The sequence below is a fragment of the Mustelus asterias genome, chromosome 6 (assembly GCF_964213995.1).
Source record: "Mustelus asterias chromosome 6, sMusAst1.hap1.1, whole genome shotgun sequence".
In the NCBI taxonomy this organism is placed as follows: Eukaryota; Metazoa; Chordata; class Chondrichthyes; order Carcharhiniformes; family Triakidae; genus Mustelus; species Mustelus asterias.
Genome location: NC_135806.1, coordinates 108,335,539 through 108,479,717, shown reverse-complemented (window position 1 = coordinate 108,479,717; position 144,179 = coordinate 108,335,539). Strand labels below are relative to the sequence as shown.

Sequence of the window (144,179 nt, the reverse complement as noted above, 5' to 3'; positions counted from 1 at the left end):
CTCAGAACAGGAAGGGAAAAGAATTGAAAACATTTGTCAAGTGGTTCCTTAATTAGTTTCTTTAAAACATTTAGTGCAAATCAACAAAACATAGTAGATCCCTACTTTTTCTCAAACGATAGAAAATCCTGTCATAGTAAAGGTAATGTTATGTATTGTGCTTTATATCATTTATGAGGGAGCCATAAACAAAGGCCATTGTATCAGAGATAAGATTAACTGGTTTATTAGAAACAGAAGAATATCAAGCCATGGCTTTAGTTTATTACTTGGAGCATGTGAACGGCGCACAAGGAAACATTATGATGTTGGGAGGCTTGGAAAAATTGGAAGCTCATTGTCTGGGAATGATGCCAGGGAAACACAGACAGTCACTTGAAGTATTAGTTCAGCTACAAATGCAGGACAAAACAAAACGGGGTCGATAATACTGTAAAGTTTTGTTAATACAAGTTGTGAATCATCTCCATAACTTTTAAATGACGTGCATGGATTTACATTTTTGGCCATTTTCAAAACAAAATGTCACTGTAGACTAAACAAAGATAAAGAATGAAGAGATATAAGAATGGTGAAATCCTTGAGAAATGGGTTGGAGTTGGAACACTAATTGCCCCAATATTTGATTCTTTCTACGTGGTTTTTTCCTTCCTCTTTCAGATCACTAATATTGCTGCGATATTCAATTCTCCTCTCTGATGTTGTCATATGAGGAATGGTTGAGGACTCTGGGTCTGTACTCATTGGAGTTTAGAAGGATGAAGGGGGATCTTATTGAAGCTTACAGGATACTGCGAGGCCTGGTTAGAGTGGACATGGAGAGAATATTTCCACTAGTAGGAAAAACTAGAACCAGCGGGCACAGCCTCAGGCTAAAGGGGCGATCTTTTCAAACAGCGATGAGGAGGAATTTCTTCAGCCAGAGAATAGTGAATTTGTGGAACTCTTTGCCGCAGAAGGCTGTGGAGGCCAGGTCATTGACTGTCTTTTAGACAGAGATAGGTAAGTTCTTGATTAATAAGGGGATCAGGGATTAGGGGTAAAGGCAGGAGAAAAATATCAGCCATGATTGAATGGCGGAGCAGACTCAATGGGCCAAGTGGCCTAATTCTGCTCCTATGTCTTATAGTCTTATGATGCCTGCCTCTAACATTTCATGCAACTCACCCTCTCTACCATACACTGCGGCTCTGACCTCTCTTAACAGTAATGCCAGCTAAATTTATGTTACACCTGTCCAGGTTAAATGGAAGGTCAAGAAAGTAAAAGGGAGGATGGTAAAACTATGGAATTAATGGCATTCTAGAAATGTTTGTATTTCTGATTCTTGATACCTGGAACAAAAGCAATAAAAGAAAGTCTTATGTTGTCTTTGGCAGGAGAGTTTCCCCCTCACTTCCACCCTAGAAAATACTTAGAACAATCTGCAGCAGTGCCATTTGTCATCGAGTCACATTAAAATAATATCCGCTTACTGGGTGAAATCTTGTGATGTCCCTGGGAGCGCGAAACAAGATAGCCAGGGACATTTAATTGTGGAATACCAAGCTTCCCAATGGCAGGATGAAACTACGGAATTAAGTTGCTGGTGGATTGATGGTGGATTTGCAGGCCATGCATACTCATTAATAGAAACCTCATCAAAGCTGAATGTACCTTTCCAATTAAGCAATGAATGAACGAGGAAGTATTTGTCTTCAGATTCATGACGGCTTAAACATTGCGTGCAGCAGGTGAGGTTGTCTTGCTGCTGGATTTGGAGTGAGTAGGAGCTGCTTTTTCTTGTATGGGAAGCTTTGTTCAACAACTAGAGGGGATGCAGTGATGATTGAGATGGTCTTGCAGCAGTCAAAGGGGAACAGGACATGGCTGACCAAGGGAGAGTGGGAACCCTACAAAGTCCAAAAAAGGAAGAAAATTGCACAATAGGAAAAGGCAATGTCCAGAGTTAAACATGATTATGGGGAGATCAAGGGTTATACAGGAAAGGTCAATGGTGAGATCTTCAGATTTGAGGAGGGCAGGTTAAAGGTGAGACAGGGAGGTTGAGGATAATGGATGGCAGGTCAAGGTCAAAAGTGGGGGGTCAGTTCCTCTGTGTCACGGGGCTGCTCGAAGGCCAATGATAACCACTCAAGGTGATGGGAATAGGCTGAAGGTCACCGAACGGCAAGTAATGAGGGTCAAAGGCAATTGAGGGAAGGCACAGGATGATGACTTCCAGTTCCAAGGATCTGGGTGGCGGGTGGGGAGTGGGTGGCAATAGTTGCAGTTCCCGAAATCTCCTCTCAGACAGTGAGAATAATGCTCCTGGCATGCAGGGGATTAATGCCTGTCCCGGTGCCCATTGCAAATGGCACCCAGACTTTCGAATTTGTGAAGTAGCAGTGGGGGTGTGGATTCCTTGTCCATCTGCCTCATGATTTGTGGTATTCACCATGCATACACTACTCGTGTATGTATACTGAATTTGCTAGTCAACATGTGACTAGCTGTCTCGCCTACGAGAGGAAATGTCGTGCACTTGCAGTTCCGCCATCAACAACCTGTTACTGGAAGATTCCATACACTTCTTCAGGTGGGACTCACATGCTTGTTTGGGTGAACTTTTTATTGCATATATCCATATTTATCCTGCTCTGATCTGTTCCTAGGTCAGGGCCATGGGAACTCTTGGTGTAGATGCATATGTGTCCAGGCCTGTATTACATTTCTTTAGGTGCACTCCTGTAGTGTTGTAAGAACAATAGAAATAGGCCATTCAGCCCCTTGAGCCTGCTCAATCATTAAATAAGATCATGGCAGATCTGATTGAGGCCTTAACTTCATTTTCTTGCCTTTCCCCCATAACCCGTGACTCCCTTGTCAATCAAAAATCTGTCTAATTCAGCCTTGAATATATTTAATGACCCAGTCTCCACTGCTTTCTGGGGAAGAGATTTCCAAAGACCAGAGACCCTCTGAGAGAAGAAATTCCTTCTCATCTCTGTACATTTACAATTATACATTCTGAATATAATTACATATTCTGTTTAATTAAATTTCCATCCCCAGTGGAGGTCTTCTGAAGTCAAATCCAAGTTGATTATATTTGGCACCCTCACCCCCTCCTCTCCTCTCATAAACAGAATGACAGTCACTCTGTGTGAGAATTCTCAATAGAAGTGCCTCACATGCAATTATAGACACACTGGTGCTCCCATTCAATCATTGTCACACAAACACGCACACACAAACATACACCATTCCAATGCATCATCACACATTTAGGGATCCCATTCTATCTACCTAATACTTTACAGATCCAGAGGTTGCTGGGACTGATAAATTTGAAACTGCTTTACATGAGTTGAAGAGCTGGAAGTAAATATTTGCAATTAGTTACTTAAGTAGTGAAAGGGATGCCATGCTGTACAAGATTCCTACCATCCATGGGTTCAACACCACCCCTACTGCCAGGGACCTGAGGTTTTGTTTCCCACTGCACTATCCAGGGCTCGTCCATGTGTCACTGTGATTTATGTCTGCCACCTCCACCCTATTTGACTAGATTTGCTGCTCATTATACATTCCATCGACACAGATTAGGGCAAGATTTTTACTCTCCCCAATGGGGCGGGTACAGAGGCATATGAGTGCGAAAACTGGTGTCACCGGCTGGAGTACTGGCTTGCCATCACCAGCCAAACCCCAAGCTATTTTCCTGGAGGTGGGGATGGGATTTGGCAGGGTTATCACTCGTAAATGGTGTCAATTAATGAGGGTTAAAGGCCTATTAAGATCTGTTGTCAGAGGTCGCTTGGAATTTTCCAGTTGTTCTGTGCCTTGGAAACAATGCTAGCTGCATGGAGGTGGGATCCCAGTGGCCAATACTCCAGGTAGGCTTTGAGGTCCTACCCAACTTACTAGCCAGAGTTGTGGCCCAGGGCCGACTAGTGAGTCACTCCATAATGTTTCTGATGAGGTGAAGGGGATCACAGGATATGGGGGGAGGGCGGGATCAGGATATTGAATTTGATGATCGGCCGTGATCATAATGAATGGTGGAGCAGGCTCAAAGGGCCAAAAGGCCTCTTCCTGCTCCTATTTTCTATGTTTCTATGTTAATGGTGGCCCAGCTGGTGACTCCATTTTTAAATTTAATTGTCAAGAAGATTGGAGTGGTAGTGCCTCAGAATGGTGGCACCCTCTCTCACTCTTAACAAAATTGCAAGCTTCTGCTGCTTTCAAGTTGGAAGATCTCCATTAGATTCTCCAGCTTTGAGAGCTCACCCACTACTTTAATTGGATGATGATTAAGTCAGCCTTCTGGCCACTAATTGGCCAATTCAGAAAAATTCACTGTGGGATGATTCTTTCTCACTCAGTGTTGGTTATGAGCCCCATTTGACCCTGATACCAGCGTTCCGACCCAAAGCCCAAAATCCAGTCTCCGGGGTGCCAACATTTAAAACAATGGGCGGCATGGTAGCACAGTGGTTAGCACTGCTGCTTCGCAGCTCCAGGGTCCCGGGTTCGATTCCCGGCTCGGGTCACTGTCTGTGTGGAGTTTGCACATTCTCCTTGTGTCTGCGTGGGTTTCCTCCGGGTGCTCCGGTTTCCTCCCACAGTCCAAAGATGTGCGGGTTAGGTTGATTGGCCAGGTTAAAAATTGCCCCTTAGAGTCCTGGGATGCGTAGGTTAGAGGGATTAGCGGGTAAATATGTGGGGATAGGGCCTGGGTGGGATTGTGGTCGGTGCAGACTCGATGGGCCGAATGGCCTCCTTCTGCACTGTAGGGTTTCTATGATTCTATGACAATTAATGTACGTAAAAAGGCCAGCACTTATTGCCCATCCCTAATTGCCCTTGAGAAGGGGGGTGGTGAGCTGCCTTCTTGAATTGCTGCAATGCCTAAGGTGTAGGTACACCCACAGTGCTGTTAGGGAGGGAGTTCCATGATTTTGACCCAGAAATAGTGAAGGAACAACGGAATATTTCCAATCCAGGCTGGTGTGTGGCTTGGAGGGGAACCTCCAGGTGGTAGTGTTCCCAGGTATCTGCTGCCCTGACCTTTCTAGATTGTAGCAGTTGTGGGTATGGATGGTGCTGTCTCAGGAACCTTGGTGAATGTCTCCTTCTGTCCACAAGTGTGATCTTGACCTCCTGGTAGCTTCCTGATTCAGGCATTCTCTTTGCTGAGTTGGAGTATGATATAATTTACCTCAATGTCACATCTTTCTGCCAGGTACTCCAAATTCTTTTCACTGAGCACTGACATTACCAACTCCTGACCTTAGCTATTGCATTTTTTTCACTGCAGGCAATACTGAGGTTCTATGTTGAGTGTATCAGCATCTTAGGGAGGGTAGTGGGTTGGTGTTCCATCAGAATTTAGCTCTGGTCCGGTTTAAAAATATATCTTCCTTACTTTTATTGGCTGACCTAGTTTAAATTTCCAATATCTTTTGCTTGCATTTCAGATTTCTTGCATTTACAATATTTTTTTTCTCTTTATAAATAACCTAAGGAAATTTCTAAACTTGCAGATAGTTTTGAATCCCATCAGACTGAACACAAACCTCTCCCGTACATTATGATGTCATTTCATTTGCTGTTTTGGTAGGAGTTTGCTATCCATAATGCTGTGGCTACTTGCATGACAGTAGTAATGCACCTCAAGAAATAATTACTTAGTTGTGAAGGGCTTTTTGCTTTCATGTGGGCGAAGATAAGGAATTCAAACCTCTCCACCAAACAAGCTCTTAATGAGCTGTTGCAATCCTTCAACTCCTTATCCCCTCACTCTCCCCTCCTTCGTGAATATTACCTGTGTCGAGTAAGGTGTCTCAAAACTGCTATGCCAGCCAAAGCTGGCATTTTTCTGACCCGGCTTCAGTGGAAGTTGGGAGGGTGGATGAAAATGAATCCTTATGTTTCTAATTCACTGATAGTTTAGCTTCCAAATAAACATTGAATAAGAAAAGAAATGCTGTGAAGAATTAATTTAAAAAAAAATTTGCAGTATGAATTTATTGGCTTGCATTTCATGAGCCACGGGACAGTTCTGTCTTGCTGGCTTTGCATAAATTACTGAATTATATAATGTTGTAACTAAATGTAAAATTAACGCTTTTTTTCGGTTCTAAAATGGCAGAACTTGTCACTGACAGATTGGAGAATCATCAGATTGTGTTTAATTTAGATATTGAATGGTTTACTGCTGTTATTTGTTCCAATATCTCTAACCACTGTCACAGTTTGTTTGATTATAGGGACCTTTTTGTGTAATTTGATAACACATTAACTGTTGCTAGTATGATCATCTGGCAGAAAAAGCAAGCAGGCAGTTTATGTATATTGATGATCATTCACTTTCAAAAGTGGTAGAGTTAGGTTTATTTGACAGATGTATAATGAAAGCTAAAATTGGAACATGTTGGCTGAGAGGACAAATATATTCTCAGATCAAATCTGCTTTGTTGTGGGGTATACGCTGATAAGGTTGCCAACTATGAATAAATGTATTCCTGGAGGTTTCATCACATGATTTTCTCCAGGCTTCAGCCATTAGTCAGCTGACACATCCAGCTTTGTGATGTATTGATGTCCTATACCAATTGGAAAGCCAGAAGACTCATAACCCAATTGAGACATGCCTGACTGTCAACTAAACAGCCATTCCCATTTTTAATATATTTTATATTTGGTAAAGAAAAATGTTCAAAGAAAATGACTAATATAAAACTATCTTTTGTAATCTCCTGATGAATTTATCTAGTGAACCTTCTCTGAATAAAAGTACAATCTCCCTTAAATAAGAAAACCAATACTGTACACAATACTCCAGCTATGGTCTCACCAGTACCTTGTATAACTGAAGCATAATCTCCCTACTTTTAGACTCAATTCCCCTTGCAATAAATGATATAATTTTATTAGCTTTCCTAATGACTTGCTGTACCTGTATACTAACATTTGTGATCCCTCCATATCACAGTTCTGCAATCTCTCACCATTTAAATAATATGCTTTTTTAATTCTTTATTCTGCAAAATGGACAATTTCACATTTGCCCACATTATACTCCATTTGTTAGATCTTTACCCACTTAATTAACCTATCTATACTATTTATATCTGTAGCCTCCTTGTGTCCTCTTCACAATTTACTTTCCTACTTTTCAGATGTTGACTCTGCCTGATTATCTTGAACTTTTCTAGTGCTCTGCCATAATATCAGAATTGGGGTGGGTGGGTTGTCTTATGAGGGACGGATGGACAGGCTAGGCTTATACCTGCTGGTGTTTAGAAGAGTAAGAGGAGACTTGATTGATACATATAAGATCCTGAGGGGTCTTGACAGGGTGATTGTAGAAAGGATCTGTCCTCTTGTGAGGGAATCTAGAACTAGGGGTCATTATTTAAAAATAAGCGGCCGCCCATTTAAGACAGAGATGAAAATGTTGTTTCTCTGAGAGTTGTAAGTCTTTGGTCTTTGGATCTCTCCTCCTGAATAGGCAGTGGAAGCAGGGTCTTTGAATATTTTTAAGGCAGAGGTGGATAGATTCTTGATAAACAAGGGGGTGAAAGAATATCAGAGGGAGATGGGAATGTGGAGTTGAAGTTACAATGAGATCAGCGGAACAGGCCCAAGGGGCCAAGTGGCCTACTCCTGCTCCTAATTTGTATGTCTGCTCTTCTGTTCTTTGTTCCCTGACAAAGGTCAGAACGTTTCCAAACTGGATGATTATGCATACACATTTATAAACAAGCACCGAAGAACCTCCGACCTTGCCTGTGGCTGTGATTCTCCTACCTAAGCTCTTACCTACTGCAACAGTGCACAGGACCTCAACATCTTCAGCACAACATTTTCAGGCATCCAATCACTGTCTTCTGTTGTAGGGACAAGAGATCGGCCTAGGGGTCCCTTTAAATGGATGGCTTTCACCAACTTTCGGGTCACGTCCTGCCTGTTTGTCCCCGCACATCTTACCTTCAGTTGCTGATTGAGCACACTGCCCACTATGTGCCAATGCTATTATGTGGGTATGCCGGCATTGGACCAACCCCAATGCTATTGGCCAACTTTCCACTGGGCAGCTGTTAATTGGCTGCTACATGTATTTCAAAGGCAGGGGCATGAGTTAATGATCCACTGACTACTAGATTGGCCCTCCTGCCCACACAAAGGTACATAAAACTCCACCCAGTGCCCTCTTTGTCAGGAGCTGCATTTAATTAAAAGGTTTTTCTTTAACTTTATATCTTTTCCTGGATCTAGACCATGATCTCAACACACCGAATCCAGGTGGGGCCCACATTTGCTCTTCACTTCTTGTTGGGTCTACCAGTGGCTGATCCTGCTGATTAAGAAGCTGTGATTTGAGTAATTGTTAACATTGGGTGGGCATATCTGGGCCTTGGTTGCATTTGCAGCCATTCCAATAGAATCTGGAAATTGCGTCGCATAGCTCCTTTAGCAATAAGTCAAGGTACAATGCTATACATTAAAGCTAAATACTGCCAAGTCTTGTGTGAAATGCTTGACACTATTAGCACAGTAATCAACAAAATATTCCTTTCCCCAGCAATGCTGCCATGTGACATGGGTCCTTTCCTTGATTTTGATGGCAGTAATATTTCCATGGAAAAACAGATGATCTCCAACTCCAAGACCTAAGATGCTTCTATGTTCTAGCATGGATGTAATTTGAACTGTTAGAGCACAACTCACAAGAAACATATTAAACAGTTACGTCTGGTATACGCCACTGGGACATATTGGAAGTGACAAAGTGCACTTTGGAAATACAGTCTCATTTACTTTCATTACTGTTAAGCTGCTGACACTGGTTTGACACCATTACCCTCTTAGAGTGATGTGGCGCAGCAGTGCAGAGTTGTACTGTTGCCTTGTATCATTTTCCCAGCAGGGAAGCAAAGCTGTGTGCATCTGTCTTACCCTCAGACACAGAGCCCTATCCAAATGGCAGTTAAATTAATGTTAAAGAACAGCTGCCATAAAGAACAAAGAACAAAGAACAGTACAGCACAGGAAACAGGCCCTTCGGCCCTCCAAGCCTGTGCCGCTCCTTGGTCCAACTAGACCAATCGTTTGTATCCCTCCATTCCCAGACTGCTCATGTGACTATCCAGGTAAGTCTTAAACGATGTCAGCGTGCCTGCCGCCACCACCCTACTTGGCAGCGCATTCCAGGCCCCCACCACCCTCTGTGTAAAAAACATCCTTCTAATATCTGAGTTATACTTCGCCCCTCTCACCTTGAGCCCGTGACCCCTCGTGAACGTCACTTCTGATCTGGGAAAAAGCTTCCCACCGTTCACCCTATCTATCCTCTTCATCCCCTTCAGCCATAGTCCTTGGCTCTTTGTATCACTAAAAATGAAGAGGTCCAGTAGACTGTCTATATAATTGCGCAGCCTGACTTCAAGATGATCTCTCATCTTCAGGTAAAATGCAATACCAATGCATTGACTGGCACAGGGACAGTAAAACAGATCATGAATGCTACAGAAGTGATTGATTTGATTTCTGACCCTCCTTCAGGCACAGAGGACCTTCTCAGATGAAGATACATTAGTAGGCAATCTGATGGAAGTTGCTATCACAGAGCTCCACCCATGTTATGATAGGCTGTCCTATTTCTTCTCCTGCTCCTGGAAGACAATCTCCAGGAAACTCGACGAAAAGTAGCAAAAACAGAAAATGCTGGAAAATCTCAGCAGGTCTGACAGCATCTGTGGGGAGAGAATAGAGGCAACGTTTCGAGTCTAGATGACCCTTCGTCAGAACTGACAGCAAAGAGAATCAGCAGAGATTTATACTATGGGAGTGGGGGGTGCGGTGGAATGGGACAAAGTATGGTATAAATCTCTGCTGATTCTCTTTGCTGTCAGTCTGACGAAGGGTCATCTAGACTCGAAACATTGGTTCTATTCTCTCCCCACAGATGTTGTCAGACCTGCTGGGATTTTCCAGCATTTTCTATTTTTGTTTCAGATTCCAGCATCCGCAGCATTTTGCTTTCACCTTGAGGAAAAGTAGCCCCAATGAGTGGTATATTTTTCTCCATTGAGTACTTTAGCAAAAGAAAATGTCCTGTTTCCTTGCTGTCGGTGGTGATTCATGCATGTATTGTGCACTGGGAAAAGAAAACATCCTTTGTCAAAAGAGTTCATGTTCAGGATTGGATTTACAGATAGGCCGAGTGCTGAGGCAGCAATTCTATCCAGATGTAACAAAATATCCTTCACTCCATTTTAATCTAAATGCTGAACAGTGTGAAAAGTGCGCACAATTCCTTTTGTATCAAGTGTTAATGTAATTGTTTGTTTATAAATGCAGTAGACAGTTCTCAATAAGTGCTGCTTATTTCATTCTGTGTTTTCATGCTTTATAAATGCCAGTCAGTGATTGCTGCCAGTATGCAGAGGGAACGTAATCTGAGACTTGGCTGAAGATCAGGTCAAACACACTCGACGATAAGCGGCTGCTCCAAGAACCAATGAAAAGTGCTGCATAAGGATCCGGAATTCAATAAACGTCCTCTGTATACCGCAAAGGGGGTTGCTGTCTGGTCATGGTTGCTTTTAGTGATAAAACACATTGCAAGAGATTGCGTTGTATATTATGGTACAAAGTACAACTTCAATTTCAAAATCTAATGAAATGATTTGGGTGAAGGGAATGTAAAGTGTTAGAATGCAGTCCTTTAACTTCTTGGACCTGTCTATATGTGGGTTGTTAAAAACCTTGCATATTTGAACTTTAGGGAGTTTTGATTAAGTTTCTAGTGGATGCAACACTGCAACACTAAACTGTGCGTTCTTCTTCTAAATCCGAAGAAAATATTGGCAGTCTCATTTCGAGAGGTGACAAGGTGATTAGAAATGGAAAGCTTTACAACTTCAGTAGGGTATGTGGGGGTGGTGTTGCCCAGCCTTTTGTGCTAACACTGACATAAAGGCTGAATGTAATTAAGTTACTTTTGAGTCAGGCAGAATGCATGCAATTCCTTTTGTATCTAATTTTCTATTAATTATTTCTTTTTTGTAAACGCAGTAAAGCGTTCTCAATACATTTCTCAATAATTTCACATCATGTGTTTCATGCTTTATAAATGCCGGTCAATGATTGCTGCCAGCAATGTCCTGAAAATATTAAGGTGAAAAGTTTGTTTGCTGTCTCCCTAATAGGTCTGGAGCCTTGAATGTTTAAACATAAACCATCTATTGTTAACCCATATCCCAGGTACTGCCATACATGGGTACTGTCTCTATGCTGGTTCCTGCCAGTCTACTCTCATGTGACTCTTTTACATCATTCTGTGGGTGGTACTGTTCTCCAGTCCCACATTAACCTTTGCTCTGCCGAATATCCTTATACAACAATGGCACGCTGCTATTTGCTTAAAGGCAAATACAACAGTAGGTACAACCATTGGCTCCATCTAAATACATAGGATCAAGGTCAGAGTTGCAAAATGCCATTAGAATTTCTGGGGGATATATCCACCAGAAGAGGTCCCACGGTACAGTGTAAGCGGCAGGTTGGGGAGGGATCGCGGTACCATTCTAGAATCAAATGAGGAATTTTCCCTGTTGTCTCTGGTAACCGGGCTGCTCTGCTTCTGTAAAGAAGCAATCCTTTTCATTCTGAGGTCCTACTGAGTGAGCCCGCAGACCCACTGATAGACCAATTCTTCCTTCCAGCTTTTCTTTACTGACTGATCTATATCTCTGCATTGATTGGATAGAATCAGTTAAACCATTTAACTCCTTTGCAGTTGATAGTTTCTTGCTGTTAGAAAACACGCAAACATTTATTTTTGGGTCCAAAGCGGATGAACGTAAGAGCTAGGTGCAGGAGTAGCCATTCAGCCCCTCGAGTCTGCTCCATCATCCATTCCAATCATTGCTGACCTTTTAGCTAAACTCTACTTTCCCGCCTGCTCCCTTGATTCCCTGAAAGACCAAAAATCTGTGTATCCCAGACATCACACTTAGCTTTTTGAAGATCTGGCCACCATTTTTACAGACTGCCCTGATGTACAAAGTTAACGACAAATCGCCCTCCTCCTGTGCAAACCACAGCCTGTAAAGATGACGCCCTGATCTTCAGAAAACTAAGTGATTTTGTGGGACCCATCCCTTGCTTTTTTAAAAAAACTAGATCTGGGATGATATGGCGGAAAAAGCCGCCATTGGTGCCGGTAGCTTCAATACCGCTTTTTCTACCTGCCATCGGCCTTTGCCGATATTCGGGAAAATTCTGCCTGATGTTCTTGACATTGAACATTAGGAATCCCGTTACATCTTTCGAAGGGGCTGGGGACAATCACGCCATGCTTTTACATCAGTGTGAAATGCTATTAGGGCCTCTCGTGAGATTTTCCACTCCTGTCACCCCACCCACCCGAGAAAAACCAGAGTGGAAAATCCCAGCCAATTAAACAGTCCAGAATAACCTAGGGGACATCATGCTGAAACCACAATGCCACAGGTCAAATTGCAGCTTGAATGTTACAAAATCTTCACTTCACTTTCACTTAACCACTTACTCCAATTCAGTTTGGTGGATGTTACAGAATCACAGGATGATTACAACACAGAAGGAGGCCATTTGGCCCATCATGTCAGCGCTGGCTGAAGGAACAATTTACCTAGTGCCATCATCACACCCCACCCACCACTGCCTCCTACCCCAAACCCCCCTCTTTTTTTCCCTAGCCCTGCATGTGATTCCTTTTTAAATAATAATTCAATTCCATCTTAAACGTCTCAATTAAACTTACCTCCACCACATTCTTGAGCAGTGCATTCCGGATCTTAACAACACACAGCATGAAGATGTTTTCCTCATAGCTCCATTGCTTCTTTTGTCAATTACCTTAAATCTGTGCCCTCCTGTTCTTGATCCTTTTGCCAGTGGGAACAGACTTTCCCTATCTACTCTCTCCCGACCCCTTGTGATTTTGAATAATTCTGTCAAATTTCCTCTCAACCTTCTCTTCTCCGATGGAAACAGTCCCAACCTCTCTTGAAGCACAAAGGAGACAGGCAAACGATCAAGATGATGGAAGAATCTCAAGATTGACCACTACAGCAGAATATTGAGCTAGGAGCAGAGCTATAGGTTTACACAGTGGCATAGTATATTGTGTTCTATTTTTATTGCATGGAATTTTTAATGTTGTTTCTATGGATTGCAGGTCCGCCCCTTTTCCTAGATTCGTATCCAGTGAGCAGGGACCTGTGCTGTTGTGGTCTTCTCTTCTGCTGTGAAATAGACCCTTGCTGCTGACTATGATATATCACTGACTGCATCTGTACATGCTTATGAAGTGCTCCCCCTAGTATTGCAGTGTCAATTGCTGCAGCCTTTCAGAAAAGCTAAATAATTGGTGCTAATGAGTGAGCTGTAATGTGGCAGGATACAATTCACATTCTGCATACCTGCAATATTACAGAAAATGAGACTTATATAATTTAGTTTTCTTTATTATGCGCACTGTTTTAGGGATAGTGTACTTTGATCAGTCATGATGAATGTGAATGTAAAATCCAAGCTCTGTAAAACCTTTACACACTGAACCCGAGTGCAAATGGGAGTTTTAATGGGAATCATTTTATCATTATAGAGTTAACTATTCAATCCCTTCACAATGCTCTGCAGCATATTCAACATTTCCACTTATTTTACTGGCTTTTTTAGTAGCTCTGTTTATCATTATATTTGATCCTTCTTCATGTCATCTTTAAACTGCAATTGAAAGCTGACAATTCAGTTTTACATAATGATAAACATGGTGCATTTGAGAAGGAGTTTAATGTTCCAATTTTCCATCTGTTCTGTAACATTTCTGAGTAATCTGTTAAAATGTTGAACACAAAATCGAGATTTGCAGTACTTTCTCTTTTGTTACAGGAATTCTTTAAAGTGCGACTTATGCGTATCACTCACCTATTATCTAAAAGTTGTGCTTCATTAATTCCCTGGCTGCAGTCCAAGTGGAAATATTCATTTGTTTCCGTAAACTCAGTTTCGATGGATGGAATTTCCTCACAGTCAGTGGGATCATTAGTGGACTAAGAAACCAGCAAACTCTTTGGCAGGTTTTACCATGGCTCTTTAACCGAGCCTTGACATTAGTATCCCACCTCCATGTTCCTGACTAATCAGAGAGGGTGACATGCAGGAACTGTCGAAGGAAAGATTTCTAATTAGAGGGATCACAGTATGGGTTACAATGGATCAGCTAGACTTGGATTTTTGATGTTGAAGCAACCAGAGGAATGGGGAGGAGGCCTGGGAAAGTGACTCTTCAGGTTTCTCACTCTTACCTGCAAGTCCTGCTGTGGGAGTTGAGAGGCAGCATTTAGGTCTCTCGCAAAAGAGAAGGGAAAGGATAACCTCTCCGACCAAGAGGCAGTCAGCAGAAGGGTGGTCCCTGCAGTCTGGAGAGACAGTGCTTCAAGATGATTAGGGTTTCTGGAGGGTGATTGGCAAAACATTTCCAGCTGCCACATCCCACACTCTGACTTTGCCAGGATTCTCCTGCAGGACATTCTTCAGAACAACATACTTTGCCACTCCATTCATTCTTCTCTCTTTATGCATTTCACATCCCCATCTGAACAGCCAATGCTCACACTCACTATTGCCCTCTTGCACCCATATCTCACAATGGCCTTCGACAAATATTGTCCTTTCGTCCTCTCCACATTACTAACGCTCATAAGTCTATGCCTCCTCTACTTGCCGGAGAAGAGAGAACAGAACCTGGGGGAGAGGCAGAGACTACTCATGGGACAGTAACAGGGCCAGGGAGGGCCATTGGCAGCGTGTGCTCAACCTGGCCCACTGGCAGAGAGACTTTGTTCCAGGAGTTTGCAGATGTTGGCAGTCATCTGCTGTGAAAACCTAAGCTCCCTGAGGCGATGATGCTTAGACGTACAAAAGAGTTGGTCCTCTGCCTATAGATTCTGTGTTGCTGGTCTCACCTCCTTCCAACTGGTTCTCTGAGTCCATCCCTCCTGCCCTGTGGAGCAGTATGTGGCTGAGGAGGGACAGCTGGTGAGGCTGCTGCTTTTGCTGCCCTTCCCCAGAGCTGGTAAATAGAGCTGCTTAAGCTGCTTCCAGGCTGTGATGACCAGAGGATTGTAGGTGAGGGTGAGTGAAGACAGGTGACGTATCTTCCAAGAAATTGGCAATCACTTGCGAAGCACTGAAAACACCTCGAGAAGTAGCACTGTGAGCAGCAGCCTCTCATCTAGCAATGTCAGGAACATCTGTACAAAAGCATTTAGCAGCTAAACCTAACTCCATTTCTTGCATTCAAATGAAATAGCAATGGGAAAGGTGACTCTGTAATATTAAGTTAGCAGACTGTCATTAAGTAATCTAACAGTTTCTTAAATGTCAGATTAGACCTCTTGGTTTATAAATTCCTTTTTATCTCACAGCCTGAGGGATGCAAGAAATAAACTGAAGAATTATGAGAGTGATAGAAATGAACAGACATGGAAATAGAAATGATAAACAAAGGGTAGCAGTGGAAGGGTGTGTTTCTGAATGGAAGCTGTGACAAGTGGTGTTCCTCAGGGATCAGTGCTGGGACTTTTGCTGTTTGTAATTTATATAAATGATTTGGAGGAAAATGTAACTGGATTGATTAGTAAGTTTGCGGACGACACAAAGGTTGGCGGATTTGCGGATAGCGAGAGGACCATCGGAGGATACAGCAGGATATAGATCAGTTGGAGACTTGGGTGGAGAGGTGGCAGATGGAGTTTAATCCGGACAAATGTGAGGTAATGCATTTTGGAAGGTCTAATACAGATAGGAAATATACAGTAAATGGCAGAACCCTTAGGAGTATTGATAGGCAAAGGGATCTGGGTGTACAGGTGCACAGGTCGCTGAAAGTGGCAATGCAGGTGGAGAAGGTAGTCAAGAAGGCATCTGGCATGCTTGCCTTCATTGGCCAGGGTATTGAGTTTAAAAATTGGCAAGTCATGTTGACGCTTTATAGAACCTTAGTGAGGCCGCACTTGGAATATAGTGTTCAATTCTGGTCGCCTCAGTACCAGAAGGATGTGGAGGCTTTGGAGAGGGTACAGAAAAGATTTACCAGGATGGTGCCTGGTATGGAGGGCATTAGCTATAAGGAGAGGCTGGAGAAACTTGGTTCATTCTCACTGGAGCGATGGAGGTTGAGGGGAGACCTGATAGAAGTCCACAAGATTATGAGAGGCATGGACAGAGTAGATAGTCAGAAGCTTATTCCCAGGGTGGAAGAGTCAATTCCTAGGGGGCATAGGTTTAAGGTGCGAGGGGCAAGTTTTAAAAGAGATGTATGAGGCAGATTTTTTTTACACAGAGAGTGGTGGGTGCCTGGAACTCGTTGCCGGGGGAGGTAGTGGAAGCGGATACGGTAGTGACTTTTAAGGGGCGTCTTGACAAGTACATGAATGAGATGGGAATAGAGGGATATGGTCCCCGGAAGCGTAGGGGGATTTAGTTAAGTCAGGCAGCATTGTCGGTGCAGGCTTGGAGGGCCGAAGGGACTGTTCCTGTGCTGTAATTTTCTTTGTTCTTTGTTTAAAGAAAGGATAGGCAAATTGGCAAGCTAAAGATTCATAGAATCCCTACAGTGCAGAAGGAGGCCATTCAGCCCATCGAGCCTGCACCGACAATACTCCCATCCAGGCCGTATCCCTGTAACCTCACTTACCTACCCTACTAATTCCCCTGACACTAAGGGGCAATTTAGCATGGCCAATCCACCTAAACTGCACATCGTTGGACTGTGGGAGGAAACCAGAGCACCCAGAGGAAACCCATGCAGACATAGGAAGAATGTGCAAACTCCACACAGACAATCACCTAAGGCTGGAATCGAACCTAGATCCCTGGCACTGTGAGGCATGGATCATGGACATGGTCCCTGGCACTGTGAGGTTTTTAATAAGAATTCATGGGTATCACCATATTTTCTTTAGTTAGCTGGATGTTTAGTACATCTGAGAAACCCGCTGACAAAGTCCTCAAGCCAACCCAAAAAGTAATGCTTCTCTTTACTTGGTGTGGTATACACTTAAGCTCACTATAGGATATATCTCCTTACTTACCTGCAGGCATTGGTTGGCAAGAGCTGAGGACTCCAAGGACTCCAACTTGCAAAAGGATACTGCTGGAGTTTAACTAGTTAAAGCCTTTCAGTTCACAGGTTTAGACCATTTGGTGAGTTTATGTTGCTTAGCCAGATGTGTGGCCATACAAATAGTTCATGTTGACTGTTCGCTCACTAACTATGGCCTGGGTTTTTGCAGAGTTGGGGAGTCTCCATGAACCTTTCAAAATGATGGACGGCAATCTGACTTTGGGATGCCTGTCCCCATTCCCAGCACACCCCATTTCTGCTAAAGCAGGAGAAGTGTGCAGGGAGCAAACCTGCATCCTGCTTGCCTTACCTGGCCAGCTCTATTGCAGGGTTAGGCATCTCTTAGACCCCCTGCAATTTTTGTGGCGTTGGCCCAGCATCTCAAAGGCTCAGAGGTGTCATGAACCATACTCTGGATTAGGGAACCATTTGAAAGATAATTTCAAATGGTCCTACCTATACCCTTAAGCCCCCACCCATCCCAATGGTTCCTCATACCCTCTATGCCAATTTGTTGTATTTCCATGCCCATTCATCCAGTGTACTCTCTATACAGAACCAATGAACCTTCTGGTAACAATGATGTGTAAAACAGCTTAAAAACAGCCATTTATAACTTTCTTTTAAAAAAACTGCTGTTTTAAAAATGTCAATCAATTAAAAATGTCAATCAATTAGACCAGACCTTTAAAGTTTTAGATATCAGAAACTATAAGCACAGGCCACCTCTTTAGCTTGTGAGAATAAATATTGATCTATTTGTCTAAGAAATAAGAGCTATTTTCTTTGTGTGCAGCTGTTTCAATAAACTAATGGGAGTTTGCGCTCTCATAGTGAGGAATATATAGTGAGGCTTGGCTGGGAGCCCAGAGTTCCATTGGTCCATTGAAAGAGCTGTAGCCAAGGTAGGAGATTTCCTGATTTACAGCCTTTTTATATTCTATTTTTTCAATGGCTCAATATTGATTTACACAAGATAAAGAGGTGCTTATAGTTTCTGCAGCATCTCAATGCCGAGGCACCCTCAAAAATTAATTGTTTGTTTCAAAGAGCTGGGATCGGACTGGCAGGCCGTGCTGATTGGGTGGGGTGGGGGGTGGGGGGCGGCCGGTGGTTGATAATAGTGGGGGTCACCTTCAAGCAACAGCACTGTAGCTGTGCGGTCATTGCCACCAAAAGATTTCTCCAAGGACCAAGATGGGAGGTTGCCAGTTTTTACCTGGCAGTCTCCCCACACACCAGCAGGACCTCCCAATATGGACAAAATGCTGATGGATAGTTGGAGGCCCATTATTGGACCTTTAGGTAGCTTGATTAACCAGGTCACTGACGTTGCAGCCTCTGGTAATATGCCATGGTGGTGGATCGGTGGGAAGACATAAGATTCCCTTCCTGATCCCTTCCCCTATTTTCTTACCAGACATCACGGTATCAGAGATTTGCTATGGTGCAGAAGGAGGTCATTTTTACTCATTATGTTTGCATTCTGCCTCCCAGCACAACACCATAACTCAGCCCATAACTTTGAAGGTCCACATCATTAATGGCTTTTAATAAATCATTATTTCTTCCCAAATTTTATGCTGAGTCTGCCAAGTACTAAATCTATTATTTATTTGAATTAAAATAAGTTTGCCAGTAAAGTTAAATGATTTAATCCTAACATTCTAATCTAAGCTTTCTTACTGAAAGGTTGAACAATAATGGGATACAATGGAAAAACAAATTAAAGCCTTTTCTGAACACAGTTGTGACATTCCTGGAAATAATGACTCGCAAAATCTTCATAAGTGTATTTATCAGGTTGCTACACATGGTAATCAGTGCAATTCTTTTCCCATTATTCTTATTTTAAGCATCACTTATTCTAAACTGATTGGACTTCTCTTGTGTATGGCGTGTAATTGCACTCTACAATGGGTGTAGTGCTGAATTAATACTGCTTAATGTGGCACTACAGTGGAATTAATGCAGAATCTGAATTATTCGCTTGTCTGGATGCTGCTTTCACATTTGCTTCGATAAAGGCTTCCGACTGGTTTTCATTATCTGCTTGTACTTAAGTTTGTAACCGGTTATTTTTAACCGCTCAACAGGTCAGTCAGAAATGATGAGAATTTCCCCTGAAACATGAAATCGTCTGTTCTCATCACAGTGCTGATTGATCGGTTGAATCCTTCCAGTATTTCCTGTTTTGATTTCTGGATGCCTCCCCTCCCCCCCTCTCCCTTCCCCCACCTCTCAAAGTATTTGAAAGTGGTGCACCTTCTGGCCTACTTCCAAACTCTCCCCCGTTTTTCATTGGGTGGGTGTGGTGAACCATAGTTGGTTACCACTATGAGTGCTGAGCCATGGATGGTCAGCACTATGGGTGTTTGTAGATATGTTACTGTTGTCACTGTTGGGGTTAGGGTTGGGCTGTTCTACCTGTTGATATTGTTCTGTGGTACACTCCAGTTGGCTCCGCCTACCAGGGGAAGTATAAAGGTCACTGCACTGCCTGGTGACCCTTTAGTCTGGGATTGTATTGTATATAGTGTGCTCCATTCTTGTCAGTAATAAAAGCCTTTATTTCCCGGGTACAATCTAGCCTCCTGAGTGATTTAATCGCGCATCAATTTGAAAAAAAAACCATGGAGCAAATGTTGAAACCCGATCGGCTTACTTTAGATCCACGTGCGGCAGGAGCGTCGAACACTTTCGACCATTGGTTAAAGTGTTTTCAAGACTACATCAATGCCTCAACAGCCATTCAAAACGATGCCGATAGACTGCGGGTCCTCCACGCGAGGGTAAGCGACACCGTATACTCATCAATCCGCGATGCCCAAGACTACAAAGGGGCCATCGAACGACTTAAGAAACGGTACAACAAACCGCCAAACGAGATCCATGCTCGACACCTTCTAGCCACTCGACGGCGGCAGCCCGGCGAAACGACAGAACAGTACCTGTGTGAACTTCAGCAGCTGGCCAGAGCCTGCAACTGCAAGTCAGTGTCGGCGGCCCAGTATACGAACGACTTGATCCGAGATGCGTTCGTGGCGGGAATCGGCTCGTCGTATATTCGCCTTCGGCTGCTAGAGCAAGGTAATCTAGACCTCGCTAAGACAGTAGAATTGGCTGACGCTATGGAAACGGCCTCCAGAAGTCTAGAAATGTACCCCACCGACCACGTGGGAACATCGTGGCAAGTACAGCCACCGACTCTACTTTATTCAGCGGCTCCGAAAAATTGCGCGATTGTGTTTCCAACCTTGGACCTGACAACGGCGGCAGCTCCAGGAGGCCCGCGGTGTTACTTCTGTGGATTGGCGAAACACCCTCGGCAGCGATGTCCAGCTAGAACGGTATTGTGCTCCGCGTGTGGAAAGAAAGGGCATTATGCCAAAGTCTGCAGGACCAAACCACTCTCCAAACATAGCAGCGCGGCGTGTGATTCTCCTGAGCCTGTCTCCTTGTCTCCAGCATCTTCGAGGCCTTCCACCACGTGCGATTCCAGAGCGCCGCCATTCCTGACGACGGAGACGCAAGACACGTGCGACCTGCAGGGGCCGCCACTTTTAGCACCACCGACCACGTGCGATCCATGGGCGCAGCCATTTTGGTCGGCACCGACCGCAGACGACCAGCAGGGGTCATCATCATCAACCATCTCAGCTGCCTGCAGTGGCACCCAAGACCCAACGGTGGCATCAATCATCCTGGACCAGGCCAAGCCTCACAGACTCGACACGTCCATGATGGGCATAGAGGTAAATGGACGCCAAATTCATTGTTTGTTTGACAGCGGGAGCACGGAGAGCTTCATTCACCCTGACACCGTGAAACGGTGCGGTCTCCGAGTATGGACTGTCAGACAGACAATTTCGATGGCGTCGAGGTCCCGGTCTGTTACCGTGCTAGGGAGCTGCGTGGTCAACCTGACGGTGCGGGGCACAGTTTACGAGAACTTCAGGCTCCTTGTGTTACCGCACCGTTGCACTCTGATGCTCCTGGGACTAGACTTTATGGTCCACCTGAGGAGTGTAACCCTGCAGTACGATGGGCCACTCCCTCCACTTTCAATGGGAGCACAGCAACCTCCAAATTGCCCAGCGTGCTCCACGTGTAGCCTCTCGACACTCAGAATCACCCCACCATCTTTATTCGAGAATCTCGTGCCAGGCTGCAAGCCCATCGCAACCAAGAGCAGGCGTTACAGCGCTGAGGATCGGATCTTTATTCGATCTGAAGTTCAGCGGCTCCTCAGGGAAGGGATCATCCAACCTAGCTCTAGTCCATGGAGAGCGCAAGTAGTGGTGGTTAAAACTGGAAACAAACCCCGGATGGTCATAGACTATAGTCAGACCATTAATAGATATACGCAGCTGGATGCGTATCCTCTCCCGCGCATATCTGACATGGTCAACCAGATTGTGCAGTACCGGGTGTTCTCCACCATTGACTTGAAGTCAGCTTACCACCAGCTCCCCATTCGCCCAGAGGACCGAAAATACACGGCCTTTGAGGCGGATGGTCGTCTTTATCACTTTTTAAGGGTTCCCTTTGGCGTCACGAATGGGGTCTCGGTCTTCCAGCCTGTAATGGACCGAATGGTGGACCAGAACGGGCTGCGGGCTACCTTCCCGTACCTGGATAACGTCACTATCTGCGGCCATGACCAGCAGGACCACGATGCCAACCTCCTTAGATTTTTACGCACTGCGTCTCGCCTGAATCTGACCTACAACAGGGAGAAGTGCGTATTTCGCAAGCGCCGCCTAGCAATTCTCGGATACGTGGTGGAAAACGGGGTCCTTGGCCCTGATCCAGACCGTATGCGTCCCCTCCTGGAACTTCCCCTGCCCACTAGCATCAAAGCACTGAGAAGATGTTTAGGCTTCTTTTCATACTATGCACAGTGGGTTCCCAATTATGCGGACAAAGCCCGTCCGCTCATCAAGTCTACCTCCTTTCCCTGAGCAACAGAGGCTCGCTTAGCCTTTGAAGGGATAAAAGCCGACATCGCGAAAGCCATGATGCACACTGTTGATGAGTCCATCCCCTTTCAGGTGGAGAGTGATGCATCGGATTTCGCCCTGGCCGCCACACTTAACCAGGCGGGCAGGCCCGTCGCCTTTTTCTCTCGCACCCTCCAAGGCCCCGAAATTCGGCACTCCGCGGTGGAAAAGGAGGCCCAGGCCATTGTGGAGGCCGTTCAGTATTGGCGCCATTACTTGGCGGGAAAACGATTCACCCTGCTCACGGACCAGCGGTCCGTGGCGTTCATGTTCAAGAACACGTCACGGGGTGAGATCAAAAATGATAAAATCTTGAGGTGGAGAATCGAACTCTCCACCTACAATTATGATATCATGTACCGTCCGGGGAAGCTCAATGAGCCCTCAGACGCCCTGTCACGTGGAACATGTGCAAGTGTGCAGGAGAATCGATTACAGGCCCTCCACAATGATCTCTGCCATCCGGGGGTCACTCGGCTCTTCCATTTCGTAAAGGCCCAGAATCTACCCTACTCAGTGGAGGATGTCAGGTCCATAACCCGAAGCTGCCAGGTATGTGCTGAATGCAAACCGCACTTCTACCGACCTGACAGGGCACACCTCATTAAAGCCACTCGCCCTTTTGAAAGACTGAGTGTGGACTTCAAGGGCCCCCTTCCTTCGACAGATCGGAACGTGTACTTCCTCTATGTGATTGACGAGTACTCACGATTCCCTTTTGTCATTCCCTGTTCTGATACGACCGCTGCCACGGTTATCAAAGCTTTACGGGATCTTTTCACCCTGTTCGGTTACCCCAGCTATATCCACAGTGATAGGGGCTCGTCATTCATGAGTGACGAATTGAGGCAATACCTGCTCTCAAAAGGGATTGCCTCAAGTAGAACTACGAGTTACAACCCTAGGGGTAATGGACAGGTTGAACGAGAAAATGCTACAGTCTGGAAGGCTGTCTTACTGGCATTGAGGTCTAAAGGTCTTCCAGTCTCCCGTTGGCTAGAGGTACTCTCTGATGCGCTCCATTCCATCCGCTCACTCCTGTGTACGGCAACCAACGCTACTCCACATGAGAGGATGTTTTCCTTCCCTAGGAAGTCTTCCACTGGGACCTCATTACCGTCTTGGTTGACATACTCAGGACCTGTCCTCCTGCGGCGGCATGTTAGGACCCGCAAGTCCGACCCTTTGGTTGAACAGGTCCATCTCCTCCACGCCAACCCTCAATATGCCTATGTGGCATATCCTGATGGGCGAGAGGATACGGTCTCTATTAGAGATCTGGCGCCTGCAGGGGACTTGGGAACCCCAGTCGCTCCCACACCCCTAGTTAGGGACTCCCCGACCCTTATCTCCCCTCCTGACACAGCGCGGGCAGTATCGGGACCACCACTTAATCCTCTTACTCCCGTGTACAGCTTGCCTGAGTCCAGGAGATTGTCACCACCTCGAGGCGTGCTCGAGTCCAGCAGATTGTCGCCACCTCGTGGTCCACCTGTCCGTGAGGAACTGGAGGAGTCACTGGACACCGCCTTGGAGAGAAGGTCACCACGGTTACCAGAACCGGCGTTACCACCAGTGTTGAGGAGGTCGCAGAGACGGTGCGGTCCTCCAATACGACTGAACTTGTGAATATATGAACAGTTGTTCTGTTTTTTTTTTGCCCCGCCAGCTTTTGTTTTAAAGGAGGGGTGAATGTGGTGAACCATAGTTGGTTACCACTATGAGTGCTGAGCCATGGATGGTCAGCACTATGGGGTTTGTAGATATGTTACTGTAGTTACTGTTGGTGTTAGGGTTGGGCTGTTCTACCTGTTGATATTGTTCTGTGGTACACTCCAGTTGGCTCCGCCTACCAGGGGAAGTATAAAGGTCACTGCACTGCCTGGTGACCCTTTAGTCTGGGATTGTATTGTATATAGTGTGCTCCATTCTTGTCAGTAATAAAAGCCTTTATTTCCCGGGTACAATCTAGCCTCCCGAGTGATTTAATCGCGCATCAGTGGGTAAGGCGTTAGGCAGCTGTCTGTCCTTATGACTATGAAGTCCCTTAAGTGGACAGTTGTCTGCTGCTTAAGGGTCTTATTTTGCCTCTGCCACAATTTTATGGCCTGATGTCAGGCAGGAAAGGCAGGGGCATCTCTTTTGACGGGGCCCCTGTAGTGCCATTCATGGAAACTGCCACCCTCTTTATGCCTCACCCTCTGGCCTGTCTAACACAACTCCCACTCTCCTTCCTCCTGCCCTAATTGGGGGTCTTGCAACTGTGCTCATCCAAATTCCCAAAATCCCCAGACTTACCTGAAGTCCATCTTCAGTTCCTTGTGGGGACTGCCAGTAGTCCCAGCAATGGCCATTATTGTCTTCAGGTCGGCAGCTCTCGAGGGCTCCTAATGGATGGGTGGAAATCTTGCTATCAACTAATTAAGGCCACCCCAGTATAATCATAGAATCATACAGTATAGAAGAGGTCCTTTGGCCCATCGAGTCTGCACCAACACATTAGAAACACCTGAATTCACGCGTAATCCTATTTACCAGCATTTGGCCCATAGCCCTGAATGTTATGATGTGCCAAGAGCTCATCCAGATACTTTTTAAAGGATGTGAAGCAACCTGCCTCCACCACCCTCCCAGGCAGTGCATTCCAGACCTCACCACCCTCGGGTAAAAAAACTTTTCCTCACATCCCCCTAAACCTCCTGCCCCTCACCTTGAACCTATGTCCCCTCGTGACTGGCCCTTCAACTAAGGGAACAGCTGTTCCTTATCCACCCAGTCCATGTCTCTCATAATCTTGTACACCTCGATCAGGTTGCCCCCTCAGTCTTCTTTTCTCCAACGAAAACACCCCAAGCCTACGCAACCTCTCTTCATGACTTAAATGTTCCATCACAGGCAGCATCCTGGTGAATCTCCTCTGCACCCCCTCCAGTGCAATCACATCCTTCCGATAATGTGGCGACCAGAACTGCACACAATACTCTAGCTGTGGCCTCACCAAAGTTCTATACAACTCCAACATGACTTTCTTGCTTTTGTAATCTATGCCTTGATTGATAAAGACAAGTATCCCATATGCTTTCTTCACCACCCTACTAACATGTCCTTCCACTTTCAGAGACCTGTGGACAAACCCGCCCAGGTCCCTTTGTTCCATAGAACTTCCTAGTGTCCTACCATTCATTGAATACTTTCTTGTCAAATTACTCCATCCAAAATGTATCACCTCACCATTTTCAGAGTTAAATTCCATCTGTCACTTATCTGCCCATTTGATCACTCTGCCTATATCTTCTCGTAGCCCAAGACATTCCGCCTCACTGTTAACCACCCATCCAATCTTGGTGTCAACTGCAAACTTACTAATCCTACCCCCCACATAGTCATCAATGACACTTATGTAAATGACAAATAATAGGGGGGCCCAACACAGATCCCTGTGTTACGCCACTGGACACTGGCTTCCAGTCACTAAAGCAGCCTTCTGTCATCACCCTTTGTCTCCTACAACTAAGCCAATTTTGAATCCATTTTATCAAATGACGCTGTATCCCATGTGAATTTACTTTCTTTACAAGTCTCCCATGTGGAACCTTGTCAAAGTAATATTTCTAGTCAGCAAGCTGCCAACTTGCTTTTAGGTTGGTGGGGAAAGGGATAATCCTTTCCAATCAACCACCACCACCACCCCCCACACTCCACCCATCCACCCCTGTAAGATCTACTCCCAGTTGTTTTTTGCTTTATTTTCTAAGCAATTACTTAATTCAAGGCCAAGAATTCCCCAAAAACACAATTCACACTTAGCTGTAGGTTTTTCTGCCTAATTTAGTTTGTCTATCATATCACGGATCCAATTATATATCTGTTTAATGACCTGAATTTAGCTGTTATATTGTAACTGATAATCTAGATCAGAGAGTAGATGATCAACCTGCTGTCTGGGTGTAAGGTACTATTTGCAGTTCAGTTGCCCCGTATCGAAACCAGTGAACATTGCATGGTTTCTATAATGGGCTCTAACACTACTTTTACATCAAGGCTGCACTTGAAAAATCCATCACTTCCAATCTATTCATTGAATGATCTCCTTTTAAAATGTTCGAGTGAAAATTGCCAATATCCATGAGCTCCAAGCATACCATCCTCTGCTCTGAATAGCATATAGTTGATACTTAGCTGACTAAACAACCTAAAGACAAACAGGCTTTTAGCAGTGAAGTCAATTATTTTTAGATTTGAATTGCACTGTACAAAAATTCCACGCTAATGAGTATTTATAAAATCATGGTTTACCTTACTTCCTCTAATCCAAATGTGAAGTATTACCTAGACCATTGACACATCTACTGTTCCAATGATCAGTCTAAGAGCCATGGCAATGACTCTGAGAAATAGATTCCTTCAAATATTAAAAAAAATGTCAGATAAATATTTCTATGTATTTTTAATTCAGTTAAGTTCCTGTAGAGATGCTTTAATTAAACATGTTCTGTGTAGAGTGAATATAAATACTATAGATATTAGCACAGGTTGTTTCTTCCAACTGGATCTAATGCTGAGACTACCAGAATTGGGATCATTTTCACAGAAATATTTGGAATTCTATCTCCTGCTCGGTTAAGGTCAGATAAATTAGCTTTCTGGCATTCTCATAACATGTAAGTTTTATTTTTATTTCTTTGTTTAATGCTATGAATCATACTTACTTCATTTACTATAATGAAGATGTAATAACCCTACTATCTGTTCTCCAATAGTATGTTGTCCAATTTTCTGTATGCTGCACGACTTTCAGAAATAGTACCATGCAACTGTCCCCGATGGCAATTCCATTGTTTTCATTCAAGAAGGTTTAGTGGCTCAAAGTTTATTGTCTTGACTAGGATGTTTTACATAGAACATAGAACAGTACAGCACAGAACAGGCCCTTCAGCCCACGATGTTGTGCCGAGCTTTGTCTGAAACCCAGATCAAGCTATTTCCTCCCTATCATCCCGAAGTACTCCATGTGCCTATCCAATAGCTTCTTAAATGTTCCTAAAGTTTCTGACTCCACTATCCCTGCAGGCAGTCCATTCCACACCCCAACCACTCTCTGAGTAAAAAACCTACCTCGGACATCCTTCCTATATCTCCCACCATGAACCCTATAGTTATGCCCCCTAATTACCGCTCCATTCACCTGAGGAAATAGTCTTTGAACGTTCACTCTATCTATCCCCCTCACCATCTTATAAACCTCTATCAAGTCTCCTCTCAACCTCCTCCGCTCCAAAGAGAAAAGCCCAAGTTCCCTCAACCTTTCCTCATAAGACCTACCCTCCAAACCAGGCAGCATCCTGGTAAATCTCCTTTGCACTCTTTCCAGTGTCTCCACATCCTTCTTGTAGTGAGGTGACCAGAACTGCACACAATATTCCAAATGTGGTCTCACCAAGGTCCTGTACAGTTGCAGCATAACCCCACGGCTCTTAAACTCAAACCCCCTGTTAATGAACGCCAACACACTATAGGCCTTCTTCACAGCTCTATCCACTTGAGTGGCAACCTTCAGAGATCTATGGATATGAACCCCAAGATCTCTCTGTTCCTCCACATTCTTCAGAACCCTACCTTTGACCCTCTAATCCACATTTAAATTAGTCCTACCAAAATGAATCACCTCGCATTTGTCAGGGTTAAACTCCATTTGCCATTTTTCAGCCCAGCTCTGCATCCTATCTATATCTCTTTGCAGCCGACAACAGCCCTCCACCTCATTCACTACTCCACCAATCTTGGTGTCATCAGCAAATTTACTGATCCACCCTTCAGCCCCCTCCTCCAAGTAATTTATAAAAGTTACAAATAGCAGAGGACCAAGCATTGATCCCTGTGGCACTCCGCTGGTAACCGGTTTCCAGTCCGAAAATTTTCCATCCACCACCACCCTCTGTCTTCTGTTAGATAGCCAGTTACCTATCCAATCGGCCAAACTTCCCTCTATCCCACACATCCTTACTTTCTTCATAAGCCGACCGTGGGGGACTTTATCAAACGCCTTACTAAAATCCATGTATATGACATCAACTGCACTACCTTCATCTACACACTTAGTTACCTCCTCAAAAATTCTATCAAATTTGTGAGGCAAGACTTGCCCTTCACAAATCTGTGCTGACGAACCCGGATTAAGCTGCATCTTTCTAAATGGTCGTAAATCCTATCCCTAAGGACTTTTTCCATCAACTTACCGACCACCGAAGTAAGACTAACCGGCCTATAATTACCAGGGTCATATCTATTCCCTTTCTTAAACAGAGGAACCACATTCGCCACTGTCCAGTCCTCTGGCACCACCCCTGTGGACAGTGAGGACGCAAAGATCAATGCCAAAGGTTCTGCAATCTCATCCCTTGCCTCCCAAAGAATCCTAGGATATATTTCATCAGGCCCAGGGGACTTATCAACTTCCAGTTTATTCAAAATTGCTAGTACATCTTCCCTCCGAACATCTACTTCCTCCAGCCTTATCAGCCTGTGACACCACCTCTTCCTCAAAAACATGGCCCCTCTCCTTGGTGAACACCGAAGAAAAGTATTCACTCATCACCTCTCCTATCTCTTCTGACTCCATGCACAAATTCCCACTGCCGTCCTTGACCGGCCCCAGCCTCACCCTGGTCATTCTTTTATTCCTCACATTAGAGTAAAAAGCCTTGGGGTTTTCCTTGATCCGACCCGCCAAGGACTTCTTATGCCCCCTCCTAGCTCTCCTAAGCCCCTTTTTCAGCTCATTTCTTGCTAACTTGTAACCTTCTATCGAGCCAACTGAACCTTGTTTTCTCAACCTAACATGCGCTTCCTTCTTCCTCTTGACAAGACAGTCCACCTCTTTTGTGAACCATGGTTCCCTCACTCGGCCATTTCCTCTCTGCCTGGCAGGGACATACCTATCAAGGACACGCAGTATTTGTTCCTTGAAAAAGTTCCACTTATCATTAGTGCCTTTGCCTGACAATTTTTGTTCCCATCCTATGCTTCCTAATTCCCGCCTAATTGCATCATAATTACCTCTCCCCCAATTGTAAACTATGCCCTGCCATATGGCCCTCTCCCTCTCCATTGCAATAACAAAAGACACCGAATTGTGGTCACTATCTCCAAAGTGCTCTCCCACAACCAAATCCAACACTTGGCCTGGCTCATTTCCCATTACCAAATCCAATGTGGCCCCACCTTTTGTCGGCTTATCCACATTGTGTCAGGAACCCCTCCTGCACACACTGCACAAAAATTGCCCCATCCGAACTATTCGACCTATAAAGGTTCCAATCAATATTTGGAAGATTAAAGTCCCCCATGACAACTATCCTGTGACCTCCACACCTATCCATAATCTGCTTAGCAATTTCTTGCTCCACATCTCTATTACTATTTGGGGGCCTATAGTAAACTCCTAACAACGTGACCGCTCCTTTCCCATTCCTAACCTCAGCCCATATTACCTCTGTAGGCAGATCCCCTTCGAAATGCCTTTCTGCAGCCGTTACCTCTCCTTGATTAACAGTGCCACTCCTCCACCTCTTTTACCAGCTACCCTACACTTACTGAAACATCTATACCCCGGAACTTCCAACAACCATTCCTGTCCCTGTTCTACCCATGTCTCCGTAATAGCCACAACATCATAGTCCCAAGTGCCAATCCACGCCCCAAGTTCACCTACCTTATTTTGGATGCTCCTTGCATTGAAGTAGACACACTTCAACCCACCTTCTTGTCTGCTGGTACCCACCTTTGACCATGATACCCTTCCCAGTACCTCACTACACTCATGTATGGTATTTTTTGACAAAACTCTCTTTTGAAGTAATTTTGGAGCTGTTGAGTTACCAATAACTTACAATTCTTTGTTCAAGTCCCTTCAGTATAGGTTTGTCTTTCAATATCAAACCCTCCAAGATAGCTCCATCATCCAATTCTGATCTCTTGAACATCCCTGATTTTAATCGCTTCATCATTCATGCCCATGCCGTCCATTGGCCAAGGAATGGAATTCTGTTCCTGAACTTTTCTGTCTTTATAATTCACTTTCCTTCTTTAAGACAGCCCTTGAAACTTACTTCTTGGTTATATGCTTTAATGTCTTCTGAAGTGAATTTTGTTTGGTTGTGCTCTTGTAAAACAACTTGGGGTGTTTTACTATGTTAAAGGTGCTGTACAACTACATAATATTGTTGCTGTTGTAGGTGACTATGGAACTCCTGCAGTTTTACTTTGGATTGTGGTGATTCACATCTTGCAACCACTAATGTCTTCCTGGGTGTTAGGCATGACTCTAGCCACTGGAGGATTTACCCATTGACTACCTATGTCCTCTGTTTTGCTGGGACTCCTTGACTTTGCATTCAGTTGAGTGCACCAAGGATCTCTATTGCAGTTCTCTTAATCCCTCCTCTTGTATGCAGCTCTTATGTCCAAACCTGGATCAAGACTGTGACAAGGTTTGGAGCACTCATCCAGAGCATGAACTGAGTTTTTTCCCCCCATTTTCTATCATAGTTTATGATATTCTATTTAATTATGCATTATTGAAGCAGCATGCACTTCATATAGTCTGTTGAAATGAATGGCCATGAACACATCAGCACCACACTCCTCTGAAGAATTTAAAAAAAAATTCATTGACGTTATAATATTTAAGGACAGCAAGCTTGACCTTCTTCCTCTCATGCTGTTTTTTTCTTTGGTGTGGTGTAAGATTTCTTCCTCTTCTTTGCTAAATCAACAAGTTTCCATATTAGGTACAAAATTGCCTCCTTTTGGATGTTGTAATCAGAGTGCACGGCCATCCTCCAACTGTTTTCCAGCAAAGCTCAGTCGCTGCTGATCAGGGGGAATACCTCCCTCGTCCTGAATCTTAACCTTTACAATTTCAATAATATGTAAAGGTTTCACCTAAAGAGTTGTCGTTTTCCTTGTGAGAATTTTCACAAAGATCTACATTTTCAAATTCAATCCTTTCCCCTAAAAGGGGTTGTTAGTGATTAGGTCGAACTTGTCAAACCTCCATCATTTTGCTGATGATATGAAAGAAAGTATAGTAATCACGTGGTTTAAATGTGGTGGCCTAGTTGATTGTTGCTCTTTCCTGATGACGTAACTGACTAAACTAATGGAAGAATCAATTTTAGTCAAATGGGTGGAATTTTTGCACACATTCCTTCCCTGCTCCCCCAGCAACCATTTGAATGGCTATCAAAATAATCAGTTGCTAAACAATTGTGATTATTTCATTGACCAACTGCCCAGGTGAGTGGGAGCTTTGCATGAATTATGCATCAGTTCCCTGCTGCCTCGCAGCACCCGGGTTCAATTCCGGCCTTGGGTCACTGTCTGTGTGGAATTTGCACATTCTCCCTATGTCTGTGTGCTGCAGTTTCCTCCCACAGTCCGAAGGTGTGGGGGTTAGGTTGCTTGGCCATTCTAAATTGCCCCTTAGTGTCAGGAGATTAGTAGGATAAATACATGGGGTTACGGGGATAGGGCCTGGATGGGATTGTTGTCGATGCAAGTTCAATGGGCCAAATGGCCTTCTTCTGTACTGTAGCGATTGTATGATTCTATTCTCTGAATATTCCAGATTTGCCTAACTGAGCTTATTCCCAAATACCTTGGCATGCACTATTAAACATCCACAGTGCAGTGCTGAGGGGGCGCTACACGTGGAGGCCCCTCATTTTAGGAGAGATGTTAATCCAAGGCCCTCTGCTCTCTCAGGTAGTTGCAAAAGATGAAAGAAAAAGGAAGTTATCCCCAAATGCCTTGGCCAATATTTATCACTCAATTTTAATAGTTAAATTGTTATGGAATCTTGCTGTACATAAATTAGCTACTGTGTTTCCTTCTTTTCAGCAGTAACCTCGATTCAAAAGCACCCTGTTGGCTGTAAAACACTTTGAGGATATCCTAAGGTCATGAAACGTGCTACATGAGAACAAAGAACAAAGAACATTACAGCACAAGAACAGGCCCTTCGGCCCTCCAAGCCTGCACCGACCATGCTGCCCGACTTAACTAAAACCCCCTACCTTTCTGGGGACCATATCCCTCTATTCCCATCCTATTCATGTATTTGTCAAGATGCCCCTTAAAAGTCACTACCTTATCCGCTTCCACTACCTCCCCCGGCAACGAGTTCCAGGCACCCACTACTCTGAACAAAATCTGCCTCATACATCTCCTTTAAACCTTGGCCCTCACACCTTAAACCTAGGGCCCTAGTAATTGACTCTTCCACCCTGGGAAAAAGCTTCTGACTATCCACTCTGTCCATGCCTCTCATAATCTTGTAGACTTCTATCAGGTCGCCCCTCAACCTCCGTCGTTCCAATGAGAACAAATCAAGTTTCTCTAACCCCTCTTCATAGCTAATGCCCTCCATACCAGACAACATCCTGGTAAATCTTTTCTGTACTCTCTCCAAAGCCTCCACATCCTTCTGGTAGTGTAGCGACCAGAGTTGAACACTATATTCCAAATGCGGCCTAACTAAGGTTCTATAAAGCTGCAACATGACTTGCCAATTTTTAAACTAAATACCCCGGCTGATGAAGGCAAGCGTGCCATATGCCTTCTTGATTACCATCTCCACCTGCATTGCCACTTTCAGTGACCTGTGTACCTGTACACCCAGATCCCTTTGCCTATCAATACTCCTAAGGGTTCTGCCATTTACTGTATATTTCCTATCTGTATTAGACCTTCCAAAATGTATTACCTCACATTTATCCGGATTAAACTCCATCTGCCATCTCTCCGCCCAAGTCTCCAACTGATCTATATCCTGCTGTATCGTTTGATGGTCCTCATCGCTATCCGCAAATCCACCAACCTTTGTGTCATCCACAAACTTACTAATCAAACCAGTTACATTTTCCTCCAAATCATTTATATATATTACAAACAGCAAAGGTCCCAGCACTGATCCCTGAGGAACACCACTTGTCACAGCCCTCCATTCAGAAACGCACCCTTCCACTGCTACCCTCTGTCTTCTTTGACCAAGCCAGTTTTGTATCCACCTTGCCAGCTCACCTCTAATCCCATGCGACTTCACCTTCTGCACCAGTCTGCCTTGAGGGACCTTGTCAAAGGCCTTACTGAAGTCATGTAGACAACATCCACTGCCCTACCCTCATCACTTCCTCGAAAAACTCGATCAAGTTCGTGAGACACGACCTCCTCTTCACAAAACCATGTTGCCTCTCACTAATACATCCACTTATTTCCAAGTGGGAATAAATCCTGTCTCGAAGAATCCTCTCCAATAATTTCCCTATCACTGATGTAAGGCTCACCGGCCTGTAATTACCTGGACTATTCTTGCTACCCTTCTTAAACAAAGGAACAACATTGGCTATTCTCCAGTCCTCTGGGACCTCCCCTGTATGATGTGGAGATGCCGGCGTTGGACTGGGGTAAGCACAGTAAGAAGTCTCACAACACCAGGTTAAAGTCCAACAGGTTTATTTGGTAGCAAATACCATTTGCTACCAAATAAACCTGTTGGACTTTAACCTGGTGTTGTGAGACTTCTTACTGTACCTCCTCTGTAGCCAGTGAGGATACAAAGATTTCTCTCAAGGCCCCAGCAATTTCCTCCCTTGCCTCTCTTAATATTCTGGGGTATATCCCATCAGGCCCTGGGGCCTGATGGGATATACCTTAATGTTTCTCAAGAACCCCAATACCTCCTCCTTTTTGATCTCAACATGACTCAAATTATCTACACATCCTTTCCCAGACTCATCACCACCAAGTCCTTCTCTTTGGTGAATACTGACGCAAAGTACTCATTTAATACCTCGCCCATTTCCTCTGGCTCCATGCATAGATTCCCTCCCTTGTCCTTGACTGGGCCAACCCTCTCGCTCTTTATATATGTATAAAAAGCCTTGGGATTTTCCTTAATCCTGCTGGCCAATGCTTTTTCGTGACCTCTTTTAGCTCTCCTTACTCCTTGCTTAAGTTTCTTTCTACTTTCCTTGTATTCCACACTTGTTTCGTGTGTTCCCAGGCTCCTAGTTTTGACAAATCCTTCCTTTTTCTCTTTGACTAGGCTCACAATATCTCTCGTTATCCAAGGTTCCCAAAACTTGCCATATTTATCCTTATAGGAATGTGCCAGTCCTGAATCCCTATCAACTTACACTTGAAAGCCTCCCACATGCCTGAAGTTGGCTATCTAACAGGAAGCAGAGAGTTGGGATAAATGGGTGCTTTTCTGGTTGGCAGTTGGTGACCAGTGGCGTGCAGCAGGGATCGGTGCTGGGGCCTCAATTGTTTACCATTTACATAGATGATCTGGAGGAGGGGACTGAGTCTAGGGTATTCAAGTTTGCTGATGACACGAAGGTGAGTGGGGAAGCGAATTGCGTGGAGGACGCGGAAAGTCTGCAGAGAGATTTGGATAGGCTGAGCGAGTGGGCGAGGATCTGGCAGATGGAATATAACGTTAGCAAATGTGAGGTTATCCACTTTGGAAGAAATAATAGTAAATTGGAATATTATTTAAATGGAGAAAAATTACAACGTGCGACTGTGCAGAGGGACCTGGGGGTCCTTGTGCACGAATCGCAAAAACTGAGTCTGCAGGTGCAGCAGGTGATCAAGAAGGCGAATGGAATGTTGGCCTTTATCGCGAGGGGGATAGAATATAAAAGCAGGGAGGTCTTGCCGCAACTGTACAAGGCACTGGTGAGGCCGCAACTGGAGTACTGTGTGCAGTTTTGGTCCCCTTATTTGCGAAAGGATATATTGGCCTTGGAGGGAGTGCAGAGAAGGTTCACCAGGTTGATACCGGAGATGAGGGGTGTAGCTTATGAGGAGAGATTGAACAGATTGGGTCTGTACTCGTTGGAGTTTAGAAGGATGAGGGGTGATCTTATAGAGACATATAAGATAATGAAGGGGCTGGATAGGGTAGAGGTGGAGAGATTCTTTCCACTTAGAAGGGGCGGCACGGTAGCACAGTGGTTAGCACTGCTGCTTCACAGCTCCAGGGTCCCGGGTTCGATTCCCGGCTCGGGTCACTGTCTGTGTGGAGTTTGCACATTCTCCTTGTGTCTGCGTGGGTTTACTCTGGGTGCTCCGGTTTCCTCCCACAGTCCAAAGATGTGCGGGTTAGGTTGATTGGCCAGGTTAAAAATTGCCCCTTAGAATCCTGGGAGGCGTAGGTTAGAGGGATTAGTGGGTAAATATGTGGGGGTAGGGCCTGGGTGGGATTGTGGTCGGTGCAGACTCGATGGGCCGAATGGCCTCCTTCTGCACTGTAGGGTTTCTATGATTTTTTCTATGAAGGGAAACCAGAACTAGAGGGCACAGCCTCAAAATAAGGGGGGGCCGGTTCAGAACAGAGTTGAGGGGGAACTTCTTCTCTCAGAGGGTAGTGAATCTCTGGAATTCTCTGCCCATTGAAGTGGTGGAGGCTTCCTCGTTGAATATGTTTAAATCACGGGTAGATAGTTTTCTGATCGATAAGGGAATTAGGGGATATGGGGAGCAGGCGGGTAAGTGGAACTGATTCGCTTCAGATCAGCCATGATCTTGTTGAATGGCGGGGCAGGCTCGAAGGGCCAGATGGCCTACTCCTGCTCCTATTTCTTATGTTCTTATGTTCTTATGTTGATTTGCCCTGAAACATCTGCCCCCACTCTACATTCTTCAGTTCCTGCCTAATATTGTTGTAATTAGCCTTCCCCCAATTTAGCACCTTAACTTGAGGACTACACTTATCTTTATCCATCAGTATCTTAAAGCTTACTGAATTGTGGTCACTGTTCCCGAACTGCTCTACTACTGAAACATTGACCACCTGGCCGGGCTCATTCCCCAATACCAGGTCCAGTACGGCCCCTTCCCTAGTTGGACTATCTACATACTGTTTCAAGAAGCGCTCCTGGATGCTCCTTACAAACTCTGCCCCATCCATGCCCCTAGCACTGAGTCCCAGTCAATAAAGGGGAAGTTAAAATCTCCCACTTACTACATTGTTGTAAAATCTCCCACCACACAACAAGGACATTAATGCAAGTCCTTTTTTTTAAGAATGAATACTCATTTATGTTCTTCCATTTCTCTATCCTTTTAATAAAGAAGTTCAGTTCCTTCCCTTCATTATCCCAGACAGTCCACTTTTACACCATATTTTACTATCATTAGTCAACACAGCATTATATACTCATTCATATTGTTCAGTAAGCTTAACTTGATGCACCAGGACAAGACCATTTCATGTATCAATAAACATCGGACCATAAAGAGTGAACTAAAGTTTACACAGGAGCTTATCAAGGTGTCTCAAAGCACTTTGTAACCAATAAATTCCATTTGAAGCGTAATCACTATTGTCAGAGAAGAAAATAAGGTTGTGTTACCAGATAAGACAAATGGCCAATTAACATGTTTTGATGGCATTTCCTGATGGATAAATGTTGGGCAAAGCTTTGTCATGTTATTACAATATTAGTTAGAGATTAATTAATGGGACCAACCAACAAAACCAATATAGTTAGAATTGGAAAATAAAAGTACTCTAAAAGCTGTACTGAGAGTTTTCTCGGCCTCCTGATAACAACAATAAAATAATGGAATGTATTAGAGAGGCTATTAACAAAAGCTCAATCATTCTATTGGGAGAATTAGATTCTCATGTAAATTGGGAATAGCAGAGTTGCTCAGTTAGAAAGGTAGTGAATTCCGTGAGTGCCTTCAAGATACTTTTCTAGAGCATTAGGTTCTATAAACCACCAGGAGGGCAAGGCCTCTGGGATTTCGCAATGAGACAGACTTAGTTAATAATCTAACATTTATCTGAATGTGATCATAATATGATCAGTAATTTAATGTAAAGATTGAATCATAGAATCACTACAGTGCAGAAGGAGGCCATTTGGCCCATCAAGTCTGCACCGACCACAATACCACTGAGGCCCTATCCCCATAACTCCATGTATTTACCCTAGCTAGTCCTCCTGACACTAAGGGGCAATTTTCTAGCATGTCCAATCTACCTAACTCACACATCTTTGGACAAGAGATTGAATCTTTGTAAAGGAGAAATGTAGCAGATTCTAAGAGGTTAAATTTATGGCCCATCATTGGTGTAGTAAGCAGGGTAGGAGCAAGCATGTGAAATAAAGTAAGCAGTTCGCTGACAACCTTTCTGTCCACACTAAATGGTCCCCCATATTACACAGCTCACTCACCCTCAAGCCTTTTGATGCCCCTTAGTGGCCATGATTGGCCACTTAAGGGCCTCTACCTATGCCACTGTAATTTGTGTGGTTGGGGAAGGCAGTAGCAAGGTATCTTTCATTGTATGGGTGAAAGATAGGCAGGAAGGGGAGTCATCTTCTTTAGGAGGAGCCCTGTGCCTATCGGGGGCACCCCTCCCAAGATGGGAGATCTCCACCCCCACCCATTTGTACCTCCCCAACTCCAGCCTCATGTACACAAAAGCCCCTCTCGCACTCAATCCCTGCCCACCCAAAATGCCCAAACACTTTCATATCCGGGAGACATGTTCTTCCTTCCCGGGAACTTCCTTTAGATGAAACAGTGTCCACTACTCTCTTCTGATTGGATATGGCTGGCACTTTTCTAGAATGGGACTTCCTGTCCCTGAGGGACAAAATTAAGGCCACCCCCAGTGTATTTCCAGCCGGTGCTGTGCCAACGGACATTTAGCTCGGAATGGGGTGAGTGGGCTGGAGGAAGGGGGCATCTAGGGGTGGTGGTGGAGGGGGTCAGGTAATTCATCCTCCCATAAATTCCACCCCTAGATTCTGATAAGACAGATTTTAACAGGATGACACAGATAGATGGCAGCAAATTGGTCAGAACTACAGACAAGCTGTAGAGCTTTACAAAAAATAATATAGCTTAGTACAGAATCAGTATAAAACTCAATGTGATAAGAACTTTACTTACCTACCAAATCATTCACGGTCGACAAAAGAAGAGAAAGAGACAACATAAAACTGAAGGACCAATGTCCTGCAGTCAACATTGTTTTGAAGCTATCTGGGAAGAGTATCCTGCAGTCAACATTGCAGTATAGCAAACCAGAAAGAGTGTCCTGCAATCAGCATTGTGGTGAAGCAGTTTGGAAAAAGTGTTGTGCAGTCAGAAATGCAGTGAAACAATCTGGGAAGATTGTCCTGGTGAGTATCTATTCTACCATTTGATAATGTAGTAAGAGTACAGTAAGGTTTGTTGTTACAGAGTCAGCATCTGGAGTAGAAAAAGTTCCTTAGTATTATTAATATTCCCAAACGTGGAAGTAGTAAGTGATCTAAGGGCAAGTCATGGCAGGGCAGCTTGGTCATGTGCAATGCTCCTCCTGTGCTATGTGGGAAACCAGGAACACCACCAAGAGAACTGTGCCACAATATTTCACTTTTTTAAAACAAAACACAAATGTTATTTTATATTGAACAAATTAAGCAAAGCAAATTACAGTAAATTAACACTATAGCTTTTGACTCTGTCATACGCTCAGAATTACTTCTTACATCCCACAAGAATTCTCTTATAAGATACACAATAAGTATTCCACAGTCCTCTGGAGAATTTTCCTCAGCTCCAGCTATTCTGAGGTAAAACTTTCTTTTACCCTCTCTTGACCGTCTATTGTTCTGGTTACTTTCTCAATACCTCCCAGTTAACTCAGCTGATTACTTTCTTTGTCATAAGACCCGATAGGGACCATTATAGATTCTTTCAGTAGTTTAAATAAAGCAATCTTCTAGCTTCTGTTCCCTCACAAATTCAAACTGAGATTAAGCCTCACCGACATTCTACACAGTTAATGAAGACGTTAGTTTTTAAAATTCTGCTTATAGTGCAGGTCTATCTACTGTCATTTACTTTGGTTATCTTCTCTCAGTGAATTGCAAGCCACAAAGTGTCCAAATTGCAACTAAATTATCCAGTTGGCACCCAGATAAATTAAAACCAGAGAATTCCCTTAGCTCCACCCATATCATGATGATGCAGCCTGCTCTGGATTGTCCTTAAATTGGCTTTTAGATCAACTGTTCCTCATTTACAATTTCTTCTTTGATGTGATGAAGTAAAGGGGTTTTGTAACTTTACACGGTTCACTCAATGCTTTTAAACTAATCTAACTCTAACTTTCAGAAATGCCCTAGCTTGCATAGCTCTCCAGCTAAGTGAGCCTACTTGTGCTATCCCTTCTATTATGGCTTTTTTAAAACAATCATAAGTCACTTTTAAAGTAACATGTTCTGCAATCTCTAAATTTAGCCTTTTAATTATCTTATCTTTGTTGCTGTTAACCTCTTACATCAATATGGTCCCAAACCTTTCAGTGTAACAGACTCCAAGCTTACTTTAATTGTGTTTTTCTCATTTTCTACATCAAGCTTGAATTCCTACACTAAAAATTATATACTAAAAGACATGGATCATGAATTAATTGTTCATAATAACAGCCAGGGATCTCTGGATGATGTGAGAGATCGAGAGGAAGATGAAGATGAAAAAGGAGGGAAGATGACAGACATCAAGTTGATAATACAAGTGAGAACCAGGCTGAATATGGGAAGTTCAGAGGGGAAGGGAATAAGGAAATTGGAGGGGCAAAGAGAGCATGAGAAGAGGCTAGCTATTAATGTCAAAAGGTAATCCAAAAGTCTTCTATGGGCATATAAAGAATAAAATTGTAGTAATAGGAGAAAGGGGACTGATGATGGACTAAAAAAAGGCTCTACTCATAAAGGCAGAGGGCATGGCTGAGGCACTAAATGAATACTTTGCACCTGTCTTTTAACAAGGAAGATGATGTTACTGAAGGCACATTGAAAGAGGAGGTAGTTGAGACAGGGGACGGGCTAAAAATTGATAAAGAGGAGGAATTTGAAAGGCTGATTTCCTTACCCCTGTTTCTCTCTCCACAGATGCTGCCACACCTGCAGAGCATTTTCAGAATTTTCTGTTTTCCTGCATCTGTAGTATTTTGTATTTGTGTTTAACTAACTTGATTGAGATTTTTGAAGCGGTCACGGAGAGGGTTGGTGGGGTCAAGGTGATTGATGAGGGGCACATGGATTTCCAAAAGATGTTTGGTAAAGTGCCACCTAACAGGCTTATCAGCAAAGTTAAAGCCCATACAATAAAAGGGAAAGTAGCAGCACAGATGCAGAGTTGACTGAGTGACAAGAAGTTGTTCTTTGGATTGGATGTTGGTATATGGTGGGTTTCCCCAAGGGGCTAGTGTGATGGGCATACCACCCATCCCTCCTCTTGCCTTCCCTCAACAGGCCCCCTGGGTGGGATTTTCCAGTAAGAAGTTTAACAACACCAGGTTAAAGTCCAACAGGTTTATTTGGTAGCAAATGCCACACAAGCTTAGAACCATAGAACCATAGAAAATTACAGCTCAGAAACAGGCCTTTTGGCCCTTCTTGTCTGTGCCGAACCATTTTATGCCTAGTCCCACTGACCTGCACTTGGACCATATCCCTCCACACCCCTCTCATCCATGAACCCGTCCAAGTTTTTCTTAAATGTTAAAAGTGACCCCGCATTTACCACTTTATCCGGCAGCTCATTCCACACTCCCACCACTCTCTGCGTGAAGAAGCCCCCCCCTAATATTCCCTTTAAACTTTTCTCCTTTCACCCTTAACCCATGCCCTCTGGTTTTTTCTCCCCTAGCCTCAGCGGAAAAAGCCTGCTCGCATTCACTCTATCTATACCCATCAAAATCTTATACACCTCTATCAAATCTCCCCTCAATCTTCTACGCTCCAGGGAATAAAGTCCCAACCTATTCAATCTCTCTCTGTAACTCAGCTTCTCAAGTCCCGGCAACATCCTTGTGAACCTTCTCTGCACTCTTTCAATCTTATTTACATCCTTCCTGTAACTAGGTGACCAAAACTGTACACAATACTCCAAATTCGGCCTCACCAATGCCTTATATAACCTTACCATAACACTCCAACTTTTATACTCGATACTCCGATTTATAAAGGCCAATGTACCAAAGGCACTCTTTACGACCCTATCCACCTGTGACGTCACTTTTAGGGAATTCTGTACCTGTATTCCCAGATCCCTCTGTTCAACTGCACTCTTCAGAGTCCTACCATTTACCCTGTACATTCTACTTTGATTTGTCCTTCCAAAGTGCAATATCTCACACTTGTCTGCGTTAAATCCCATTTGCCATTTTTCCGCCCATTTTTCTAGTTGGTCCAAATCCCTCTGCAAGCTTTGAAAACCTTCCTCACTGTCCACTACACCTCCAACCTTTGTATCATCAGCAAACTTGCTGATCCAATTGACCACATTATCATCCAGGTCATTGATATAGATGACAAACAACAATGGACCCAACACCGATCTCTGCGGCACACCACTAGTCACAGGCCTCCACTCAGAGAAGCAATCCTCCACAACCACTCTCTGGCTTCTTCCATTGAGCCAGTGTCTAATCCAATTTACTACCTCCCCATGTATACCTAGCGACTGAACCTTCCTAACTAACCTCCCATGAGGGACCTTGTCAAAGGCCTTGCTGAAATCCAGGTAGACAACATCCACCGCCTTCCCTTCATCCACTTTCCTGGTAACCTCCTCGAAAAACTCTAATAGATTGGTCAAACATGACCTACCACGCACAAAGCCATGTTGACTCTCCCTAATAAGTCCCTGTCTATCCAAATATTTGTTGATCCTATCCCGTATCACACCTTCCAATAACTTGCCCACCACCGATGTCAAACTTCCTGGCCGATAATTTCCCGGATTTCTTTTGGAACCTTTTTTAAACAATGGAGCTCCAAGCCCCTTCTTCAGGTGTGTTTACCCCAGTCCAACGCCAGCATCTCCACATTGGGATTTTCCAGCCATGCTCACCCCAATGCCAGAAAATCCTGCCCAAGGTCAATGGGCCTTTGCATGATCCGTACCCTGCTCTTCATGATTCCCATGGTGAACGAGATGGAAAAATTCAGCCCCCTGCCTCCCAGCCCTTCCCCAGCGGACTATTAAAATCTAACCCATTATCTAGGCTGACTGCACTGTCTTTCAGATAAAAGGTTAAACCAAAGTTCCACTCACCTTCTCAGAAAGGCTTAAAATATCAAGCAGGAGAATCTCCTTGGTGACTTGTTCAACATTAATCCCCCAAACAACATCACTAAATAAAATAAATTATTTGATCATTTATCCGAGTGCTGTTTGTGGGACCTTACTGTGTAAATTGGCTGCTGATTATCGACATTACTCTTGTGATTCAGAGGTATTCATGGGCAATGTAGCACTTAGAACATCCTGAAAGACAGTGCATAAAATTGAATTATTTCTTGCCGAGGGGGAAGGGGAAGCTATAAAACTGTGCACAAGAACATTAGCCAACACTAGGGGTCTCTCTTTGACTTCCAATCCAAACCACTGTCCATCTTTGCTCTGATTTATGAATACAAAACAAGTAGCTCTTTGCAAACTATCCATCAGTTAGTATTCTTCATTCTCATAGTATAGACATATCACAGCAGTGATACATTATATTATTAATAAATGCCTCGCTGTTGTTATCAAGTTAACTTTGTATTTATGTCCACAATCTTAGTTAAATAATACCTACGTTACTTACGCCTGTTATCATTTGAAAGATCAATGGTCACTCAATTATTTTTCCCATGAAAGTGAGTTCAATTCTTCATAATTCAATTCCCTAAAGCATTTTTTGCTGCCCTAACTGTTCTCCCTTAAGTCTTGCCAGTGCTTTAATGTCCCTTTGAAAGTGAGTGGCCCAGAATTGGACACATATTCCAAAAATGCTTTCACCAGCAATCTATATCAGGCTAAAATAAACAGATTAAATCATAATCAAATTGCTCGAAGAAACCACTCTCTTGAATTGTGCCCTGTAACCCGTAGCCATTCATTTTATATTCCCATTGATTATTTTTCTTCCTCAGCCTCGTTAACTTGCATTTATCCCCATTAACTATGCCATTTCCCTCTGATCTTTTCAACCTGTCCCAATCTCCTTGTGCTTGGTTCCTTTGTCCTTATTTGAATCCTCCCTAATTTGACACCACTCTCTATTAGTCTTGTTCCAATCCCCATACTCCAGTTTATATATATCGTAAAAAGCAATGACCCCAGCACTTATCCCTGTGACATTCCTTTATGTCCCTTGACATACTGATGTAGTTCTTGCATAATCACTCTTTGTTTTCTCTGCTTCAGTCAATTTTCAATTGATCTGAGGAACTTTATTCCTCTGTTGTGCTTTCCTAAATTGTGGACTAATTGTCAATAAGCTAATAGAACATAGAACATAGAACATTACAGCGCAGAACAGGCCCTTCGGCCCACGATGTTGCACCGACCAGTTAAAAAAAAACTGTGACCCTCCAACCTAAACCAATTTCTTTTCGTCCATGAACCTATCTACGGATCTCTTAAACGCCCCCAAACTAGGCGCATTTACTACTGATGCTGGCAGGGCATTCCAATCCCTCACCACCCTCTGGGTAAAGAACCTACCCTAATGCAGAATGACTATTTCCTCTTGGTGAGACATCCGTGATAAGCGAACATCAATCACCACAATTTAAATCATCACTAAGAGTGATGAAAGAGATCAGAAGAAATTTCATCATCGTGAAATTTTTCGAAGTGTCTTTTGCCACATTGAAAAATGACCCAGAGATCATTGGATCTTTCAAGAGAAGACTAAATAAACATGTGGTGCAGAGAAAGATACAAGGCTACATGGAGAGAATGTATGATTCAATAAGTGTTAGGAATTACTCTGGCAAAAATAGAACAGACACAAAGGACCAAATGGTTTCCTTCTGCCCTGTAAATTCCTAAGGGCCTATTTACTTGAAGAACATCAGCAAATATGTTTGGCAAGCCTCCCATTAATCCATGTTAACTCCCTACTTGCCAGAAGGTGTCCATCTAGGCGTTTCCTTGCTTCCTCATTCAGGATGCCTTCTAATACTTTACTCACTGATGCTAGAATTACTGGCCTGTAGTTTTTCAGTCCGTTATTTAGCTCCATTGGATGATTTATGAGTGGCTTTCCTCTGCTTATGCAATACTCTTGTTTTGAGATCTGTTTTGGACTCTTGGTGTGGGACTTGGTTGTTAGACAAACTGTAGACATGCTCTGGTATCTGCTTAGCACGTGTTTATTAATACTACGTTTAAACACGTTACAGGGTAGGCACACAGCTCTTAGGCATGATTGCAACCTCCCTCTCTTGAGAGTCTAACATGATTAACTAGCGTCAGTGGTACATCATCATCCACATCATATATTAACGTATCCAATCTGTTAGCCCCTTATACTACACCTCCCCCCAAAGAATGCTATCCTACCTTTCAATCACAACATGAAATTATGGCCAGATTTTCCGATGCCATCAAAGTCAACAGACATTTGAATAGCTCACTGCATCCACTGCAGGGGAACCCGCCACAGCAAGGCTGGAAAGTCCCAGCCTTTGTCTCTAACCAATTTACATTACGCCATTTGTAACTCCATTTTTAAAATTATTGTTTCTACTCAGCTCCAACATCCACTCTTCCCCTCCCCAAGTCACAGCCCTTGCTGATTCAATCACCCACAATGTTCTTGATGTGGAGATGCCAGCGTTGGACTGGGGTGGGCACTGTGAGAAGTCTCACAACACCAGGTTAAAGTCCAACAGGTTTATTTGGAGTCACGAGCTTTTGGAAATCTGCTTCTTCATCAGATGAGTATTCTTGGCCCTTAGGGGAGACACTTTGGAGACATGAGGGCTTTATTCTGCATCTGGTAGGATATCATAAGAATATAAGAACTAGGAGCAGGGGTAGGCTATTCAACCCTTTGAACTCACTGCCATTCAATGAGATCATGGCTGATCCTTTACTTCTACACCATTTTCCTGCAGTATCCCCATATCTCTGATGTTTTTAACATGTAGAAATCCATCAATCTCAGTCTTGAACATACTCAATGACTGAACCTAGTGAATGGTGTCTCTCTGAAAGAAAGGAACTTACTACTGAGTGTGTAAACTTCTTCCACTTCTGAAGGCTGAATGACAATTACATCCAAATAAAGGGTTGAATATTGATGCATGAATGACAGTGAATCATTTAAATGATGCACATCATCTGTTTTTTCTATGATGTCTAGAAGTTTCCCAACATTGACACTCAACAAGGATGTATGCGTATTGTGAAAAATGTGGAGAGAATCATTGATCCCTGCAGCTGAAAGCAGCAATAATCCTACCCTGGATTGGAAAGTCTGTGTCGCCGGGACCTGATCATTTGATGGACAAAGGATCATTGGCTGAAGTCGGTGAGGGTGATTTGCGAATATGTTAACAGTCACTCCAGTATCAATTTTAAAAGAAATATCAAAGTCTTGAACTTGTACCGTAACTGACCAATTGTCTGGATTAGGACTATCTGCCTCCCTTAGGAACTCTGTATGCTTGTCGTTTCTGGATTTTCCATTTCTTGGAAGGAATGTATTTCATAAATACTTGCTAGTCTACAACTTTGACTGAAATGACTGGATTTGCAGAAACACTTTAAATCTCCAGTTTTGCCACAATGGAAGCATTCCACAGTCCTTGCTGGGCAGCTTGGCATCTATGCTTGTTTCTCGCGCCACAAGCTTTCCCGCCCTTTTGTGCGGTATAGAACATAGAACATAGAACATTACAGCGCAGTACAGGCCTTTCGGCCTTCGATGTTGCGCCGACCAGTGGAACCAATCTAAAGCCCCTCTAATCTACACTATTCCAATATCATCCATATGTTTATCCAATAACCATTTGAATGCTCTTAATGTTGACGAGTCCACTACTGCTGCAGGCAGGGCATTCCACGCCCTTACTACTCTCTGAGTAAAGAACCTACCTCTAACATCTGTCCTATATCTCTCACCCCTCAATTTAAAGCTATGTCCCCTCGTGCTAGCCATCACCATCCGAGGAAAAAGGCTCTCACTATCCACCCTATCTAATCCCCTGATCATCTCATATGCCTCTATTAAGTCACCTCTTAACCTTCTTCTCTCTAACGAAAACAACCTCAAGCCTCTCAGCCTTTCCTCATACGATTTTCCCACCATACCAGGCAACATCCTGGTAAATCTCCTCTGCACCCTTTCCAACGCTTCCACATCTTTCCTATAATGCGGCGACCAGAACTGTACACAATACTCTAAATGCGGCCGCACCAGAGTTTTGTACAGTTGCAGCATGACCTCCTGGCTCCGAAACTCAATCCCTCTACCAATAAAAGCTAACACACCGTACGCCTTCTTAACAACCCTATCAACCTGGGTGCCAACTTTCAGGGATCTATGCACATGGACACCCAGATCCCTCTGTTCATCCACACTACCAAGTATCTTACCATTAGCCCAGTACTCTGTATTCCTGTTACTCCTTCCAAAGTGAATCACCTCACACTTTTCCGCATTAAACTCCATTTGCCACCTCTCAGCCCAGCTCTGCAGCTTATCTATGTCCCTTTGTAACCTGCCACTTCCCTCCGCACTGTCTACAACTCCACCGACTTTAGTGCCATCTGCAAATTTACTAATCCATCCTTCCACGCCCTCATCCAGGTCATTAATAAAAATGACAAACAGCAGTGGCCCCAAAACAGATCCTTGCGGTACACCACTAGTAACTGAACTCCAGGATGAATATTTCCCATCAACCACCACCCTCCGTTTTCTTACAGCTAGCCAATTCCTGATCCAAACCACTAAATCACCCTCAATCCCATGTGTCCGTATTTTCTGCAAAAGCTTACCATGGGGAACCTTATCAAACGCTTTGCTGAAATCCATATACACCACATCAACTGCTCTATCCTCATCCACCTCTTTGGTCACCTTCTTAAAGAACTCAATAAGGTTTGTGAGGCACGACCTACCCTTCACAAAACCGTGCTGACTATCCCTAATCAAATTATTCCTTTCTAGGTGATTATAAATCCTATACAGACCACCAAACTGTAGTGGTAATGTTGGGAATAGCATTAAACTGGAAATCAGAGATGCATGTGATAAAGAAAAATCTGTGATTATGGGTGACTTTAATCTGCACATAGATTGGCAGAGTCAAATTAGTCACAGTATAATCCAGGTGGAATTTCTCGAGTGTATACAGGATGGTTTTCTGGACCAATATGATGAGGAACCAATAAGAGAACAGGCCATCTTGGACTGGGTATTTTGTGCAATGGGAAAGGTTTAGTTGGCAATCTGGTTGTGAGAGAACCCTTGGGGATGAGTGACCAATATGATAGAATTCTATGTCAAGATGGATAGTGAAGTAGTTGATTCTGAGACCGGGGTCCTAATTCTCAGTAAAGGTAACAATGAAGGCATACTGCAAGTTGGTTCTACAGAAAGAAACGAAGGAACAGTGCAGGATGAGACTGCCTTTTTATTTCAGGAGGTGAGGCCATGGGCTGTTCATTATGTTACATGGAGCTTCATTTCTCTAGATGAAGTTTCCTTTCCCTTAATTTTTCCCAATGATTTCAGTCCAAAGGTCTACTAATAGGATAAAATGCTTTTGAAGCCTTTCCCCATCCCTTTAAGTCTCACTTCAACTCAATTTTCTCCTCCCACTATTAGTGTGCTATCCTTGCCTGCTCAAGTCTGTACCTGAAATTATTAATTATGCAAATAACTGACCCAGAAACTATGAAACCTGTTCGTAATTCACTATTCTGGTGGGATTTATACAGATTCTTAATCTTGATAAAACAACTGAATTAACAATAGTGCTAAGTTTAAGATAATTTATTAGTGTCACAAGTAGGCTTACATTCATACCGTGTTCCTCTGGGAGCGGACCTGCGGGGTGGAGACTGTGAGCGGTGAGAGAGAGAGCGCGGACTGTGAGTAAATTCTGGGTTTTTTTTTGTCTAATTTTCGGGAGGTTTTTTGTAATTAACGGAAACCGGAAGGCCGCATCGCGAAGCCTGCCGGTAGCTGTAGTTTTTTTTTCTCTCACTTACCTTATAAGTACTCGCCTCGGGGTATCGGCCTCAGTGTTCCTCTGGGAGCGGACCTGCGGGGTGGAGACTGTGAGCGGTGAGAGAGAGAGCGCGGACTGTGAGTAAATTCTGGGTTTTTTTTTTGTCTAATTTTCGGGAGGTTTTTTGTAATTAACGGAAACCGGAAGGCCGCATCGCGAAGCCTGCCGGTAGCTGTAGTTTTTTTTTCTCTCGGGCCCCTAGCCCTATAAATTGGTGCAGAGGAGATACCCGATCCTCTACACTGGTAGAGGATCCCACCCTTCCATCCTCCTCTAACCTAATTATAAGTGTGGGGAAGTTTTTTGTTTTCTTTTTTTCTTGCTGGTAATGGCTTCAGGGATGGCAGTTCAGGCAGTATGCTGCATCTCCTGTGGGATGTATGTGGTGAGGAAATCCAGTAGTGTTTCAGGAGATTTTAGTTGTAAGAAGTGCATTAGATTGCAGCTTCTGGAGAAGCGTGTAAAGGAGCTGGAGGGGGAGTTAGAGGAACTCCGCATAATTCGGGAGGCGGAGGTGGAAGTTGATAGGAGTTATAGAGAAATAGTAACTCCTAGAAATGAGGCTTGGGTCAATGCCAGGAGGAGGGGTAAGAAGCAATCGGGAAGACAATCCCCTGGGGCGGATCCCCTCCATAATAGGTTTTCGGTGCTGGAGGCTACAGTTGAGGAGGAATCAACTGAGCATAGAGAGCAGATCTCTGGGGGTGAGCCGAGTGAGAAAGCTCAGGTGGTTAGGGGCTGTAAAAGACTGGGCCTTGTGATTGGGGACTCCACAATTAAGGGGACAGATAGGAGGGTCGGAACTAAAGGTAGGGACTCAGGGTTGGTGTGTTGCCTACCAGGGGCTGGGGTCCGGGATGTGTCTGACAGGGTATTCAGGACTCTTAGGGGGGAGGGAGATAAACCACAAGTTATTGTACATGTGGGGACACACGACATAGGGAGGATAGGGGAAGGGGATATTAGGCAGGGATTTATGGAGTTGGGGTGGAAACTAAAGGCCAAGACTGACAGAGTGGTTATCTCTGGACTCTTGCCTGTACCACGGGATAGTTTGGAGAGGAATAGGGAGAGGGAAGGTTTGAATTCATGGCTGAGGGGATGGTGCAGGAGGGAGGGGTTCAGGTACTTAAGCAATTGGGGCTCGTACTGGGGAAGGTGTGACCTCTATGAGAAGGATGGTCTACACCTTAATCAGAAGGGGACCAATATCCTGGGGGGTAAATTTGCTAAGGCCATGCAGGGAGGTTTAAACTGATTCGGGGGGGGGGAGGGATCCTGAGTAGTGGGGCTGAAAGTGAGGGATGCATGGATGGGGACTGCAATGCACGGCATTGCAGAGGTGGGGTGGAGCAGGGTTTGAAATGTGTATACTTCAATGCCAGGAGTATTCGCAATAAAGTGGGTGAACTTGCAGCGTGGATCAGTACCTGGGACTTCGATGTTGTGGCTATTTCAGAGACATGGATAGAGCAGGGGCAGGAATGGATGCTGCAGGTCCCGGGGTTCAAATGTTTTAGTCGAAGTAGGGAAGGAGGTAGAAGAGGGGGAGGGGTAGCATTATTGGTCAGAGATTGTATCACAGTGTCAGAGAGGAGGTTTGATGAGGACTTATCTGTTGAGGTAGTATGGGCGGAGATTAGAAATAGGAGAGGAGAGGTCACCCTGTTGGGAGTCTTTTATAGACCTCCTAATAGTTCTAGAGAGGTTGAGGAAAGGATTGCGGAGTCAATCCTGCTTAGGAGTGAAAGTAATAGGGCAATTGTTATGGGGGATTTTAACTTGACTAATATTGACTGGAATTGTTATAGCTCTAGCTCGTTAGAGGGGTCAGTTTTTGTTCAAAGCGTGCAGGAAGGTTTTTTGACTCAGTATGTAGACAGGCCAACTAGAGGTGAGGCTATATTGGATCTGGTGCTGGGAAATGAGCCAGACCAGGTGCTAGACTTGGAAGTTGGTGTGCATTTTGGTGATAGTGACCACAATTCGGTTACGTTCACCTTAGTGATGGAAAGGGATAGGCATGAACCTCGGGCCAGTGGTTTTAGCTGGGGGAAGGGTAATTATGAGGCTATTAGGAGAGAATTAGGAAACATAGGTTGGACTAGGAGATTACAGGGACTGGGAACGTCCGACATGTGGAGTTTTTTCAAGGAGCAGCTACTGCGAGTCTGTGATAGGTATGTCCCTGTCAGGCAAGGAGGAATTGGTAGGGCTAGGGAACCGTGGTGCACCAAAAAAGTTTCTTTGTTGGTTAAAAAGAAAAAGGAGGCTTATGTTCGGATGAGACGTGAGCACTCGGGTAGTGCACTAGAAAGCTTTAGATTGGCTAAGAGGGAGTTGAAGAGCGAGCTTAGAAGGGCTAAAAGGGGACATGAGAAGACTTTGGCGGATAGGGTTAAAGAGAATCCTAAGGCGTTCTATAGGTATGTCAAGAACAGAAGGTTGGTTAGGGCAAGTTTAGGGCCAGTTATAGATGGCAGAGGGAAGTTATGTGTGGAACCGGAGGAGATTGGTGAAGCATTGAACCAATATTTCTCTTCGGTGTTCACGCAAGGGGACATGAATATAGCTGAGGAGGACACTGGGTTGCAGGGGAGTAGAATAGACAGTATTACAGTTGATAAGGAGGATGTGCAGGATATTCTGGAGGGTCTGAAAATAGATAAATCCCCTGGTCCGGATGGGATTTATCCAAGGATTCTCTGGGAGGCAAGAGAAGTGATTGCAGAGCCTCTGGCTCTGATCTTCAGGTCGTCGTTGGCCTCTGGTATAGTACCAGAAGATTGGAGGTTAGCGAATGTTGTCCCATTGTTTAAGAAGGGGAACAGAGACTTCCCCGGGAATTATAGACCGGTGAGTCTCACTTCTGTTGTCGGCAAGATGTTGGAAAAAATTATAAGGGATAGGATTTATAGTTATTTGGAGAGTAATGAATTGATAGGTGATAGTCAGCATGGTTTTGTGGCAGGTAGGTCGTGCCTTACTAACCTTATTGAGTTTTTTGAGAAAGTGACCAAGGAGGTGGATGGGGGCAAGGCAGTGGACATGGTATATATGGATTTTAGTAAGGCGTTTGATAAGGTTCACCATGGTAGGCTTCTGCAGAAAATGCAGATGTATGGGATTGGGGGTGATCTAGGAAATTGGATCAGGAATTGGCTAGCGGATAGGAAACAGAGGGTGGTGGTTGATAGTAAATATTCATCATGGAGTGCGGTTACAAGTGGTGTACCTCAGGGATCTGTTTTGGGGCCACTGCTGTTTGTAATATTTATTAATGATCTGGATGAGGGTATAGTTGGGTGGATTAGCAAATTTGCTGATGACACCAAAGTCGGTGGTGTGGTAGACAGTGAGGAAGGGTGTCGTAGTTTGCAGGAAGACTTAGACAGGTTGCAAAGTTGGGCCGAGAGGTGGCGGATGGAGTTTAATGCGGAGAAGTGTGAGGTAATTCACTTTGGTAGGAATAACAGATGTGTTGAGTATAGGGCTAACGGGAGGACTTTGAATAGTGTGGAGGAGCAGAGGGATCTAGGTGTATGTGTGCATAGATCCCTGAAAGTTGGGAATCAAGTAGATAAGGTTGTTAAGAAGGCATATGGTGTCTTGGCGTTTATTGGTAGGGGGATTGAATTTAGGAGTCGTAGCGTTATGTTGCAACTGTACACAACTCTGGTGCGGCCGCACTTGGAGTACTGTGTGCAGTTCTGGTCCCCACATTACAGGAAGGATGTGGAGGCTTTGGAGAGGGTGCAGAGGAGGTTTACCAGGATGTTGCCTGGTATGGAGGGGAGATCCTATGAGGAGAGGCTGAGGGATTTGGGATTGTTTTCGCTGGAAAGGCGGCGGCTAAGAGGGGATCTTATTGAAACATATAAGATGATTAGAGGTTTAGATAGGGTGGATAGTGATAGCCTTTTTCCTCTGATGGAGAAATCCAGCACGAGGGGGCATGGCTTTAAATTGAGGGGGGGTAGTTATAGAACCGATGTCAGGGGTAGGTTCTTTACCCAGAGGGTGGTGAGGGATTGGAATGCCCTGCCAGCATCAGTTGTAAATGCGCCTAGTTTGGGGGCGTTTAAGAGATCCGTAGATAGGTTCATGGACGAAAAGAAATTGGTTTAGGTTGGAGGGTCACAGTTTTTTTTTTTAACTGGTCGGTGCAACATCGTGGGCCGAAGGGCCTGTTCTGCGCTGTAATGTTCTATGTTCTATGTTCTAATGAGGTTACTGTGAAAATTCCCTAGTCATCACACTCCGGCACTTGTTCAGGTACACTGAGGGAGAATTTAGCATGGACAATGCACCTGACTAACATGTCTTTCGGACCATGAGAGGAAACCAGAGCACCCAGAGGAAACACATGCAGACACGGGAAGAACGTGCAGACTCCAGACAGACAGTGCCCCAAGCCAGGAATCGAATCCGGGTCCCTAGTGCTATAAGGCAGTAGTGCTAACCAAGTTAAATTTTATTTATTAGTCACAAGTAGGCATACATTAACACTGCAATGAAGTTACTGTGAAAATCTCCCAGTTGCCACACTCCGGCGCCTGTTCGGGTACACTGAGGGAGAATTTAGCATGGTCAATCCACCAAACCTGCACATCTTTGGACTGTGGGAGGAAACTGGAGCACCCGGAGGAAACCCACACAGACACAGGGAGAATGTGCAAACTCCACACAGACAGTGACCCAAGCCAGGAATCGAACCTGGGTCCCTGGCGCTGTGAGGCAGCAGTTCTAACCACTGTGCCACCGTGGCACATCCTATGCACCCTATCTACTGCACTATTTTCAAATTTGGATGTTAAAACTATTGAAGTAAAAATTGAATAAATTATGCAGGTTTAAATCATTTGGTGTTTCCATGGTTGAATGTTATTTTCTTTATCTTTCAGATCTCCCTTCCCAAAAATAACTTGTGGATCAAAAGGAGATGACCTGCATGCCAATTTTTCCTTTCCTTGTGGGATGTGATTTGTTTCCATTTACTCACTTCCCCGACTGTTTCGCCGGATTCTGAACTTGTAATGACGAGGAAGCTTGGTAAATAAAAACAATATAAACCATTTTCAGTACAACAACCAATGGGGCAAAAAAACATTTTCTCCCCATGAGGTTTATTCTGAAGAAGTAAGGCTCATAACCTGAAATACTTGCTCTCCATAACATTGCTCTTCATAGGAATTGAATGATCCAGAGCACATTTACCAGATTTGTCTGCAGTTCATTACTTGAAACTTCCTAACATTTTACAGTTCCTATCAAAATGTCCACAGGGTTCAAATCTAATCCTGAGGATTTGACAAATTGGCAAACAGTTTTTACCTCATCAGTTTGTGATAATCTGCACCGACATGACAGATAGTTTATTTGGGACAAAGCTTTTGTGATGTTTGCCATTTCTAATATTCAAATCAGATGCACTTGAAGTCTACTTTAATAGGCCAGATTGGAACTGGATTCTGCTCAAAATTTTGGCCTCCCTGAAGTGGAAATCTTCTTTTCCACTCCTTGAATCCAGGAAATTAGGGAATTCTGTCTTTAACAGTCTGGAAGTTTCTGCAGTACAGCAAATCTTGGATATGCAGAATATTCTACTCTTTCTTAGATACTCAAATGTTAATTGTATATTCACTGGATGTTCAGTTGTATTCAGGGTGGTGGGCAGTAACCAGAGAGTCACTTAATGCCCTCGGTTATAGCCTAGCAAGCCATTCAGTTCAAGGGCAGTTAGGGATGGGAACGCTCGCATCCCATGAATGAATAGAAAGAAAACTCTGGCTCCTTTCTATAGAAGACACTGAACTGGGTTGGGTTTGGAGGTGCATTTGTGTTACTGTAAATTAAAACTTAGGGTCCAGCCTCTGGCTTTATCCTTCACCATCTGGTTGTCTGAACTTTAAGACTCAATCCAGTTCTCCATTTTTTCCCAGTAAGGTTTATTCTGAAGACAGATAAGCAGAATTGATATACTTTATCTCCATAGCTACTGTCTTTTTTCAACATTCACTCAACTGGGCTCTGAATAACTTCCATGTAATTTGTTGTGTGACAACCCAGAGGAGCCACAGTTCAAATGAGCCCAATTCAATGTTTGTTTTTAATGTCAGCAGCAGTCAATGAACAGTAGTTCAATAAGCAAAAGGTCTATTGAGAATTGGGAAGATTGGCATAGCCTTTGTAGCAGTGGAGCCACAGTTAGTAAATCCTCATACAGGAAGTTGTGGGGATGAAAACAACTGATATGTTAACAACCTTAAACCTCAAATCAGTCAAAGTTACAGCTCCAAACTAGAGGCTGAACTGCAATCATAGAACCACACAATACAGAAGGAGGACAGTCGACCCATCAAATCTGTGTCAGATTTTTCAAAGAGTAATCCAATTAGGCCAGCTCCTCTGCTCTTCCCGCTACCCCTTTTTTCCTTTAAATATTTATCCAATTCCCTTTTCAAGGCTACTAATGAGCTTGCATCCATCACCCAATCAAGCAGTGCATTCCAAATTCTAACCACTAGGAAAAAAAATTATTTTCCCCTTGTAGCCTGGTGGGTACTCATAAAGACACTAGCAATGTGAATTATTAAAAGGGCTAACTCTGCATCTGGCTAAGGACTGTGAGAGCAGCACAGAACAGGATGTGCAGTTATGGAACAAGCAAGGGAATTGATTGTTCAGTGGCTGTTGCTGTGCCTTGAGCAGACAGTGATTGAGCATAGATCTGTGTGTGTCGTGTTTCTGAGAGAATTACATCTCCCTGAAAGAGGCACGACTCTCAGTATTCGTGACCAAAAAGACAGTGATTGACTAGCGCCTGTCCTTAGAGGACGTGACTTGAAGCATGATCCGTGCCAGCAGGATCTCTATAAGAAGAAGAGATAAAGAGACATTGGCAGCAGTAACCTGGGATCAACCACTGTAGGAGAAGCAGTAAGTCTGGGACTCGGAGACATTGGAACAAAGCCCATCAGGAGGGAATCTGATCAGTTCGCCTCACCATGGGTAGTATCTCTAAGTCCAAGTTGTGGGTTTGGATATTATGTGAAATTTTGAATACTTGTGTGTATAATGGAGTAGGCCAGAGCTTTGTTACTTGGCGTGTAACAAAGTAAGTCAGAGGTTAAATACTTTGTGTATAATGAAGTTTGATGCCTGATGTAATTTTGTAATAACTTGGTAAAGAACAGTAAAGAATAATTGTTGTACAATAATTTGAGAGTTTGAATGTCTTTGTCCACGGCATCACTTAAGTTTGAGGGCAACACCCTTTTCTTTATCACGTCTCCTCTTTGCTGTCTCAGTTCTAAGGCAACCAGGTCCAGTTTCTCCAGTCCATCCACTTAACTGAAATCCCTCATCTCTGGAACTATTCTAATGAATCTCTTCTCTTCCCTTTTCAGAAACTATGGACGGGGTTTTACAGCCTCGCTCACCCTGAAACTGGAAAATCCCACCCGAGATCAACGGACCTTTCCATGGTCCAACCCTCGCCCGCTATGATTCCCATGGTGGGCAGGATGGTAAAATTCCAACCTTTGTGTCCTTCCTAAATTGTAGTGCCCCTCGCTGGGTAGAAGTCTGCATCTGTTTTGGAACTTCAGCAAAACGCTGTGACTTTTGTACTCTGTGTCTCTATGTCTAAAACCCCAGATCCCATATGCTTTGTTAACCTGGCCTGCCACTTTCAAAGATCTGCACTCATTTTTCCTCCCTGAACGCACCACCTCACATTGAATTTCATCTGCCATGTATCCATCCATTCCAGCAGCCTCCTTCTTGAGCCTTTTCCTATCTTCCTCAATGCATTTCCAAGCTTTGTGTCACCTGCAAATATTAAAATGGTGCCTTATACAGGAACATTCAAATTATAATCTATATAAAAAGCAGCAGTGGTTCAGGTATTGAACCTTGGGGAATGTCCCCCCAACCCCTTCTGTAAAACAGCTATTCACCACAGCTCTTCCCTATCCCTTTCCCTGTTTCGTATTCATGCTGCTCTTGCCCCTTTTATCTCATGCGTTTCAATTTTGCTAACAAGCCTAATATACGATACTTCATATGCCACTCGAATCCCTAAAGTTGCTACCATCGACACTCCACCTATGGATCATCTGCTGCCAACTCACTCAAAAGTGGACATGACGCAGGACATGGCCCCATGGTTTAGCGATGCCTCCCGGCAGGTTCTCCTCCGAACTGTTTGCAAGCTGTGGGATGTCCTGTTTCCAAGTGATGGCAGCAGGACACCCTCCCGCCTGGCCAAGGAAGCCAACGGATGAATGAACACCGCTCGACAATCACCAGGCAAGACTGTTCTCTTCCTGTTGGGGAGCACTTCAGCGGTCACGGGCATTCGGCCTCTGATATTCGGGTAAGCGTTCTCCAAGGCGGCCTTCGCGACACACGACAGCGCAGAGTCGCGGAGCAGAAACTGATAGCCAGGTTCCGCACACACAAGGACGGCCTCAACCGGGATATTGGGTTTATGTCACACTATTTCACATAAATATTTCTGCTTTTTTCCTCCTGAGTCTTTATCATGCGATCCTAGAATCAGAATTTATGTCACACTATTTGTAACTCCCACAGTTGCGTGGACCTGCAGAGTTTCACTGGCTGTCTTGTCTGGAGACAATACACATCTTTTTAGCCTGTCTTGATGCTCTCTCCACTCCCATTGTTTTGTTTCTTAAAGACTGGATTAGTTGTAAGTATTCGCATTCCAACCATTATTCATGTAAATTGAGTCTGTGTCTTATAAGTTCTGTTTGTGAACAGAATTCCCACTCACCTGAAGAAGGGGCTCAGAGCCTCGAAAGCTTGTGTGGCTTTTGCTACCAAATAAACCTGTTGGACTTTAACCTGGTGTTGTTAAACTTCTTACAAGGAAGCATGAACAGAGGTTGCAGCAGAGGTTAGTTGTTGTGAGATTCACAACTGAAACTAGGTCCAATACCAGCAGGGTAAGTGGCATTGTATAGTCATTGCAAAGGGACACTCCTGTAAATGTGTGAATGTGCAGGGATGCTAGTTTGGAGCTTATGTTCTAAGCCTCAGCACCAATGGAATACATGGACAGGGGAGCATCTGGCAGAGATGCCAGAGGCTAGGCAGAGCCTTGAGTGACTGATGGAGGAGTCCATTCTAGTCATGAGTTCTATTATGACTCTCCATGGAAAGGTTGACTATCGCCATGCAGAGCAAGGTCTAGCAAAACTGTCACTGCCAGCTATGTGCTCAGACTTGCATTCCATCACTCTGGCCATAGACTCTATAGACCACTAGCTAGGCAAAAGAGGGAAGAGGCAGTTTGACCTCCCTCCTCGTGCCCCTTCTCCTCCTGGAGTCAGGGAGGTACCATCATGCAACCCATCTCGGGGGCATCATTTTTGTTCACTTAAAGGGTGAGTTGCCCCTCCTCCTCCCCTCTGTCAGTGACCCCAGTGCCTCCAGAAAGTGAGGCAAACAAGAGTGCACCTGCACCAGCACAGAAGACCCTCAAGACATCGGGCCATCAACAGATGGCTGCCAAGATCAACACAGGCATCAAGGCATAGCACTCAGCAGGCTGCCTCCACCTCAGCTGCAGATGTCGAGGTTGCATGAAGGCTTAGTGGTAAAAGCCTTTTAATATCACAAAGGGTAGAATGTGTGTCCAATCATTTTAAGACAATATTAATTTATGTGTAAGTACATTGTTTTGAGTACTTTGGTCATGTTGTTGGGCCTTTTGAAAAAAGACTGGGCTTTTAAGGGTTGCCACTTCATTGAAACTCACTGGGAGTGATCTTACCCTCTCGTCCCACCGGTTGATGGGCGGAGTGAGCTGATAAGATTGCGAGAGAGGTGGAAAATCGGGCAATAAAACCTCTCAGGTGCCTAGGATACCACCCACCTCTCTTTCTCTATAGTTACATAGCCTTGTTCCATTTCAGTTAATAATCCCCTTATTAATCAAGAACCTCTCTTGATTAATCTCTTGATTAATAAGGGGATCAGGGGTTATGGGGAAAAGGCAGGAGAACGGGGATGAGAAAAAAAAATCAGCCATGATCGAATGGTGGAGTAGACTCGATGGGCTGAGTGGCCTAATTCTGCTCCTATGTCTAATGGCCTATGGGTTTTCAGTTAATGCCCAAGAAACAAAGTAGACTGGATTTCTTTTACCGCCCTCCTGCACCTGAGTGTGTACGACTCCAAAGCCTATTGAGGATGTACTGGCAGCCATTACTGTGGGCAATCTGGGATTATAATGCGTCAGCATGTCTGAAAAGATGAACCTCTGCTTCATTTTCTGAAATGCGTTTGTTTGCTTAATACTCCAAACCCACTGCTGGCCTTTTCGCAAAAGGTCACTCAAATGTTCGGGGATTAGAGGTAAATTCTGAATGAACTTCCCAACCTGACTGATCATTCCGAGGAATCTCTAGACATCAGTAACCCACTTTGGTTATGGAAAGTTGCTGATGGCTTTTGGCTTTTGAGGATCTACCATTATGCCTTCTTGTTCTGTGACGTGTCACAAGAGTTTAACAATCGTTTTCGCAAAATCACAAACGTGTAATTTAACCTGCCGACAATAGACACAACTCTGAAATAGGCAGAGTGGTGCAGCAGGTGGGAAAAACAGAGAGGAAGATGTCAGCCCCAAAGGCAGCTTTCCCCACTGTATTGTTCAGCACGTAGCTTCAAACAAGTGAAGAGGCTGGTCCCGTAATCTCACACTAATGGGGTGACCTCTGATTGAGTCCCCTTGCCACAAGCAACTTCATTTTTAAAAGATCAGGGCACCATTTTTTAATCTAATGGAGAGGGGAACTATCAGGCGTAAAGGCCTGATAATTATATTTAAATGTATTCAAATTTGGATCCCAACATTCAAAGTCAGGACTCCCGTTACGATATTGAAGGGGACAACCAGAACAGGAAATCCCGCCAACATCTTTTGGGACTCCTGTGGAATTTTCCACTCCTGTGGGATTTGCCACCAATCCTTCCCCCCAAAAACAGGAGCACAAAATCCCCCCCTCTCCATGTGCTTCAATGAGTATGAGAGTATGAATGACATGCTAATGCAATAAAAATTGTCGTCAGGAACCATGGGCCTACTTTAACCTTTCACCCCGCTATTTGGAAGCTAACATTTCACCTCCTGCACAATTAAGTGCCTGCGTCCACCTTGCTTCCCACTCCCGGGAACTTCACGACATTCTGCCCTCAGAAGCAAAATAATTCTGGACCCTTTTTCTAGAAAACCCTTGGGTTCTCTTTTATGTTTGCTATCGATGCTTCTCTTTGGCCTTCTTATTTTATTTTTAACTTTTCCTCTGTACATTTTAATATTAAGCCTGATTGCTCATCGCAATATCTGTCACATTATGCCCCCTCTTACTCATTCTCTAACTCTGTTGTCATCCAGGGAGCACTGGTTTTAGTTGTCCTCCCTTTCCCCTTGTAGAAATATATCTAGGCTGTACCTGAACCATCGCCCCTTTATAAAGCCAGCCCGTGTTCCATTACACTTCCACCTGCTGATTGACTCAGATTTACCCAGGACAAATCCCTCTTCAGTTTGCTGTAATTAACACTCTTCCAGGTAAGATTTTCTGTTGTTTGTCCTTCTCTATAACTAATCTAAATTGTATGATATTATGATCATACTTCCTCAGATGCCCTTCCATTGTGCATCTCCAGAAATGGTGAAATGATAGTCTGCTGAAATTGGCGTCTGTTAAATCAATGGGTTAGATGGCCAATGTGTGGATTATGATAACACTGCCATGTATTTTATTCCTGTTCTGGCTGAGGGACACTTGTGATCTCCCTCTTCGCCCTGCTCCTGAGAATGGAAGGCAATAGCAAACCACCACTGACAGAAAATTGCCAAGAAAACAGCTCAGGGTGAGGTATTAGCAGACAATGTGTCAAGGGCCAGCACACAAAAGTGATTGAGTCTGCTAATTTAGCCAAGCGAAGATAATGCTTGGGTTGGCCATCTGTTATATACAATGCCTGATAGACAGTTCCATTGCAGTCAATGGAATTAAATATCAGATGCTACCAATTAAAGTTTTAAAAAATTCATTAGTGTCATAAGTCAGCTTACATCAACACTGCAATGAAGTTACTGTGAAAATCCCCTAGTCGCTTGTTTGGGTGCACTGAGCAAGAATTTTAGCATGGCCAATGCAACGAACCAGGGGCAGCACGGTGGCATAGTGGTTAGCACTGCTGCCTCACAATGCCAGGGACCTGGGTTCAATTCTGGCCTCGGGTGACTGCCGGTGTAGAGTTTGCACATTCTCCCTGCGTGAGTTTCCTCCGGGCGCTCCGGTTTCCTCCCACAGTCCAAAGATGTGCAGACTGGGTGGATTGGCCATGCTAAATTGCCCCTTAGTGTCAGGAGATTAGAAGAGTAAATATGTTGAGTTATGGGGATAGGGCCTGGGTGGGATTGTGGTTAGTGCAGACACAATGTGCTGAATGGCCTTCTTCTGCACTGCAGGGATTCTATGATTCTAACCAGCACGTCTTTCGGACTGTGGGAGGAAACCGGTGCACTCGGGGGAAACCCATGCAGACACGGGGAAAACATGCAGAATGCGCACAAACAGTGACCCAAGCCGGGAATCGAACCCGGGTCCCTGGAGCTGTGAGGCAGCAGTGCTAATCACTGTGCCACGGTGCCATCCCAGGGACAGTCAATCCAAAACCCATTTTGCACATTTGCCCAGGATGAACTTCTATTCCCTATATCTGTAAGTAAGTTTGCAATATGACAGAAATATGGACAATATGCTGACAAACCGACTGTATTTCCACATTCTTCCACAAATATTGTATATGCAGAATGTCAATATCCTTACCAATATCGACTTAATAAAAAAACACTCAATCAAAAAAACAGCAAAAAATACAAGTAATCAGCCTACCAATGACATTTTCTCAAAGTTGATGTTATTGTATGATTCCTATGTCCTGATCAGGGAGAATTCTACACAGCATGTCCCCATTTCTGATCTGTATGGGTGGTGGATGAGATTCCCTTCCATTTCAGATTGGAGCAATTTCGCCATAGAGTTGCTGAATATGTTGCTGAATTGGAAAGTGGGAGCATCCAGGGGGCGAAGGGAATCTTTTTGCCGCAGCATTTGTGAACAAGCACTGATCTTTCAGATGTCTTGTGCCTGTAGGGAAGTTCTGCTAAAAAGTAGAAACTTTAAAATGCTGAAGTTCCCTGGGTGGGCCTCTACTGCTTTCGCTATCTGTGTTCTTTTGTTTCTTTGTCTTTCATTTCACTAATGCTTCTTTCTGGCTAAGATGATGGTTTGTATCATCTAATAATCTTTGCTTCTGAAAGAGATTACAGCTGGAATTCTACCTAAGAAATTCTAAGTGTTGAATTTGCATGAAATTCATGCTGGTTTTTTCAGTGGGGGTCCAGAGAAGAATCTCCCATACTCTGTGCACTGCAGAGGTCATGAACATAATTAAAAATTGGGAGCGGGGCCTATTCCCGCTGGAGAGGCTGAAATCGGCATGCTGAGCGGCCCACTGCGCACGCGCCAATCTGTCAGTGCCAAGATCGGCGCATGTGCAGTGGCCTCGCACTGCCGGCCTCCCGATTGCTGGGCAGCTCAACTGCTGGCCAGCCCTGCGCCCCCGCAGTGCCAGCCCTCACCCCCCACGGCCTGATCGCTGGTCCCTTGACCATTCCTGGGCCCGGATCCCGCTCACCCGGCCCGCCTCAATTCCCCCCCCGCCCCCTCCCCCCCGCCCCTGCCAACAGTGCAGAACACCCACTCCTACCGCAGAGTCAGCACCCCCCCTGCAGTCCTGCCCCCCCCCCCCCCATGCAGTCCTGACCACCCCCCGCAGCAGGCTGACCCCCTCAGCCCGTCCTGATCACTAGCCTCCCACCTTCCCCCACTGATCCTATCTGCAGAGTGGTAGCGGGACCCCCCCCACCGATTGCCCTACCGGGTCCCACCCCCATAGGCCCCATCCCCTTGGCACTGCCATCGAAGGTGCCTCGTGGGCATTGGTACTTTGCCCCTTGGGCAGTGCTGGGGGAAAGGGCTGGCACTGCCAAGGGACAAAGCAGGGAATCGGGACCCCCACCGCTGCCCAACCCTTTGTGGGGCCCCGATTCCCTGCTGGAGCGAACCACTCTGGCAGGGGGGCAGATGCTAGCTGGGGGACTAATGACATTTAAAATATACTTAAATGTTTATTTAAATGGTTTTGGCGCCTCCCCACTGATTTCTGGTGCAGAGCTGATGCCACCGGTAACCCGGTGCTGGGAGACACTATTGGGACAGGAACACATGCGTGAATCCCGGACATCGGCCACCGCGAGATTCTGCCGGCGCACTGCAGAATAACGCAGCGGGATGGGAGAATCTGTTTAGCTTCCTGTCTGTGCCTGGACTTCTTTCCCCCAACTCTTTTTTTTCTGCCTCCATTGACCTTTGCTTAGCTTTCGTTTTTCAGCGATATTTGGCCTGCTCTTTCTCTCAACAGACAAATTTATGTGTTTCGAGCAATTTCTTCATTTAGAGCTTTTAGTTTGCCCACAAAGCTTTCTATTCTCCATGCATTTACCCCGTGTGAATTTTGAGACATCTTCCAGCTACTTGAATCTGTTGTTAAACCACATGGTGTGTATGAAATAAAAATCAGGGAAGGGGAGATTGCTGCACTGACCTATTATATGCACATGTCCAGTCAAAACAATATTCTAAATCTTCCAAAACCCTGTGCCATCAGCAGATGAAGTTCTGTGCGGAGAAGTGTGATGTGATGCATTTTGGTAGGAAGAACACAGAGAGATATAGGCCAGACTTCTTCAATGCCGCATGCCCCGCCACCACTGCCAGTGGGAATGGAGAATTTAGCACTCAGACAAATCTCCATTCACAGCACCGGGAACGGAGAGTCCGAGCCACAGGCGAGGTCAGAGAATCCCGACCATTGTAAATTAAGGGGTAAAATTCTTAAGGGGGTACAGCAGCAGGGGGACCTGAGTGTATATATGCATAAGTCCTGAAAGATGTTAGGACAGGTGGAGAGAGCAGTTAACAAAGCATATCATATTCTAGACTTTATTAATAGGGACTTAGAGTACAAGAGCAAGAAGGTTATGCTGAACTTATACAAGACACTAGTTAGACCTCAGCTGGAGTATTGTATACAGATCAAAATGCCACACTAAAGGAAGGGTGTGAGCATTGGAGAGAGTGCAGAAGAGGTTTACAAGAATGGTTCCAGGGATGAGGAACTGCTGTGATGAGGATAGATTGGAGAGGTAGGGACTGTTCTCCTTGGAGGGAATAAGGATAAGAGGAGATTTGATAGAGATGATCAAACTCATGAAGGGGTTGCACAGAGTAGTGAGAGAGAAACTGTCCCCCATCGTAAAAGCCACTTTGAAGTGATTTGCAAAATAAACAAATGTGATGTGAGAAAAAAACGTTTGGGTCTGGAATGCTCTGCCTGGAAGTCTGGTGGAGGCAGGTTCAATCAAGGCATTCAAGAGGGTTTGAAATGATTATTTGAATAGAAACAATGTGCTGGGGTATGGGGAAAGGAAAAGGCAGGAGAACGGCACTCTGTCATGATGCTCGTTTAGAGAGGCAGTACAGACACGATGGGCCAAATGGCCTCCTTCTACACAGTAACAATTCTGTGAATTGTGTCACCTCTTTCTCAGTGGATTCAGAGGCTTTTCACTGCAATAATCCATTACTGTCTTTGAATTAATCAATTTTACACTATGGACCCAATCGAAAACAGTGCTGTGTTAGTCAGATATGGTAAATGTGGACATCTGAGATTTTGCAGAGGAAAAGCAAAGTTACCTGATTGAAGCAAAAGGCAGAAATAGATAGTAGAATTGTAACTGCCAAGGGAAGGTGGGCTTGGTGCGGGCAGGAGGATTTTCAGGAGAAAGGTGAATCCCCATTATCTTTTCAACCCTTCAAATGACAGGATTGACTGCAACCAATGTAATGGGTATGTTGATTGTCATTGGAGTAGAAGATATAACATATCAGTTATTCAGCAAAAGACATATAGTCGTGACATGAGGCCAGTTCTGATCCAAGTCAGGCAAAATGGCTAGCATGCACGAACAACTCTTTTCTTTTTTTCCCTTTTCTTCCTCAAGATGTTTCAAACTACTCAAGAGTATAAGGCTGTAGTCAGCATGGATCCTCTCTGGAGAGTCAACCTCTTCATCCTCCACTGAACTGGAACCCTCTCAATCCTTATCCTTTATACCCCTTTTTTGGGGTGGACCTGGGATTCATTGTTAACAGGGCCTCAAAAACAAAGAACAAAACAAAGCACAGCACAGGAACAGGCCCTTTGGCCCTCCAAGCCTGTACCAATCATGATGTCCTAACTAAACTAAAAAAAACCTTCTGCCCTTATTCAGACCATATCCCTCTATTCCCTCCCTATTCACGGTCCCCATCCAGATGCCTCTTAAATGTTGAAAATGTGTCTGCTTCCACCACCTCATCTGACAGCATTGTCCTCCAGAGCTTGATGATGTCCAATAGTAAATCAATTTCTTTGTTCGATCCGTGGAAAGAAGCCTGGCCTGATCATATTGTGTATGGACATTAGTGGGGTTTAATGTAAACATCCCTGATTTCTCCCCTCACCGCCCATCCGGGAGCAGAAAGGTATTTTTGATATTTATTCCCCCTTTATAAGTGATGACCTATTTTCCTGACCCTTACAGTTTCAGTGTAATCCAAGAGGGATAAAGACAGGAAGAAATACAGGGTTAGGGACCACAGAGGAAATATGAATTATTGTTTCATGTGATTTACTATTGGACATCATCAAGCTCTGGGGGACAATGCTGTCAGATGAGGTGGTGGAAGCAGACACATTTACAACAGTTAAGAGGCATCTGGATGGGGACTGTGAATAGGGAGGGAATAGAGTCTGAGTAAGAGCTGAAGGTTTTTTTTAGTTTAGTTAGGGCATCATGATTGGTACAGGCTCCTTTATAAGGAGCACTTATAAAGTTTTTTTCCCAAAGGTAGAGGAGTCTAAAACTAGAGGGCATAGGTTTAAGGTGAGAGGGGAGAGATACAGAAGTGTCCAGAGGGGCAATTCTTTCACACAGAGGGTGGTGAGTGTCTGGAACAAGCTGCCAGAGGTAGTAGTAGAGGCGGGTACAATTTTGTCTTTTAAAAAGCATTTAGATAGTTACATGGGTACGATGGGTATAGAGGGATATGGACCAAATGCGGGCAATTGGGATTAGTTTAGGGGTTTCAAAAAAAAGTGAGGCATGGACAAGTTGGGCCGAAGGGCCTGTTTCCATGCTGTAAACCTCTATGACTCTATGACTCTGCTCCTTTACAGAGGACAGCAGGCTGGAAACTGACGCTGGATTACTCACTTTTCCAGTAGAGATGACTTCCATGATGAGGTGGGCACATAGTGGCAAATTAGTCTTGTAGGAAAGATCATGGCTGATCAGCTTGTGGTTTGAGTTCCACATTCCCATCTACCTCCAGTAATGTCTGATTCCCTTGCCTGGCAACAATCTATTTGCCTCTACCTTAAAAATGTTCATTGACCCTGCCTCAGAGAGTTCCAAAAAAGCACAGCTCTCTGAGGGAACAAGTTTCTCCTCATCTTTGCCCTACAAGGACAACCCCTAATTTTAAAACAGGGCCCTCCAGTCCTGGACTCATCCACAAGAGGAAACACCCTTTCCATGTTAACCTTTTCAAGTCCATTTAGGATCTTATATAGCTCAATCAAGCCATCCCTCACTCTTCTCAACTCCAATTGAAACAAGCCCAACCTGTGCAACCTATCCTCATAAGAAATCCACTCATTCCAGGTATCAATCGAGGAAACCTTCTCCTTTCCTACATATCTGAGTGTCGTCTGCAGAACTCCACTCATCTAATTCATTGATATAAATTGTAAACTGTTGTGGCCCCAGAACAGAGCCCCTGAGGGACTCCACTCATTATATCCTGCCAATCAGACAAATGCCCATTTATGCATACTCTCTGTCTTTTGTCAGCCATGATGTGGAGATGCCGGCGTTGGACTGGGGTAAACACAGTAAGAAGTTTAACAACACCAGGTTAAAGTCCAACAGGTTTATTTGGTAGCAAAAGCCACACAAGCTTTCGAGGCTCTGAGCCCCTTCTTCAGGTGAGTGGGAATTCTGTTCACAAACAGAACTTATAAGACACAGACTCAATTTACATGAATAATGGTTGGAATGCGAATACTTACAACTAATCCAGTCTTTAAGAAACAAACCGCACCGACCTCCTCAGAAGACAAACACGGGACACAGTGGACAGAGTACCCTTCGTTGTCCAGTACTTCCCCGGAGCGGAGAAGCTACGGCATCTCCTCCGGAGCCTTCAACATGTCATTGATGAAGACGAACATCTCGCCAAGGCCATCCCCACACCCCCACTTCTTGCCTTCAAACAACCGCACAACCTCAAACAGACCATTGTCCGCAGCAAACTACCCAGCCTTCAGGAGAACAGTGACCAAGACACCACACAACCCTGCCACAGCAACCTCTGCAAGACGTGCCGGATCATCGACACAGATGCCATCATCTCACGTGAGAACACCATCCACCAGGTACACGGTACATACTCTTGCAACTCGGCCAACGTTGTCTACCTGATACGCTGCAAGAAAGGATGTCCCGAGGCATGGTACATTGGGGAAACTATGCAGACGCTGCGACAACGGATGAATGAACACCGCTCGACAATCACCAGGCAAGACTGTTCTCTTCCTGTTGGGGAGCACTTCAGCGGTCACGGGCATTCGGCCTCTGATATTCGGGTAAGCGTTCTCCAAGGCGGCCTTCGCGACACACGACAGCGCAGAGTCGCGGAGCAGAAACTGATAGCCAGGTTCCGCACACACAAGGACGGCCTCAACCGGGATATTGGGTTTATGTCACACTATTTCACATAAATATTTCTGCTTTTTTCCTCCTGAGTCTTTATCATGCGATCCTAGAATCAGAATTTATGTCACACTATTTGTAACTCCCACAGTTGCGTGGACCTGCAGAGTTTCACTGGCTGTCTTGTCTGGAGACAATACACATCTTTTTAGCCTGTCTTGATGCTCTCTCCACTCCCATTGTTTTGTTTCTTAAAGACTGGATTAGTTGTAAGTATTCGCATTCCAACCATTATTCATGTAAATTGAGTCTGTGTCTTATAAGTTCTGTTTGTGAACAGAATTCCCACTCACCTGAAGAAGGGGCTCAGAGCCTCGAAAGCTTGTGTGGCTTTTGCTACCAAATAAACCTGTTGGACTTTAACCTGGTGTTGTTAAACTTCTTATTTTGTCAGCCAGCCAGAGCCTTGGGAATTTTGGGATTGGTAATGTTTCAACCATTAAGAATTTCAAAGGCTGTTGCAGGGTCCATTGTTCTCGCAGACTAGCAGAGTCTATTGACCAGGCCTTGTTTAATGTAAATGTAAATGGCCTTTGCATAATTCTCTTAGGGGTTGGTCTTCTGCAGCTCACTGGGACATTAGCATCTCTTCAGAGATAATGAGATGGCAGCTTCTCTGAATGCCCAGAAGGTTCCTTTGGTTCGAGTCATAGTCAGTCATAGTTTCAGTCATTTTGAAATCTTTGTCTTGTTTTTAAAACTTTTTGTAAATTAGTCCGGATGATATACATAGACTTTATAAAAATATAGACTAAAGCCTTATCCCCTTGACGTCACCCTTAGAGCATGCGATGGAATGTTTTCCCATGATCTGTGCTGTTTTCCTGATCAGTTTCACAGTTCTTAAGGGACACAAATGTCTTCAAACTTACATCCCCATTGTTCATTTCTATCTGTTATCAGTTATTTATGCTTCGAGCTGCTCACAGGCCAGCCATCCAGTCTGACTGTTCTACTCCTTTATCAAATTAGTTTACCATTGAATCATTCACATTTACAAAAACACATTTTGTTTTCATACGCTACACTGGTTTAACAGGCATTTTAGCAAGTAATTTTGTTGAAGAACGTTAAAAGACGACTCTAACACGTCTTTCTGATTTAGCTGTTTGTTTAGATATGTATCATGTTACTTTTCTTTCTATTTCAGGAGCACTCTCTGGCCATGCCCAGTCTCCTGGGTTTTTTTGCTTCCCTTGCACTTGAGGTAAATGTTTCATTCCAAAATATGCCTTCCTCTAGTTTCTAGTAAAACAGGACTTACAGCATCAATCTAATCCATTACCTTATTCTAAACCAAGTATTATCCATATATATCCTACGCACATTTCTAATTTTTAATACCTGCAAGGTTTAGGGTTTTGAATTATAAAACCCTTCTCATTAAAACAAATTCAAAAGTCTGAATGTTTCATTTCTAAAACTGGGGTCTTCAGTTTTGCTTGACCTACAAGGTACAAATAACTACTACTTGTGAATCAAGTTGAATTTAGTAAACAAGATTTCACATATACTCAACAAGAAGCAGCAAGTTTCTCATCTCCCAAGATTCCAGGAGCTCCTAGTGTTGTCAGCACAGACAATGGGCGGAATTTTATGAGCTCGTTGCGCCCCTTTTGAGGTGGGAAAATTTTGTAACATCGGGTGTAAAGTGGCTAGCAGGATTGGCGCCTGTTTTCACGCCCATTCCAATTTTATCACAGTAAAAAAATTGGCATGATCAAGAGCTCACCCAAAATGGACAAGATGTCAATTAACATGCTTTTGTATTCATCATAATGTCATTAGTGAGCTTCACGCCCAATCATCCCAACTCACCTGCCTTTAGAACATAGAACATAGAAAGCCACAGCACAAACAGGCCCTTCGGCCCACAAGTTGCGCCGATCACATCCCCACCTCTAGGCCTATCTATAGCCCTCAATCCCATTAAATCCCATGTACTCATCCAGAAGTCTCTTAAAAGACCCCAACGAGTTTGCCTCCACCACCACCGACGTCAGCCGATTCCACTCACCCACCACCCTCTGAGTGAAAAACTTACCCCTGACATCCCCCCTGTACCTACCCCCCAGCACCTTAAACCTGTGTCCTCTCGTAGCAACCATTTCAGCCCTTGGAAATAGCCTCTGAGAGTCCACCCTATCCAGACCCCTCAACATCTTGTAAACCTCTATCAGGTCACCTCTCATCCTTCGTCTCTCCAGGGAGAAGAGACCAAGCTCCCTCAACCTATCCTCATAAGGCATGCCCCCCAATCCAGGCAACATCCTTGTAAATCTCCTCTGCACCCTTTCAATGGCTTCAACATCTTTCCTGTAATGAGGTGACCAGAACTGCGCGCAGTACTCCAAGTGGGGTCTAACCAGGGTCCTATAAAGCTGCAGCACTATCTCCCGACTCCTAAACTCAATCCCTCGATTAATGAAGGCCAGTACGCCGTACGCCTTCTTGACCGCATCCTCCACCTGCGAGGCCGATTTAAGAGTCCTATGGACCCGGACCCCAAGGTCCTTCTGATCCTCTACACTGCTAAGAATGGTACCCTTCATATTATACTGCTGCTCCATCCCATTGGATCTGCCAAAATGGATCACTACACACTTATCCGGGTTGAAGTCCATCTGCCACTTCTCCGCCCAGTCTTGCATTCTATCTATGTCTCGCTGCAACTTCTGACATCCCTCCAAACTATCCACAACACCACCTACCTTGGTGTCGTCAGCAAACTTACCAACCCATCCCTCCACTTCCTCATCCAGGTCATTTATGAAAATGACAAACAGCAAGGGTCCCAGAACAGATCCCTGGGGCACTCCACTGGTCACTGACCTCCATGCAGAGAAAGACCCCTCCACAGCCACTCTCTGCCTTCTGCAGGCAAGCCAGTTCTGGATCCACAAGGCAACAGCCCCTTGGATCCCATGCCCTCTCACTTTCTCAAGAAGTCTTGCATGGGGGACCTTATCGAACGCTTTGCTGAAGTCCATATAGACCACATCCACCGCTCTTTATGACCTCGTTCGCCGCAACCGGATCGGTCTGGAAAACACCTCATCGATAAAAGTCCGATTCTGGCGCTTGGTCAGTGAGGGTGAGCGAAGAGGTAAGTCTCTGCATTCAAACTGCTCATGCTGCTCAAAGGGGGTTGTTTTGTGGCAGAAATGTTGCGTTTTGGATTGTGGGGGGCCTGCGATTGTGTGTGGTGGGGGGGGGTTGGAGCTGTTATTGATCACGATGTCCAACCTCAGACTCTCAGCACAGACCCAGGGCTGAGCGCTGATCTCGGGTCTAAGGGATGCTTCTGGGTCCTAGAGCAGGCAGCAGGAAGCACTGTTGCAGGTGGGGGATGTGCTGGAAACTTTCTGAAGTGGAAGTGCTGCAGCCTCAGTACTTGTCAAGCAGCACTGTCTGTGGTCACTACTGCGTGCGTTCTGGGTGTGTGTTAGTGGGGGGGGAGAATGGAGGGCTGTGTTGCCAGGGGGGCTATGGGGGGGAATGGGGGCTGTGTTGCTGGGGGGCTGTGGGTGGAATGGGGGGTCTGTGTTGCGGGGGGACTGTGGGGAGGAATAGGGGACTGTGTTTTTGGGGGTCTTGTGGGGTGGATATGGTGAGTGTGTGTTGCTGGGCTGGGGGCGAGCAGAGTTCTTTAATCTCTCCATCTGTCTCGTCCCTTCCCCAAATCCGCCCCCCCCCCACCCTCAGATTGACGAGATGGCTTTTGCGATGCAACCCATTGATCTTGCTGCTCTTTTGGTTGCTGCTGGACCTGAGGAGAAGGAGCAGGAGGATGAAATGTGGGCGGAGGAGGCCCAGGCCTTACCACTGGCAGGAGGAGAGGGAGACGGGCACCGGAGGCAGGATGTGGCCGCCATTCATCCCGCTGGAGTGGGGAGAGGCAGGAGAAGGTGGGAGCGGAGACCCTGGCAGTTCCACACATGAGTGTCCTTTGACACAATACCATCTCCCCCTCTCTTTGATTTTCTCGTGCAAGCAGAGAATTGTGCATGTGTGAGAAATAAATTATATAGAGAGGAGGAAAGGACAGTATTTAAGGAGGTTGATTATGAGGCATGTGTGTGTGAAGGTACAAAGATCACGATGTGTTGGCTGTTCAGAGCAGGATTAAGGAGGTGCCTGGAGAGAGAGAGGATTGAATGGACCTGCAAGGTTGTTGTGAGGAATGTTGTGCAGGAGAATGCTGAAAAAGTCAAATTGCAGGGCTTGGCACCTGAAAGTGTTATGTCATTCACCATGCTGACCTCGCTGAGGTCCTTGACCCACTTGAGGCACTGTCTCCAGGTTCAAGGTTCACTTCTGCTTCTCAATTCCTCGGTTACTTCCATCCAAACTTGGTTTGAGAGATTGGCCTTTTTCTTTCGTCTTTGGCAAACTACATCTGACTTCAGTTTATCAGATCCTGCTATAGGACCTCCCAGTAAGAGTCTGAGACCAAGGGGGCAGCTTTCTCATTTCCATTCCTGTGATTGTTGAAGTCACAGGAATCAATGTACGGTTCACTCATTTTGACACCAGCTGGGGTCCCTTTGATTAGAAATCCTTCCTTTGATCAAGACTCGATTTTTAGAAAATTTATTGTTTCATCATCCCAACTGCCCTTTGTGATGGACTGGAAAACATGGAAGCGGAATACTCCTGTGGTGGTTAATGAGCCCCTGGCAAAGCCCACTGCAATGGCAAATGGGTTCCTAACCCACTATCTCGCAGGGTGAAGGAATCTCACAGCGCATATAATTGTAAAGACATTCCCATACACCAGCCAGATTCGCATCAGCACTTGCAAAGGGAATGGCACACAGCACAAGGCAGAAAATAATTACAAGATTGTGTTTTTAAACATAAATTTTGTGCTATCGCCGGTTGCCACAGATATAAACATGCCACAAAGTGGCAGTAAAGCTTGTCCACCAACTCAGCGCACTAAAACAAAATTACACAGATTTGTGGGCAAGTTTCCCAACCCAAATTCCAGATCTTGGCAGGACATCAAAAACATTACCAAGCTGTGGACTTCCCCAAGAGAAAGAGGGAATATAAAAGCTGAATCATCACAGGCCATCTCACATACTTCCCAGTCAGTCGGAGAACTGCAAAGGAGGAAGTTTCCTGTCCAAACTTTCTACTGGGATTAAATCAATCGACTTTTAAAAGAAATTGGAAAAATGTAGAAACGTCTTTAGGGGGTAGGTGCAAACATTCTCTCCTGAACGTGGAGTGGCTCCCAAAGGCAGTTCACCAATCCTGGTGGGACAAGGGAGCAGGATCAACTGCCTCAGGACCAGCCTTGATCACTAGGTGAATCCAGGGATGGGTTGGAGGCAAGGCAATCAAGATGAGGGCGAGCTTTGGCTAACAGGAACCCATGGATTTAATATGGAGGTGGGAGCAGCACGACCGTACCCCTTGGTTCCACAGTGAAGATAAATAAAAACAAATCAAACGTACCTGCCAGAGGTTTCAATATCAGCCTCCTCATGAATCCTCCTCAGTGCAGACTTGTATTGATGTGAAATCTGCCTTTCCCCATTGCTGCTATGGGATGGCTTGCCCTCTATAGAACTAACAGCCACTCAGTATTTTACCCTGGGAGAAGTTTGCCTTCAAAATCACCACCTTACATTACAAAAAAACACAATGTGAGTTCCCTTGGCTTGTCGAATCTCACAACATTTAAGAGAGGAAGAAAATAAAGCAGAGGTTGTTTTTAAATCCAGGATAGACCAATCGAGTTCAAATTGCCTTTGATAGTCACTCCCACTAACTGGGAAAGTGTTTCCTGGCTGTCCAACATCAAAGACAATCACTTCAAAATTCATACAGTTGCCTGTGGATCATCGGAACTGAATGAAGTCATATTATTAGTACAAGCGGTAATTATTTGGCAAGTAAGATCTGACCCACTATAGCCCATGACCATTAACAGCAATTTCTACTTGAAATTTTCCCTCTACTCTGCACACAGACAAATATATATACAAAAAATAAGAAATTTAGGATGATTAAAGTCATCTTTTTTGTTGATTTTCCACAATTGTTTCTCCTGGCTGGGGAGACACAGGGTGGGATTTTCTGGCTACACTCGCCTCAAAACTGGAAAATCCCACCCGAGGTCAACGGATCTTTGCATGGTCCGTGCCCACCCCTCTCCCCATGCTGATTCCCGTGGTGGGCTGGACGGGAAAATTTCCCCCACAGTCTCAGAATAACAGGTAGGCAGTTTTAGAATGAGCTGTGGAGGAGTTTCTTCACTCAAAGGGTGGTGAAGCTTTGGAATTCTTTATCCCAGAATGCTGTGGAAACTCAATCATTGAGCTTGTGCAAGACAGAGACCGATAGATATTAAATATGTCAGGGGATAGGGGGATAGCACAGCATTGGGATAGAAGACCAGCGATGATCAGCTGAGTGGCAGAGCAAGCTTGAGTGGCCAAGTGGCCTATTTCTGTTCTTATTTTGTTGATTCTTATAAAGGCCAAGATTTTTCACAGGTTCAGTAAAAAATGTCAGTTCCTTGTGCTGTAAATTGAACCAGAAGATGTGCATCCCTCACATTCATAACATCAGCATACACATGCTCGGCACTGGGCTGGATTTTGTTATTCTGTCGAGAATTGGATCCATTGACAGGTTCAAAACGGGGTGGTGACCCAACTTGGGCAATCTGCAAGACCCGGGGTGGATCTCATCAGCAGCAGCCAATTAATTGGCTGATGTTGGGGCAGCCTTCCCTATTAAGGATTCTGTATTCTGGGTGAGATTCTCTGTCAGAGAGTCGATGCAGACTCAATGGGCCGAATGGCATCTTCTGCAATGTTGGGATTCTATTCTATGATATCCTGCCCTGCCACTAATTGAACCTGAAGTGGACAATTAATGTCTTCTATTGGCTTTTTACCTACTTAACCCTCCACCTTTTCTTTACAAACCTCACTGTTGTAGAGGTCTCAACTACTTGTTTGGTTTCCTGGCAGATACACATCCCATCTATTGACTCTGTCTACACTTCCTGCTGCTTCAGAAAAGCAGCCAGCATAATTAAAGACCCCATGCACCCCGGACATTCTCTCTTCCACCTTCTTCCGTCAGGAAAAAGATTCAAAAGTCTGAGATCACATGCCAACCGACTCAAGAACAGTTTCTTCCCTGCTGCCATCAGACTTTTGATTGGACCTACCATATATTAAGCTGATCTTTTTCTACACCCTATCTGTAACTGCAACACTATATTCTGCACCCTCTCCTTTCCTTCTCCCCTCTGCACTCTATGAACGGTATGTTTAGTCTGTATAGCTCACAAGAAACAATACTTTTCACTGTATCCCAAAACATGTGACAAATAATAAATCAAATCAAATTAAATCATAGAATCCCTACAGTGCAGAACGAAGTGATTCAGCCCATCGAGTCTGCACTGACAACAATCCCACCCAGGCCATATCCTCGATACCCCACGTATTTCCCCTGCTAATCTCCCTGGCACTAAGGAGCAATTTAGCATGGCCAATCAACATGCCCACATATCTGTGGAGTGTGGGAGGAAACAGGAGCACCTGGAGGGAACCCATGCAGACAGGGGGAGAATGTGCAAACTCCACACAGACAGTCACCCAAGGCTGGAATTGAACCCAGGTCCCTGCGCTGTGAGACAGCAGTGCTAACCAGTGTGCCACCATGCCACCCCAATCCAATCCAATCCAGTCAAATCAAATCAAATGAAACTGTCTTCCCACAGCTTTCCAAACTCACTCTGCTGACTGCTTTCTGACATGAGGCTCTGTGAGGACCACTATCTTCCAGTTGCTTTTCTTTCGTGAAACTGAACTTTCTGCTTCTGTGAACAAACATCGGTAGATCGATGAAACCGTAGAACCCTCTTACCAAGGCCCTTCAATCACTGTCTCTGGCAGCTTCTGATGGGGTCTCTTTGTCTGGTTCATGTTGCTCCAGATCTGTTGTAGACCTCGCCAAGGTGATGGCACATTGGTAAGGGGGGAAATCCCAATGTGGGGGATGATATAAATACACTGAAGGGAGGTGGTAGGAAAGAGTGAGATAGCCTCTTGGTCAGCCTGAACCGTGTGGTAGCTGCAGCATAACAGTCTCCCCACATTAAATGACTCCATATGCAGGTTCTTGTCATGGGATGTTTTAAAGTTTATTTATTAGTGTCACAAGTAGGCTTACATTAATGCAATGAAGTTAGTGTGGAAAGCCCCCAGTCGCCACATTCCGACATCTTTTTGGATACATTTTTTTTAGCATGGCCAATCCACCTAACCAGCATGTCTTTTGGACTGTGGGAGGAAACCCATGCAGACACGGGGAGAACATGCAAACTCCACACAGACAGTGGCCCAAGCTGGGAATTGAACCCAGGGCCCTAGTGCTCTGAGGCAGCATTGCTAATCACTGTGCCATCGTGCCATCCCGATATACTCTATGGTGTCCTCTAAACATCCTTCTTGCATCAAGAGGCTACCAGAGGGTAACATATTAACATGGATAAAGGAAACAGAAAATAGGGATAAATGAATCATTTTTGGCTGGGAATCTGTAACTAGTGGAGTGGCACAGGGATCAGTGCTGAGACCTCAATTGTTTACAATCTCTGTCAATGACCTGGATGAAGGGACATTTATGTATGGTAGCAGTGCCAGGGGGCAGTGCCAAGGGGCAGTGCCAGAGGGCAGTGCCAAGGGACAGTGCCAGAGGGCAGTACCTGGGTACTGCCAGGACATATCCCTCTTCCCCTATACTTACCTGCGCGCCCCTGACGGCTTCTCTTTGCCTGGTTCACGTTGCTCCAGACCAGTTGTAACCCTCACCGACATGATGTCACATCAGTGAGGGGGGAAATCCCAATGTGAGGGGAACACTGCACCGGAGAAACGCACAAATGAGATTTAAGTGTATTTAAATGAGATTCCCGGCCTTCTTGGGCATGAACCTCATTACGTCAATGGCGGGGGGAGGGGACCATCGGCGTGAGATCTCACTGGCAAGAATCTCGTTTTTGTGCTTTCACGGGATTTTGCCCACATTGTCATTTGCACCCGTGACAAACACAGATGCAAAATCCCAGCCAAAGAGTCTAAAAATGATCCAGATGGATTAAGTGAGTGGGCAAAACTTTGACCAATGGCGTATAATGTGGGAAAATGTGAACGTGTCCATTTAGGCAAGAAGAATAGAAAAGCAGCACATCATTCAAATGAAGAGAGAGTGTAGAATTAGTCTGTGGTACAGAGGGATCTGGGTGGCCTGGTACATGAATTACAAAAAAGTTAGTATGCAGGTGATTAGGAAGGCAAATGGAATGTTCGCATTTATTGCAAGGGGAATGGAGTATAAAAATAAGGAAGTATTGTTACAGCTGTACAGGGGCTTAGGGAGACTGCATATTCTGGAGTATTCTGTACAATTTTGGTCTCCTGACTTAAGAAGGGATATAATTGCATTAGAAACAGTTCACTCAACTGATTCCTAAGGTGAAGGAGTTAGCTTATGAGGGAAGGATGAACGGGTTGGGTTTATACACATTCAAGTTTAGAAGAATGAAAGGTGATCTTATTGAAATATATAAGATTAAGGAAATGTAAACAAAAATATGCAACACAGAGCAAATCCAGAGTTGTAAACAACTGTAAAAAATCAAAGTTAAGTGTACTTTATCTGAATGCTAGAAGCATTTGCAACAAGATGAATTGATAGCACAGATTGAAACAAATGAGGATGATGTATTCACTATTACAGAAAAGTGGTTACAAGGTGACCAGGACTGGGCGCTCAACATTCCAGGGTATACAATGTGCCAAAAGAACAGACCAAAGGGGAAAGTAGGTGGAATAGCACTGTTAATCAAGGAAGGTTTCAGAGCAGTGCAGATTCGTAATATAAAGGCAGTGGATAGTGATGTAAAATCAGTTGGGTTGAAATCATGAATAGCAGGGGAAGGAAGACAAGGGTGGGAGTAGTTCATAGACTCCCAAAATGTGGCCTCTCAAGAAGTCAGAGCATTAATGGGGAAATATCAAGGGCACATTCGAAAGGAAATACAATTATCATGGGAGATTTTAATCTGCACATTGATTGGACAAACCAAACTGGCAAGGGTAACACGGAAGAAGAATTGGTGGAATGCATCAGGGATTGCTTTTCAGAGCAGTACATTGTGGAACTCACCCGGAAACGGACTGTTTTAGATTTGGTCTTGTGGTTAAGGATCCCCTAAGGGGTAGCGACCACAATATGATAGAATTCCAGATACAGTTTGAGGGTGAGCTCCATAAATCCATAACCAGTGTCTTCAATTTAAATAAAGGCAATTATAATGGCATGAGGGAAGAGTTATCTAAGGTGAACTGGGTAAACAAGCCAAGATACAGGTCAGTAGATGAGCAGTGGCAGATATTCACACAGCTGGTCCAAAATGCTCAGTAGGAGTTTATCCCAATCAACAAGAGGAATTCCACTAGAAAGAGGCAAAAGCCATGGTTAACAAAAGAGGTCAAGGATAATGTTAAATTGAAAAGCAGGATATACAAAGTGGCATGGGATAGCGGTAGACCAGAGGACTGGGGATTTCTTAAGATCCAGCAACAAAAGAGTAAAAAGCTCATAAGGGAAAAAATGAATTTTGAGAGAAAACTTACATGCAGCATAAAAACGAACAGTAGCATTTCTATGACTGAATAAATAGGAAGCAGGTAGCTAAATTAAATGCGGGCCCTCTACTGGATGAGGAAAGTGAATTGATAACAGCAAATGAAGTAATTACAGATATGCACCAGTCTTCACCATCGAAGACATTACAAATATCCCTAAGATAGCAGATGGGCTGATCTCAAATAATAAGCTAGAACTTACAAAAATCCCAATCACAAGGGACAGAGTATTAGAGAAACTCAAGGGTTAAAGGCAGACAAGTCGCCAGGACCCGAAGAACTGCACGCTAGGGTTTTACTGGACGTGGCTGTAGAGATAGTGGATCTATTGGTTGAAATTTTTCACACCTCGCTAAGTTTCAGGATTGGAAAACAGCCAATGTGACACTCTTGTTCATAAAAGGTGAAAGGCTGAAGGCAGGGAACTATAAGCCAGTTAGTTTAACATCTATTATTAGCAAGACACTGGAGTAAATAACCAAAGAGGAAATAGCTAATCAATTAGGAAAGCTGAATATGATAATACTTGGTCAACATGGTATTATGAAAGGTAAATCATGTTTAACAAATTTCCTCGAATTTTTTGAGGATGTAACTGGGACAGTAGATAGAGGGGAACCTGTAGATGTAGTGCATTTAGATTTCCAAAAGACATTTGACAAGTTGCTACTTAAGAGGCTGGTGCATAGTGGGAGAGTCTTGAATAAGGGGACATAGCTACAAAATAAAGGGTCGGTCATTTAAAACTGAAGTGCGTAGAAATTTCTTCTCAGAGTGGTGAATCTCTGGAATTCTCTGCCCCAAAGGATGGTGGAGGCTGCATCATTAGAAGTATTTAAAGTGGAGATGGATAAATATTTGATAGACTGAGAAATAGAGGGCTATGGGAAATGGTGCAGGAAAGCAGTTGAGGCCGGCATGTATCAGCTATAATCAAACTGAATAGCAGGCAGTCCTGAAGGGCCAGATGACCTACTCCTTCTTCTATTTCTTGTGTTCTTGAGGAGACTTGACAGGGTGGGTGATGAGTGGATGTTTCCCTTTGTGGGGCACTCAAGAACAGGGGACACCATTTAAAAATGAGGGATCTCCCATTTAAAGCTGAGATGAGAATGTTTTTCTCTCAAAGGGTTGTTAGTCTATGGAGCGCTCCTCCGCAGAGGGCAGTGGAGGCTGAGTCATTAAATATATTCAAAACTGTGAGGTTTTTGATCGACAAGGGAGCAAAGGGTTATGGAGGACAGACAGGAAAGTTGAGTTGGGGGCACAATAAGATTAGCCATAATCTTTTTGAAATGCAGAGCTGGCTTGAGAGGCTGAATGGCCTACTCCTGCTCCGAGCACGTTGGAATACTTTAAACAGAATTGCAAGAAATGTTTACCCTCAATACAACCCTTAGATTCAGCAATAATTTCTATTGTTAATGTCATTTTATGACCTTTTCTCTAGACTCCCTAGTTCCATTATAGGTTTTAATAAGGATTTTTTTAACTTAAAGTATTCACCATCAACTCTGGTGTTGCAAGATAATCATGATGTGGAGATGCTGGCGTTGGACTGGGGTAAGCACAGTAAGAAGTCTCACAACACCAGGTTAAAGTCCAACAGGTTTATTTGGTAGCAAATACCATAAGCTTTCGGAGCAGAGCTCCTTCGTCAGATGGAGTGGATATCTGTTCTCAAACAGGGCACAGACACAGAAATCAAATTACAGAATACTGATTAGAATGCAAATCTCTACAGCCAGCCAGGTCTTAAATGTACAGACAATGTGGGTGGAGGGAGCATTCAACACTGGTTAAAGAGATGTGTATTGTCTCCAGACAGAACAGCTTGTGAAATTCTGCAAGTCCAGGAGGCAAGCTGTGGGGGTTACTGATAATGTGACATAAATCCAACATCCCGGTTTAGGCCGTCCTCATGTGTGCGGAACTTGGCTATCAGTTTCTGCTCAGCGACTCTGCGCTGTCGTGTGTCGTGAAGGCCGCCTTGGAGAACGCTTACCTGAAGATCCAAGGCTGAATGCCCGTTGCAAGATAAATGCAGGCTACCTTTTAAGTGTAATAAACTAAGGCTTGTTTGAGTTGCATTTACATCAGAGTTGCTTTTACCAGTTTCTCAACCATGTGTCCACATATCTTAAATTTAATACTTTAACCTCCAACCTCAAAGTTATATCCAAAACTAAAAGTTATATCCTGAAACCTACAAACCATGAACTAGATTTTTGCTACAAATTTAACGTTGGTCTTTACTGCGAGGGGGTATAAAAATAGGAAGTTCTTGCTACAACTGTGCAGGTCTTTGGTGAGATCACATCAATGTGCTGCGTATTGCATTGGTCTCATTATTTAAGAGGGGACAGGAAGTAGTTCAGGGAATGTTCACTAGGTTTGTTCTTGGAATGAAGGGGTTGTCTTGAGGTCTATATTCATTGGAGTTTAGAAGAATGGGAGGTGATCTTATTGAAATATATAAAATTCTGAAGGGGGCTTTATAGGGTCGATAATGAGAAGATAGTACCCCTCATATGGGAGCCTAGAACTAGGGGGGACACAGTTTTAGGGTGAGGGTTGTCCCATTTAAGTGGAGATGAGGAGGAATTTCTTCTCTCAGAGAGTCATGTATCTTTGGAATTCTCTACCCCAGACAGCAGTGGAGGCTGGGTCATTAGATATACCCAAGGCTGAGTTAGACAGATTTTTGATCTACAATGTTTATGGTGGACAGGCAGGAAAGTGGAGTTCAGACCCCAATCAGAGCAGCCATGAGGCTCAAGGGGCTGAATGGCCTCCGCCTGCTGCTATTTCTTATGTTTTTTTATGTTCTTACAGATTAGTCATTACTTTTACATAGATATATTTATGCCATTTTGCAACAACATTCCTGTTGGATATTATTCAAATCAAACTATATTATTCATCTGGAATGAGAGATTTATGCTGCCGATATAAAATTGAGTTTTTGATGAATGCATACAATTAATGACATGAGTATGAAAAGCAATACAACATGTTTTCTGTTCACTGATATCTGGTAGGTTGTGCTTGAATACTTATCTTTTTATTAAAATAATACACCCCTGTAAGCAAGCAGTGCCCCAATCTAGGCTGGGAATGAAGGTTCAAACTTCTATCTAATTTCCTTTTTTGTTGTTTCCATATGAATCCTTTTTTTTCTCTCAGAGAAAGATGACTATCTGGAGTTTCCTTATTTTTTTGCAGGAAGTCAAAGGGCTGTTGGCTTCCTCTCCCCTCCCTTCCTTCCTTTTTTTTCCGAAGGTACTCATCTGTAACAAAAAAAAGAACGAAGTAATTCTGTTCCTGTTCTCCTTCTTGGGTAGCTTCAAACACTGACACAATAAGTTCCTTCTTTTAATCAAATCTATGTGCGGCGGCTGTGAGAAGCAGGTAGACAGTTGTATGCTCTGTAGGCATTAAGGAAACTCGCTGGTAAGTTGCACTGAAAAATGTGGATTTGAGCTTTTGACATGTAAATTGACTGAAAGGTAATATCCTTATGATTTTTAATCTAAGATAATGCAAAACTTGAATGAGTGCAATTAGTTTTAGATATCTAAAATCTCATAGGATACATACAATTTCTCTAAGCCGTTTACTGTTAGTTTCATCACTTGTAATTCTATGGTTATACGATTACTATGTTTTTTTAAAGAAAAAGAAACAGGATATTGTTATGAATATAAGAGCTGGATGACCAGTGGTAGATATTCTAATCTTCAACCAATTGTGTATGTTTATTATTATTCTGAAAAAGCTTGAGATCAAAAAGTACAAATGATCAAACTTTCAGCAGAGTGTCCCTTCCCATTCAGTCTCAGAGCTTTAAGTTAGTTCTTCAAAAGAGTTTTTTTGACATGTTTAGAAATGAAACGGTGCCGATGGTTATGTTCAGTCATCTGAATAATCTGTGTGTGACTCAAAATGTAAAACGATATTCTCCCAAAAAACTGATATGTGTTCAGAATTTACTGATGCATTACTTAATTTGAAAGTTCAAACAAGTCATCAGAATAATGTCTATGAAAACATATTTGTAAGTGTTTGCTTCATTATAGTTTTAACAGAGGAACATTCAACTTGAGAAATATTGCTAGAAGATTTGGAATCATCTGATTCTCCTACATCTGACACACTGCTACACAAGTGTCAGTGGCATCGATTATTAGACAGTCACACAATACTGATACAATGTGATAAATGGCAAATATGAAACCAGAGTGAAATTTGCGCATTGTGCTGTGCAAATACATCACACCTAGTAAAAATAATAATATATCAATGGTTAAGCTCGAGAGAAAAACACATTTTTGAACAGTTTTAACAATTCTCTTTTCAAAAGGCTGCATTTTTAAACTTTTAATAGATTAGCAATTGTGGAGTAATTTTTAAATCAAAGTTCAAAAATAATCAGAAAATAATCTGACGACTTGTGTCAGGTAACAGGCTGCAAAGTCAAATATGATATTGTTGTCACACACAGATATACAAACACACACACAGAAACAGACACTCACGCACACACACAGATACACAGATATACACACAGAAACAGACACACATAGAAACAGACAGACACACAGAAACAGACAGACACACGCAGAAGCAGATAGACACACACACACAGAAACAGACACACACACACACACACATAAGACTCACAACAGAGTTTGTGGGATAATCATGCTTCAAATGCAGAAGGACAAACTGAAACTAAAAGTCTAAAAAACAGGAACTGTTAATCCCTCCATCAGCACAAAAAGGTAAATTCCCAGGGAGAAATGAAAAGAAATTGCAACAACAAAAACACAGTCCTGCCCCTATGCCAGTGAAGAGTATCATGTCTGAACCAGCAAAGAAGCCAACTTGTTTTCACTTCTCTATTTCAGCAATCTATACTGTTCACAGATTTCCACTGCCATACCCACTGTCTATAATTCCAACATTTTGAGGCGTTAGTCTATACATTTCCACAGGAGACTGTGCTCGATGCCAAAACACAAATGTTAATCGGATTTTCCTCAATAAATCTAAGTAGGTAGCGTTCAGTCACTCAGCTTCAGTCAAGAATCTGAATAGAAAAGCATCTCTGAGAGGTTGATAAGGACAATGATTTCTACTTGAATGAAAACATTTACACAATCGTATTTTTTTAAACAACTCTAACTCCACAATCATTCCATACTTTGGATGATTTTCTGAGACATGATCAGGTGGTCTATCAACGCAAGTTCTTTATTTTCCTTTGTAACTTCTGCACTGGTGATAACTGAAAAGAGGAGTTAAGGCCACAATTAGATCAGTCATGATTTAATTGAATGGAGGAACAGACTCAAGGGGCCGAATGGCCTACGCATTCTCCTATTTATTCTGCCCTGTTCTTTGGTTCTTACTTGTGAAAACAATATTTGTGTAACGGGGAAAGAAAGATAACATTTCCATAAAGCTATTATAGTTAAATCCTTCTGTTCTAAACACACTTCCACTGAATAGCACTTAAATAAAATAATGACAGAATTATGTATTGCAAAAGGACTGTGTTGGGACGAATGGATTAGCAGATTACCCTTTCAGCTCTGGAACTGGAATTCAAAGTTAGCTCAGACTGGGAGAAAGTTTAGTTTCTCTATGGGAGGGAAACTGTTGAGTGTGTTAATAGTGAATATTTTTTTATGCAAATTAATTAAATTAATTTATGCAATGTGGGTGTTTCTGGCTATACCAGCATTTATTGCCCATCACTAATTGCCCCTTGAGAAGGCAGTGGTGAGCAACGGTTTTGAACCTCTGCAGTCGCCATGGTTTAGGTACATCCACAGTGCTGTTAGAGATGGAGTGCCAGGATGTTGACCGAGCGACAGTAAAGGAACGGTGATATAGTCCCAAGTCAGGATGGTGGGTGATTTGGAGGGGAATCTCCAGGTGATTCGTTCCCAGGTATCTGCTACTCTTGTCCTTCAAGATGGTAGTGGTCATGGGTTTGGAAGGCGTTGCCTAAGGAACCTTGGTGAGTTCCTGCACTGCATCTTGTAGATTGTACACATAGCTGCCACTGTTCGTCGGTGCTGGAGGGATTGAATGTTTGTGGGAGGGCTAGCAATAAAGCGGGCTGCTTTGTCCTGGATGGTGCCAAGCTTATTGAGTGCTGTTGGAGCTGCCCTCATCCAGATAAGTGGAGGATATTTCATCACACTCCTGACTTGTGCCTTGTAGATGGGGGACAGGCTTTGGGGAGTCAGGAGGTGAGTTACTCACTGCAGGATTTCTGGCCTCGGACTTTCTCTGTAGTCACCGTAATTATATGCACAGTCCAGTTCAGTTTCTGATCAATGGTAACTCCCAGAATGTGATAATGGGGAATTCAGTGATGGTCATGCCATTGAGTATCAAGAGACGATGGTTAGGTCCTTTTTTGCTGGAGATTGCCTGGCACTTGTGTGGTGTGAACGTTATTCGCCACTTGTCAGCCCAAGCCTGGATATTGTCCAGTTCTTGCTGCATTTGGACATGGATTGCTTCAGTATCTGAAGAGTTGTGAATTATAATGAACATTGTGCAGACATCAGCGAACATCCCCACTTCTGACCTTATGATGGGAGGGAAGGAAGGTCATTAATGAAGCAGTCGGAGGGTTATGAGGCTGGAGGAGATTGCAGAGGTAGGAAGGGACAAGGCAATGGGAGGTTTTGAAAACAAGGATAAGCATATTAAAATAGAGGCACTGCTCAACTGGGAGCCAATTTGGATCAACGAGCATCAGGGTGATGGGTGAATGGAATGTAGTGCCAGTAAGGACGAAAGAGTATTGAATAAGCTCAAGTTTAGTATGGTCGGTTATGAATGTGTTGTAATAGTCAAGTCAACAGGTCTTGAAGGATGAAATACACAACAGTGAGAAAAGATAGGTTAATATTTTGGGTATGGAGTCTTAGAACCAAATTCTTCACCTGGTTTATTGTATTCTTATGTATATATCGAGTATTTCTGTTTGTATTTCAGGCTCCATTTAATTTTCAGTGTTAGCTCAGTGAGAACACTCAGAAGGTTGTGGGTTCAATACCCATTGCAGTGAATCAACCATGTCAATCATGGTGCTGCCCTATGGATGAAAAATTAAAATGAGGTCCCACCTCTCAGATGAATGTAAAGGATTGCAGTGGTACTATTCAAAAAAGAGCTGGTGTACTGGCTAACTTTTATCTTGGAGCTGATATCGCTTAAAAAATGTGGTTTAATGATCTTGATATTTGTGAGAGCTTGCTATGTCATGGGCAAATTAGTTGTCATATTTCCATATATCACAACAGTGCGTCAAAAGTAATTTGTTGGCTGTGAACACAAGTGAAGGCGAGAGACACATTGTTGTTGCAGACTTAGCTGGAAGGCATGACGGTTTTGGCACTTCCCAGGACAATGAAGATTGAGCATAAATTAATGAGATGACAATTGGTTTGAGACAGCCTTGAATAAAGGTAGAATATCAGGTCCATGGGTTGAACATCATTTGGTGTGGGCATGTGTCGAGGTAAGCCTTCAGCATTCCTACCACCACTTTTTACACGGTTGGAACTTTGCAAGATGTCGGCTGCAGTGACAGGATTATATTCTCCAGTGCTCAGCATTTCTCTCACTTTCAGCAATAGAGCTCCAAGTTTTGAAGCGATGCTCCAATTTTCTTACAAAACCAAATTGGCCAAGTTATTACACACAATTTTTCCATTCACATATCTGGATCAATTTCCCACAACAAGTCTAGCAGCCTGGGTTGAGGAATGTGCACACGTGGTTGGGTAATTAGACAGGGTTGACTAAGTGTTGTTCATAACATTGAAACACCATGAGTTGCACTGATTCTGGGCCACAGTGCCAGCTCCAGTTGTTATACAGGAGCCAGCACTTTTACTACTTTTTACAGATATACTGCTAATGTCATGTCAATGGTTAAAAGTAACAGACAAACATAGTGAGGAGCTAGGATATGTGCAATACCCAGTCAGAGCTTTTGGACCCCCTATCCAATTTTCTCTATCTTGTGAATTCTTTCATCTAACACAACATTAAAAAAAATGGATTAAACTCATCACAGTCAAGGATGGAAAGAACCTTCATTGTGCAATTTATTAATTTATTAATATCACCACATATGGAAAATTGTATCAGACTATCCACCTGAGATAAAGTGCAGGGCAATAAAGCTGGTTTAGGTTGAGAATTTCACTCTGAATTTACATCAGTGGGTAAATCAGGTGTTAAAAGCCTCGTAATGGTGCATTCTTTCTGTCAATTCTTAGCAGTAAATATTGTGCAGTCAATCAAAACAACAAACAGTTATGTTACATTTCTTCTTACGGAACTGAAAGCTTGCCGTTTTTTCCTTACTACTTTTTACAGATATACTGCTAATGTCATGTCAATGGTTAAAAGTAACAGACAAACATAGTGAGGAGCTAGGATATGTGCAATACCCAGTCAGAGCTTTTGGACCCCCTATCCAATTTTCTCTATCTTGTGAATTCTTTCATCTAGCACAACATTAAAAAAAATGGATTAAACTCATCACAGTCAAGGATGGAAAGAACCTTCATTGTGCAATTTATTAATTTATTAATATCACCACATATGGAAAACCCCTTTCCCAAAGTATCTGGTTCTTTGCTCTGTCATATTCCTCCAGCCTGTTTACCATCTACATTCTCATTCAGATGTAAGGAACAAATTATCTACATCTAGAGTTATAGGTAATGTTTTGATATGTGTGCTCATTGTGCAGACTTGCCTGGTGGAAGCACACAGTGTAAATATTTCAAATCCTTTAAATTAATGATCAGAAAAGGGTGTATTACACTAACGGGAATTTCTGAACGAGCAATGCTGAGACCCGCCAGCAGCAGCACAAAGACAGAAGATGATCATTTTCTGGTCAATGACATGGTGCAATCTGTAACAGGCAGGTAGAAGCAGGCAGGACAAGCTAGCTAATAGAACAAAGAACAAAGAACAGTACAGCACAGGAAACAGGCCCTTCGGCCCTCCAAGCCTGTACCGCTCATTGGTCCAACTACACCATTCATTTGTATCCCTCCATTCCCAGACTGCTCATGTGACTATCCAGGTAAGTCTTAAACGATGCCAGCGTGTCTGCCTCCACCACTCTACTTGGCAGCGCATTCCAGGCCCCCACCACTCTCTGTGTAAAAAACGTCCCTCTGATATCTGAGTTATACTTCGCCCCTCTCACCTTGAGCCCATGACCCCTCGTGATCGTCACCTCCGACCTGGGAAAAAGCTTCCCACTGTTCACCCTATCTATACCCTTCATAATTTTGTACACCTCTTTTAGGTCTCCCCTCATTCTCCGTCTTTCCAGGGAGAATGAGCCCAGTTCACCCAATGTCTCCTCATAGCCAAGACCTTCCATACAAGGCAACATCCTGGTAAACCTTCTCTGCACTCTCTCTAAAGCCTCCACGTCCACATCCAAATTAAGGCCCTAAGTTCGTCTTACCCGTTACGCTCCTCGCATTGAAACAGATGCACTCCAGACCTCCAGGCCCACTCAGGTCATCCTGCTCCAGAATGCTCTTCTTCTTAGCTAGCCTTGCCCTGGCCCCCAGCTCGACCCCAACCTCAGTACTTACTGACCTACTGTTTTGATCCCCACTCCCCTGCCACACTAGTTTAAACCCTGCAGAAACACTCTAACAAAACTCCCAGCCAGGATATTTGTGCCCTTCCAGTTAAGGTGTAACCCATCCTTTCCGTACAGGTGCCACCCCCTTATGAAGACTTCCCAATGATCTATGAATTTGAAACCCTCCCTGTTGCACCAGTCCTTTAGCCTGATGTTAGCTTTTGCAGGGCCTGGCTGAGAAAGCAATTATTTCCTTTGTGATGATCATATTATACAAAATTGAAATCATTGAATAGAACACCTATAATGCAGAAGAGGCCATTCGGCCCATCAAATCTGCACCGACTCTGACAGAGTATCTCTGACAGAGACTCTGACAGAGTACCAGGCCCTCTGCTCTGCCTTATCCCTGTAACTCCACACATTTACCTTGGCTAATCCATTTAACCTACACATCTTGGGACACTATGGGGCAATTTAGCATGGCCAATCCACCAAATCTGTACATCGTTGGACTGTAGGAGGAAACCTGAGCACAAAGAGGAAACCCACGCAGACATGGGGAGAATGTGCAAGCTCCATACAGACAGTCACCCAAGGCTGGAATTGAACCCAGGTCCCTGGAGCTGTGCGGCAGCAGTGCTAACCACTGTGCCAACGTGCTTCCCCATTCCCTATTAGCCTAGAATTTTATCCAGATCATAGTTGTTGACAGTGGACAGATGTGGTCCCCGACAGGAACCCTGCAGAAAACCATTACCCACTTCCAACCACCTGAGAAATGGCCCTTAATTCCTCTCTTCTAACCAATCTATAATAGTTTGCATTCCCTTTCCTCAGTTCTATTACACGTACACTGCTCTAATAGTGTGGTACCTTATCAAAAGCATTCTGAAAGATCATGTGCACCCATCCACTAAACCTGCACCAAAGAACTTTATCAGCTGTCTTCAGCACAACCTTTCTCTGTTAGCTGCTTTTCATTATTTTCTTTTTGACTAGATACTCACTTTAAGATTCCAACTTTTGCTATTGTTGATTTCTTAAACTAACAGTCCTTTAGTTATCGAAAAGGGTATAATCAGATAGCACCGAGGGAGGCCATTCGACCCACTGAGCCTGCACCAGCTCTTTTGAAGACTATTCCAATTAGTTCCACTCCCCGTTCTTCCCTATAAGTCAAAGTTTTTTTCTCCCTCAAGTATTTATCCGATTCCCTTATGAAGGTCACTAATGAATTTGTATCCACCACCCTTTCATGCAATAAATTGCATTTTCTCATTATTCGCTGCATAAAAGAATATTTCCTCATGTTGTCTCCAGTTTGTCAATCACCTTCAATCTGTGCTGTCTGGTTAGTGAACCATTGGAAATAGCTTCTCTTTATTTACTCTTTTAAGTTCTTCACAATTTTAAACATCACTATCAAATCTCCTCCAGCCATCTCTACTCCAAGGAGAATAACTGCTGCTTCTTCATTCCGTCCTTGTCTTCTTGGGACCATTCCAGTAAATCTCTTCCATATCCTCTCCAAAGCCTTCACCTCCTTCCTTAGGTATGGTGCCCAGAATTGGACACGGTGGGCCTAAGGGCCTTTTCTGCACTGTACGACTCTATGACTCTATGGTTATTAGAGTTGCAGCTGGAGAATGTTGCAAACCCCAAGGAATCTCACAGTCAATGCATTCCACATTCTACATTAGTTGAATTCCAGATGTGCTTCATAACAGGTAACAATGGCCTAGTGGTATTATCACTAGACCATTAATCTAGAAACTCAGCTAATGTTCTGCGGACCCGGGTTCGAATCCTGCCGTGGCAGGTGGTGGAATTTGAATTCAATAAAAAATATCTGGAATTAAGAATCTACTGATGACCATGAAACCTTTGTTGATTGTGGGAAAAAATCATCTGGTTCACTAATGCCCTTTAGGGAAGGAAATCTGCTGTCCTTACCTGGTCTGGCCTACATGTAACTCCAGAGCCACAGCCATATGGTTGACTCTCAACTGCCCTCTGAACAAGGGCAACTAGGGACGGGCAATAAATGCTGGCCAGCCTGCGATGCCCACGTCCCACGAATGAATGAAAAAACAACAAAATCCAAGCTAGCTGCTTCAGAATTAGAATGCACCACTGAAACAGTATGAGGATCAGGAGGCACGGTGCGATAATCATTATCCTTTCATCTCTAGGACCAGAGCTGTAACCTAGGCCACACTATGGTGTTCTACTAAAAAAACACCACAGGTAGAATTTTATGCTTCCCTCAAGGCAAATTCGAGGCGAGGGGGAGTGTAAAATTGAATAGATGGGATTCCCCCCGGAACCTGCCCACCCAATCCCAGATGCAATTTCATGCTTGGGCGGGCAGGACCTCAGGCGAGAAACCACCCATTCAACACTTAATGACCACTTAAGGGCCATACCCCGCCCAGCCTCAATTTCTAGGCTGGTGGGAGTGGGTGGGGTAAGGCGGAAAAGTGACATTTCCACCTTTCCCCATTTCGGGCAACAGCGGGGGTGTGGCACTCGTTCTGAAGGCCTCCTCAGATTTGGGGTACCCTCCTCTCCTGGAATGTTGGAGCTCCATGTCCCCCTCCACTCCTAGTCTATCCCCAATGTTTGCCATCCTTAAAATTCTACCCCAGATTTTCAAGTCTTTTCCAATATTTATATTTCACTCATAAAGGGGCTGGTTAACTAAGATAACTAGATGGCTAAAGCATGATGCAGAATGATGTGAAGAGTACAGGGTCAATCTCTGTGCTGGCTATGGTAGTTCATGGAGGTTTTGCCCCCCGGCTTACAGAATGGTACCCCTCAAGATATGAATAACCAAAATGTGTCTGTCTAAGGGACAAAAATGCCTTTGGGATTATGACTAGACACATATGTGTCACTAATACAAAGAAATGTCATGGTGAATTTGCATTGTATGATCTCTGAAGCTTTACTTTTCTTCCTACAGTTCGTCTTATTCTGTTTTTACATAGGACAGAATTCTCTGGCTGTTCACACCCCACCACTGCTGCCAGTGAGAATGGAGAATTTGGCGCTCAACCAAATCTCCATTCGCTGCAGCGGGACCGGAGAATCCCAGCTGCAGGCGAGATCGGAGAATCCGACCCATAGTTTCAGGGTGTAGATCATTTTTTTCCAATTTTCCCCTTCAAATTGTTCCTGGCTTTGTGCCCTCTTGTTACTGACTCATCAAAAATTGGAAACAGCCTATTACTTTTCAACTTACCTTTTATAATCTTGAATAGTTATATTGTCCAAAATGCTGATAATTGAAACTTGATTGTAACATGCAAGATCCTGAGGGGTCTTGACAGGGTGGATGCAGAGAGGATGTTTCCCTTTGTGGGAGAATCTAGAACTCGGTAGGGGTCACTATTTAAAAAAGGGGTCACTATTTAAGATGGAGGTGAGGAGAAAACCTTTTCTCTCAGAGGGTCGTGAGCCTTTGGAACTCTTTTCCTCAAAAGGCAGTGGAAGCAGAGTCTTCAAATGTTTTTAAGATAGAAGTCAATAGATTCTTAGAACCATAGAATTCCTATAGTGCAGGAGGAGGTCCTTCGGTCCATCAGGCCTGCACCTACTCTCCGAAAGCATCTTATCCAGGCCAACCCTCCGCCGTAGATGAAGTCTTGAAATTCTAGCTGCAGATTCATTTGTTGATGATCCTGCTCCAAGTTCCAGCAAGAAGGTCATTTAAAGAATCAGAGATGGTCCCCTCACCTGTTGTGGTGTAACAAGGGTGCCTATCCTACAGGAGCAGTGGATGCCGGAATGACACACAACTCTTGAAGTGGGGAAAAGCAAATTTCTATTCAAACATGTTTAAGAAACATGTAAAGAACCAGAGAATCCCTACAGTGCAGAAGAGGCCATTCAGCCCATCGGGTTTGCACCGACTCTCCAAAAGAGCATCCCACCCAAGCCTTTCCCTCTGCCCTTTCCCGGTAACCCCGTGCATTTACAATAGCTAATCCACTTAACCTGCACATCATTGGACTGTGGGAGGAAACCGGAGCACCCAGAGGAAACCCACATAGACACAGGGAGAACGTGCAAACTCCACACAGACAGTCACCCAAGGCCGGAATTGAACCCGGGCTCCTGGCGCTATGAGGCAGCAGTGTTAACTACTGTGCCACCGTGCCGCCTGAAATATCTACATTTTAGTACTTATTTATAGATGATTTTTAAATATCAGTAAGGTGTAGACTGGAGGTCTTGTGCTGCAGTGGGTAGTGTCCCTGCCTCTGAATCAACCAGCAAAATCCTTCTAATACTCATCAATAGCAGGCAGTGAGAGTGGGAGAGACTCCTGGTCAACCATGCTTGAAGTGGAGTGCCTACCCGCAACCTATAAGCCTCCAGCGACAGACTAGCGACCTGTTCCCCAAACACCTTACTGTGGGAACAGGTGAAAGTCTACCTCGTGCACCACCAGGTGCAGCAAGAGAAACAACAACAAAGTGTAGACTATCCTGTTGTTTTCACCTTATGCTAAGGCCTTCCAGTTCTGTGCTGTGCTTATAAAGCTGTAAGATTCAAGCTTGATTGCTGAGTGGAGCTTGATCTGCCAAGGCTGACATCTTGGTATCAAGTCGCACTCCAGAGACATGAACACATGATCTAAGATGGCACTCTGTTACAGTACTGAGAGACATCTGCACTGTCAGTGGTGCCATATTTCTGATGAGGGCCGGGATTCTCTGACCTCATCAGCAGCTGGAATTCTCCCGTCCCGCTGTGGTGAATGGAGATTTGGCTGAGCGCCAAATTCTACGTTCTCACTGGCAGTGGTGGCGAGGCATATAACATCAGAGAATTCCGGCTGAGGCCCCGTCTGCCTTTTAGGTGCATGTAAAAAAGATTCCTTGTGGACAGCAGGGAAGATTTTCTGGCAAATTGGCCAGTATTAATCTATTAGCAACATCACCATAACTAGATAACTTTGTCATTTATTTCATTACTGCTGATGGGAATTTGCTGTGAGTAAATTGTTTGCAATATTACTGCTGTAATTTCAGTAGGTCTCACAAGTAGTTTCTGTTCTGTGTATGGTTGAACATTAAGTGTGTATTGATGACACATAACTATGTACATATATACAGTCCAAGCTATGGGATAATTCCATGCTTGCTTTGACACAGGTCTCTGTCCAGTCCACAACTGACCCTAGTCTCCAGTCACCATGGGCGGATTTTACAGCTTTGCTCATCCCAAAACCGTAAAATCCCACCCGAGGTCAACGGACCTTCCCCTTGTCCGCCCCTCGCCCACTCAAATTCCCGTGGTGGGTTAGGCAGTAAAATTCCAGCTCATGTGTCTCTTTACATCACACTGTAGACAGTACCGCTTCCCAGTCCCACATTAACCTTTGCTATGCCATATCTATGCCATGCCAGTACTACAATTACAACAGTGACCATACTTCATAAGTACATCATTGGCTGCAAAGCACTTTCAGGCATTTTGAGGTCACATAAGATGTTATATAAATGCAAGTTTATTCCTTCATTTTCATTGTCAAAATTCTCCAGTCTGAGTAAATCAACAGCTGTGTTTATCCATTTCTTTTTCATCCGGATATCTCTCCAGAAAATCTATAGACATGTTTTAGAAAGAGGCTTTGATTTCCTGGCACTGATTAGGCAAACACATTCCAGGAACAAGAGGTAGGCTCCAGAATTATTCATAAAAGGCATGACACAGTACTCTGGTGTTACGCAAATGGTATGCCAACACCATCCTGGCAAAATTGGATTAACTAATGGTTAGGTGCGTTGACCCGAACAGGCGCCAGAATGTGGCGATTAGGGGAATTTCACAGTAACTTCATTGTAGTGTTAATGTAAGCCTTACTTGTGACTAATAAATAAACTTAACTTTTTTAAGATTGGGGATTTTAAACCTAAGTAAACTGTGGTCAAAACCACTTCTGCCTAGGTTTTCCATGATCTTTTCTGCTGTTTTAAGAATCAATTCACTTAAATCAAGCCATGCCCAAAATTTGGCCAGACCCCAGTTCAAAAAGATGAGATTGCACTGATTGCACTGGTTAGGATTGCTCTCTCATTGTATTGTCTTCAGTATTCTTAAATACAGAAGCACCGATAAGCATATTTTAAAATATTTCACATATCAAAGAGAAGTAATTTACTAAGATACTGATTAATGTACACCAATGAAACCTTAATGGTTCAGTATGATTATTTCCCAAGTCATATGAATATAAGAATATAGAGCAGGAGTAGGCCACTCAGCCCCTCAAGCCTGGTCCGCAAATCAATAAGATCATGGCTGATCTGATTTTAGCCTCAACTCCATATTCCTGTCTACCTCCGATAACCTTTCACCCTCTTGCTTATCAAAAATCTATCTACCTCTGCCTTAAAAGTATTCAAAGATGCTGCCTCTACTGCCTATTGAGGAAGAGCTCCAAATACTCACAACCCTTGGAGAGAAAAATAATTTCCTCATCTCTGTCTTGAATGGGCAACACCTTATTTTTAAACAATGACCCCTAGTTTTAGATTCTCCCACAAGAGGAAACATCCTTTCCACATCCACCCTGTCAAGTCCCCTCAAGATCCAATATGTTTCAATCAAGTTGCCTCTTACTCTTCTAAACTCCAGCAGAAACAAGGCTGATCTGTCCAACCTTTCCTCATAAGACAACCCTTCCATTTCAGGTATCAGTCTAGTAAACCTCCTCTGAACTGCTTCCAATGCATTTACATTCATTCTTAAATAAGACGAACAATATTGAACACAGTACTCAAGATGTGACCTCACTAATGTCCTTCATAATCGTAAGAAGTCTCACAGCACCAGGTTAATATGCTTCATAACTGTAGCATAACCTCTCGACTCTTGGATTCAATTCCCCTTGCCATAAACAATGACATTATATTACTTTTGTTAATTATCTGCAGTAGCTATGTTTTACGATTCATGCACTATGATACCCAAAATCTCAGAGCTCTGCGGTCCCTCATTATTCAGATAATATGCTTCTTTTCTACTTCTGCCAAAACAGACAATTTCACGCTTTCTTATATTATATCCCATTTGCTAGATCTTTGCCCACTCTGTCCAATCTGCTGATCTGCCACTCATGTTTGCACAATTATATGCTTCTTTTAAAAGTTTGATTCCATCTTTAACTTTTTCAGTTAACCATTGATGCTGGGAATTTTTCTTGCTGGAATGTGTCTATTCTGTGTATTCTTAAATATCCCCTTAAATGTCTGCCAATATATTGCTATTCATCTGTCCCTTAACCTAAATTGCCAGTTCACTTTCTATAGCTCCGCTTTCATGCCCTTATAATTGCCCCATTTACATTTAAAAGATTGGTCCTGGACCCACTCTTCTCTTCCTCAAACCTTCACTCTGGGGTTATTAATTAATCCTGTCTTGTTGCTCAATACCAGGTCAAGTACAACCAGATTCCCGGTTGGCTCCAGAAGGCACTGTTCTAAGAAACTACCCTGAAAACATGCTATGAATTCCTCATCCAGGCTACCTAGGCCCATCTGATTTTGCTAGTCTATGTGTAGATTAATGGGGGCTCAGCTACTGAGGGTATTTTTAAATTGAAAAGTTTAAAGCGTCGAGAGAAGGGGGTCTCAAAATGGAAATGGAAAAGCCGGCACTGGAGCTGGTGTGCTACACTCTGTTTCTCCTGCCTGAGTTGACACTTATTCCACCCCTCTACTTTTAAACCTTTCATGATGCTAACATGCTCTCAAGCTCTGTGCTTTAAAGGAAGAATGTCACAAAATATTAAATATTCCTCAATAAAGAAATATAATAATAAAGTGGACTTAATAAAATTACTTACTGTATTAAGTACTCATATTTATTCAAACATTAAATTTGGAATTGTGCCACCTCGAATTTCAGATGGTTCAAGTCTAATTTTGAAAGAAAGGCTAATGGATTACACGCGTATGTCTCTTGCATTGACTAACCCTAAAGTGTGGAATGGATACAAATCACTTCTTTGATGTACCATGAGCTATAAATAGTCAGGTCATTTCATTCTAAGTTTCCTGATCTGAATTTCATTTGTTTCTGTAAGTTACGGGTCACAATTTATCCCTCACTGCTGGTCAGCAAGCTAACACCTCAGCTATTTCTAATCTTCAAAGCACCATTTCAAGGTTTGGTACAGTAGGACTTTGTGTGCCCAATTCTCTTGTGTTATTCCCAGTGTGTACCAACTCAAGGAGCATCGTAATGTTGAAAGATGGAGAACAACACTGTCTGGTCTTCATCACAGGTACACATGATATCCCATTCCCTCTGCGGAAATGAACTTTATAATAATATTCAAAAGACATGGAGGTGATTCACAATGCTGTTGGTATCTTTTTCCAGCTTTTACATTCTTTTGGTGCCAGGTATACACACATTCACATATAATGAGTATCCATGGTTGGGATAAGCCACAGGGAGAAATCTATATAAAGGGGCACAATCGGAAAATTAAATGAACAGTTCTTCCTCAACTTACTTTTTTTCGTTGCTGTTGTTACTTGGACTTTCATAAGTCTTTCTGGTAATAACTCTACTGTTGTTTTCTTCTTCCAGCTCCATTAATGTCAGCAATGGGTTTCCTGTTTCGAATGCCTTAAAATGTGATGTTTTTTGGAGGAGGAAGATTACCCACTCAGGGTAAGAAATCCTGTGAAAAAGGAAATCTGTCAACGGGCTGTTGTATTCCAATTGCCTCTTTTGCGCTCTTGCCCGAGACCCATTTCACCATCAAGATTTTATTTTTGATGTTGTTTTCTTTACTTTAAGGAAAGAAGCTGAGTCAATATCAATGGAGAACAAGGCTCCTGGTTCATATGGTGACGACATTCACATTTCCTGGGATCAGAAAGCAATACCGGCTTCTCCACACTTCAGAATGCAACCTCTCCCACTGACCATTAAACCAAACAAATTTACAAGCTTTGGAGATTATGAATCAGCAATTACGTATTCTGCGAAAGACATATCTACAGCGACTATAGAAAGATTCAGTGCAAATTCCGAAGGAGGATCACGGAAGAGGAAAAGTACTCCCACTAAAGTAATTCATGCTGTTCAGTCAGAAGGCTTGTCAAATGATATGGATGAACCTGAAGACATCAAAGTAGAATTACCATCACCAAAACCCATGGCTCAAATGATAGACTTAAGTGATGTAGGGTTTCAGTTATTCAGAACCTTTGATCACCTTGGTACCAGAGGCTTGAAACATGAGTCTATTAAACAGAATTTAATGTGGCCTACTAGTCCTCTGATGATGCATCCTCCTCGACCGTATTTTGCCAATGTCCCACCAGACTTTATGTTCCCATTCGTTATGGCACCACCGAATTTGCATTTTAGATATCCTTTCCATCACAATGGTCCTCTCGGACATCTTAGCAGCAGTATCCCTATTAGAGAAGAAAAGAGGAACACAGTTGAGCGAGTCGATGTCAACATTCAAATTGATGACAGTTATTATGTTGATGTCGGCGGTAACCAGAAACGCTGGCAGTGCCGAATGTGTGAGAAGTCCTACACTTCCAAGTACAACCTGGTGACACATATTTTGGGGCACAGTGGTATCAAACCCCATGCTTGTTCTCAGTGTGGAAAACTCTTCAAGCAACTGAGCCACCTACACACTCATATGCTCACACACCAGGGAACCAGGCCTCACAAATGCCATGTTTGCCACAAAGCGTTCACCCAAACCAGCCACCTCAAGCGGCATATGATGCAACACAGTGATGTGAAGCCGTATAACTGCGGAATTTGCGGTAGGGGCTTTGCTTATCCAAGTGAGCTCAAAGCACATGAAACCAAGCACGAGAACGGCCGAGACAACATTTGTGTGGAGTGTGGACTTGACTTTCCCACGCTGGCCCAGCTAAAGAGACATCTGACATCTCACCGCGGTCCGACATTGTATCATTGTGATGAATGCGACAAGACTTTCCAATATCCCAGTCAGCTGCAGAACCACATGATGAAACACAAAGATATCCGTCCATATATCTGCACTGAATGTGGGATGGAATTCATTCAGCCCCACCACCTCAAGCAGCACTCCCTGACTCACAAGGTAGGAATTTTGTGTGAAATCAAAAAGGGGATATTTCATTAAAACCTCTCAAAGATTATGACAGAAAAGTTAAGAAGAAAGAAATCTACAGCAGGGAACTCTATCTTACACTAAATATCTTTTAATGATCTTGTTTATATTTACAATTGAATGGAATTTTTTAAAAAGTAGACAAACATATGAAGAAGGATATTGAAGGAATGAAGGCTAAGAAGATATTGGTCTTGAGCAATAATATTCAGCCCCTTTCACACTCGGCCTGATTTTGTTTTCTTTTGAAGTTAATGGATTTTGAGCTAAGAACAGAAGGGATAACGAACAGAGACAGAGAACAGAATTTAATGTTCTCACCCGTGGCAAGTTTGGTGGTGGACATTTAATCAGGAGAAAGAGCTGCGCTGGAGACCGTCTTAAGGGCATTATCCCTCATCCTGTCCATATTAACCCAGTGGTGGGTGAGGGAATTGCCTCGGGAGTAGCATGTCCAGGTTATTTGTGGCTCCTGGGGGAGGGGCTCCCTGGCACTGAGTGACTGATCAAGGAACTGGCATCAGGAGAGTGGCTGCCCACTGGGAGCTACCCCTCTGCCCTTGCTGCCAACCCTGTACCATGAGACCCTCTCCACCATCACTTACCTGTGGTCTGGTATCTAGAGACGATACTAGGTTTTCAGTGGGTGTGGTGCGGGCAGCCTCCTTGGTGGCACTGCCGTTTAATAGATCTGCTGGCCTCCAATTGGCCAAAAGTTCCCCATGGGAAGGACCTCCTCCCCTAGGATGCTCAATCCTGTGGAAGGTCCGTCGCTGTCCAGTTAAGTGCCTGAATAGCACTCAGTTCACCTGGCCATTTTCTAAAAGAGGCAACATGATGTACTCACTGCCTCTCCAGCCAGTGGGCGAGACCTCTGTCCCCTCCATCAAGTCCAGCCCTAAGCCATTGACAGTCAGGACCAACCTGGAAAAGGCTGTAAAGTCAATCAGACTTTAGACAAAAGTCTTTAAAGGACCCTCTTCCATCTTTAGGTGCCATGCCCTAAGAGGATTTTGGTGACCATAGACTTCCATTGGTCCATGGTTATACTTGGCAATGTACTGCGGTGGTTTGTCATTTCCTCTTTGAAGGATAGCTTTCATGATACTCAAATGTTTATCATGAGAAGAAACATTAGAAGTAATTTTGCTGAAGTGCGGATATGGAAAATATTTATTGGGTGGGATTGTCTGGCCGCGCATGCCCCAAGCCAGGCAAAGAGGAGTGATTTATTGCTGGAGTCTGGGGTAAGAGATTGACTTTTTTACATTACTTTATTTGCGGGCTTTATTTTTTAAAAACTTTAGACTACAAACGGGAAGTAGCCGCGGGGTATTGTGGGAAGGGTGTAGGTTTTTTTTCAGCGCGTGAGGTTTAAAAAGCAGGCCGCACTACCCAGCGGGCAGCGTCATTAGCGGGCAGCGGAGTGAGCAGGTAGTAGAGTGAGGGCTGAAGGGCTTTGGCTCAACGGGCTTCGGAGGAAATGGGCGAGGCATGTTAGGTTCATCTCGTAGTTTTACCAGTGTACTTGAAGAAAGGGGAATTATGAGTGAAAGTCCAGTTTGTTGTTCTCGGTGTCGGATGTGGGAGTTCCTGGAGTCAGCTAGCCTCCCGGACGTCCATATCTGTGCCGGTTGCATCGAATTGCAGCTCCTAAGGGACCGTGTTACAGTTCTGGGGCTGCGGCTCGATGACCTTCATCTGGTCAGGGAAAATGAGGAGCTGATAGATAGGAGTTCCAGCAGGTGGTCACACTGGGGCCACGGGAGGAAGACACGTGGGTCACAGTTAGGAAGGGGAAAGGTCAGGTACTAGAGAGTACCCCAGTGGCTGTGCCCCTTAAAAATAAGTACTCCTGTTTGAGTGCTGTTGGGGGGAGCAGCCTACCTGGGGGAGGCAACAGTGGCCGTGCCTCTGACACAGAGTCCGGCCCGGCAGCTCAGAAGAGTAGGGAAAGGGAGGTTGAGCAAACTGACCACAGCACCAGGGTACAGGGAGCCGTTCAAGTGGGGGGAGAAAAAAGAAATGTAGTAGAAATTGGGGATAGTACACTTTTGGATGCTGTTGGGGGGGACGACTTAGCAGGGGTAAGCCATGGGGTACAGGTCGCTGACTCAGAGTCTGCCCTTGTGGCTCAGAAGGGAAGGGGGGAGAGGAGTAGAGGATTAGTCATTGGGGACTCCATAGTTAAAGGGACGGATAGGAGATTCTGCGGGAACGAGAGAGACTCACAGTTGGTGTGTTGCCTCCCAGGAGCCAGAGTCCACGATGCCTCGGATCGTGTTTTCAAAATCCTTAAGAGGGAGGGGGACCAGCCCCAAGTTGTGGTTCACATAGGCACTCAAGACATGTGTAGGAAAAGGGATGGGGGATGTAAGGCAGAAATTCAGGGAGTTAGGGTGGAAGCTTAGGGCTAGAACAAACAGAGTTGTTATCTCTGGTTTGATACCCGTGCCACGTGATAGTGAGGAGAGGAATAGGGAGAGAGAGCAGTTGAACACGTGGTTACAGGGATGGTGCAGGAGGGAGGGTTTCAGATACCTGGACAATTGGGGCTCTTTCTGGGGTAGGTGGGACCTCTACAAACAGGATGGTCAGCACTTGAACCAGAGGGGTACCAATATCTTGGGGGGGAAATTTGCTAATGCTCTTCGGGAGGGCTTAAACTAATTCAGCAGGGGGGTGGGTACCTGAATTGTAGCTCTGGTGTACAGGAGGTTGAGAGTAGTGAGGTCATGGATGAGGTTTCAGGGTCGCAGGGGTGTACTGGCAGGCAGGAAGGTGGTTTGAAGTGTGTATACTTCAACACCAGGAGCATCTGGAATAAGGTGGGTGAGCTTGCAGCATGGGTTGGTACCTGGGATTTCGATGTTGTGGCCATCTCAAAGACATGGATAGAGCAGGGACAGGAATGGTTGTTGCAGGTTCCGGGGTTTAGATGTTTCAGTAAGTGCAGGGAGGGTGGTAAATGAGAGGGAGGTGTGACATTGTTAGTCAAGGACAGTATTACAGTGACAGAAAGGACATTTGATGAGGACTCGTCTACTGAGGTAGTTTGGGCTGAGGTTAGAAACAGGAAAGGAGAGATCACTCTGCTGGGAGTTTTTTATAGACTTCTGAAAAGTTCCAGAGATCATAGAAACCCTGCAGTGCAGAAGGAGGCCATTCGGCCCATCGAGTCTGCACCAACCACAATCCCACCCAGGCCCTACCCCCACATATTTACCCGCTAATCCCTCTAACCTACACATCCCAGGACTCGAAGGGGCAATTTTTAACCTGGCCAATCAACCTAACCCGTACATCTTTGGACTGTGGGAGGAAACCGGAGCACCTGGAGGAAACCCACGCAGACACGAGGAGAATGTGCAAACTCCATACAGACACTGACCCGAGCCGGGAATCGAACCCGGGATCCTGGAGCTGTGAAGCAGCAGTGCTAACCACTGTGCTACCGTGCCGCCCCAACCACTGTGCTACCGTGCCGCCCTATATGGAGATGTAGAGGAAAGGATTGCAAAGATGATTCTGGATAGGAGCGACAGTAACAGGGTAGTTGTTGTGGGGGACTTTAACTTTACAAATATTGACTGGAAAAGCTATAGTTCGAGTACTTTAGAGGGGTCAGTTTTTGTCCAATGTGTGCAGGAAGGTTTCCTGACACAGTATGTAGACAGACCAACAAGAGGCGAGGCCACATTGGATTTGGTACTGGGTAATGAACCAGGCCAGGTGTTAGATTTGGAGGTAGGTGAGCACTTTGGTGACAGTGACCACAATTCGATTACGTTTACCTTAGCAATGGAAAGGGATAGGTATATACCGAAGGGCAAGAGTTATAGCTGGGGGAAAGGAAATTATGATGCGATTAGGCGAGATTTAGGTGGCATAGGTTGGGGAAGGAAACTGCAGGGGATGGGCACAATTGTAATGTGGAGCTTGTTCAAGGAACAGCTACTGCGTGTCCTCGATAAATATGTACCTGACAGGCAGGGAGGAAGCAGTCGTGTGAGGGAACCATGGTTTACTAAAGAGGTTGAATCTCTTGTGAAGAGGAAGAAGGAGACTTATGTTAAGATGAGACGTGAAGGCTCAGTTAGGGCGCTTGAGAGTTACAAGTTAGCCAGGAAGGACCTAAAGAAAGAGTTAAGAAGAGCCAGGAGGGGACATGAAAAGTCTTTGGCAGGTAGGATCAAGGAAAACCATAAAGCTTTCTATAGGTATGTCAGGAGTAAAAGAATGACTAGGGTAAGATTAGGGCCAGTCAAGGACAGTAGTGGGAAGTTGTGCATGGAGTCTGAAGAGATAGGAGAGGCACTAAATAAATATTTTTCATCGGTATTCACACAGGAGAGGGACAGTGTTGTCGAGGGGAGTACTGAGATGCAGGCTGTTGGACTGGATGGGATTGAAGTTCATAAGGAGGAGGTGTTAGCAATTCTGGAAAGGGTAAAAATAGATAAGTCCCCTGGGCCAGATGGGATTTATCCTAGGATTCTCTGGGAGGCTAGAGAGGAGATTGCAGAGCCTTTGACTTTGATCTTTGTGTCGTCATTGTCTACAGGAACAGTGCCAGAAGACTGGAGGATAGCAAATCTTGTCCCCTTGTTCAAGAAGGGGAGTAGGGACAACCCTGGTAATTATAGACCGGTGAGCCTTACTTCTGTTTTGGGCAAAGTTTTGGAAAGGATTATAAGAGATAGGATTTATAATCATCTAGAAAGGAATAATTTGATTAGGGATAGTCAGCACGGTTTTGTGAAGGGTAGGTCTTGCCTCACAAACCTTATTGAGTTCTTTGAGAAGGTGACCAAAGAGGTGGATGAGGATAAAGCGGTTGATGCGGTGTATATGGATTTCAGCAAAGCATTTGATAAGGTTCCCCATGGTAAGCTATTGCAGAAAATACGGACACATGGGATTGAGGGTGATCTAGTGGTTTGGATCAGGAATTGGCTAGCTGTAAGAAAACAGAGGGTGGTAGTTGATGGGAAATGTTCATCCCGGAGTTCAGTTACTAGTGGTGTACTGCAAGGATCTGTTTTGGGGCCACTGCTGTTTGTCATTTTTATTAATGACCTGGATGAGGGCGTAGAAGGATGGATTAGTAAATTTGCGGATGACACTAAAGTCGGTGGAGTTGTAGACAGTGTGGAGGGAAGTGGCAGGTTACAAAGGGACATAGATAAGCTGCAGAGCTGGGCTGAGAGGTGGCAAATGGAGTTTAATGCGGAAAAGTGTGAGGTGATTCACTTTGGAAGGAGTAACAGGAATACAGAGTACTGGGCTAATGGAAAGATACTTGGCAGTATGGATGAACAGAGGGATCTGGGTGTCCATGTGCATAGATCCCTGAAAGTTGGCACCCAGGTTGATAGAGTTGTTAAGAAGGCATACGGTGTGTTAGCTTTTATTGGTAGAGGGATTGAGTTTCGAAGCCATGAAGTCATGCTGCAACTGTACAAAACTCTGGTGCGGCCGCATTTGGAGTATTGCGTACAGTTCTGGTCGCCGCATTATAGGAAAGATGTGGAAGCGTTGGAAAGGATGCAGAGGAGATTTACCAGGATGTTGCCTGGTATGGTGGGAAGATCGTATGAGGAAAGGCTGAGGGACTTGAGGTTGTTTTCGTTAGAGAGAATGTTAAGAGGTGACTTAATAGAGGCATACAAGATGATCAGTGGATTAGATAGGGTGGATAGTGAGAGCCTTTTTCCTCAGATGGTGATGGCTAACATGAGGGGACATAGCTTTAAATTGAGGGGTGAGAGATATAGGACAGATGTTAGAGGTAGGTTCTTTACTCAGAGTAATAAGGGTGTGGAATGCCCTGCCTGCAGCAGTAGTGGACTCGTCAACATTAAGAGCATTCAAATGGTTATTGGATAAACATATGGATGATATTGGAATAGTGTAGATTAGAGGGGCTTTAGATTGGTTTCACAGGTCGGTGCAACATCGAGGGCCGAAGGGCCTGTACTGCGCTGTACTGTTCTATGTTCTAAGACCAGAAATTCCTGCCCGAGGTCAACCAACCTTTCAATGGTCTGCTGAATTTTCTGTCTCGCTCACCACGATTCCCGTGGAAGGCGGGATGGGAAATTTACGGCCTTTATTTTGTACTATGATGCAAAGTCAAGGTGGACTGATTAAACTAAATGAATCTAAGCATAACTGTCACCTTGCATGCTCACTCATTGTGAAATGATGGCTGGAATTTTACCGTCCCGCCCACCACGGGAATCAGAGCGGGTGAGGGGTGGACCATGGTAAGGTCCATTGAACTCGGGTGGGATTTTACAGTTTTGGGATAAGCAAGGCCGTAAAATCCTGCCCAATGAGTTTTATCGTAGGAACATAGGAGCAGAACTAGGCCATTCGGCCCATTGTACCTGCTCTGCCATTCAAACAGTTCATGGCTGATCATTTCCCTCTACATCATTTTTCTCCAGCATCCCCCATGCCCCTTGATGTTACCAGTATCCAGAAATCTATTGTAAGCATCTCATAAGATTCTCAGACCACTTAGGGAAGTCATAAGCACCCAAGAATATATCTAGGGCATGGCCATAAATATGTAACTTTACACAGTAAGAATGACCCTGGTATTTACTGAATACAATTAGATTCGGGCTACATAAAGTATGTGAATTGTCTAACTTGAACTGCATTGTTCCTTCTCCTAGCAACTGAATCCAAATTCCCACATAAAAGGTAACTATAGAAAAGCTTTAATGGCTGCAAGTCACACTATCCAATTGCAATATTAAGTTTGAACACAATGGACCAGATTTAGCTGAAAAATAACAGCATCTGAATGCTGCCTGCCCATTATTAATGCAGAAATCGGTTAGCAATTTGCAGAGAGGAAGAGATGCCTGTGAATGGTGAATCATCACAAGTTGATTCACTTCATCACTGGCTTCGGAAAAACAACACCTCAGCTTACAATTCTTTCTTGAAATTCTTCAGTTATTATTCTTTAAACTCAGATCAAAACGTTGGGCGGGATTTTACAACCTTGCTCATTCCGAAACAGTAAAATCCCACCCAAGGTCAACGGACCTTTCCATTGTCCTCCCCTCACCCGCTCCGATTTCCATGGCGGAGGCGTTGGGGAGGGGAGGGGGGGGAGGTAAAATTCTGGCCTTTAAGTCTAATAACTTAATACCCATTTAATGACAATTAAGTTAATAATTGCCAAATCAACCCCTGCTGCCTTGGAAGCATATAATTAAATGTATGGAGTGTCATTTGTTTGAAGTTATGAATTGTTTTAGAAGATTATAAAAACTTCAATTTGTTATAAAAAGTAATACTTTTACTTTCTTGTCTGTTTTTTTGCCCTTTCTCTCAGAATGCAATCTGTTATTCCATTTTTTGGTTGTAATTCTCCAGCCTCGCCTACAGCTGGGATTCTCCAGTCCCGCTGCAATGAATGGAGTTTTTCTCCATTCGTGCTGACAGCAGTGACGGGATGTACGAGATCACTTACTGGTGGTTTAGTGTGGACAACAGTGATAATATTATGAATTTCAGCAAAATTGTGAATTCAAACCTGTTCTCTCTGAGCAAACAAAACTTCAATTTCTATGAAATTTGTATTTAATTAAAAATTTTTAGTAGAATTAGCATGTCAAATACAGGAAGCTTTGTGATAGTTATTAGTCATGATGTAGCGATGCTGGCTGGGCACAATAAGAAGTCTCACAACAACCTGGTGTTGTGAGACTTCTTATAGCTGTTGGCAATAGTTTCCATTTACTGAGGTTGTAGGTCTTTTTCAAATATTTTGCTATACCTTTTTCCCAAATCCAATTCCCCTTCCTGCATTGGTCAAGTCATGTCTATGCAATTCTTCTCAGTTCGGAATATGGCTGTCCAGAATTCAGATATGTAGTTAGCCGACATTGGTGTGTACTTGAGAAGGAAAATAAGTCAGTTTTCCTACAGCATGACTCGTGAAAGTCATCATCCAGAAGAAGCTCAAATACCAAAGTTTAACTGATATCTGATATTCAGATTCAAGTTGTATCTCAATGCTGGACTGTGCATCATTCTTCAGCCTTATTTCTTATTTTGAAAGTAAAACACTAGCCATATAAGGGGTGGTACGGTGGCCACAATGGTTAGCACTGCTACTTCACAGCACCAGGGACCTGAGTTCAATTCTGGCCTTGGGTGACTGTCTGTCTGTTCTCCCCGTGACTTTGTGCTCCGGTTTCCTCCCACATTCCAAAGATGTGGGGGTTAGGTGGATTGGCCATGCCAAATTACTCTTTAGAGTCCAAGGATGTCTACGTTAGATGGATTAGCCACGGTAAATGTGTGGGGTTATGCGGATAGGGTGGGAAGAGGGCCTGGATAAGATACTCTGTCAGAGAGCCAGTACAGTCTTATCCTCAATGACCTCCTTCTGCACTGTAAGGATTCTATTCTAAGAACCCTGTATTTACACATTTATACACATCGCTAGGCTTTTTTAGTATTTTCTGTAATGGGACATGGTGAATGGACCAGAGATAGCTTCTGTAACTTGTATTAATGTTTCTTTTAATTGTCAAAGTGACATTTTTCTGAGCCATCTGGTTGTTTTATCATCTCTGGCAGTGGAATGGCTTGTTATGTGCTTTTCTAGAATGCTTATTTTAATGGCTTTAACATAAAAAGAAACTCAAAAAGAGCTCATTCTCAGAGAATGATTGTAATGCAGAGGGAAATGGAAGTGTCTGGCCTGAAAATCCTCCATGTTTGGAACACTTTTTAAGTTTTGCTTGCCTCTGGCTCCCTTGGGAATTCTCGGGCCCAATGGTAGATCCTTATTGAAAATCAGGCACTGAGGCTTACTGGATGGGAAAATTCTGGGAATGCCGGATCCTGCCACAGAGCCACCAGGAATCAATCGCACATGAGTCCAGGAAATGGTAGATCACCCATATGCTGACATTAAAAGGACTGGGGCTGATGGGATGGCTTTTCCGTACCTGGGATACTCTGCCCCAGCTTCCTTACTATGTAGCAAGTACGACACCAGGATGAACACAGGCTTGGATTTTTCAGCCCTTCCCAGTGGCAGGACCGGAAGCCCCCCCACCCTATGGCGGGTTCCCCAGTGGCACAACCTGCAAGCAATGCAAATGGTCATTGACTTCAGCTAGACTGGAAGATCCTGCCGGACTTTGTCGGAAAACATTCCATGGGGAATGGCCACAGCATGAGACTGGAACGAGAGCCTGAATCCTGCCTTAAAAGATCTCAGTAATTCTTGATTTCCCTTTGCAGAGTGGATGTCTTATTTAGCACTTTAGGAGAGGGCCAGTCACTAGTCCCCTCAGTGACTATTTTCTACCCTCTTTGCTGTGGCATGTGCCCAAGATACACTCATATTGACCAGATTCATGCAAGTTGACCCAGATACCATAGCACCTTTTCTACTGTCCGCAGACCAATAGGTTGAGGTGGAGCATCTACATGGCCAATGACTTGTGATGCTTTTGTTTGGTCAAGAGTGAAAGTTTATTGGAAGTGAGGGTACAAGAGACATCTATCAGAATCTGGCCAGTTGTTTTGGTTGAAAGAATCATTAACATTAAGGCATTGCATGACAGCATAGGATGAGAAATAAACATTCAACCATTGAATTTTATTCAGACACCACCCTTGTACAACCTGACTTAACATAAACTCTAGCTCACCAATTTACTCTGCTGAAGAAAAGACCTGTATAAATCCTCCCTGATCCCAAAAGGTTGGAGAACAGAAATTCCATAATATTTACCAATCCCAATGATTTCCATTATTTAAACTCTGACCTTTACTTTTCAGGAGGAAACCCCAACCTTTGTCCACATTGTCCTGTGGAGTATTGATGTGCTCACTCCATACCTTCCTCTACAATTACCAGTCCCTACCAAATATTTATCTGTCTCCTTTGTAATAAATCTATCCTTTGATGCAGAACTTGACACATGCATAGGGAAAACACATACCACCTGTCAGCGACTTGCAAAACACACTTGGCTATAGCAACAAACCAATACTTAGGACCTAGCTGGTGGTTTATAAGGCCAGTGTTCTCGGCATCATCTGTATGGTTATGAAACATAGGAGACTTACCACTACAAGCTCAATAATGTTGACCTTCACTGTCTGTGGTACATTATGGGTATACTCTGATAGGACAAAATTGCAAATGCGGCATGCCTCTCAAAGGCAGAGCTCCCAAATGCGTTGGTGCTGATCAAACAGCTTCATTGGATCAGGATATGTCTGCAGGATGGAAGATGACCACAGACTCAAGGACCTTCTGTATGCTGAGGTAGCTGGGCGCAGATGACCAGTAGGATGCCAAAGGTTTCAATGATACTTGTAAGTGTGACATGCGGGGTTTAAACATCAACTATCACCACCTGGGAGTCACTAGCTGGCAAAGGAAAGTAATGGTGACACCTCATGTGGGCTGGTATGCCCCACTGTGATGACCAGTGGCTACAGCAGCTTGGCAATCGGTGGCAACACCAAAAACATCAACCCACAATGTCTTGCGGCAGCTTTGCGTGTGGCACAACCTGCTTCTCAAGGACTGGCCTTTAAAAGTCATCAGCAAAGATGCTCAAAATGAAGCCCCCCCCCGCCCCCCCCCCCCCCCCCCCCCCCCACCCAAATGAACTACTTGTTGTGTGTCCAGCATCTCTGACAGATGGAAGGATGCCAACAGCACTTACAGGATTTAATCATCATCCTCAACAATTACTGAGTCTGCAAAGCTTTTCCCATTAAAACCCATATTTATCTTTGGAGAGAGAGAGATAAGTTCATGGATCTAAATCACACAATCTTATCTTCAATATTAAGATTCTTACTATTTTTTTAACTCGAAAAATAAATAGGTAAAAAAAAATGAATGTTCGTTCCTTATGCACCCTCCCCTGACTGATAACCTGCTGTATTCATCATTTCCTCCTCGCTTTAAAAAGCAGAACAGTGCAGCTCAAAGAGATCTCAGTCTACTACTAAACATACAAGAACACAACAGGAAGGGACCCCGCCCCTTGTAGTTAACCCCTCGAGATCGATGCTGCTTTCCCTCCAGAGGGTTAGAGCTACCAGCAACTGACAAAAGAAAAGTTGAGGAAGTTGACTGAAAGAGGACAGGATATAAACATGCCTGCTCGCTTGCTAGATAGAACCAACATTGCACCTCTGGTAAATCCACAGCAGGAAGAGGAAAGCAGCTGGTGCTGAGATGTCTTAAAATTGTTTTGTTTTTAGCTGTTCATTACAAATTCTTTAGAGGCTTCAGTTTCCATCATTATTTGCGTGTTTCTTTAATTTCGGGTGGAATTCCACACAGAGTAAATGAATGGAACCAGTTAAATTAACATTGCTAGATAATTCTGCTGTAAATATGGAACACCATATTAAATCACTACAAGTACCATGTGCAGATATTATCTCCTCTCTTAACTTCCAAAAGGGAATTGACTATATACTTGAAAAAGGACCATGGGGAAAGAGCTGGATTGTAGGGCTCATTGAATGAACCCAAGGTGCTGCCATGGTGCCTTTGGATAGAGAGTTCCTGGATTTTGACCCAGCGACGATGTAGGAGTGATGTTATATATTCAACTCAGGGTATTGTGTGCCTCAGAGGGAAATATAGGGACATTGCTGCTCTTATATCTTTGTTGCTCTTATCCATCTCGATAGTGGAGACAGGGTGGAGGGGTTGGGAGAGATTATTGAACAAGACTTTGCACTGTAGAAAATGCCACCCCCATCTGAGCCCAACTGTCCCTCCTTCCCCCTCCCTCCTCCTTCCTTCCCTCCCTCCCCCTCCATTCCCCTCCCTCCCTCCACCCTCCCTCCCTCCCTCCTTCCCTCCCTCCTTCCCTCCCTCCCTCCCCCAATCCCTCCCTTCCTCCCTCCCCCCTTCTGCCCTCCCTCCCTTCTTTGGGCAGTTTTGGCCTGCCAAGCTGGGGGAGGGGGAGGGGGAGAGGGCGGGAGAGGGGAAGGCGTGAGGACATGGAGCTGTTGGGAAAATAGTGGGAACAGATTCAGGATGGCTTCCAATGCAGCCCAGTGACTTGCCCAGTGGAAGTGGGCAGCCAGTTTAAAGAATTAAAAATCCTCTTAAGGACGATTTTCAAGGCCTGCTGTTATTTTCCTCATGGCAGAGCATCCACCCACTCCCCACGTCACAGAGATGGTCACACTGCAGCCATACAGGGGGCCATCAGAGACTCCAGTTCCCAAAGAGTGGGCCACAGACAGGGAAGACTGCATCCATGACCCCAGTGGCAATCTGCATAGACATTCTTGACTTTGAATTTTGTATTTACCTGTCCAAGGGTGCCTCCATCTTGAGGCATTCTTGTGATCCCCAAACTGCCTCAGCAGTGCCCACCTCAATGTGTAATTAAGTCGGCAGAATTGAGACCCTGCCCTGAATTGGGCAGTGAGTCCAGAGGTGACTGACTAGGAGGCCACCTTTTTTTCATTCATTTGTGGGACATGGGCGTCGCCGGCTGGTCAGCATTTACTGCCCATCCCTAGTCACCCTTGAACTGAGTGGCTTGCTCGGCCATTTCAAGGGACAGTTGAGAGTCAACAACGTTGCTGTGGGTCTGGAGTTACATGTTGGCCAGACCAAGTAAGGATGGGAGATTTCCTTCCCTAAAGGGCATTAAAGTTTGAAAAGTTTTTAAAAAAAGTTTATTTATTAATGTCACAAGTTGGCTTACATTAACACTACAATGAAGTTACTGTGAAAATCCCCTAGTCGCACACTCAGGGTACACTGAGGGTGAATTTAGCATTTCCATTGCACACTAACCAGCACGTCTTTCAGTCTGTGGGAGGAAACTGGAGCACCCGGAGGAAACCCACACAGACGCGGGGAGAACATGCAAACTCCACACAGATAGTGACCCAAGCCAGGAATCGAACCCAGGTCCCTGGCGCTGTGAGGCAGCAGTGCTAACCAATGTGCCACTAGTGAACCAGATGGGATTTTTCCGACAATTGACAATGGTTTCATGGTCATCAGTAGATTCCTAATTCCAGATTTTTTTTTATTGGATTCAAATTCCATCATTTGCCACGACGGGATTTGAACCCAGGTTAGCTGAGTTAGCTGAGTTTCAGGATTAATAGTCTCGTGATAATACCACTTGGCCACTACCTCCCCCAGTAAATTGCTGAGCTGGTTCCTCTGTCAGTCAGGGTAGGTTCAGTATTCCCATTTCATCTCAATGGCGGAGTCCTGAAGCTTGTGGTAAAATCCTGCCACTGGTTTATACTCCACAGGTTTAACATTGGTCAGAGGCTGAAACTGCTTTGCATCAACACCGAACATACAGAGCGAGTGCACTACTTCCTGCTGAAGGAAGGAGAAATAAGGAGAAAACATACAAGATTGTTGAAGAGTATTGGCATTCCTTATTACTGTATTACTTTCTAAAGTGCCCAGATGAATATATGGAGAGAATTGTGGGAAATAAAATTGCCACCAATTTTATTAATGTTGCAATGCACAATCATCATTTTTTAAAGAATATGACACTAAAATGATACCAGTGTTCCGCAACGTGCAGAGGTGGTGTCAGAGCGTTGTGACTTCTTGTGAGCTATGCCCAGCATATACCTTCTAATTCTATCTCTTACTCTCATTCTATGCTTTTAAAACTTTACTCTAACTCTCTTAAACTCTCTAACAATGCTCTAATTCAATCTCTTCTTCCCTGCTGCTGTCGGATTTTGAATGGACTTACCTTGCATTAAGTTGATCTTTCTCTACATCCTAGCTATAACTGTAACACTACATTCTGCACTCTCTCCTTTCCTTCTCTATGAATGGTATGCTTTGTCTGTACAGCGCACAAGAAACAATACTTTTCACTGTATACTAATACATGTGACAATAATAAATCAAATCAAATCGAATCCGAACGTGCAATGTTTTTATATTGAAGCGATTGGGAACACAGTTGGGTAATGGCCTGCAGAATCACTATATTGTATATCGCATTTGAATTCTTTAATTGGGTCAAGGACACATGGAAATTGAATTGGATTTTGTTTGAGCACTTTCACATGATAGAATAGCCTTAGCCTTGACAAAAGAATAATACCTAACCTCCATTGTCAATAGTTATATTTCCCTTCCTAGTCTGTTAAAGAGTTGAGAAGAATTTGTGCAAAGCAATATTAGAAAGAACTTTTAGGATTATTTTAGCACCTAGTCTCCTTATATACTTTTAAAGATGCATTATAATGTATCGCCAAGTAGGACGGAGCATACAAACAAGGAGAGCCCTGAATTCAATCACCAGTCATTGGTGTGTTAAAGTTTTTTAAAAGTTTATTTATTAGTCACAAGTAGGCTTACATTAACACTGCAATGAAGTTACTGTGAAAATCCCCTATTGCCACACTCGGGTGCCTGTTCGGATATAGAGGGAGAATTTATCATGGCCACACAGCTGGCAATGCGGGGGTCGTGGGGCTGGTCAGCGATCGGGAGACCGGAAGTGTGGGGCTGCTGCGATGCGCCTATCTTGGCACTGAGAGATCGCCGCATGTGCAGTGGCCTCTCCAGCGGGAATAGGCTCCGCCCCCAGCTTTTTGGACTGATTTTGCAATGCGCAGAGTGCGGGAGATTCATTTTGAAAGTCCTGCTGAAAAAACCAACGTGATTTACTCCAGTTTTTACGTGAATTCGAAACTTAGAATTTCTTTGGGAGAATCGCCCCCAGGTTTCTGACTGATCTGAGGCTTAGCCACCAGTATCTGTACGGAGTCATTCGAGCCCATTTTAGATTGTTTAACAAATGCTGTTAGAAATAACGTTGCCTCGCATTTTGGAATGCGTGAAATCAGTTGTGCTTTCAATCAGAGATACATTAATATTAATCCATAGGAACAATTGTACCATCTTTCAAAGGGATTGATTCCTTTAAATATTTTAAAGAAAGAATGTGCATTTATATAGCATCTTTTATCACTTCCTGCAGCGTTTAACAGACAATTAAATATTTTTGAGGCGCAGTCACTGTTACATGTTAAGGAAACGTGGAAGCCAATTTGTTCACAGCAAGATCACACAAACAAGCAACAATAGGGATGACCCTCCGATCTGCTTTGGTGGTGTTAATTGTTAACCAAGACACCAGGAGAACACCCCTGTTCTTTTTTGCATCGTGCCAGAAGCATCTTTACAACTGGGGCGTAGTAGCAGGTTTTGAGGTGCAAGAGCTCAAAGAGAATGTGTTGACCATATCATTTCAAAATCTACCATTATATTGTTTTCCAATATATTAATGATTTGAGTCTCCACATGTCAGTAAAACTATGCTTTTCAAGTGAAAACTATTAGTGCCGGCATTTTATTTTGAACCCTGGTCTGGATTTTTAGGGTCAAAATCTGGAGAGTCGGTGGGGAACAGATCCCACTGACTCCAACAGGCAAAGTGCCATTTCACACTCTAATGAGTGTTGATTGACTGCGGGTGGGACATCCGTCCTCACTTGGACCCAAGTCCCCCCTTGGAGAGCCGCTGCCCAATCTGATTAGTTGATGGCTCTCCAGGCTCTGCCGATGCTGGAAGAGCCACTCCAGCAATGCGCCTGGGGCCAGGTGTTGGAACATGGAGGCCAGGTAAGTGGCTGGCGTCCGGGACAGGAGATGGTAGGGGTTGCGAGGGATGCGATTGGGGTATCAATGGATAGGGTGCGGAGAGAGCAGAGTGGAAATGAGGCTGGATAGAAAAAACCCTTAAATGGTCATTAAGTTGCCTCATTGTAAAGCCAGGTCCAGGTTGGGGCAGGTTGGATCCCAGAGGGAATCCCGTCCATGCAATTTCACACTCCCATCAGCCGCAAAACCCACCGTGGCATGAGCACAAAACTCAGGTCCATGAGGTATTTTGAATCAAAAAGTTTGATGCAAAACTTTAAGGCCGGAATTTTCTGGCCTTCATGTCCCACAGCCGCTGCCAGGAAGAACAGAGAGTTTGATGCTCAACCAAATTTCCATTCACAGCAGTGGAAGTGGAGAATCCCAGCCGCAGGCGAGGTGAGAAAATATGACCCTAATTATTTCAGTTAAGTCAATTGAAAACATTGTGGAAAGCTTTGCTACTTCTGACTGGGGGATGGCAATAAGAGGGAATATTGATATTCTTCATTTAATAATCTAGACCTGGCTGTCCAGGGCACAATATCAACATTTGAAAATGGAAACTTGGAGGTGTTGTAAACTGTGAGGAGGATAGTGATAGACTTCAAGAGGATATAGACAGGCTGGTGGTATGGGCAGACATGTGGCAGATTAAATTTAATGAAGAGTTGTGTAGAGTGATGCATTTTAGTCAGGAGAACGAGGAGAGATGACATAAAATAAAGGGTACAATTCAAATGGAAATTGAGGAGCAGAGGGAGCTGGGTTCATAAATCATTGAAAGTGACAGGAAAGGTTGAGAAATCAGTTAATAAATTATACTGAATACTGGGTTTTATAAATAGGGGCGCAGAGTGCAAAAGCAAGTAAGTTATGAACCTTCACAAAACACTGGTTCAGCCTCAATGGGAAGAATGTGAAGGCTTTAGAAAACATGCAGGAAAGATTTACAAGAATGGTTCTGAGGATGAGAGTATGTGGATAGATTGGCAAAGCGGGGATTGTTCTCCTTGGAGCAGAGAAGGTTGAGAGGAGATTTGTTAGATGCATTCAAAATCATGATGGACCTGGATAGCGTAAATGGAGAGAAACTATTCCCATCGGCTGAAGTAGAGAATCATAAAGCGATTAACAAAAGGACCAGTGGGGACATGAGGAAAAGTATCTGTATGCAACAATTGGCTTGGATCTGCACTGCCCGGGCGTATGATGGAGACAGATTCAAGTTCAGTTTACAAAAGAGAACTGGATAATTACCTGAAGAGAAAGGATCTTACGGGGAAAAGGTGGAGGAGAGGGGCTGGCTGAGTTGCCATTGCAGAGAACTGACACAAAGACAATGTGCTGAATGGCCTCCTTCTGTGCTGTAATTATTATATGATTCTAATATAGATACATTCAAAGAAGTTGATAAATACATGAGGAAGAAAGAAGCTGAAGGTTACCCTGATAGTGTGGGAGGAGTGTTGTGTGAAACATTTATACCAACACAGATGAGGTGGGCCAAATGGCCTGTTACTGTGCTATTAATTCCTTGCAAAGCGTCAGCAGGGAATAAAAACACTATACGGCGTTTCACATCCTCAGCACATCACAGCCCAGGCATTAATGTTCAGTAGGCAAATGCAGCAGGATGTTTCTAAGAAACATTGATGCTGCTTTAGATCCCAGGAAACATGAGCGTCAAAGGCCCTGAAATGCCTGTTTGAGAAAGCTATGTGAAGTGAGTTGTATGTTCTGTGTTTTTTTACATTTAGGGAGCTGCACATGAGGGTTATTGCAGTGGCTGCTGCTGTACATTGACTCAGAGACATTCAGCAGTGGGAGGCCTGAGACCCTGAGTGTGGCCTTCCCTCCACCACTTCATAACCTCCCCAACCTCTGGTCATCTCTTACCGTCCAGCCTGAGCTCAAGCTCCAGAAATACGTGACCAAACATGCCCTTGCTCCCCTCAGAATAATGCAGTTAGATATCACTCAACACGGCCTCTGCACTGACCGCCACAAGTAAGTTCGGCATTGGAGGGAGTGAGGATTAAAAACAACACCAATCTTACAGATTGAAAATCCAGTCGGACAGTTCATTGAGTCGATTCCACTGAGATCAGTGGAATGGAAAATTAAGTGGGGTGTATGACATGGGTGGCACGGTGGCACAGTGGTTAGCGTTGCTGCCAGAGATCTGGGCTCGATTCCTGGTTTGTGTCATTGTCTGTGCGGAGTCTGCACCTTCTCCCCTGCGGGCGGCACTGCGGGCGGCACGGTAGCACAGTGGTTAGCACTGCTGCTTCACAGCTCCAGGGTCCCGGGTTCGATTCCCGGCTCGGGTCACTGTCTGTGTGGAGTTTGCACATTCTCCTCGTGTCTGCGTGGGTTTCCTCCGGGTGCTCCGGTTTCCTCCCACAGTCCAAAGATGTGTGGGTTAGGTTGATTGGCTAGGTTAAAAAATTGCCCCTTAGAGTCCTGGGATGCGTAGATTAGAGGGATTAGCGGGTAAAATATGTGGGGGTAGGGCCTGGGTGGGATTGTGGTCGGTGCAGACTCGATGGGCCGGATGGCCTCCTTCTGCACTGTAGGGTTTCTATGATTTCCCCGTGTCAGTGTGGGTTTTCTCTGGGTGTTTCAGTTTTCTCCCACAGTCCGAAAGACGTGCTGGTTAGATGCATTGGCCATGCTAAATTCTCCCTCAGTGTACCCGAACAGGTGCCAGGGTGTGGCAACTAGGGGATTTTCACAGTAATTTAATTGCAGTGTTAATGTAAGTCTACTTGTGACACTAATAAATAAACTTTTAAACTTTAAGATCATAAGAAATATGAGTAGGCTATTTGACCCATCAAGCCTGTTCCACCATTCAGTAATATCATAACTGATCTGATTGATTAACTCCATTTCTGCCCCATCAGCCCACCTCGCATTCCCTTTGGCTCTCTTGTTGAGCAAAAATCTCAGGCTTGAATATACTCAATGACTCAGCTTCTACTGCTTTCCCTGAAAGAAAATTCTAAACGCTAACAACCCATAGCTGGGCGGCACAGTAGCACAGTGGTTAGCACTGTTGCTTCACAGCTCCAGGGACATGGGTTCGATTCCCGACTTGGGTCACTGTCTGTGGAGTTTGCACATTCTCCTCGTGTCTGCGTGGGTTTCCTCCGGGTGCTCCAGTTTCCTCCCACAGTCCAAAGATGTGCGGGTTAGGTTGATTGGCCAGGTTTAAACTTGCCCCTTAGAGTCCTGAGATGCGTAGGTTAGAGGGATTAGCGGGTAAATATGTGGGGGTAGGGCCTGGGTGAGATTGTGGTTGGTGCAGACTCAATGGGCCAAATGGCCTCCTTTTGCACTGTAGGGTTTCTATGATTCTATGATTCATAGAGAAGAAATTCCTCCACTCTGCACCTTAAATGGAAAAGCCCTATCTCCAAAATGTGCCCCCTGGTTTTACATTGCCCCACAACAGGAAATATCCTCCCAGCATCTACCCTTGATGGCACGGTGGCACAGTAGTTAGCACTGCTGCCTCATAATGCCAGGGACCCAGGTTCGATTCCTGGCTTGGGTCACTGTCTGTGCGGAGTCTGCACGTTCTCCCAGTGTCTGCGTGAGTTTCCTCCAGGTGCTCCGGTTTCGTCCCACAGTCTGAAAGACGTGCTGGTTAGGTGCATTGGCCATGCTAAATTCTCCCTCAGTGTACCCGAACAGAAGTGTGGCGACTAGGGGATTTTCACAGTAACTTCATTGCAGTGTTAATGCAAGCCTACTTGTGACACTAATAAATAAACTTTAACTAACTAACTTGAAAACAAGCAAGCAGGACATTCACCCTAACCCCAACACTCAGATGCCAAGAGGGCAGCCTACAACCACATTTACAAGGGTAATTTGGGCAATAAGTGCTGGAATATAAATAGAAAATGCTGGAAAATCGCAGCAGGTCTGGCAGTAACTGAGGAGAGAGTTTCAAATGCAATATGGCTCTTCTTTGGAATAAATGTTGGCCTGGCTACCAACGCCCACATCCCAAGAAAGAATGAAGAACTCTAACAAAGCACTGCGAGGCCACACTGAGAGAATTCAGTTTTAGTTACCATGTTATAGAAATGTTATTAAATATTATATATGATTATGAACTATGTAAAGATTATTAAAGTTATTAAACTCTAAGAAAGCATTATGGACCACATTGAGAGGATAGGTCACAGTTTTGGCTGCCATGTGATATAAAGATTATTAAATATTGTATATAATTTTATATAAGGATAACTTCAATCACAGTGGAAATGTGATTAAAAGCTGTGTATATTGAGCTGACGCCCACCCTCAGGTGACTGACTCCAGGTAGCCCCTTGACCAGGTTACTGGAGGCAGTGATGGGGCTCAGGAGGGAGAGGCCAGGCTGGACAATGTCCCTGGGCAGAGCCTGCAGTGGTTCATAGAAATGTTGGGGCTGTTGAGACAGAGGCAGCGTCTGGGGCGATAGGGGGAGCTGACTCAGGAGGTTAGCGCTCTCATTCAGGCTGCTCAGCTTCTCCAGGGGGCTCTGCCTGTCAGGCAGGTAGCTGAGATCATTCTTGGACACACTGAGGATCTGCAGAGTCTGCAGTGGGGGGGGAGGCCAGCAAGCCAGTTTGACCTGAGCACCAGACTCCAGAGCTGGCTCAGGCCACACAGGTGGCAGCTGTTAGAGTTTGGCTCCCAGCTACAGCCAGCTAAGTAGCAGTAACCGGTACAGCCCAGGGCCCAGGCCGCCCTCCTGGACAAGCTCCACCATCTCCAAACCTCCCAGCACCAGGTCCTGCCCGCCTGCCGCCTCTCAGACAGACCTCCGGTCATGTCTTCCTGTCACTACCAATATCATAACCAGATGTGGAACAGCAGAATGAATGGCCAATCAGCAGAGGAGAATTTCCCATCCGACGGTGCTCGGGATGTGCCAGGGCGGTACTTCAATGCACCCCGGCATTGAACCTGAGAGAGCAGCTTCAGATTAACATCTCATCTGAAAGACAACACCTTTGACAGCGCAGCACTGCACTGGCCAACTAGGCAGCATTATGTGTTCATGCTTTTGGAGTCAGACTTGAACTGGTGACTTTCTGACAGAAGTGAGATTGATACCACGGCTGGCAGTGAAGTTAGAGTACTTGGATAATGGAATCTACACCCGCTCTCAGCGGCTCAGGGTCTTTTGGGCCTTTCAGTTTGTAGACTGGGCTGAATTTTACATCAGCTGTGGAACTCATCAGCACATCCCCCCCTAAACATAAAGGACCAAGGGGAGGATCTGTCCTCCTCACCTCTCATCCTTTCCACTGGAATTTCCCAATCACTTGCCCACAGTCCACAGTCTCTAATCTTTTATCTGAGATGTGCAGGGGAAGTTTTTCATTCAGAGAGTGGTGGGTGCTTGGAACGCATTGCCAGAGAAGGTGGTGGAAGCGGGCACATTAGCAACATTTAAGAAGCATCTGGATGGGTACATGAATAAGGAGGGAATAGACGGATACGGACCGAGTAAGGGCAGAAGGTTTTTTTTTAGTTCAGTTAGGCCATCATGATTGGCACAGACTTGGAGACTGAAAGATCTGTTCCTGTGCTGTACTTTTTTTTGTTCAAATCTGGGCTCCACATTAACCTGTAGCCCCCCCCACCCCCACCCCCGCTCCAGCTGTAATATTGGAGATGAAGTGCGTGCCAGGACAGAATGTCAAACCCTTGGGTCTGAACTCACACATGAAGAATAATCATTGGGAGTGGTATGCACTGCTTCATCTGTCAGTGCCTTTAGAATAGGAGCGGGGAAAACAAGAACTAAACAGAAGCGTTTTCTAGCTTTCACTTCTTCTTTGTGGTTTTGATTTCAAATCAATTTTTCAGAGTCAACAAGATAGGAAAATTACATGGTATCCATGTATTTGTGAAGCACAGAATGAGATCCACCAGGGGAGTTCCTGCACTAAACTGTTTCCCCTTTTTGTTTCTTGTTTCAGGGTGTGAAGGAGCATAAATGTGGAATCTGTGGACGTGAGTTTACATTGCTGGCAAACATGAAGCGTCATGTCCTGATTCACACCAACATCCGTGCCTACCAGTGTCACCTTTGCTTCAAAAGCTTTGTGCAGAAGCAAACATTGAAAGCACACATGATTGTCCACTCTGACATCAAACCTTTCAAATGCAAGGTTGGTTTGAATTCATTGTGCAGACTAACAGACTGTTCCTTCTAAATGATGCAGTAACTCATGATGGCATGGCAGTAATTTGACAGCAATAATCCAATTTTCCAGTTGCACACATAACTCAGATGATTAGATTTGATTGTCAGCAATAACCATGTCAAACATTTTACACTAGATCCAACAGAACAGAAATGTCAATTAGATTTTAGTCGGACTAGTGAACAGACTAAATGTGGCCAAGGAAATGGAATGTTATTATCACATATAATTTACACAATATGATATAAAGTGACTTGCTACATTGGGAAGGGTCATGAAATTAAACTGTTAAACTTAGATATGCCATAAATGAGGGAAATTTGTAAAGAAAGCAATAAGATGACAGACGGAAGCTCTCTTTGGAGGCATTAATCTGAAATATCCTAGCGTGCTGTTGTCCAGGTTTGATTCCCCATTCTGCAGAGTTACAGAGTTCAGCGAGGATGGATGGAAGGATTATAACCAGAGACATATGCCAGAACTGGATGACATGGGCAAAAATTTGGGCTGGGTAACACCTGTGGTTTGAGCGTTAGGGGTGCCATTTGAGGACCAAAATGGCATCCAATCATGTGTGCCATGAGTTGCATTGGGCGGCATCTTGGTAAGATTACTAGTCTGGCGGAAGTAAGCAAAGCAGGCAGATCACGACCTCAATCTGCATGCCACACTGATTTGCTGCCAACATTGCCATTTTGGAACGCAACACACCAGCCAAAGCCCTCTCTTAATCTCAGGTGTTTACACACATTAAACAGCTGGAAGGAATCCTCTCCCTCACATCTGCCCACATCTGCCCCACACTCCCATCAGAACTATTTAAAGGAATCATGAACTATCTACACGTTAGTTGTTGGCTGTTTTATTTTCTGCTGTTGATACAATTTTACAGTTGGTTAGTGCTTTCCATCATTCGTACAAGCTGGTAGGCAGATCCTGAGATACTTTTTACTGACTTTAAATCTTGACACAAATCAGTTGCTGCCAGATATGAGTGCAGCAGTAGGCTGTTAGAAGAGGGAGGAGGTCCTGTGGGCAAAGTTTAGGGAACTAAAATAGAACTGGCAAGCAGTACCTCAAAGGTAGTAATCTCCAGGTTAATCCGAGTACCATGTTCAAGTGAATACAGAAATAGAAGGATGAGCAGGTGAATAAGTGGCTGCCAGATTCGCTGGAGGAAGGAGAACTTTTGATTCCTGGGACTGGGACCAGTTCTGGAGGAAAAGTAACCTGTACATTTGGGCGACACAGTGGTTGGCACTGCTGCCTCACAGTACTAGGGACCTGGGTTCGATTCCGGCCTTGGGTCACTGTCTGTGTAGAGTTTGTATGTCCTCCCAGTGTCTGCGTGGGATTCCTCCAGGTGCTCCGGTTTTCTCCCACTGTGCAAAGATGTGCAGGTTAGATGGATTGGCCATGCTAAATTGCCCCTTAGTTTCCAAAGAAGTGTAAGTTAGGTGGATTATGCCAATGGAAATGTGCAGGGTTACGGGGATAGTCGGGGTGGGCCTGGGTAGAAGAGAGAGAAGGTGCAGATTTGATGGGGCAAATAACCTCCTTTTGGACTATAGGGGTTCTATGGCACAGGTTGGACAGGTTGCACTGGAAGAGCTGAACAAAGGACAGGAACAAAGAGCAGTACAGCACAGGAAGAGGCCCTTCGGCCCACCAAGCTTGCACCAATCACGTTGTCCAATCTAGACCAACTGCCTGTAAGCCTCTATTCCCCATCTGTTCGTGTGCCTATCCAGATAAATTTTAAATGTCACTAACGTATCTGCCTCAACCACCTCAGTTGGCAGTGCATTCCAAGCTCCCACCATCCTCTGTGTAAAACACTTCCCCGCACATCTCCACTGAACCTTTCTCCCCTTATCTTGAACTTGTGCCCCTTTGTAATTGCCATTTCTGCTCTGGGAAAAAATTCCAACTGTTCACCTTATTTATGTCCCTCATAATTTTATAAACTTCTATCAGGTCGCTCCTCAGTCCTCGTTTTTCCAGGGAGAATAATCCCAATTTATTCAATCTCTCCTCATAGCTAATACCGTCCATACCAGGCAACATCGTGATAAACCTTTCCTGTACTCTCTCCAAAGCTACCACGACCTTCTGGTAGTGTGGTGACCAGAATTGAACACAGTATCCCAAATGTGGCCTAACCAATGTCTTATATAACTGTAACATAATTTGCCAACTTTTACACTCGATGCCTCGGCTGATGTAGGCAAGCATGCCATATGTTTTCTTCACCTTTTCCATCTCTACTGCCACTTTTAAGGATCTGTGGAGCTGGTTCTAATGTTTTTGTAGGTGATTTGTTTGTGCTCTTTGGGACGGTTTCAACTAACTTGGCAGAATTGTTGGAACCAGGGTGTTCTAAAATGGGTCAAGTAAGTGAATAGGATACCAATTAGTTAACAGTGTCCATAGCATTCATAATATTTAGGTTAGCTGTGGAAAAGGACAAGGATGAATCCAGAGTAAAAATCATTAATTACGGGAAGGCCAACATCAATGGGGTTAGAACAGACCTGACCCTGGCAAATTGGAATCGAGGATTGTCAGCAAAAGCCATATCTGAACAATGGGCTACCTATAAAAAGGTCCAGGTACAGTCGCAGTACATTTTCATGAGGGGTAAACGAAGATTATTAAAATACCCCCATCTTCAATATTTTCAGCCCTGCCACTGGCCATGGCCTCGACAATAGACTTCCAAAACTGACAGCACCATCGTCGGGGGCCATTGGTGGAAGGTGGGATTAGGATGGGGGGAAGGCGGGATCAGGCTATTGAGTTGGAAGATCAGCCATTATCATAATGAATGGCGGAGCAGGCTTGAAGGGCCGAAGGGCCCACTCCTGCTCCTACTTTCTATGTTTCTATCTCCTCCATGGGAGTTTACGCCAACTCCATGTCCGATTAGCTCCAGCTATCTCCAGTTGTGCGCTACCATTTCCTGCAAGAGAGAGGGAAGTGTTAGTGAGTGCCACATGATCTGCTTGGGTGATGTAGCTGTCATAGTTGGATAGCTGGTATGGTTGTAAGCTGTGAGATGTGAGTGTGAGATTCCCAGTAGCATTAAGAATGTGAGAGTAAGGCAACACTATGAATGTTAAGTATGAGTTGTGATTGATAAGAATTATCGATAGGTAGGTGATGAGGGTGAAATGAATAGTGCCTGAGGCTATCAACATCAACCTTACTGAAACTCAGCCAAACACAGTGACACAAATAAGGATTGACATATCATTCAGTTACTAAATGCATAACTGATTCTAAATACACTTTCTAAAAGTAGATTTATTTTCTGTATGGGGGAGTTCTGCAAAGATTATCTGGTGACCCGAGCATACTGATGACATGAAGCTTTTAAAATGAAGATTGAAATCAAAAGTTGTATGGACTTGTATTTGCCAAGTTTCTGAGGCCTCACTACATACTTAGAAGATTATTATTTTCTACAGATAGCTTTTTGAACATCTGCTCAAATCTTTTGCAGAACTGCTTTTCATATACTTTTAAAAATTCAGAACCATCCTGGATTTAATTCCAAATCTTTGCCTATCGCATGCAAATGAATCACATGGTACATGAAACTGAAATTGCCTTTTAATATATATGAACTAAACAAATCATTATCACAATCTCACCTTGTGAAAAAGGTGTTATTGACACAAGAACAGCTTCATTTAATTATGAACATTTACAATGGAGGATAATATCTGTGCAAAATAACAATACATGTCTGCAGGCTATTATAAAAGACTGATACAAAATGGAGAAACAGACAGACAAACTGGGAACTTATTAATGATCAGCCAATTATCAATTACCCAAAGCAATAACTTTCAGAAGCAGAGAACTGACCAGTACCCAACTGATGGGGTGAAATCACACTGCCAAATATTAACATTTTAACATGTTAAACCACATTAGTATGCAAATATATAACAGACTCCAAATAGTCTTGACAAACTGTTATGTGTGCTGTTATGCTCCAAGCATAGAAAGCACTGGATTTAAAAGAACACATGAGGCTAGATCACGTAAAGATTATCAAACCCCTCCAAGAGCAAGTCACTTATTGAGAACAAGATCCAAAACCTTACTTGTTACTGTGACCGAGTCACATTCTTTTCAACCATTTTGAGGGCATATATAAGTACCGTTCTTATTTGAAAAGACTGGAAATAAGGGTAGTGCTTATCTGCGACTTGCATAGAGATAAAAAAATGAATGTTTTTTTAGCTAACCTACATGGTGAGCTAACAAGTACATACCATACTTTTAAATCCTTATATTGACAGAAATTGAGATGCTATTTACATCAGTACTGCAGTTAATACATATTTCATCTGCCATTGCTGCAATTAATTATTCAACGTTAGAAAATCAATACAAAAATTGTGTTGTACAAGAGAAAATGCGTTTTGTAAGTTAGAAAAAACAAAGGGTTAACAACATTCTGAAGATTCTTAATGTATATCTAACCGTTTGACAATGAACATCAATTTGGGCTTGATTTTAAAACATGTTATCAGCTGATTAAAGAATGAATGAAGATAGGCTTAGACTTGTGTCTGACCCTGGTAGGGGTTAAAACAGTGACCAGATAGATGCCTTTTGGCATGAAGCTCCTCTTCAGCAGAAGGAAGGATATCGCTGCACTGACTGCCTGCTTAACAATAGTTTCATGTCCCCGGGGAACTTTCTGCAAATAGATTTCATCTCGCTTTCTCTTGTACTCCTTAAAACTTCCTGTTTTCTCACGGTCCTTTTGGATAGTGCACAGGCTTGCTCCCTCTCTCTCTGAGAACACGGAAATCTCGCCAAAAGAATTCATGGTGTGGAAAGCAGCATTGTTTCATAACCTCCTACTCCCAGAGGTTTGAAACTTTGGGATTTAGGACTAAATTTAGAAGTTTGATGGTTGCCTCTTAACGTGGGTTGTAAAAATCACACAAATTGAAATTGGATCACTGACTGCAGATGGTGGAAATGCTACTTAAACTATCGTTAATATATTTATTCAGATAATTGCAGCGTTCCAGGAGATATTTTCAAAGAAATGTTCAAGGGCTTACTAATGCCGGAGATTTCTGGTCCTCAAGTTGGAGTTCCTCAATAAGATATCAGTACTTTCTTCCTTTGTATGAAGTCTTTCTCTCATGTTGTAGCAGTTTCCGGGCAGCTCCTTGTCAATGCAAATCAACCACCAGGAGGTGGTCAAGTGCAGTATTGGGTGACTCATCTGTGACCTGTGAAAAAAGTTCCTGATTTCTACTCAGTGTCTCTGCCTGAAGATTGGCAAATTGACATTGAGTTACAGTCATTTTAAAGTACTAGGTTGTAACAGCAAATAAAAACAACCTTGGTAGTTAGTAATATTTCAGCCAACAAGCTTGTGTTTCAAACAATAGGGACTAAAACTTTGGTTTTCTCTAATTACACAATAACTGAGACAATGAAACTCACAACATAGCCCAGAGACCACGTGCGAGCCACTTCCATCTCACTTGAGGTCCTCCGGCTAATTTTCCCAAATTTCCCAATCTACAATCTTCTTGATTGGCAAGGGGATCAAAGGTTATGGGGAAAGGGCGAGAGAATGAGAATGGGTTGAGAAACATATCGGCTATGATCAAATGGCAGAGCAGACTAGATGGCCTAATTCTGTTCCTGTATCTTATGGTCTTATGGTCACACAGGTTCAGATGTGGGCTGAACATCCTTCCGGGGCAAGGTTGCTGCTGGAGGTCGGGTAGTCAGAATCCCCAATTCTCGGCCCAGCTTGCTATGCCCATTCTCCTGGGTCACAGCTTACCAAATAGCTCAGTAAGATCTCTGGCAAAAAGAGAGAGAAGCTGCCATTGACAGTCAGGGAAATCACACCTCCCCAATAAAGGGGAGAAAAAAACCCAAATGGTAATTAAAGGGGTGAAGAAGGTTCCTGAAGGTGTCCACTATAGTTTAATTTAAGGCCTACAACAAAAGAGCAGTTGTGTAGAAGAGAGGCATAAGTCTGTGCTGCTAGGCCCATTCCCCACCGAACGTGCCATTAGCAGGCTTTCTGCTGCCATCCCAGGATACCGATTGATTCTTCTCCTTGGATTGATGGCACTTGGGGCAGGAGGCAAGGGAATTGGATAATTTTCTGATCTGCCCACCCACTTTGTCAATGGTCAATGTTCCCCCCCTCCCCCCCCTCCGCAACACTGCCCTCACCATCAATGTCTTTAGAAGCAAAGGGATGACCAAGTGGACAATCAAGTCCCTTCCTGAAAAGAGGAGGGGGTGGAGATTTTTGGCAGCAAATTTCCTCACCACATTTCTCTTCATTTCTGGTGCAATTCAGCACAATTGAGAGAGATAGGTATCAAGCAAAAATAGATGTACTGCTAGATATTATAAGGATATATAAAGAGATAGATAACCTGTTGGATATCTCGATAAATAGATAGGTATGTCTAGGAGTTTTAACATGTGCCAGTGTGTAGCTTAAAGAACAGTCAGAAAATACTGTCTCTACACCATTTTTCAGATCTGAGGTATAATGGGGTAAATTTCTTGGAGGTGTCAGCTCTCTCACACTGGCTGGAAAGCCAATGAGTGCCCCATATCGCATCATTGTGAGGTGACCCACTGCATCATATGCCATCCAGGCACTTAACTGGACAGCAACAGGCCTTCCCCAGGGTCAAGGACCCAGGGGCAGAAGTCCCAGCCATCAAGAGCTGCCCTGTTGCTGTCAATAAAACTCAGAAGTTTTGTTGTAGGCCTTAAACTTGGATACAAAATTGGCTTGATGACAGAAGCCAGAGAGTGGTTGTAGAGGGTTGTTTTTCAAACTGGTGACCTGTGACCAGTGGTGTGCCTTAGGGATCGGTGCTGGGTCCACTGTTATTTGTCATTTATATTAATGATTTGGATGAGAATATTGAAGACATGGTTAGTAAGTTTGCAGATGACACCAAGGTTGGTGGCATGGTGGACAGTGAAGAAAGTTATCTCCGATTGCAACGGAATCTTGATCAATTGGGCCAGTAGGCTGATGAATGGCAGATGGAGTTTAATCTAGATAAATGCGAGGTGATGCATTTTGGTAGATTGAACCAGGGCAGGACTTACTCAGTTAATGGTAGGGCGTTGGGGAGAGTTACAGAACAAAGAGATCTAGGGATACAGGTTCATAGCTCCTTGAAAGTGGAGTCACAGGTGGACAGAGTGGTGAAGAAGGCATTCGGCATGCTTGGTTTCATCAGTCAGAACATTGAGTACAGGAGTTGGAATGTCTTGTTGAACATAGAACATAGAACATAGAAAGCCACAGCACAAACATGCCCTTCGGCCCACAAGTTGCGCCGATCACATCCCCACCTCTAGGCCTATCTATAGCCCTCAATCCCATTAAATCCCATGTACTCATCCAGAAGTCTCTTAAAAGACCCCAACGAGTTTGCCTCCACCACCACCGACGTCAGCCGATTCCACTCACCCACCACCCTCTGAGTGAAAAACTTACCCCTGACATCTCCTCTGTACCTACCCCCCAGCACCTTAAACCTGTGTCCTCTCGTAGCAACCATTTCAGCCCTTGGAAATAGCCTCTGAGAGTCTACCCTATCCAGACCTCTCAACATCTTGTAAACCTCTATCAGGTCACCTCTCATCCTTCGTCTCTCCAGGGAGAAGAGACCAAGCTCCCTCAACCTATCCTCATAAGGCATGCCCCCCAATCCAGGCAACATCCTTGTAAATCTCCTCTGCACCCTTTCAATGGCTTCAACATCTTTCCTGTAATGAGGTGACCAGAACTGCGCGCAGTACTCCAAGTGGGGTCTAACCAGGGTCCTATAAAGCTGCAGCATTATCTCCCGACTCCTAAACTCAATCCCTCGATTAATGAAGGCCAGTACGCCGTACGCCTTCTTGACTGCATCCTCCACCTGCGAGGCCGATTTAAGAGTCCTATGGACCCGGACCCCAAGGTCCTTCTGATCCTCTACACTGCTAAGAATGGTACCCTTCATATTATACTGCTGCTTCATCCCATTGGATCTGCCAAAATGGATCACCACACACTTATCCGGGTTGAAGTCCATCTGCCACTTCTCCGCCCAGTCTTGCATTCTATCTATGTCTCGCTGCAACTTCTGACATCCCTCCAAACTATCCACAACACCACCTACCTTGGTGTCGTCAGCAAAACTTACCAACCCATCCCTCCACTTCCTCATCCAGGTCATTTATGAAAATGACAAACAGCAAGGGTCCCAGAACAGATCCCTGGGGCACTCCACTGGTCACTGACCTCCATGCAGAGAAAGACCCCTCCACAGCCACTCTCTGCCTTCTGCACAAGACATTGGTAAGGCCACACTTGGAATACTGTGTACAGTTCTGGCCACCTTATTATAGAAAGGATATTATTAAACTAGAAAGAGTGCAGAGAAAAGATTTACTAGGATGCTACCAGGACTTGATGGTTTGAGTTATAATGAGAGGCTGGATAGACTGGGAGTTTTTTCCCTGGAGCGTAGGAGGCTGAGGGGTGGTCTTATAGAGGTTTATAAAATAATGAGGGGCATAGATCAGCTAGATAGTCAATATCTTTTCCCAAAGGTAGGAGAGTCTAAAACTAGAGGGCATAGGTTTAAGGTGAGAGGGGAGAGATACAAAAGGGTCCAGAGGGGCAATTCTTTCACACAGAGGGTGGTGAGTGTCTGGAACAAGCTGCCAGAGGTAGTAGTAGAGGCGGGTACAATTTTGTCTTTTAAAAAGCGTTTAGACAGTTACATGAGTAAGATGGGTATCGAGGGATATGGGCCAAATGCAGGCAATTGGGACTAGCTTAGGGGTTTAAAATAAAAAGGGTGGCAAGGACATGTAAACCTCTATGACTTAAGCCTTAGCAACATTTCTTTTTGCTCTTCTCCAGTCCTAGAGCTATCCTTGTCTTGTTTAACATCTCAATAGAATACTGTTTTCTTTGATATTAATGATCAATACTAATGAAAATTATTTTTCATCTTTATTGCCAGCTGTGTGGAAAGGAGTTTAACCGGATGCACAACTTGATGGGACACATGCACCTGCACTCTGACAGCAAACCATTCAAATGTCTGTATTGTCCCAGCAAATTCACCCTGAAGGGAAATCTTACCCGTCATATGAAGGTTAAACACGGAGTCATGGATGGAGGGCCTGATTCACAAAGTAAGAATGCAGGTTTTAATGAAATGTAGAGACTTCTTTTCAGAATGTGGTAAACTCATATAATAGAAAAATGTTTTGACCGGAATGATACAGTGCATTGAATACTTTGAAAGTTCTCTCTCACTCTCCTCCGTCTTTCCTGTTATTGCGTCTTCCCTTTTGTCTTTTCTCTCCTTTCTTGGTCCACATTGTTTCCCTCTTTTCCCTTCCCTCTCTTTCCTCTTTCTCCTGCTTTGTTTCTCTTCCCTTTCTCTCTTTACCACACTCTCTGTTTCTTTCTTTTCTTTGTCTCATCAACTTTTCCCTCCTTCTCTCCTGCTCTCGGAAGGTTCCACAGTGAATAGAATGGCAATGCTACCTAATAAAATCTTCCACCACAGAAGCAGTTGAAAAGGATTTTATAAAAATCATTTTTCTATATGCCACTGACAATGGGATTTTATTTAACTCACTATAACTGGGATTTGCTGAAGAAATGCAGAATCTGAGGTTGTGTAGGTTTGAGGAGCATTGGGGTAGGTAAATGAATATGAGAAACAGGCACTAAAGCATTGCATTTACATTAACTACACAGATGGAATTGAGACGTTGGATGTATTTGTTTTCTCTCTGAATTCAGTGTTGATGCTTTCATTTGTTAAGTGAAGCTGAGCTCCATAAGATTGAGCTAAAGGGGGACAACTGGATGGTGGTTTCAAGGATAACAGGATTAGTGAGGAATATGGATTTGTGGTCTGTTGGGGATGGAAGGGATGATTGAAATTGGGGCGACACAGTGGTTAGCACTGTAGCCTCACAGTGCCAGGGACCCGGGTTCAATTCCGGCCTCGGGTCACTGTCTGTGCAGAGTCTTCACATTCTCCCCGTGTCTGTGTGGGTTTCCTCCGGGTGCTCCAGTTTCCTCTCACAGCCCAAAGATGTGTGGGTTAGGTTGATTGGCCAGGCTAAATTAACCCTAGTGTCAGGGGCATTAGCATGGTAAATAGGAGGGGTTAGGGGAAGAGGGCCTGGGTGGGATTATGGCCGGTGCAGACTCACTGGGCCGAATGGCCTCCTCCTGCACTGTTGGGATTCTATGAAATGAAATGCTCAGGGATGCTTTTCTCTCTGAGGCTCTGAGAACCAGACACAACATTGTTCAATGTTTGCTCCTGCTCTTCGAGCTGCTGCTCATCCTCCCTCTCCCCCTCCACATCCACATCCCCCCCCCCGCCTGCTCTTATTCCCCCTCCTGCTGCTGGCCAGCACATCCATCCTGGTGGCATATTACCTTCCTATGCCAATTGGAAAGCAAAAGGACTTGATATTCAATTGGATGATGGTTGACTGTCAACCAAACCGACCTTTTTTCCTCCATTTTCAATTCTTTTGATAAAGTGAAAAAATGTTCAAAGGAAATGACAAACAAAATCTTTTTTAATGTTCTGAAGATTTTTTTCCAAGCCTGGACAGCTGAGTGCCTTCCGAGCATCCTGATTGTAGGTTTCAGGGTGTCTAACATCTGTCCAGCCCCCCTCCCCACACCCCCCCCCCCCCTTTTGAGTTTCTGAGGCCCTCGGCCTGACTCCTTAAGGGGGAAGACCACCTTGGAGGAGGTCAAGCTGTCCATCCTCCTCTTACAAAAACCACGGCAAAAACTCACCCATTTGGCATCCTGCAACTACAGTAAGGAGTCTAACAACACCAGGTTAAAGTCCAACAGGTTTATTTGGTAGCAAAAGCCACACAAGCTTTCGGAGCGCTGCTCCTTCGTCAGGTGAGTGGGAATTCTGTTCACAAACAGGGCATATAAAGACACAAACTCAATTTACAAAATAATGGTTGGAATGCGAGTCTTTACAGGTAATCAAGTCGCAAAGATACAGACAATGTGAGTGGAGAGAGGGTTAAGCACAGGTTAAAGAGATGTGTATTGTCTCCAGACAGGACAGCTAGTGAGATTTTGCAAGCCCAGGCAAGTTGTGGGGGTTTCAGATAGTGTGACATGCACCCAAGATCCCGGTTGAGGCCGTCCTCATGTGTGCGGAACTTGGCTATCAGTTTCTGCTCAGCGACTCTAATGCAGACGCTATGACAACGGATGAATGAACACCACTCGACAATCACCAGGCAAGAGTGTTCTCTTCCTATTGGGGAACACTTCAGCAGTCACAGGCTTTCAGCCTCTGATCTTCGGCGGCCTTCACGACACACGACAGCGCAGAGTCGCTGAGCAGAGAGTGATAGCCAAGTTCCGCACACATGAGGATGGCCTCAACAGGGATGTTGGGTTCACATCACACTATCTGTAACCCCCACGACTTGCCTGGGCTTGCAAAATCTCACTAACTGTCCTGTCTGGAGACAATACACATCCCTTTAACCTGTGCTTAACCCTCTCTCCACTCACATTGTCTGTACCTTTAAGACTTGATTACCTGTAAAGACTCGCATTCCAACCATTATTTTGTAAATTGAGTTTGTGTCTTTATATGCCCTGTTTGTGAACAGAACTCCCACTTACCTGACGAAGGAGCAGTGCTCCGAAAGCTAGTGGCTTTTTTAAAAATACTTTTCCAATTCAATCAAATCAAGTCCAATTCAGAGTCTCAACAAGTTGAGACATTTCCGATCCAGGCTGACAAGACAGGGCATGCAATCCTCTACCCTGTCTTGGGCCTGATCTACATGAGCCAAGCTGATTGGAGTAGGCAGACGTCTCCGCCCCCCCAGGCTTGATCTCATTTGCATATTAGCCAAAAGGCCGAGATACCGCTTTTAAAAATTGCTTCATATGAAGCTTAAATGCAACCTAATGGCCACTACCAAGTGCAGCATCTGCAGACTACACTTGATCTTAGCCAAAAGGCCAAGAAGCTAGTGGCTTTTGCTACCAAATAAACCTGTTGGACTTTAACCTGGTGTTGTGAGACTTCTTACTGTGTTTACCCCAGTCCAACACCGGCATCTCCACATCATCCTGCAGCTACCCCAGGGAGACCTTGACACACGTACATCTCAGTCCCATTTCATCAGGGAGCAGCTGGATGGACTCCTCCGCCTCAGGTGCTACTCTGTTGCGGGCCTTCCCCACCTCTGCCTAATGTTCCTCCTCCGCCCCTTGCGGCTGCCTTGCATGGATGGCACATCCCAGAGTCTCGCATCCGGATTGGACATTGTAGATACTTCTTCCCCTGCAGTCGGTGAGCTTGGCTGATCCTGCATCCTGCTGCAGACATGTGGCTGTGCTGTGACCCACAGTGGCCTCTCCAGCTGCAGATTAGATGGACTGCAGTGGGCCTATGAGGCATCACTTTATCACGTTGAGTAGCTCTTTGAAGCATGGGTTGCATGGCTGGTGCCCTTGCCACAGAGGCCCATGTCCCCTCTACCATTCAGTGAGGTAGGTGTGAGAAGTTCACTTACCCTGGTGGAGCAGATGAGGTCATAGATAGGCTGGAAATTTGGGCAAAGAAATGGCAGATGGAGTTCAATCCTGATGAATGCGAAGTGATGCATTTTGGTAGAAATAATGTAGGGAGGAGCTATACGATAAATGGCAGAACCATAAAGGGTGTAGATATGCAGAGGGACCTGGATGTGCAAGTCCACAGATCCTTGAAAGTGACGTCACAGGTGGAGAAGGTGGTGAAGAAGGCATATGGCATGCTTGCCTTTATAGGACGGGGCATAGAGTATAAAAGTTGGGGTCTGATGTTGCAGATGTATAGAACGTTGGTTCGGCCGCATTTGGAATACTGCGTCCAGTTCTGGTCGCCACACTACCAGAAGGACGTGGAGGCTTTGGAGAGAGTACAGAGGAGGTTTACCAGGATGTTGCCTGGTATGGAGGGGCTTAGTTATGAGGAGAGATTGGGTAAACTGGGGTTGTTCTCCCTGGAAAGACGGAGGATGAGGGGAGACTTAATAGAGGTGTATAAAATTATGAAAGGCATAGATAGGGTGAACGGTGGGAAGCTTTTCCCCAGGTCGGTGGTGACGTTCACGAGGGGTCATAGATTCAAGGTGAAGGGGGGGAGGTTTAACACAGATATCAGAAGGACATATTTTACACAGAGGGTGGTGGGGGCCTGGAATGCGCTGCCAGGCAAGGTGGTGGAGGCGGACACACTGGGAACGTTTAAGACTTATCTAGACAGCCATATGAACGGAGTGGGAATGGAGGGATACAAAAGAATGGTCTAGTTTGGACCAGGGAGTGGCGCGGGCTTGGAGGGCCGAAGGGCCTGTTCCTGTGCTGTATTGTTCTTTGTTCTTTGTTCTTTGCATCCATTTCCTGCATTGAAGGCTAGGCCTCTGGTGGAGGTCCTGGGCACTGAGCATCCCAATCTCGCCCCTAATTTGGGACTTAGGCTCGTAATGGAAAATTCTGCCCCATGAAACTCATAGAATCATACAGTGCAGAAGAGGCCCTTCGGCCCATCGAGTCTGCACCGACGCATTAGAAACACCTGAACTCCCACCTAATACCATCTGCCAGCACTTGGCCCATAGCCCTGAATGTTATGACGTGCCAAGTGCTCATCCAGATACTTTTTAAAGGATGTGAGACAACCCGCCTCTACCACCCTCCCAGGCAGCGCATTCCAGACCGTCACCACCCTCTGGGTAAAAATGTTTTTCCTCACATCCGCCCAAACCTCCTGCCCTTCACATTGAACCCCTCGTGACTGGTCCTTCAACTAAGGGGAACAGCTGCTCCTTACCCACTCTGTCCATGTCTCTCATAATCTTGTACACCTCGATCAGGTCGCCCCTCAGTCTTCTCTGCTCCAATGTAAACCACCCAAGCCTATCCAACCTCTCTTCATAACGTAAATGTTCCATCCCAGGCAGCATCCTGGTGAATCTCCTCTGCACCCCCTCCAGTGCAATCACACCCTTCTGATAATGTGGCGACCAGAATTGCACACAGTACTCTAGTTGTGGCCTCACTAAAATTCTGTACAACTCCAACATGACGTCCCTGTTTTTGTAATCTATGCCTCTATTGATAAAGGTAAATGTCCCAAATGCCCTTTTCACCACTCTACTGACACGCCCTTCCGCTTTCAGAGATCTGTGGACAAATACGTCAAGGTCCCTTTGTTCCACAGAACTTGCTAGTGTCCTGGCATTCATTGAGTACTTTCTTGTCAAGTTATTCCTTCCAAAGTGTATCACCTCACACTTTTCAGGGTTAAATTCCATCTGCCACTTATCTGCCCATTTGACTATTCCATCTATATCTTCTTGTAGCCCAAGATACTCTGCCTCACTGTTAACCACCCGTCCAATTTTTGTGTCATCCGTAAACTTACTAAATGTGCCCTCCACATAGTCATCAATTCATTTATATAAATTACGAATTATAGGGGGCCCAACACAGATCTCTTTGGTACGCCATTGGACCCTGGCTTCCAGTTACTAAAGCAGCCTTCTGTCATCACCCTCTGTCTCCTACAACTCAGCCAATTTTGAATCCACTTTATCAAATTACTCTGTATCCCATGTGAATTTACCTTCTTTACAAGTCTCCCATGTGGGACCTTGTCAAAGGCTTTGCTGAAATCCATATAAACTTCACCGACTGAACTACCCTCGTCTACACACCGGATCACCTCCTCAAAAAACTGTTGTCAATTGTCATAAAAACCCATCCAGTTCATTAATTTCCTTTAGGGAAGAGAATCTGTCATCCTTATCCAGCTGGGCCTACAAGTGGCTCCAGACCTACAGCAGTGCAGTTGACTCTTAACTGCCCTCTGAAATGGCCCAGCAAGCCCCTCAAATCAAGGGCAATTAGGGATGGGCAACAAACGCTGGCCTTTCCACTGACGCCCATGCCCACAAAAGAATATATTTTTTGAAAATGACACAAAGCACAGTTAGGTGACAACAGATTGAAGGCTGATGGAGCAAAGCAAGAAACCTGAATGGAAAAAGGGATTAGCGAAAGCTAGATAATACATTTACAACCTATCTTATGATGCACTATATTCCACCCGCTTATCCTCCGGAGGAAGTTTATGTGGAAATATTTTCAAATGCTCAAAGGCTATCTTGTAAAACCTATCCCCACATCTTTGCCACTTCATCCTGGCCTACTTCCTTGTGTGGATTACATCATCCTGCCTTCCCTGTTACAGCGGACCATTGTATGAGGTTAAATATTTGGTCCTCTTGATATATAACCACCCTGCAGGAAAGAATAAAGCATAGAACAGTTTTCATGTTAACATTATTAAGGTTTTAACAAAAAGAAGGAATGAAGCAGTACATAAAAAAGGGAAGACAGATAAAGGAAAGGTGCCAGGTCGTGGAGATATAGAATAGTGACACACATTGGTTGCAGTTACTTATCCATCACAAAAATGTTGTGTAAGTAACTTCATAAGATTTGTTCCTTACAATTAAATTGTGAATGTTTAATATTGATTAACAATTGTTTTTTACGGGTGTCGCTGGCTAGGCCAGCATTTATTGCCCATCCCTTGTTGCCCTTCAGAAGGAGGTGGTGAGCTGCCTTCTTGAACTGTTTAGTTTAGTTTTTTTATTAGTGTCACAAGTAGGCTTACATTAACACTGCAATGAAGTTACTGTGAAAATCCCCTAGTCGCCAAACTCAGGCGCCTATTCGAGTACAGAGGGAGAATTTAGCATGGCCAATGTACTTAACCAGCATATCTTTTGGAATGTGGGATGAAACCAGAGCACCCAGAGGAAACCCATGCAGACACGGAGAGAACTTGAAGACTCTGCACAGGCAGTGACCCAAGCCGGGAATTGAACCCGGGTCCCTGGCGTTGTGAAGCAGCAGTGCTAACCACTGTGCCACCATGAACTGCTGCAGTCCCTGAGGTGTAGTTGGTTAGTTAGTTAATTAATTAATTAATGCTTACATAAAAAATATTACCACTAGTCTGCCTTTTCCTTCCTTATTCTCTAAACCTCCTGACTACTGACCGCGTATGCTGTGAATTGGAAAGTGATGACAACTATTATTGACCCTGGCAGTATAAACTATGTACTGACCCTGAGCAGAACTAAGTTGGCTGTTTTTTCTATCAATAATCTGTTGGCATTTTCTGTAATAAAACATGATAAAATACAATTATCCGGGCCAAATAAATAAGTCAGAGTAATAAATAAATCAAACCTGCATTCTAATCAGAATATAGACCAGAGGGGATGAAATAATTTGACAGGTTAAACTATTTCCAGCCGGCCTGTAGTGTCAAGGCAAAAAGAGATTAACATCAAACACTGGAGCTCCATGTGCTCTATTATTTATAGCACTTTATTCCCTTTTGTTCCAGTTATGAATGAATACACTTGTACTTACTGTGACCCTGAGATAGGTAAATAAAACAATCAAATCCTGTATCAAAGAGTAGGTCACAAGGGTAAAAACATGTTGAAACAATGGGTGTAAATAAAAAACCCTTTAAAGTTCAATTAAAACCTGCTAAATGTATTGCTATTTGTTTTTGATATACCGCTCTGCTTCATTTCCCAACTTGGTAAATGATGAGCAGAAAACAGAAATTTAAACCAGGTTAATTTCTATAATGTGTCAGGTGGTGAAGGATCTGTATCTGAAACATTAGCTTAACCTTTTTTCTGTGAGGTGGTGTCTAACGGACAATTCTAGAATGTTGATGTTTTTAATTCAGGTTTCTAGTGTTCATGGTTTGTCAACTCATAGTCATTTTATTTTTTAACCTTTGGTGTCCTGTGGGCCAGGAGGAGAAAAGTGCTCCGAGACCTCAAAAGACAGCCTTGTGTCTCCTCGCTGTGGGCTGCCTCCATATCTCTACAACACCCACCCACCATGTCACCCTCTGCCCTGCCCCATAAACAATGATCTCAGAGCTTCAAAGAGCGAGGGAAATTAAAACAAGGAGATTTAGAAAATTCAGTCAATGAAGATTGTCCTAATAATGTATTATGTCCAATAATTATTTTTTGTGTTTTAAAACTTTACCAAATGGGCGGCACGGTGGCACAGTGGTTAGCACTGCTGCCTCACAGCGCCAGGGACCCGGGTTCAATTCCCAGCTTGGGTCGCTGTCTGTGCGGAGTCTCCACGTTCTCCCTGTGTCTGTGTGGGTTTTCTCCCACAGTCCGAAAGTCATGCTGGTTAGGTGCATTGGCCATGCTAAATTCTCCCTCAGTGAACCCAAACAGGCGCCGGAGTGTGGCAACTGGGAGATTTTTACAGTAACTTCATTGCAGTATTAATGTAAGCCTACTTGTGACACTAATAAATAAACTTTAAAATGGAAATCTGAAACGTTAATTTTAAACACTTGAAAGACAAACATGCAATTCAATACTAGAATATAATTATTATCTACCATGTTTAATAGAGCCTTGTAAAACATTTTGTGTGATGTCTTGAATGATGATCATGTTGATGTGCCTAACTTTAGGCTTCAGACGGAGAGGGCGGATTGGAATTGTACAGAATGATTTCATGGGCAATTTTGAGCAGGAAGAGCCTTTTGACCTTTCCCAAAAGAGCAGAATAAAAATGTCATCCCAGTCTGATGGGGAGAGTGCCAAGGGGAGCTCTTGTCAAGAAGAAGATGAAGACAATTACTATACCATAGAACAATACAGCCCTGATGTGTACTGCAGAGCAGACAAAATCTACATGCCAGAAGATCTATCCCAGAAACCAGGAAGGCTGATTCAAGACTTCAGAGAGTTGGACAATGAAGAGCAGGACAAAGAGGGAGTGATAAATGAAGAAGATGATGACTTGATGTCTCCTGGAAAATTTCTGCAGAATGGAACTGTAACTGACAAACATAGCACCGCTGCTATGCACTATCTCTTTGACATGAATGAAAGCTACAAGGACTTTTGCCTTGACAGAAGATTTAGCCCAGTGTGAACAACTCGCTGATGGTGAAATGTAACCACTATATTGATTTAAAAATCTGAAAGAAATAAGAGTACTGTAAACAGAATATGGATTATTGAGTCGACATCATAAGAATGAGCTGCACTGTAGCTTTAGCTTACAATGTTAATATTTATTTAGATTATGCAGTCTACTGGCTTGGACCTTCCCTGATAGGGCCTCATCTCCACAACTTGTCCTTCTGTTAAATTGCAACCAGTGAAACTGATGGTTTATATAAGGCCCTCACAACTACACAAAGCTGCAAATGTTGGTGTATCATCAATAGTCAAACTGTCCGCTCGGTGAGCGCAAGGAAGAAGATGCCATCCTCACTTCTTACCTGTTTAACAGCAACACTTGATGCAACAACTGACTATTCACTGCACATTTCTGGACAGATTGTATCTAGTCTGTGTCACGAGTGGGATATGAAGAGAGGACTTTGTTTGCCATGTCAATAAGGGTCACTGCAAGTATGTCCATTGTTCAATATGCAGATTATTATTGCTATTTCTCCAGATATAATTTCAAGTACTTATTTTTAAATATACTTGTCATTGTAATTACTAATCAGATATTAGCCAGTCACATTTTGGTGTATCTCTCAAGTATATTTTTTAGATTTGAGGTTTAACTTTAAATTATGTCCTCCAGTGAAAACCTTCCTTGGTATTTATCCAATGCATGCAATGTTTTTTTTTAAGTAATAAAATACACTTGCTGAAGTAGGAGGCAATTCCGGAACTATTACAAACCAAATACAAATGGAGAAAATATGTAACAATAAAATAATCGTGGGGTTTTCAATGGAATAGAAAATCTCATCTGCTTGTCATCTGTGTCTGATCTGATGTAAGATAAAGGAACAAAAGAATGCTCTTTCTTGAGATACACAAATGTCTTGCGGTTTGTCTTTTTATTTAGTCCTTGTGAAGACTTGAGAACCACTTGTTCAAACTCCTACATAATTCAAGTCATCCTGGAGTAAAGATTGACTTAGATGCTTAGGAACGACAGCCTCATGTTATAGCTGAATATTTGAGTTCCGGTGCTGGCTTGTGCTTGAAATCTGCCATTTCAACAGGAAATAAAATTAGTTGCTTTTTAGCCAGGCCTCATAATGTTGAAGAGATCCATTTTATGAGGGAGGGGGGTGGGGAAAATGTGTGCACGTCTCCATCGAAAGCACATCTGTTGATTGAATCCATTGGTGTATGAGATCGGGCTGACGTTTGTTGACATAAAAAAGATGATTAAAAGCAGGCAATCATGAATGAAATGGTAGAAAAGGGTGTGGAAGATTAGATAGAAATGTAAATATAAAGCATTTGCTCTCAGAATATGAGTACAATACTCTGTCATTTAATCATGCACTTATTTATAAAATTCTTTTAAAAAATACTGGTTATATATGTTGGAACTCATTGTTATCCAGTGTTATTCTAAAGTTTAAAGTACATATCGTAAAGGACCAATATGGCATACATGTAGTGTTGACCAACTGCTTGTATTAAGTCTTCATCAACAATTGATGTGCATTTTAATGACACAAAGATGTACCCTCCCTTTTTTCTGCACTCATTTTTTCAGTTTTGGCAAGACTAACAGCACGTTTTCAAGATAATTAATAAAATAATTATGATCGACATTCCTAATTGTTACATGTATTCTGTTTCATAATAGATTATCTAATAAAAGTATACAAGGTGCATCATGTGTTCCTGAATACCTTGCAAAGCAGAAAGTAATGTGCTGTGCTACGCTGAAAAATAAAGGAGCAGGAATTGCGTAGATTTAATTCAATAACTTTAATTGCTTCCAGTTCAAATGTTCTTTCCAGGACAGAGGAAAACAGGAGTATGAGTGGGCCATTTAGCCCCTCTAACCTGTTTCTTCTTCTTAGGCAGTCCCTCAGAGTAGATGGTGATTTGCTCCCGCACAGAAAATGAGTTGTCAGGTGACTGAGGAGTCCAATGCGTGCCCTGCAATCTCTGTCATAGGTGGAGCAGAGGGTGGTTGGAGGAGTGAGTGGGTGATGTGCCCAGATTGCCACATGCTCCTTTTGCTGTCGAAGCCTGGTTTCAGCTTGCTCTCGGAGATGAAACTTGAAATGTTCAGCTCCTTCCCAAGATGCTTTCGCTACACTTCAGGCGGTCTTGGGCCAGGGATTCCCAGATGTTGGAGGGGATGTTGCAATTTTCCAAGGAGGTTTTGAGGGTGTCCTTGAAACATTTCCTCTGCCCTTCTGGTACTTATTTGCCATGTTGAGGCTCTGCGTAGAGCATTTGTTTCGGGAGTGTCGTGTCAGGCACCCAGATGAAGTGGCCCACCCATTGGAACTGATCAAGTGTGGTCAATGCTTCCATGCTGGGGATGTTGGCCTGAGCGAGAACACTGATGTTGGTGCGCCTATCCTGCGAATGGATTTGCAGGATCTTGTGAAGGCAGCGCTGGTGGTAATTCTCCGGGGTTTTGAGGTATCTGCTGTACATGGTCCACTTCTCTGAGTGATATAAGAGTGTGGGTACCACTACTGCTCTGTAGACCATGAGCTTGGTCCTGGTTTTCAAACATTCTCTTCCTCAGGTGACCAATGGCTGCTCTGGCACACTGAAGATGGTGCTGAACCTTGTTGTCAATGTCTGTCCTTGTTGACAGTAAGCTCACGGTATGGCAAGTGGTTCACATTGTCCAAGGCTGATAACCAGGGCACTGTGCTGTGGTGGGGAAGGTTGGTAGAGGACCTTTGTCTTACAGATATTTAATGTAAGACAAATGCTCTCATATGCCTTGACGAGGATATTGACACTGGCTTGGAGCTTGGCCTGGAGTGTGGCTTGGCTTGGAGTGTGCACAATGCAAGCATCATCTGCATACTGTAGATCAATGACACAGGGTAGAAACCCTACAGTGCAGAAGGAGGCCATTCGGCCCATCGAGTCTGCACCGACCACAATCCCACCCAGGCCCGACCCCCACATATTTACCTGCTAATCCACGCATCTCAGAGGCAATTTTTAACCTGGCCAATCAACCTAACCCGCACATCTTTGGACTGTGGGAGGAAACCGGAGCACCCGGAGGAAACCCACGCAGACACGAGGAGAATGTGCAAACTCCAAACAGACAGTGACCCGAGCCGGGAATCGAACCCGGGACCCTGGAGCTGTGAAGCAGCAGTGCTAACCACTGTGCTACCGTGCCGCCCGGAAGGACAACCTTGCAGGCGGCAGACGTTGAACAGATTTCCGTTTGTTCTGTAATTTAGCTCCACTCCAGTGGGGAGCTTACTGAGTGTGAGATGGAGCATTGCAGCAAGGGAGATCGCGAAGAGCATTGGGGTGATGACACAGCCTTGCCTGACCCCAGTCTCAATGTGAATTGGGTCTGTGGTCAATCCATTGGTCAGGATCACAGCTTGCATATGTCACTGTGGAGCAGGCAGAGGATGTTCCACCATTCAGTTAGATCATGGTCGACTTGTACCTCGATTCCATGTACCTGCCTTTGTTCTATATTCCCTGATACCTTACAGAATAAAAATCTGTCAATCTCAGTCACAAGAATTTAATTCCCCAAGACCTATCGGGGAAAGTGTTACATATTGTTGCTACTTTGTGTGGAAAAGGGCCTCCTGATTTCATTCCTAAATGGGTAAGCTCCTCCTTGATCTGGATTCCCCCCCTCAGGGAAATAATTTCTCTATAGCTACCACATTGAATAACTTCATCATGGATAGGGCTGATATTATAGAGGCAGAGGGAGGCAATCTTTGACATGGAGAAGATATGGGTTAAGGAGCTCAGCTTTGGGTGAAATAGGCCATGATGTGGAGATGCCATCTGGGGTGGACAAGATGAGAGGTCACATGACACCAGGTTATAGTCCAACAGGTTTATTTGAAATAACAAGTTTTCTTCACCTGACGAAGGAGCAGCGCTCCAAAAGCTTGTGATTTCAAATAAACCTGTTGGACTACAACCTGGTGCCGTGTGACCTCTCATCTTGGGTAAAATAGGAGGTTATAAGTAGTCTGGTTCAGCTTTAGATGATGACCAGAGAGGGAGTTTGAGGCTGGGCTGCCTAGATTTCCACATACATAAGCAGACTGTTTAACATCTCATTCAAAGAACAGAACCCCAATATGCAACACTTTCTCACTGTTGTACATGATGCCAATCTGTTTAATGTGCTCAAGTCTTCAAAATTGTACTTAAATCCACACTCCAAGGTAAAGGTACAGCCAGAACCTGGAGTCTTGCTAGTACCTGGAGTTCATTCACAACATGATTCCAAGGATTAAATTATGAGGAGAGAGAGGACATAACTAGGCTTGAATTTGCTGGAATATAGAAGATTATTTGATAGAGGCTTTTAAGTCTTTAGAAGGATTGATAATTTTTTTTGCTGATGCGGGTGTCTTAAGATAAGGGGATATAACTTCAAATCTGGATCTGGCCATTCGAGAGAGAAGTTAGAAACACAGTCCAAAGATGTGTGGGTTAGGTTGATTTGTCATGCAGAATTGCCCCTTAGCGTCAGGGGATTATAAGGGTAAATATGTGGGGTTACGGGGATAGGGCCTGGATGGATTGTTGTCGGTGCAAGATTGATGGGCTGAATGGCCTCCTTCTGCACTGTAGGGATTCTATGATGCTATGATTCAAACAAAGGGTTGTAAAAGTGTGGAATCCTCTTGCATCAAAAGCAGTAGGTGCTAGCTCATTTAATAACTTTAAACCTGGGGTTGACAGATTTTTGTTAACGGGGTATTAAGGGATAGAGAGCCAAGGCTGATGGATGGATTTAGAACACATATCAACACTGATCTCATTCCACAGCAGAAATTGCTCGAGGGGCTGAATGGCCTACTCCTGTTCTAAAGGTCAGGCTTAGTTCTGACATTCATAGGTATTCTGTCAAAAGGCAAGTCCTTAGCGCAGCGCCAGCTTCATCCTGAGCTGTTTTTTTCAGTGGTGGTTTGTGATTGCCTGCACTCCCAGGCACTGGGGACAGGCCCCAGCTCCATCTCAGCTGGAGCAGGAATTAAATCCACAATTCTGGTATTATACTGAATCACATACTAGCTTTCTAGCCAGCTGAGCTCCCATTTCTGACATTACCAACACAAAATACAACTGTTCACAAGGCAATGTGAAACATACCCAGTTGCCATTCCAGTGTATGAGATAATATTTTCCACAAAAGCCCATCCTCTTTCCGCTACCTTGGATTTAAGCTTATGGGGCTTTCCTCAAATATGACTCTGCCTACTGAATGAAAAGGTTAAAACAAACTGCACGATACAGCTCTCAAATTACACCACAGTTAGCTGGTGCCAACACTGTCTGGATAAACTTCGAGAATGCAATGAAGATGGGCTCCTGTCAAGCCTACTAGCTGCTAGGTAATTTTATTGGTAAGTCATTAATAAGTGACTTTAATTGCCAACCTCCACAGTTTCCAGAGTAGAGTTTAAATCACCCCCAAAAATATGGTTAGCTATAATTTGTACAGTGAACTGACAATTGACATACTGAAATAAGACCAAGACCAGCTTTAGTCTCATAAAGCAAAGTGTCATATTTATTGTATAGAATAAATCGCACTCTGAACCTGCTGGTAATTCCATTTATGTTTTAGTTTTTACAGTTCCATCAATTTTAAACTAGACAGTTCAGCAGAATCCTATTTCCTCCTCTACGCTGGAGAACTTTCAGAATCACATCCAAGTAACCATTACTCAAGTGTGAAGTTTGAGAGTTGGGCCTTGACATTTGATAACAGCCATCTATTTGAGCACAGAGACATCTCAGGGGAATGAATTAGCTCTCGCCCTTGATGTCAAGCTGCACTTTCAGTTAGAGTTGCTGGATAGTAACCGGATTGGGAATTCTGGTCAATTTTAACTTCCTGAGCTCAGAATACCGAGGCCAATTGTGGTGTTCCCACTGCCAATCAGGCTGGGTTCACTTCATCAGAGGCTGGGAATTTCTTGCCCCTTGCCCTGGAAATAATTGTGATGGACAATTGGCTAAATTCCTAGATGCGTAAATTTTTGCTTTTAGCTGTTCATGGGATGAGGGCATTGCTGGCTGGGTCAACATTTGTTGCCTCTCTCTAATTACTCTTGAAGGAGCAGTTACGAGTCAATCACATTGCTGTGGCTCTGGAGTCACATGTAGGCCAGACCGGGTAAGGATGGCAGATTCCCTTCCTAAAAGGATGCGAGTGAACCAGATGGGTTGTTACAACAATGGTTTCATGGCCTTCATTAGACTTTTTAAATCCAGATTTTTTACTGAATTCAAATTGACCAACTGCCATGGTGGGATTCGAACCCAGGCCTGCAGAGCATTACTCTGGGTTACTAGTCCAGTGACACTACCACTACGCCACTGCCTCCCC

General features: G+C 44.1%; 1 protein-coding gene across 1 annotated transcript; it reads left to right on the top strand.

Annotated features, from left to right (window-relative positions):
* The first annotated feature begins 81,328 nt into the window (after positions 1 to 81,328).
* znf366 (zinc finger protein 366) lies at positions 81,329 to 139,474 on the top strand. The gene is made up of 6 exons (XM_078214891.1): positions 81,329 to 81,404; positions 96,220 to 96,303; positions 96,433 to 97,732; positions 119,429 to 119,620; positions 128,704 to 128,878; positions 137,293 to 139,474. The coding sequence occupies exons 3-6, from the start codon at positions 96,455 to 96,457 to the stop codon at positions 137,757 to 137,759; spliced, it is 2,112 nt and encodes a 703-aa protein (XP_078071017.1). The 5' UTR covers positions 81,329 to 81,404; positions 96,220 to 96,303; positions 96,433 to 96,454; the 3' UTR covers positions 137,760 to 139,474.
* The last annotated feature ends 4,705 nt before the right edge of the window (positions 139,475 to 144,179 follow it).

Bases quoted from the DNA above. Each gene is read 5' to 3' on its own strand.
- znf366 (XM_078214891.1), top strand. From the start codon at position 96,455: ATGGAGAACAAGGCTCCTGGTTCATATGGTGACGACATTCACATTTCC. The intron at 97,733-119,428 runs GTAGGAATTTTG...TTCTTGTTTCAG, and splicing joins AGCACTCCCTGACTCACAAG to GGTGTGAAGGAGCATAAATG. The intron at 128,879-137,292 runs GTAAGAATGCAG...GCCTAACTTTAG, and splicing joins TGGAGGGCCTGATTCACAAA to GCTTCAGACGGAGAGGGCGG.